The sequence below is a fragment of the Mauremys mutica genome, chromosome 20 (assembly GCF_020497125.1).
Source record: "Mauremys mutica isolate MM-2020 ecotype Southern chromosome 20, ASM2049712v1, whole genome shotgun sequence".
NCBI lineage: Eukaryota > Metazoa > Chordata > Testudines > Geoemydidae > Mauremys > Mauremys mutica.
Genome location: NC_059091.1, coordinates 26879273 through 27020198, shown reverse-complemented (window position 1 = coordinate 27020198; position 140926 = coordinate 26879273). Strand labels below are relative to the sequence as shown.

General features: G+C 57.6%; 1 protein-coding gene across 5 annotated transcripts; it reads left to right on the top strand.

The window, feature by feature from the left end:
• Nucleotides 1-44220: 44220 nt before the first annotated feature.
• On the top strand, nt 44221-140248 carry LOC123353556 (adhesion G protein-coupled receptor L1). Of its 5 annotated transcripts, none has more exons than XM_044994737.1 (24): nt 44221-44331; nt 82816-82995; nt 89042-89255; nt 96875-96984; nt 109997-110011; nt 119520-120320; nt 121464-121778; nt 122501-122604; nt 122941-123126; nt 124937-124975; nt 125875-126058; nt 127457-127579; nt 127653-127858; nt 128190-128360; nt 129960-130169; nt 130524-130744; nt 132151-132217; nt 132890-132981; nt 133240-133408; nt 133608-133736; nt 134126-134222; nt 134680-134808; nt 135247-135264; nt 136499-140248. In XM_044994737.1, exons 2-24 carry the CDS (start codon nt 82926-82928, stop codon nt 137278-137280), a joined length of 4452 nt encoding a protein of 1483 aa, XP_044850672.1. In that variant the 5' UTR covers nt 44221-44331; nt 82816-82925; the 3' UTR covers nt 137281-140248. The 5 variants fall into 5 exon arrangements, with proteins under 5 accessions (XP_044850672.1, XP_044850671.1, XP_044850675.1 ...); XM_044994736.1 differs by lacking the exon at nt 44221-44331 and adding an exon at nt 45575-45594; XM_044994740.1 differs by lacking the exon at nt 44221-44331 and adding an exon at nt 45575-45594 and having other exon boundaries at nt 135247-135295; nt 136499-136737.
• The last annotated feature ends 678 nt before the right edge of the window (nt 140249-140926 follow it).

Here is a 140926-nt window from a genome sequence, read left to right as displayed (position 1 = left end):
CTCGGGCTGTGGCCAGAGTGGGAGACTTGAGAAAGGACACCTGGGTTCTCTCCCTGCTCTGGGAGGGGAGTGGGATCTAGTGGTTAGAGTGGAGGGGGGCTGGGAGCCAGGACACCTGGGTTCTCTCCCTGCTCTGGGAGGGGAGGGTCCAGAGGCTAGAGCAGGGAGTGGGGGTTGGCTGGGAGCCCACTCTGGGGCTGGCTGAAGGATAATGGCCCTGATCAGGAGAGGTTTCGAGGCTCCAGCCAGACTGGACTGCTCCAGGGGAGGGCAATGGCGGACCGTGCCAAGGCCAGCCCAGAGCAGGGAGCCAGCTGCCCCCTCTGCCCTGCTGGCTTAGGCTGATTAGCACCTGCCAGCCCCATCCCACCGCAGGGGCCTAATCGGTGCCAGCAGCCCGGCACGCCGAACCCTGATAAGAGCCTGGCAGGGGATGAGCACTGGGCAGCATTGTCAGCAGGGCCAGGGCTGCTTGGCATCTGCCCGCCCGCGGGACAGCTGCCCGCCTTCTAGTCCGTCGTCTCGTGTGCCGCAGCTTCACTGGGGAGCTGGCAGAGAGCAAGAGGAGGGTGGGGGAGTGTTGGCCTGTGGCTACCCCGCTGCTGACCCCACACAGCAAATGAAGAGAGCTCCACAGGACTCCTGGGTTCTATCCCTCCTCTGGGAGGGGAGCGGGGTCTAGTGGTTAGAGCAAGCAGGGGCTGGGAGCCAGGACACCTGTGTTCTATCCCCAGCTACGGGTGGGGAGTGGGGTCTAGTGGTTAGAGTAGAGGGGGGTCTAGGAGTCAGGGCTTTTAGCCCCCAGCCCTGGGCTCCTCCAACTCCCCTGAGAAGGAAGAGGCAGGATATTCTGTTATCCAGTCTGGGGAGCTGCCAATGCCCCTCACTCCTGACCCTCTGCTCTCCAAGCTCTGGGCTCACTCCCCAGCTCTGCTGGTGCCCCTCAATCCTGACTTGCAGCCCCCTGCCAGCCCCGTGCTTCCGATGCCTCTCAGTGGGGATCAGTGATTTAACACCGCACCCCTCGGGGACGTGGAAACAGCCAGCGCGCCCCAGCCCCTGCACCGGCGTCCTGCTGTCTAGAAGATTCACTTTTGTTTCAAAAAGCCCGATCGGCCTGGAGTGGCAACGAAAACCTCCAAGCCGTGACCGCCGAATGCGACTGATGCAGAGACGAGGCTGCAGACAGCCTGGGACGATGGACTTGCAGAGGTGTGAACGCACCTCGTGGAGCCTCCCAACCCGGGTCTTGAATCTTTGTCGCTTTCACCAAATTGCTCAGGTTGGAAACATTTAAAAACCAAGGAACAAACCTGCAGAAAAATGGACCGGTTGGGATTCCTCCGTTCAAATCCACTCGTCCTTCACTTTTATTAAAGAATCGCTCGGTAGCATCGAGAAATGCTCCCAAGGGACAGGGAAGGCCAGAGGTAGCTGGCCCGCCGTGCTCAGCCCGGGGGAGCCCCGTGCCCGGTCGGGGGCACCGCGCCTTGAGAAAGATGGGGGCAAATTGCAGAGGCCAGAGGAGAGCGACAGAAACGTAGAATGGGTCAAAAACCTGCCCTGTGAGGAAAGACGGAAGATCTGCCACGGTGAGTGCAGAGCAGAGGCGGGGAGGGGGCGGGGGGAGGCAGGAAGAATGATTTTGGTTGGATATCAGGCAAACCTCTCTAACTCGTTCAGCTCCGGATGGTGCGACCCAGGGTGGTTGTGGGGTCCGTCACTGGGGGGTTTTAAGACCAGGTTGGACAAAGCCCTGTCAGGGAGGGTCTAGGTTTGCTGGGTCCTGCCGGGCCGGAGGCTGGCCCAGGTGACCTCTCCGGGCCCGCCAGCCCCACGTTTCTAGGATTCTGTTCCACAAAAGATTTCCTTTGACCTGACATTTTTTCCCCCGACTTTTTGATTCACCAAAAACATCGACCAATTTTGTTTGGCCAAACCCGATATTTCTCCCCCGTTTGCCAGAGTACTGAAAACACAGTGATTTGCTGGTTCCACCCAACAGAGCCAACGGGCATATCCCCCCCCCCCCCCCGCGGGACCCTGGTGCAGCCCAGAGCGGCACAATCCCGCTTGGAACATCTGCGCAATCTCCTGTGAGCAGCTTTTCCTCATGTGGGTGGAGTCTATTTTGTGGGCGGTGCTCAAAAGAGCCCCACCCCTTTGGATCCCACTCGCACCCCTATAAAGTTGGGAGCTGCCAGAGGTGTGAACGCCATGAGTGGTGCCAACACTGGGCGCAGCAGGGGCCTGGCGTATGAACCCTGGCATGAACATCTGGCATGACCCTGGCCCCAGAGTGAGAGCTCTGCACACGAGGCTGGTACCCCGACTCACCTTCCCAGGCCAGCTGGGCCCCACTTGGGGGATCCCAGGGGCTCAGGTTGGAGCTGGGAGCTGTGCTGTAGATGGGAGGTCCTTGGGGTCCAGATGGCCAGGCCAGCTGCTCCTTGGGGCCTTGGCTGGGGTCTCTGCCCCCGTGTCAGTGGCGACCATCACCCCCAAGGCACATTCTGGGCACGAAGAACTGGACAGAGCTGGGTCACCAATCCCTCCCTGACAGGACCCACCCAGCCAGAGCCCGATGGCTGTTATCATGGGTCACAGATTCTCCCTGTCCCCGCCACCCCACTGGGCAGTGAAAAAGAGCCCTCCCTGCCCCCAGCACCCCAACTCTGCTGGGCACCATTGCAAAGAGCCACCCTGCTCCTAGCCCCACATGGCCTGGCCATTGTCCCTGGCGCTCAGTCGCTCCATCTGCCGGAGCCGGCTCTGTGCCTGGCAGCACCACGCGGGATTTGTGAGGAGTCAGCACGTCCCGGCCCTGTCGGGGACTCATTGCATCCCCTGGGCCTGGACAGCAGCGGTTCTGGTGTCTGGGACCAGTCTGAGCAATGAGGGCGTGGAGAGGCTGGTAGGAGAACGAGAGCCTTGGCCTAGTGGTTAGAGCTGGGACTCTGAACTCCTGGGTTCTATCCCCAGCTCCAGGAGGGCTGTGGGGTCTAGTGGTTAGAGCAGGGGCTGGGAGCCAGGGGTGCTTAGGAGCCAGGACTGCTGGGTTCTCTTGCCATGTGTTAGACTCTAAAACACCCGGAGATTTTTTTCAGACTATATTATGTTGTCGATCTGGCCTTTGCTCTCCCCCGTCCATCCTCAATGTGTGGGACAATAGTGGTCCCTACTCACCTCAATTTATTGGGGATCTGACCCCAGCTGTAGGAACTCCCACCCCCATGTCTGCCCGGCCCCTGCCCAGCAGTTAATTCTGTCCCTACCCAGTCTCCAGCTTTTTTAAGAGCAGGTTGGACAAACACCTGTCAGGGATGGTCTAGATAATATTTACTCCTGCCTTGAGTGCATGACCTCTCGAGGTCCCTTCCCTGGCCCATTGCTGAGATGCAGCCACTTCCAGGATGGGGCGTGGGGGCTGTTTACACAGGGACCCCTCGCCCTATGCTGAGATGCAGCCACCTCTGGGGTGGGGTGCAGGGGCTGTTTATACAGGGATTTACACCAGGGTGCCTATGATCAGGGCCGGCTCTACATATTCGGCCGCCCCAAGCAGTCATGCGCGGGAGACGCCCCGGAGCCCCGGGAGCAGCGGACCTCCCGCTGGCTTGACTGGTGAGGGTCCGCTAGTCGCGCGGCTCGGCTGGACCTCCCGCAGCTGCAGACGGTTGGCTGGTCCGGCGGATCCGGTTGAGCTGCCGCAGTCATGCCTGTGGGAGGTCCAGCCGAGCCGCGCGACCAGCGCCCCCTCCGCAGTCATGCCTGCGGCAGGTCCGGTCGTCCCGGGGCTCCGGTGGACCTCCCGCAGGCGTGACTGCGGCAGGTCCGCCGGGCCAATCTGTCGCCCCTGACGACAACTGCTGCCCCACGCGCGTGCTTGTCGCGCTGGGGTCTGGAGCCGGCCCTGCCTATGATGAAAATCAGGCCTGATGCCTTTACAAGGGGCTCATGGAAGCTTGTGTGAGGAGGGGGGCCAGGAAGAGCGGCCCCGTTTTCTATGATTCCCCTCTGCTCCTCCTGGGGCCACTTCTCTCTCCACCCCCTAGGCCGGCAGGGCTGCAGCAGGTTCTCCCCTCCCCCTTCCAGGGGCTTCTCACCCCCATCACCCCATTGCAGGTGGGTGCTGTGGGGGGAGGAGCAGTGATCCTGTCCTGTCCGCCTTGCTCACAGGAGGGGAGGGGGGAGAGGGGGGAGCCGCCCTGAGCTGGGGAGCTCCTTAGCTCCCTCCTCCCCCACTCCCCTCTGGGGAGAACGGGTTGGGGTTGCTGAGGGGAGGGGGAAGGGGAGAGAGAGAGCTCCACAGGCAGCAGCTCTGATTGGCTGCTCAGTCCTAGAAGACCTACAGGTGCTTTTCTGGAGCCTCTCCCCAGAGGCAGCTGCACCTCAGTGCCCTCCGAGGGATCCCTGTATAAACAGCCCCCGCACCCCACCCCAGAGGTGGCTGCATCTCAGCATAGGACGAGGGATCCCTGTATAAACAGCCCCCACACCCCACACCAGAGGTGGCTGCATCTCAGCGCTGGGCGAGGGATCCCTGTATAAACAGCCCCCGCACCCCACCCCAGAGGTGGCTGGATCTCAGCCTGGAGGAGTGCTGCACACTGCCAGTGTGGCTTGAATATAACTGTCGGGCGGGGGGAGATATTTTCTCTCCTCACCCTTTTAACTGCCCCTCCCCCAGATAAATGGCAAACAAAGGCCGGGGGGAGCAATAGCTCAGAGCATCTTGGACCTGGGTCCCCCGTAATTCCCCTCCCTCCCTCGATGAAAGCCCAGGCATTCCTTTGCCAACCCCACCCCATTAGGCAGCTTCATCACCGTATTGGCAGCTTGCGCTGTAAATTTTTAATGCAAATAGCAAGCTCTGATCCCGGGAGAGACCCCGTCCATTACCCCCTCGGCGAGCCAGCAGGGCTAGCCCCGAGCCGGAGACTCCGCCGGAGAGAGCAGAAACCTGAGGCCTAGACAGCGGGGGACTCGGGGGTGTGGGGTTGTGCTGAGGGGAGTGTTGGGCTGGAAGGCAGCAGCTGTTTATCCAGGGAGTCCACCCCACCCCCCCGATGCTAAAATGCAGTCAGTTCTGGGGTGGGGCGCAAGGGCTGTTTATACAGAAATCCCTTGCCCAGTGCTGACATGCAGCCACCTCTGGGGTGTGGGATGGGGGCTAGGATCACTTGCCCATTGCTGAGATGCAGCCACCTCTGGGGCGGGGCGGGGGGCTGTTTATACAGGGACCCCTCACCCTATGCTGAGATGCAGCCACCTCTGGGGCGGGGCGGGGGGGCTGTTTATACAGGGACCCCTCACCCTATGCTGAGATGCAGCCACCTCTGGGGCGGGGCGGGGGGGCTGTTTATACAGGGACCCCTCACCCTGTGGAAGCAGGGAAAGAATTAATAAGGATTTGAAGGGGATTTTAATGCATGTCAGTCAGTTAGCAAGAGTTAGCCCAGCTGTAACCCTAATGACGTGAGACTTCTAGAAGCAAGGATAGTGTGAGGCAGAGGGAAAGAACTGTGTATAAAGTTATTACGACCTTGTAACTGATAACCAAATATGCAGGCTTGCTTTTCCTAGGAGTGAGACAAATAAGATAGCAGAATGGCTTATGTATAAACAAAATGTAGTTGTTGCTCTCTATTGTCTGTATTATTGCTAGTTATTGTCTGTAACAAAAGTATAAAGGCTTGCTGTAATTGTTTACCAGTTGAGAGACCTGTCCGGGACTGGGGCGACCCTGTGTCCTATGGCACTCTCTCCCTCCATTGTAATTACTGGAGAAATAATAAAGTATTTGATTTTGCTGCACCCAAACGAAAAAGCGAGAACTGAGTTTTTCTCCGACACCCTATGCTGAGATGCAGCCACCTCTGGGGTGGGGTGGGGGAGCTGTTTATACAGGGATTTACACCAGGGTGCCTGTGATAAGAATCTGGCCTGATGCCTTTACAAGGGGCTCATGGAAGCTTGTGCAAGGAGGGGGGCCAGGAAGAGCCGCCCCGTTTCTTGAGTGGAGCAGGGCAGTGGCACATCCGGGGAACAGATTTTGACCTCGGGTTTGTCCTGTATCAGCTTCTCTCCAGATCGTGGAGTGACCTGACAGGATCCCGGCTTCGCTGCGATTGGCTGATTTGTGTGTCCAAACTTGCATCACCTGAGCGTCTGCTATTATGGGGCATTTGACTGAGCGAAGGGGGGGGGGTGGCAGCCATGGTGGATGGGGCAGGTCAGGGTGCTGCTCCAGGGGCCCTACAAGAGACAGCAACTGCTGCTGGATTCCTGTGTCCAGCTCTGGTGCCCACAATTCAAGAAGGATGCTGATAAATTGGAGAGGGGTCAGAGAAGAGCCACAGGAATGATTAAAGGACTGGAAAACGTGCATCCTAGGGACAGGAGCTCAATCTATTCAGTATCAGAGGGGTAGCCGTGTTAGTCTGGATCTGTAAAAGCAGTAAAGAATCCTGTGGCACCTTATAGACTAACAGACGTTTTGCAGCATGAGCTTTCGTGGCTGAATACCCACTTCGTCTGATGCATGTAGTGGAAATCTCCAGGGGCAGGTATATATATGCAAGCAAGAAGCAGGCTAGAGATAACGAGGTTAGTTCAATCAGGGAGGATGAGGCCCTGTTCTAGCAGTTGAGTGTGAAAACCAAGGGAGGAGAAACTGGTTCTGTAGTTGGCAAGCCATTCACAGTCTTTGTTTAATCCTGAGCTGATGGTGTCAAATTTGCAGATGAACTGGAGCTCAGCAGTTTCTCTTTGAAGTCTGGTCCTGAAGTTTTTTTGCTGCAGGATGGCCACCTTAAGATCTGCTATTGTGTGGCCAGGGAGGCTGAAGTGTTCTCCTACAGGTTTTTGTATATTGCCATTCCTAATGTCTGAGCTTAACAATGAGAAGATTAAGGGGTGACTTGATCCCCGTCTGTAAGTACCGACACGGGGAAGAAATATTTAACAATGGGCTCTTCAGTGCAGCAGAGGAAGATCTAACACAACCCAACGGCTGAATGTTGAAGCCAGACAAATTCAGACTGGAAATTAGTGGACATTTTTGACAGTGAGACTAGCCAGCCATTGGAACAGTTGGGGAACAACTGATTATAAGAACTTAAGACTGGCCATACTGGGTCAGCACAATGGAGCATCCAGCCCAGTATCCTGTCTACTGACAGTGGCTGGTGCCAGATGCTTCAGAGGGAATGACCAGAACAGGGCAATTATCGAGTGATCCATCCCCTGTGGTCCACTCCCAGCTTCTGGTAGTTGGAGGCTTAGGGACGCCCAGAGCATGGGACTGCCTCCCTGACCATCTTGGCTAATAGCCATTCATGGATCTGTCCTCCAGGAACGTATCTGATTCTTTCTTGACCCCAGTTTTGCTTGTGGCCTTCACAACATCCCCAGGCAAGGAGTTCCACAGGTTGCTGTGTGTTGTGTGAAGAAATACTGCCTTAGGTTTGTTTTGAACCTGCTGCCTACTAATTCCATCGGGTGACCCCTGGTTCTTGTGTTATGTGAAGGGGTCAGTAACACTTCCCTAGTCACTTTCTTCGCACCATGCCTGGTTTTACAGATCTCTAGCAGACCCCCCTGGAGACACCTCTTTTCTACGCTGAACAGTCCCAGTCTTTCGCCTCTCTTCTTAAACGGAAGCAGTTCCCTGCCCAGATCATTTCTGTTCCCCTTCTCCGCACTTTTCCCAATTCTAATAGATCTTTTTGGAGATGGGGGCAAACAGAACTGACCCCTGTATTCAAGGTGTGGGTGCCCCCTGGATTTATATAGCACCAGTGTGATACTTTCTGTCTCATTGTCTGTCCCTTTCTTAATGATTCCCAACATTCTGTTCTCTTTTCCGACTGCCGCTGCACATCGAGTGGATGTTGTCAGAGAACTACCACAGTGACTCCAAGATCTCTCTCTCGAGTGGTAACAGCTAATTTAGACTCCATCATTTTGTAGGAACGGTTGGGATGATGTTTTCCAAAGTGCTTACGTTGCACTGATCAAGACTGAATTTCAGGGGCCATTTTGTCGCCCGGGCGCTCCGTTTCGTGAGATCCCTTTATAGCTCTTCACAGTCAGCATTGGACTGAACTAGATCGAGTAATTTAATATTGTCTGCAAACTTTGCCACCTTACAGTTCACCCCTTTTTCCAGATCATTATTATTATGCTGTACAGCACAAGTCCCAGTACAGCTCCTCGGATGGGGTAATTTATTTACCACTTTTCATGGTGAAAACTCACCATTTCTTCCTACCCTTCGGTTCCTTCTTTTAGCCAGTTACTGATCCATGAGGGGACCTTCCCTCTTATCCCATGGTGGCTGACTTTGCTTAACAGGCTTTGGGGAGAGACCTTGTCAAAGGCTTTCTCAAAGACAGGGGCGGCTCTAGACATTTCACCGCCCCAATCAGGGCGGCATGCCGCAGGGGGCGCTCTGCCAGTCGCTGGTCCCGCGGCTCCGGTGGACCTCCCGCAGGCATGCCTGCGGACGGTCCGCTGGTCCTGTGGCTCCTCCGAAGCCACGCGGGACCAGGGGACCCTCCACAGGCACGCCTGCGGGAGGTCCACCGGAGCCGCCTGCCGCCCTCCCGGGGACCGGCAGAGCGCTCCCCGCGGCATGCCGCCCCAAGCACGCGCTTGGCGTGCTGGGGTCTGGAGCCAGCCCTGCTCAAAGTCCAAGTACACTATAGCCACTGGATCCCACTTGTCCGCATGCTTGGTGACCCCCCCAGATAATTTCTAATAGATTGGTGAGGCGTGACTGCCCTTTCCAGGGGGCCTTAAGCTGAGAAAGCCCCTCCCCCTCAAAATGCAACAGGCAAAATGACTAACGAGGCCTTTCAATCATTTACAAGTGTGACGTTAGAAATGTTGACATTAAAGGTCACCCTGTTCTCCATATCGCTCTTATTCAAATACAAAACAAAGGTGACTGAAGAATTTGGAATGGCCGTGCTGTATTCGTTCCATCTACTCGGTTATAATTACGGATGCTAAATGAGTTTGGGTGGGGAATACTTATGCCCGGGCCTTGATCTAGCTCTGACATAGGCTTTGTTGCACCGATCTCTTTCTCTTCCTTAGCCTGCTTCAGATAATGCTTGTAGCTGACAGGACAAAGGGGACGTCTGTTATTGTGTTGGAGAGGGTTGCCAACTTCCTAATCGCACAGAACTGAACACCCGTGCCCCGCCCCTTCCCTCAGGCCCCGCCCTGGCCCCGCCCCTTCTCTGAGGCCCTGCCCCCTCTCGCTCCACCCCCGCCTCCATCGCTCGCTCTTCCCCACCCTCACTCACTTTCACTGGGCTGGGCCAGGGGGTTGGGGAGTGAGGGCTCTGGCTGTGGGTGAGGGCTCTGGGGTGGGGCTGGGGATGAGGGGTTTGGGGTGCAGCAGGGGGCTCTGGGCTGGGGCTGTTTGGAATGTGGGAGGGGGGTGAGCTCCAGCTGGGTGTGCAGACTCAGGGGGTGGGGCTGGGGATGAGGGGTTTGGGGTGCAGCAGGGGGCTCTGGGCTGGGGGTGTTTTGAATGTGGGAGGGGGTGTGAGCTCCAGCTGGGGGTGCAGACTCGGGGGGCGGGGCTGGGGATGAGGGGTTTGAGGTACAGGAGGGGACGGGGGTTGCGGGTTCTTGGCTGCACTTACCCAGGAAGTGGCCACCAGGTCCCTGCAGCCCCTAGACGCATGGGGCCAGGGAAGCTCCATGCACTACCCTTGTGCCCACAGACGCCACCCCGGCAGCTCCCATTGGTCACGGTTCCAAGCCAATGGGAGCTGCAGAGCCGGCCCTTGGGGCGGGGGCAGAGCACAGAGCTTCCCTGGCTGCCCAGGCATCTAGGGGCTGCGGGGACTTGGCGTCCACTTCCAGGAGCTGCGTGGAGCTAGGGTCCCGGGCCCCTGCTGTGCCGCCGACCGGAGCTGCCAGGGTCCCTTTTCGGAAACCGGACGCCTGGCAACCCTAACGTTGGAGGCTGTAGAGAAAAGCAAGTTAACCAGCCCCATCAAACACACACAATGTAACGGTGAAAGGCCCCACGCTGAAAAGAGGAGGAGGAGTGAGATGACATGAAGATGTTATGACATAAGCACAGAGCGAAAGGGGTGTACGCTGAAGCCTGTGTGGGCATTTGATACGCGTTAGGTAAGACACAGTGCTTAACGCTGCTTGGAGCAAAGCTACTGAACATGGAATGTGGAAAGGTACCAAAAGCAAGTGAGGAGGCCCCAGGCTGGAGAAATACTGGAACAGACTGAATGAAGCTGAAGGAGCCACCAGAAGCCAGAGATGGAGACGACCATCATGAAATGCAGGAGAGTTTCTGGGTCCCTACCTGTCCTGTCTTCTGTTTATTGTCCGGCATAAACAGCTGCTCAGAAATGATAAGTGATGATAATTTGGTCTGAAACTTTCTAAATAAAAATGGAACCTGATTAAGCCTAAACGAGGTGGACTCCTGACTCAGTTTCTCACTTTGACACCTTACAGAACAATTTGCCAAGGGTTGTGGTGGATTCTCCATCACTGACCATTTTAAAATCAAGATTGGATGGTTTTCTATAAGATCTGTGCTAGGGATTGTTTGGGGGAAGTTCTGCGGCCTGGGTTATGCAGGAGGTCAGGCTAAGATGATCACAATGGCCCCTTCTGGCCTGGGAACTTAGGAACCTATAAGTACCACCCTCGACCTAGGGCAACCCCCTTTGAGTGAGCAGGGGACAGGACACCTATAGGGCTATAGGGAAGCCTTTCCCCCATGGCTACTATATTAATTATTATAATTTATGTGTATTACCATAGTGCCTGGCACCAGGGACCCATTGTGCTAGGTGCTGTCCATTATTTATTAGGTGCATTACGGTAGCGCTGGCAGCCCAGCCACAGCCCAGGACCCTGTTGGGCTGGGGCTGTACAGACGCGGAGCAGAGTGCACAAGCGTCTCTCGGCCCGTGTGTGACGAAGTGGGGATTGTTCCTTGTCATGTTGTATGTGAGTCTTACTGTTTTGCATGAATGCTGTGTGTGCCTCAGTTTCCCTGTGTGTTGCACCGATGTCTAGGTGGTGGGAATAAACGTGTGTGACTTTTGTGGGGGTTGCTCCAGCTGCCTGCATGGATGCTATGGCCGCCTCTTTGTAAGGAGGGGGATGCGACCAGGTGAGACAAAGACCGGAGGAGGAGCAATGGGCAGGGCAGGGGCCAGGCAGCTGGAAGCGAGTCAGTCTCGGCTGGCTTAGGGCCCAGGGGGAGCCTGAAAGTCACTGACTTCTGTGCTAACAAGTTCTTCCATACGCTGTGTTCCTGTCGACTAACAAACCTCCTGTTTTACCGGCTGGCTGACAGGCACATGTGACTGCGGGGTTGGGGTGCAGGGCCCTCTGGCTTCCCCAAGAGCCCCGGCTGGGCAGACTTGCTGCAGGACGCGCACGGTGTGGAAGGGGATGCTGAATACTCCGATGTCAGACACAGGAAGGTGGAAGCCGTGGAAGCTTCTTGCCCTGGAGAGAGTCTGCTCAGAGCAGGGCCGGCTCCAGGCACCAGCGAAGGAAGCAGGTGCCTGGGGCGGCCAATAGAAAGGGGCGGCCCTCCGTTCGGTATTGGGGCGGGACGCCAGGTCTTCGGCGGCAATTCGGCAGCGGGGACGTCCGGGTCTTCGGCGGCAGTTCGGCAGCGGGTCCTTCAGTCTCTCTCTTCCTCTTCGGCAGCACTTCGGCGGCAGCTCAATCGGGTTATTCTTTTTTTTCTTTTTTTTTTGCTGCTTGGGGCAGCAAAAAAGCTGGAGCCGGCCCTGGCTCAGAGAGAAGATGATCCCACAGAGTCCTGACTGACTTCATATGGAGTAGTTCCAGAACATCACCCCGGTGACTCCATGACAACTGGTGGCAGAGGTGGGATAAACTGAACTCCATGGACGGAGCATCCTGCAGTAAGTGACTGGGGAGCAGGTTACGATGAGGCGGCCATAGCATCCATACAGGCAGCTGGAGCAACCCCCACAAAAGTGGGGGAGAGCGAGCGACGGAGGGGTGTGTGTGGAGCGAGAGGGGGCAGGGCCTCAGAGAAGGGGCGGGGCCAGGGCGGGGCCTGAGGGAAGGGGCGGGGCAGGGGTGTTCGGTTTTGTGCAATTAGAAAGTTGGCAACCCTCCCCAACACAATAACAGACGTCCCCTTTGTCCTGCCAGCTACAAGCATTATCTGAAGCAGGCTAAGGAAGAGAAAGAGATCGGTGCAACAAAGCCTATGTCAGAGCTAGATCAAGGCCCGGGCATAAGTACTCCCCATCCAAACTCATTTAGCATCCGTAATTATAACCGAGTAGATGGAACGAATACAGCACGGCCATTCCAAATTCTTCAGTCACCTTTATTTTGTATTTGAATAAGAGCGATATGGGGAACAGGGTGAGCTTTAATGTCAAAATTTCTAACGTCACACTTGTAAATGATTGAAAGGCCTCGTTAGTCATTTTGCCTGTTGCATTTTGACGGGAAGGGGATTTCTCAGCTTAGGGCCCCCTGGAAAGAGCAGTCACGGCTCACCAATCTATTAGAAATTATCTGGGGGGGTCACCAAACATGCGGACAAGTGGGATCCAGTGGTTATAGTGTACTTGGACTTTGAGAAAGCCTTTGACAAGGTCTCTCCACAAAGCCTGTTAAGCAAAGTCAGCCACCATGGGATAAGAGGGAACGTCCCCTCATGGATCAGTAACTGGCTAAAAGAAGGAACCGAAGGGTAGGAAGAAATGGTGAGTTTTCACCATGAAAAGTGGTAAATAAATTACCGCATCCGAGGATCTGTACTGGGACTTGTGCTGTACAGCATAATAATAATGATCTGGAAAAAGGGGTGAACTGTAAGGTGGCAAAGTTTGCAGACAATATTAAATTACTCAATCTAGTTCAGTCCAATGCTGACTGTGAAGAGCTGTAAAGGGATCTTACGAAACGGAGCGCCCGGGCGACAAAATGGCCCCTGAAATTCAGTCTTGATCAGTGCAACGTAAGCACTTTGCAAAACATCATCCCAACCGTTCCTACAAAATGATGGAGTCTAAATTAGCTGTTACCACTCGAGAGAGAGATCTTGGAGTCACTGTGGTAGTTCTCTGACAACATACACTCGAAGTGCAGCGGCTGTCGGAAAAGAGAACAGAATGTTGGGAATCATTAAGAAAGGAAGAGACAATGAGACGGAAAGTATCACACTGGTGCTATATAAATCCTGGGGGCGCCCACACCTTGAATACTGGGGGCAGTTCTGTTTGCCCCCATCTCCAAAAAGATCTATTAGAATTGGGAAAAGTGCGGAGAAGGGGAACAGAAATGATCAGGGCAGGGAAACTGCTTCCGTGTAAGAAGAGAGTCGAAAGACTGGGACTGTTCAGCGTAGAAAAGAGGTGTCTCCAGGGGGGTCTGCTAGAGGTCTGTAAAACCAGGCATGGTGTGGAGAAAGTGACTAGGGAAGTGTCACTGACCCCTTCACATAACACAAGAACCAGGGGTCACCCGATGGAATTAGTAGGCAGCAGGTTCAAAACAAACCTAAGGCAGTATTTCTTCACACAACACACAGCAACCTGTGGAACTCCTTGCCTGGGGATGTTGTGAAGGCCACAAATATAACTGGGGTCAAGAAAGAATTAGATAAGTTCCTGGAGGATAGATCCATGAATGGCTATTAGCCAAGATGGTCAGGGAGGCAGCCCCATGCTCTGGGCGTCCCTAAGCCTCCAACTACCAGAAGCTGGGAGTGGACCACAGGGGATGGATCACTCAATAATTGCCCTGTTCTGGTCATTCCCTCTGAAGCATCTGGCACCGGCCACTGTCAGTAGACAGGATACTGGGCTGGATGCTCCATTGTGCTGACCCAGTATGGCCAGTCTTATGTTCTTGTAATTAATTGTTCCCCAACTGTTCCAATGGCTGGCTAGTCTCACTGTCAAAAATGTCCACCTAATTTCCAGTCTGAAATTATCTGGATTCAACATTCAGCCCTTGGGTCGTGTTAGATCTTCCTCTGCTGCACTGAAGAGCCCATTGTTAAATATTTCTTCCCCATGTAGCTACTTACAGACGGGGATCAAGTCACCCCTTAATCTTCTCATTGTTAAGCTGAATAGATTGAGCTCCTGTCCCTAGGACACACATTTTCCAGTCCTTTAATCATTCCTGTGGCTCTTCTCTGACCCCTCTCCAATTTGTCAGCATCCGTCTTGAATTGTGGGCACCAGAGCTGGACACAGGAATCTAGCAGCAGTTGCACCAGTGCCAAAATTAGAGGTAAAATAACCTCTCAACTCCTTGAGATTCGCCTGTTTATGTATCCCAGGATTGCATTAGCCCTTTTGGCCACAGCATCACATTGGGAGTCACGTTGAGCTGATTGTCCACCACAACCCCCATATCTTTTTCAGAGTCCCTGCTTCCCAGGGAGAGTCCCCCATCCTGTAAGTACAGCCGACACTCTGTGTTCCTAGATGTGCGTTTATGTTTAGCCATATTAAAACACAGATTGTTTTGCTTGATCCCAGCTTCCCAATGAACCAGATCACTCTGTATCCGTGACCGGTTCTCTTTGTTGTTTACCGTTCCCCCCATTTTTGTGTCATCTGCAGATTTTATCAGTGATGATTTTATATTTTCTTCCCTGTCGTTAATAAAAATGTTACATAGTGTAGCGCCAAGAACAGATCCCTGTGGGACCCCAACAGAAACACACCCACTGGATGATGGTTCCCCATTTACAGTTACATTCTGAGACCTATCAGTTAGCCAGCTTTTAATACGTTTAGTGTGTGCCATGTTAGTTTTATATCATTCTAGCTTTTAATCAAAATGGCATGCATTACCAAGTCATTTGGCTTACAGAAGTCTATTACGTCAACACTATTACCTTTATCAGCCAAACATGTAATCTCGTCAAAAAAGATACCAAGTTAGTTTGACAGGGTCTATTTTCCATAAACTCATGTTGATTGACATTAATTATATTACTCTCCTTTAGTTGTTTATTAATCGAATCCTGTATCAGCTGCTCCATTATCTTGCCTGGGATCCATGTCAGGCTGACAGGTCTGTAATTACTGAGGTCATTCCGTTCACCCTTTTTAAATTCTGGCACAACACTGGCTTTTTTTTCCCCCAGTCTTCTGGAACTTCTCCAGGGTTTCAAGACTTACTGAAAATCAACTTTTCCTGCTCAGCAAGCTCCTCAGCCAGCTCTTTTAAAACTCTTGGATGCAAGTTATCCACACCTGCTGATTTAAAAATGTCTAACTTCAGTAGTATCAGATGGGTAGCCATGTTAGTCTGGATCTGTAAAAAGCGACAAATAATCCTGTGGCACCTTATAGACTGACAGATGTTTTGGAGCATAAGCTTTCATGGGTGCAAGCATCTGATGAAGTGGGTATTCACCCACGAAAGGTTATGCTCTAATACGTCTGTTAGTCTATAAGGTTCCACAGGACTCTTTGTAACTTTAGTAGGTTCTGTTTAACATCCTCCTGAGATACTAGTGCAAAGGAAAGAGTGTTATCATATGATATGACTACATCTTCTATTTTTCCCAAATATGGAACAGAAATAGTTATTAATGTTTCGGCGTTTTCTGCATTATTATTGACAATTCTACCATGTCCATCTAGTAACGGACCAATATCATTGTTAGGATTCTTTTTGTTCTTAATATTTTTTTAAAAACGTTTTCTTATTGTCCTTAACGCAGCTGGCCATAGAGTGTGTCCCTTTGCTTCCCTTATCACTTTTCTACAATTCCTAGTTTCTGATTTATATTCATTACTAGCAACTTTCCCTTTCTTCCACTTGGTATATATATATATATATATTTTTTATAGCTGCCTTTACCTTCCTGCAAAACCCAGATCATTTTTTTTTAACCAACACAACCTTCTTCCTCAATTGTGGGATTGTAGCTTTTTGACCATTTCATAAACAATTCCCTATTATCATTCAAAAACTTCTGACTAAATTCTTCCCCCTAACTGATTTGGCTCTTTTGTTTTCAGCTTTGTGAAAGTGGCCTTTTTAAAGCACCATGTCTGCATATCATATAAATGTGATCAAGTCAAGCTTGTACCTAATTTTTAGTTCTACGAGCCATTCCTCTTTTTCTGTGAGGACAAGGTCTAATACAGAATTCATCCGTGTTGGCTGCAACACTTTTTGCATTAGGAAATTGTCATCTATAACGTTTAGAAATTCCAAGGATGTTCTAGTACTGGCAGCATGAGACCTCCAGCATGTGTCACTCAAACTGAAGTCTCCCAGGATCACACAGCTTTTTTCCCTACACCTTGTAGCTAGATGTGGAAGGAGACGGTGTAAACTGGTCTGTAGCAGACACCAACTAATACCCCCTCTTGTGCGCTGTTAGGATGTGTCAAGGTTCCTTCCCCCACTCTGAACTTTAGGGTACAGATGTGGGGACCTGCATGGACACTTCTAAGCTTAATTACAAGCTTAGATCTGGTAAAACTGCCACCAGCCAGAAATCAGTGTCTGGCACACTCCCTGTCCCCCCAAAACCTTCCCTGGGGAACACAGATCCAAACCCCTTGGATCTTAAAACAAGGAGAAATTAACCATCTCCCCTCACCAATCCCTGGTGAGTTCAGACCCAATCCCCTTGGATCTTAAAACAAGGAAAAATCAATCAGGTTCTTAAAAAATAAAGCTTTTAATTAAAGAAAAAGAAAGGTAAAAATCATCTCTGTAAAATCAGGATGGAAAATGCTTTACAGGGTACTTAGATTCATATAGCCCAGAGGAAACCCCCTCTAGCCTCAGGTTCAAAGTTACAGCAAACAGAGGTAAAAATCCTTCCAGCAAAAGAAGCATTTACAGGTTGAGAAAACAAAAAATAAGACTAACACGCCTTGCCTGGCTAGTTACTTACAAGTTTGAAACATGAGAGACTGATTCAGAAAGATTTGGAGAGCCTGGATTGATGTCCCGTCCCTCTCAGTCCCGAGAGCGAACAACCCCCAAAACAAAGAGCACAAACAAAAGACTTCCCTCCACCAAGATTTGAAAGTATCTTGTCCCCTTATTGGTCCTCTGGTCAGGTGTCAGCCAGGTTTACTGAGCTTCTTAACCCTTTACAGGTAAAAGAGACATTAACCCTTAACTATCTGTTTATGACACACCCCAAATCTGAGACAGTGTGGAACCACACTGGCGGTGATTTCTTCCTAGAACTTTAGAATAAACAGATTAATAAAACACATGCACCTTTACATATACTACTAATTATGTAAAACTACAAGATTTTTCACATTTCAGGGACAATTTTTTAACCAGTTGATTCTGGGAAACTTTCACGGGAGAGTGCATCAGCTACTTTGTTAGAAGCTCCTGAAATGTGTTGAATTTCAAAATCAAAATCTTGGAGAGCTAAACTCCATCGAAGAAGTTTTTTTGTTGTTTCCCTTGGCAGTATGAAGCCACTTTAGCGCAGCATGGTGGGTTTGTAGCTGGAAATGCCGTCCCCAAACGTACGGGCGTAGCTTTTCCAGGGCATACACAATGGCGTAGCATTCTTTTTCACTGATTGACCAGTGGCTTTCCCTCTCAGACAGTTTCTTGCTGAGAAACACGACAGGATGAAATTCTTGATCCGGTCCTTCCTGCATTAAAACTGCTCCTACACCACGTTCAGACGCATCTGTGGTTACTAGGAATGGTTTGTCAAAGTCTGGGGTCCTTAGCACAGGGTCAGACATGAGTGTTGCCTTAAGCTGGTTAAAGGCTTTCTGACACTCATCAGTCCACTTAACTGCATTTGGCTGTGTCTTTCTGGTCAGGTCTGTTAGTGGGGCAGTGATTTGGCTGTAGTGTGGTACAAATCACCTGTAATATCCGGCCAAGCCTAAGAAGGATTGGACCTGTTTCTTTGACTTTGGGACAGACCACTTTTGGATAGCATCCACCTTGGCCTGTAGGGGAGTTATCGTTCCTCGACCCATCTGGTGTCCAAGGTAAGTCACTCTGTTTTGGCCTATTTGACACTTTTTAGCCTTAACAGTTAGTCCTGCCTGCCTGATGCGCTCGAAGACTTTTTTCAGGTGCTCCAGGTGTTCTGCCCATGAATCAGAAAAAATGGCCACATCATCGAGGTAGGCAACTGCAGATTCTCCCAATCCTGCCAGGAGACCATCTACAAGTCTTTGGAAGGTGGCGGGTGCATTTCGCAGCCCAAAAGGAAGCACATTAAATTCATACACCCCTGCATGGGTGATGAAGGCTGACCTTTCTTTGGCGGGTTCATCTAGCCAGTACCCCTTGGTTAAGTCTGATGTAGAGATGAACTGGGCACGTCCCAATTTCTCCAATAGCTCATCGGTGCATGGCATTGGATAGTTGTCGGGATGAGTTACAGCATTTAGCTTACGGTAGTCCACGCAAAAGCGTATTTCCCCATCTGGTTTGGGAACTAGAACCACTGGAGATGCCCATGCACTGTTAGAGGGGTGGATTATACCCATCTGTAGCATGCTTTGGATCTCCCGTTCTATAGCAGCTTGGGCATGAGGAGACACTCGGTAGGGTGGGGTTCTAATTGGGTGAGCATTACCTGTGTCAATGGAGTGGTATGCCCGTTCAGTCCGTCCTGGAGTGGCTGAGAACATTGGCGCTAAGCTAGTGCACAGCTCCTGGATCTGTTGCCGCTGCAGACATTCCAGGGTTGCAGAGAGGTTCACCTCTTCCACGCCACCATCACTTTTTCCGTCGTAGTAGACACCTTCAGGCCACTCAGCGTCATCTCCTCCCTGAGCTGTAAACTGACAAACCTTTAAGTCTCTGGAATAAAAGGGCTTGAGAGAATTAACATGGTACACTTTAGGCTTTAGGGTTGAGGTGGGGAATGCTATGAGATAGTTGACAGCTCCCAGGCGCTCTTGGACCGTGAATGGCCCTTCCCATGATGCCTCCATCTTATGGGCCTGTAGCGCCTTTAAGACCATAACCTGGTCCCCTACTTTGAAGGAACGCTCTCTGGTATGTTTATCATACTAGGCCTTTTGCTCTTCCTGAGCATCCTTTAGGTTTTCTTTAGCGAGGGCTAAAGAGTTTTGGAGGGTGCTTTGTAGGTTGCTTACAAAGTCTAGAATGTTAGTTCCTGGAGAAGGCGTAAACCCCTCCCATTGCTGCTTCACCAACTGTAATGGCCCCTTAACCTCGTGGCCATACACAAGTTCAAATGGTGAAAACCCTAAACTGGGTGGTACAGCCCTGTAGGCAAAAAGCAACTGCTGCAACACTAGATCCCAATCATTGGAGTGTTCATTTACGAATTTATGTATCATGGCCCCCAAAGTTCCATTAAACCTCTCCACCAGGCCATTGGTTTGGTGGTGGTACGGGGTGGCAACCAAGTGATTCACCCCATGAGCTTCCCACAGGTTTTTCATTGTCCCTGCCAGGAAATTAGTTCCCAAATCTGTAAGGATGTCGGAGGGCCAACCTACCCTGGCAAAAATGTCTGCTAAGGCCTGGCACACACTTTTAGCCCTGGAGTTGCTTAGAGCTACTGCTTCCGGCCATCGGGTAGCGAAATCCATGAAAGTCAGTATGTACTGCTTTCCTCTGGGGGTCTTCTTTGGGAAAGGACCCAGAATATCCACAGCTACTCGCTGAAATGGGACCTCAATTATGGGGAGTGGCTGGAGAGGAGCTTTGACCTGGTCTTGGGGCTTTCCCACTCGTTGGCACACCTCACGAGACCGGACATAATTAGCAATGTCCTTGCCCATCCTCTCCCAGTGGAAGGACTTCCCCAAACGGTGTTTGGTTCTATTCACCTCAGAATGGCCACTGGGATGATCATGGGCCAAGCTTAAGAGCTTTACCCGGTACTTAGTTGGAACTACCAACTGTTTTTGAGGATGCCAGTTTTCCTGGTGTCCACCAGAAAGAGTCTCCTTGTATAAAAGTCCTTATTCTACAACAAACCGGGATCGGGTAGAAGAGCTGAGAGGCGGTGGGGTGCTCCGTGCCACCACCCAAGCTTTCTGAAGGCTGTCATCTGCTTCCTGCTTGGCCTGGAACTGTTCCTTTGATGCTGGAGACATCAGTTCCTCCTTAGACTGTGGACTTGGGCTTGGTCCCTGTGGAAGCGATGTAGGTGATGAGGTTGTTTCCGTTGACTGTGAACCGCTCTCCGCTGGTGACTAGGTGATATTTCAGGCTCTGGCTGAGCCTCTTGGGTAGGGTTGTCTGCTGCTTCTGCCAGTTCAGGCCCGCTAGCGCCCTCTGGCGTTGGAGTTGTAGATGGGCTTGCAAGCGCTGGAGTCAGTGCTGGCAACGGTTCTGGTGCTGGTTGCTTTTCCAGTTCCGGTTCTGGGACTGGATGCACTATGGCTGTTTCAGTTGTTGGCAGGGAATCCGGTTCCACCACCTCGGTCTGGGTCTCTGGTAACACAGACGGGGCCTTTGTAGACGGCTCAGGAACAGGGATGGGTGTGGAAGCTTGCTTGGCCTGGCTGCGGGTGACCATTCCCACCCTCTTGGCCAGCTTCACATGGTTGGCCAAGTCTTCCCCCAGCAGCATGGGGATGGGATAATTGTCATAGACTGCAAAAGTCCACCTTCCTGACCAGCCCTTGTACTGGACAGGCAATTCAGCTGTAGGCAAGTTTAAAGATTTTGACATGAATGGGTGAATCGTCACTTGGGCCTCTGGGTTGATGAATTTGGGGTCCACTAAGGATTGGTGGATAGCTGACACTTGTGCCCTGGTGTCTCTCCACGCGATAACCTTCTTCCCCCCCACTCTCAAGGTTTCCCTTCGCTCCGAGGATATTTGAGAGGCATCTGGGCCTGGGGATCTTTGGCGTGATGGTGGTGGTGTAATGAACTGTACTCGGTTGGGGTTCTTGGGGCAGTTGGCCTTTATATGTCCTAGTTCATTACATTTAAAACATTGCCCAGCTGACTGGTCACGGGGCCGAGGTGGGTTGCTGGAGACTGGTGAGGTGGGGCAATAGGGTGTCTGGGGCTTTCCTTGGGTTGTAGGTGGGGTCTTGGGTTGCCCCCGGTGATAGGGTTTATTTTCGGTTTGCCCCCTCTGATATTCGCTCCCCTTGCTAGTAGTTTTTTTCTTTTCTGCCACTTCCACCCATCTGGCTCCAATCTCCCCGCCTCGGGTACAGTTTTGGGTTTCCCATCTAGGATGTACCTTTCTGTTTCCTCAGGAACACCCTCTAAGAACTGCTCCATTCGCATTAGGAAGGACAGCTCTGCCAGAGAGTTTGCATTTGCTCCTGATATCCAGGCATCTCCAAACAGGGGCGGCTCTAGAAAATAGGCTGCCCCAAGCAGCCGTGCGCAGCGCCGCCCCTTACCCGGTCCCGCGGCGGGTCCCCTCTTCCCGCGGCTCCGGTTGAGCTCCCGCAGGCATGCCTGCGGCAGGTCAACCGGAGCCCGGGACCAGCGGACCTGCCGCAGGCATGCCTGCGGGAGCTCAACCGGAGCCGCGAGAAGAGGGGACCCGCCGCAGTCATGCCTGCGGCAGGTCCGCTCCTCCCGGGCTCCGGTTGACCTGCCGCAGTCATGCCTGCGGGAGCTCAGCCGGACCCAAATGCCGCCCCCCAGGGAAAGGGCCGCCCCACGCGCCTGCTTGGCGCGCTGGGGTCTAGAGCCGGCCCTGTCTCCAAATCTTTCCAATGTGGTAGGCATGTCGGATAAATGACACATCTGGTTTCCACCTTAGGGCTCTGAACCGCCGACAGGCATGCTCAGGGGTTAGCCCCATTCTGATTCTGGCCTTGGTTTGAAAAAGTTTATAACCGTTCATGTTTTCCCTGGGCATTTCAGCCGCCACCTCTGCTAAGGGTCCACTGAGCTGTGGCCTCAGCTCTATCATGTACTGGTCTGTAGGGATGCTGTACCCCAGGCAGGCCCTTTCAAAATTTTCTAAGAAGGCCTCAGTATCATCACCTGCCTTGTAGGTGGGGAATTTCCTGGGATGGGGAACAGTACCTGGAGAAGGGTTGTTAGGGTTGGCTGTTCCATCCTGCGTAGTCTTTTCTAATTCCAGGGCCAGCTGGTGGGCCTCCCTCTGGAGCTCCAATGCCCTCCGGTGGTCAGCCTCTTTCTCTCTTTCTTTCATCTCCATCTCTTTTTCTTTCATCTCTATAGCTCTCCTGTGGTCAGCCTCCTTGGCTTTCTCTTCTGCGTCCAGCCTAGCCAGCTCCTGTTTAGTTGCTTCTTTGGTACTAATTTTTCTGCTTTCTTGTGCTGGCCACACCCCTCTGCAGCTCACTGACTGGGATGCTTCAGCTCAGGGCTGCTTGGTTAACAGAGACTTTCTAACTAGCTATGCCCGAGAGGTGGAAAGAAAGAAAACAATTCAGCTTGTAAATTCCTTTTTGCTGTCTGTTTGCACACAGCTTGAAGCCTCCTCTTAACAAAGACCCTTGTTAAAAAAACTTAACACCTCTGCCTACAGGCTGCTTTCTAAGCAGCTAGACAGGAGAGAAAAAAAATCCTACTGGCTTTTGGGTCTTAAAAATCCCACTTCTGCCACCATGTCAAGGTTTCTTTCCCCACTTTGAACTTTAGCGTACAAATGTGGGGACCTGCATGAACAGATCTAAGCTAGTAATTAAGCTCAGAAGTGTTCATGCAGGTCCCCACATTTGTACTCTAAAGTTCAAAGTGGGGAAAGAAACCTTGACAGGACGTTAATCAATAAGCATTCGGGAGCATTTTCTTCTGAGTTATCGGTGACAGAACCAGGCAATGCCATTTTTGCCATAAAGTGCCTCTCCCCTTCCCCTTTCGCCCACTCGAGCCTTCCTAAATAGGATGATTTTAACATTCCCACCCTGGGCATCGCCCCTCGAGGTTTCAGTAGTAGGAACGAGACCGACTGTATGCCAATAAATGAGCAGTTCTCATTCCTCTTGTTTGTTACCCAGGCTCCTAGGCTTGGTGCACGGGCAACTCAGGAACTGCATCACTTCGTGCCCTTTGGTACCGATGACTCAGCAGTAAATAAGTCTCTTCCCCCCCCACCTCCCGGGTGCTGCGTCATCAGCACCTCCTGGATTCACTGCAGAGAAAGTCCCCCCACCCCTGGGGCTGGGCAGGGCTCGGGGGAGTGATGTGGATTTCAGCCATTGCTTCTGCACCCCCTTCCCCAATCCAGGTCCCAGGCTGATCCTCTGCCCAGCCAGGCAGCCCGGCTGAGCTATGGAGCTAAGCCCAAAGAGTAATGAAGTGGGGGCCACGGTGGAGCCCTGGAGCGGTGACCCCTCTCCTAGCTCAGTAGTGAGGGGCCTGGCTGATGCAGGGACTGGTGATTTCCAATGCCACTTCCCCAGGCAGGTGCTAAGGGGCACTGTGCTATGCGCAGTGGGGTGTCAGGTTGGCACTAGGGGGTGCTATGATGCAGGGAGTGGAGTGGGGACTCCATAGGGGGTGCTGTCATGCCCCCCGCCCCCCACTGCTGTCTGTAGCTGCGATGCAATCCCTGGGCACTGATGGTTATTAATGATCCCATGCAAAATTCATGCCAGCTAGACCCTCCTTAGGATGCAGGATTGCCCCTTCCCCTCTGTCTGAAGCTGTTTGTGTATCTGTTAATCAGCGGCTGCACCCCACCCCAGAGGTGGCTGCACCTTAGCAGTGGGCAACAGCTGTATAAAGAGCCCCGCTGCACCACCCCAGAGGTGGCTGCACATCAGCGCCAGGCAAACAATCCTGCTCTACACATACTTTGTTATGCCTCGGGGGGGCTAGTTCCTCTGTTCACCATTGGGGTAGAGAGATCAGATAAGGACAGATAAATATATACCAGGGTGTGACTAGATGGTGGGGGGCAGGGACAGATGGATGGGTGTGTAGGAGGTGGATGGGGGTGTGTTAGATGGGTGCAGATTTGGATCTAGCTCCCTTTATGCCCAGCCCCCATCTCAGAGGGGGTGGGGGTGCAGATAAGCTTTTCCTCCTACCTCCCATATGGATCAGAGCCAGGCGCAATGCTCCCCCTTCCCATCTCTGCCCGGCAGCCCCCTCTCCCCCCCAGCCAAACCAGCCTGCCTTTCTGGGAAATCGGCTAGGCCAGCAGCGCCCCCAGCCCCCCCCCCCAATCTGGCTCCAGTGCAGCGTCCCTAGGCAGATCTAATATCTAATCCCCTCCCCCCCACCCCCCGCTTCCCGTAAATCACTCGTCTCTGGACAGCGCGGGGCTTTACAATGCAATACGGTGGGGGGAGGCAGCAGCCCCATGCTGGGGAGGGGGCTTGATGGATGGGGCTATTACTCCACAAGAGGGGAGGCTACTGAGGGGGGGGCTTGATTGAAGGGTTTAATTAAAAAGAAATAGAGACATCTCCTGGCGCTTTCAGCTGCTCCCCCCCACACTGCTCCCTCAACCACTGACTCTCCCCCTCCCCCAGCCACTACCCCCCCCCAGCCACTAGCCCCCTTCTGCTTCCATGGCCACTGATCCTCCCCCAGACACTAACCCTCCCCCCTACTCCCCCAGCCATTAACCTTCCTCCCACTCCACCAAGACCCCGCCCATCCCAACCACTAACACCCCTGCTCCCTTAGGCACTAATCCTCCCCCTCCCCCCCCGACTCTCCCAGCCCTTAACCCTCCCCCCCCCACTGCTCCTTTGGCCACCGACCCTCCCCCATCCCCGGCCACTAACCCCCTCCCCCATTCGCACCACTTTGGTTTTGGGGGCTTTCTTACTATGGGCTTATTCCTAGGCTGGAAGCCCAACAAATGCTGACGCGTGTGTGCCCAGGAATGCTGCAGTGCTCTGGTGGCGCAGCGAGATTGCCAGTGCCGGCCATAAACTGGATAGACCATCAGCCCCCGCTAAGCACCTGACCAGAGACCATCAGGGGGCCATGTCTCTTGGGGGTTTGCAGGATGATGCCACAGGCTATGGGATTTCACCCAGGTACCCCTGTATTGAGCCCGACACTGTGTGTGACTAATGCACCTGCCGGAGGAGCAGCCAGTCTGGATTTGAAGACTCAAGCGATGGCGAATCCACCCTTTCCCCGGGAGTTTTGACTCCCTCGGCCACGACACAAACAGATCACACACACCTGGCATTGGTCGGGCAAGCGACATGACTTCTGTTTTTGTGCTGCCCGGGGTAGGCAACCTATGGCACGGGTGCTGAAGGCGGCACGCAAGCTGATTTTCAGTGGCACTCACACCGCCCGGGTCCTGGCCACCGGTCTGGGGGGCTCTGCATTTTAATGTAATTTTAAATTAAGCTTCTTAAACATTTTTAAAACCTTATTTACTTTACATACAACAATGGTTTAGTTATATATTATAGACTTATAGAAAAAGACCTTCTAAAAAGGTTAAAATGTATTACTGGTGTGCGAAACCTTAAATCAGAGTGAATAAATGAAGACTTGGCACCGCACTCCTGAAAGGTTGCCGACCCCTGGGCTAGACAGTTTGTTTCATCCTCTCATCCTCCCTTCCACACCCGGTTTCTTTGTTGTGTCCTGTCTGACACCTAGATTGGGAGCTCTCTGGGGCAGGGTCCATGTCCACACAGCACTCCCCAGTGCTTGATGGACTCCTTTTTAAAGATTTGTGCTGCAAATGCATCCAGAGAATACCCTCCGAGGTGCAGTCTCAGGTGCCCTGGGACAGTGTTTCTCGAAAGGTGGATCACGACCCCTGGGTGGGGGTGGGGGGGGCATGAAAGGCAATTGAGGGGGTCGTGAGGGGTTGAAATTGTTATCACAATCTGAAGCAAACACAGTCTGGCTACCAACCCCACACTGGCGGGGCAAGGGTTAAGGAGTTGCTCTGGATGCAGGAAGCTCCCCTGGAGGGAGGGCTCAAAAGGGACTAGCTCAGCTCAGTCTGGGCAGATCGAGCAGGGGAGCAGTTGGGTGCTGCAGCCTTCTGCCGAGAAGCCACCAGGTCTCCAAGAAGCCAGGACCGGGCCTTGCGGCCAAGCCACAGCATGTCTCTCAACCGCGGGAGGCGGAGCCAAGGACGAAGAATCGCTGGAGAGAGGGGAAGACACTACGGGGAGTGACCCGAGAGGGCTCCAAGGGGAACCTCAAGAGAGACCCTTGGTGCAGACAGAGGAACAGAAGCAGGCTAGGAAGTGACCCAGAGAACAGGCTTAAGGGTGCATGCCCCTAGGCCACGTATTGGGACCATTGCTTCAAGTACCATAGGTTGGAACCTGATGGAGCAGGGTGGGCCCGGGTTCCCCTACTCCTAGCCATGGACTCTAGCTGCTAGAAGAGGCAGCCACAGACTCTTGCCACTGGGTGACACTATCACTGACTCTAGCCACTAGGCAAGGCGGCCACTGACTCTCACTACAGGGCCCGGAGTGTCACCACCATGCAGTATTGTCGGCCTTGGACACAAAACCTCCTGACACTCCCCCACTTCCTACACACTCTGACCCTTCAAGGTAAGTATTGTCCAGCAACGTCTCAAAACACCCAGAAAGAAATTATCTAGGCTGATCGTTATCACTCTGTTAATACACTTTTTTCCTCTTACATCTATAGTAACTATATGGGCAGGTCATGAAAATTCTTGACTTTGAATAAGACGTCGCCAACCTGAGAACCACTGCTCTAGAGTGACAGTAAGGAGAATTCATTCCTTAGTGCTATTGTTTCAGGCTCTTTTCAAATTCAGGCAATCAACACAGCAGTTACATTCACTCCACATTTTGAAGGTTTTCTTCTCAACCATAACAGCTAGAGACCTTTTTAAAATGAAACTGAAATACTGGAGCATATTCGAGAGGTCTGTCTGCTCCAAACCCTCCTCCCCCTTCCTAGAGGGCTCCCCATACTTTGAGCAGTGCTGGCCCAGCCAAAGCTATCTTATACTGGACGTGAATTGAGCAAAGATGGCCTAGTTACTGAATGAGATTTAATAGGCAATAGCTGAAATGCCCACTTCATATCGCAAAGTCAAGCTACAAAGATTTATAAATTGATAAGCTAGTTGTAAAAATCCATTCCAAATCTAATTCTCTTAAGTGAATTGATAGACAGTGATAAGTTTCTTGGAGGACAAAATATTTTCTTTCTTTCTTTCTTTCTTTCTTCAGTTAATTAGAATTTTGAAATTTTCCAGTTTTCAAAACTAACTTTTCTTACATATGGTCCAACCATCTCTCATGATTTTATCATCAGTCTCACAGTATTTGGTGCTCTTCTTAACAGGCCTGCCCAGAGGATTCAGGGGGCCTGGGGTCTTCGGCGGAAGGACCCCCCGCCAGGGGTCTTTGGGGCACTTCGGCGGTGGGTCCTGGAGCAGAAGGACCCCCCGCCGCCGAATTGCTGCCGAAGACCCGGAGCGGAAGAAGCTCTGGAGGCCCAGGCCCCGCGAGAGTTTTCCAGGGCCCCTGGAGCGAGTGAAGGACCCCGCTCCAGAGCCCCAGAAAAACTCCCATGGGGGCCCCTGCAGGGCCCAGGGCAAATTGCCCCACTTTCCCCCCTCCCCACCCCGGGCGGCCCTGCTTCTTAAAGTCTCAGCTGCCGACATTGGGGAATTAGATAAGCCTCTTGGAGAGGAAGGCTGGTCCAGTGGTTAGGCATTAGCTTTAGAGTTAGAAGACCTAGGTTCAGTTCCCTGAATGGGTGCTGACTTTCTAAAGTGCTCAGGGGGTGCTAGGCACAGCTCTGCTCCTTCTCCTGAATGCTGCATCCCCAGCCTCCTGCATGCTGTGAAACAGCTGATTGGGGGAGGCACTGATCTGCTGGTGCTGGGGGGGTAGCTGATAGGATGGGTGCTCAGTGCCCACCATTTTCCCACAGAGTCAGCGCCTATGGCTCCCTGCTCTGCCACAGACTTCCTGTGTGACTTTGGGCAAGTCACTTAGCTTCTCCGTGCCTCCGTTTCCCATCTGGCCAATGGGGATAATAGCATTGCCCTGCCTCACAGCAATATTATCAGGTTAAATGTATTAAGATTATGGGTGCACCTGATCCCCGGAGAGAGCTCTGATCTGAGGGTTGCGGTTCGAATGCAGCCGTGGAGATGTTTGGCTGGGGATGACTCAGTGTGTGAGGCCAGAAGGGACCATGGTGATCGTCTAGCCTGGTCTCCTGCACATCACCGGTGAAAGAACCTCACAGCCACAGACCCGGAACCTCTGCCTGAGTTACTGACATCCTCAGATCCTGATGTAAAGACTTCCAGTGACGGAGAACCCACCATTTACACTAGTTCAAACCAGCAAGTGCCCCGGGCCCCCCCCCCCCCCCACTGCAGAGGAAGGGAAAAGCCCCCAGGGTCTCTGCCAGTCTGACCTGGGGGGAAATCCCTTCCCAGCCACAAATCTGGTGAGTTAGACAGACCCTGAACACGTGGGCAAGAGCCAGCAGCCAGACCCCTGGGAGAGAATTCTCTGTGACTCCGAGCCCTCCCCATCCAGTGTCCCATCTCTGGGCGTTGGAGACACTTGTTCACAGCAGTCGCAGATCAGTTATATGCCATCGTAGGTCGCCCCCCCATCCCCTCCCCTCCCCTCCAGGAACTTCTCAAGTTCAGTCTTGAAGCCAGTTCGGTTTTTTGCCCCCACGGCTCCCCTCAGGAGGCTGCTCCAGAACGTCCCTCCTCTGCTGGTTAGAAACCACCATCTCAGGTCAAGCCTAAACTTGCTGCTGGCCAGTTTCTAGCCACTTGTCCTTGTGCCAACGTTGGCCCTTAACTGAAATCACTCCGCCCCCCCACCCCCAGTGGCAGATTAACTAATTTGCCGCCCCTAGGCCCACAAAAAATTGCCCCCCCCCCACGCCAGCTCCCCTCCGCTCCCTTGCGGCAAGCCTGGGAGGGAGGGGGAAGAAGGGCAATTGTGGTGCTCTCGGGGGATGCCGGAGGTCGAGTGATGGTGAGCTGGGGCAGGGAGCGGTTCCTTCCCCCCCCCCCACGAAAAGTTACTCCCAGCGCCGCGGGCCCCAGGTCACCTCCGCTCTCCCCCGAGCGCGCTGACACTCGCTTCTCCCTCCCTCCCAGCGCTTTTGCGCGGCGAGCCTGGGAGGGCTGTGGAAGGAGGGAAGCGCGTTGTGCCTGGGGGAGGAGACCGGCCGGGGATTGGGGGAAGGGGCAGAGTTGGGGAGGGGGTGCGAGCAAATTTGCTGCCCCTGCAAATTTGCCGCCTTAGGCCTAGGCCTTGTTGGCCTAGGCGATAATATGCCGCTGCTTCCCCCCTGCCCCAGTGTTTGTATTTCTAGAGAGCAGTCAAATCGCCTCAGCCTTCGTGAGGGGGACTATGAGACTCAGTTCTGGGCAGGGAAAGGTTCCTGGATCTAAGCCCCACAGAGCCGGAAACGAATAAGGACCCCCCCTCCCCCCCTTCCCTCCTCCGGATCTGAACACCCGACGACTTGCGGGGGAGGGGAAGGATTGGCTCTGGGTGAGGACTTTGGGATTTGGTCTGTCCAGACGCAGAGCCAGACTCTGAAGCACCGAGGCTTTGGACGCCCATTCGTTCAGCTATGGATCTGTGCCCCCGAACAGAGCACACCAGAAACTGGTGGCAGGGGCGGGATTTACAGATTCTGACCCCAGACCTAGTCTGAGCCCAGCTTAGCACGGGCCATCGGGCTGCCCTGAACTGATTCCTGTCTGACCTGGAGCAGATCCTTGAGGAAAAGAGCCCGTCTGCATTTAGAAATTGGCCATGATGGGGAACCCGCTGGGGACCTGGACTTTGCAGCTTGGTTCCAGCCTCTGAGGCTGAGGTGAGAGTCGGAACCAGAACCTCAGAGCCCAGCACGGGTCGGGTCTGAACTCAGCAGCTCAAGCCCATCCGTGAATGGGACAGACGCTTCCCCCCCAGCCTCTCGGTGACATGAAATGAATTTAGCCCCTTTCCCCCCGTCCAACACGCTGCTCTGACCTCGCTTTTCTGAGCTAACCCTTCCCCAGCATCACCAGTGATTACAGCTGCCCCCTTGCAAAGCATCCCCGAAGCCTGCCCCCTGGTGGCAGAGCTAGGAACTGAACTGCAGTCTCCTGGGTCCCAACCCGTTGCCTTAACCTCAAGGCGGGCCGGCCAGCCACTTACTCCTGCTGGGAGCGGGCCTGACAACTCACCAACTACTGGCAGGCCAAACCCACCAGGTCAGATACATCCCTGGAGTCCCTCCATCATGCAGGAGCAGGGGGTGGGGGTTGGGACTCAGCACTCCTGGGTTCTGTCCCCAGCTCTGGGTGGCGAATGGGGGTCTAGTGGTTAGAGAAATGGGAATGAGAGTCAGGATTCCTGGGCTCTCTTCCTGCCTCTGTGCCTTGACCAAGTCCCTCCCCTGTGCCTCAGTTTCCCCCAGACTGAGCTCCTGCTGCTGAGGGACTTGTGAGACTGAATTAGTTATCGTGTGTCAAGTGCTTTGGGACTCATCTGGAGCCCCTGGCATTGTGTGCTGAAGGACACTCCCCATTAGCACTTTGCTGGTCTGATTCCCTCCAGTAGGAGGCAGCAATCACACACACACACATACACACACACACCAGGGCTCATCACCTCCAACAGGGGGCAGCAGTCTCTCTCTCTCACACACACACACACACACACACACACACACACACACACACACACACAGCTTTTCTCTCTTGTCTCTTTCGCCTACTGACAAACCAGATTCCCATCAGGACTCACAGCAGCGCTGATCAGGCCTGGGATCGGGGCCCCGGCCTCTGGGTGCCGGGGACGTCCCCCAGGCACAGCCACTGGCGGGTGGCCCTGAATTCCCAGCAGCGAAGGATGAGGAGGGATGGGCTGAGAGCAGATCTGTAGCTTAGCTTCAGGGCACCCACAAACCTGTCCCTGCAACTGACCTCTCCCTTCCCCAGCCTGGGAATCACTGGCTCAGTCCAATGGGCTCATCTAGCCCAGTTTACAGTTCCTGGGACAAGCAGGAGCTTTGCGAGGATCTGTGGAGCCTGCCCCAAAGGGAAATTTCCACCCAAGCCCCAGGAGTTAGAGGAAGACTCAGGTTCCTCCAGGACTCTGGGTCCTACTTTCAAGCTGTTCTAAGTCTGGCCGACCCCCAAGTTTTTCAGAATCCGTCTCAGCTTCTGTGCTCCAGAGAGAGAACAGAGGGGCCAGTGCTTAGCAATAACCTACCATTTGGGAGACCTGGAATCGATTCCTTGCTTTGCTTCAGCCTGCCTGAGCAAGTCAGTTAATCTCTCTGGGCCTCAGTTTCCTCCTGTGGGCCGGAGGTGGTTCCCCCGCTGCGTACGGCGGTGGGGAGAGCCAGGCTGGAGTTCTGTGTCCGGTTCTGGTGTCCGCCTTCTAAAAAGGCTGTTGCAAAACAGGCGAGGGAGCAGAAAAGAGCCACCAAAGTGATCCCAGGGGCGGGCTGGAAAACAGGCCTGCCTGGGAGAGACTTCCCAGAGCTCAAGCTGTTTAGCAGCTCAGAAGGAAGCTGGAGAGGTGACTTGATTACAGCGGCTAAGTACCTTCATGGGGAGAAAATACCTGGCGCTAAAGGGCTCTTGAATCTAGCCGAGAACGGCAGAACGAGACCCAGCCGCCGGAAGCTGAAGCCAGGCTCACTGCAATTGGAAATAAAGCACCGGTTTTTCACAGGGCGGGTGATTAACCATTGGAACGACCCCCCCCGGGAGAGGGGTGGCTTCTCCATCCCTCCAAGTCTCCAAATCCAGCTGGAAGGTGGGTTAGTCACTGGGTTCAGCACAGAGGACTGGGGGCCCTTCCTTGGCCTGTGCTAGACAGGGGGTCAGGCCTGGGTATCTACAGCTCCCCCCCGCCCAGAATCTGTCCAAAGGGGCTGAGACCACTGGCCACCAGGAGCTGCTGGGAGGAGAAATGCGTTATGGGTGCTTTGCTACTATGGTATGAGGAAGGAGTTCCCAGTGGTTAGAGCCCCAGCCAGAGACTGAGGTTCATTTCCCTGCTCTGCCACAGTCTTCCTGCATGACCTTGGACCAGTCATTTAGTGTCTCCATGCCTCAGTTTCCCCACCTGTCCAGCGGGATAACAGCCCTGCCCTGGCTCATGGGGGAGGGGTAAATACACTGAAGATTGCGTGAAGTGCCTAAATACTGTTCAGTCAGAGATTGGACTGATCTCAGCAAGGCCCCTGAGATGATCCAAGTGGGACCGTGTGCAGAAGGCAGGTCCTCGCACTTCCTGGGATTCGGTCCGCTTTGAACCGGAGCAGAGCTTTAGAAAAACATCCCAGGGATGGAGGCTCCACCACAGGCCTTGGTAGATCGTTTCTGGGGTTAATTTTGAAAATTGTGGTTGCCATCATTTTCATTCCCACTGCTGGGAGTTCTGGTGGGACTTGAATCCAGGACCAGAGGCACTATAAGCAAGAGCTATTCTCCTAGACATCTAGTGGTGGTGAGTTCCACAGGAGCCCCAAAGTATCTCCCCCGACTCAGTTTTGAATCTTCAACCTTTCAAGTTCATTCGACATTATACCATGATTCAGGGCCACTAGAAGAGCATGAAGCCCATGATTATTCTGCAGCCCTTTATCCCATCCCCTCCTCTCTAGAGGAAACAGCCCCGATCTCTCTCTTCTCCCTTATCAGCCCCCGTCTCTCCATCACCCTCTAGTTCTGCTACATTTGCTAAGATCTGTTCTGGCAGCTTTCTGATCCTGCAAGCGGCGTGTGGCACTGGTGCTGATGCGCCGCTCCTTTAAAGGCGATTGGCAGTGAAGAAAGAAAATGAATTTCTCCCTGGGTTTGAGACGTCCTTTCAGACAGGAAATGTCTCCTGCCTAGTCCCAAATGGTGTTAATAGTAGAAACAGCAGCTGCATGCTGTCTGATTTTGCTGGAGGACTCGGTGGGGTGGAGCGGGAGCTTTCCCGTACCTTCCGTACTTCTTTCCATCAGTAGATCTCAAAGTATAGAGGAAACCAATATCATTATCCCCATTTACAGATGGGGAAACTGAGGCATGGGGTGGGGCAGTGACTTGCCCCTGGTCACCCAGCAGAGCAGACCCAGGCACAGTGCCCAGATCTCCTGCAGCCCAGTCCTGTGCTCTTGCCACTAGGCCAGGCGACTTCTCTGCACTCTTAATCAAGAGGGCTTTTTCTCCCAAGCACGTGCCAGACGTTTCAGTGCAACAGGCCGCAGTGAAAACAACCAGAGGGTTTTGCAGCATCTGGGGAAAGAAATAAACAGCTTCAGTTTGTAATGACCTAACCCTAAATCCCGAGGGGGCTGGATTTCCTAAGGTATCTCTTGTCATTGTCCTGAAGGCCAGGGCTCGTTTCTCATGACCTCAGCTTCACCTCAGTGGGAATCAGCTCCTGGAAGCTCCTCTCTGAGTCCCGTCTCTCCAGACTCCAGTGCTCTGAGCTGCTGCAGCCCAGTCTCACTCGTATGGCGCGAAGAATTATCACCACAAGACCCCATCTCCGCCTCCTGCTCCCCCTGCATTGCGGGCTCCAGCTGCCTTAGTTTCCAAATCTTGATTCAGCCAGCTAAGTTCACAGGCATCCGACCACCTTTCTCCACCACCGGCTCAAGAGCCTGCTCATTGGTCTACGGCTCCTGCCTCTCAGCCTCCATCTCTGATCTGAAAACATCTCTTTTCCCCCTTGTTCTCCCGCCCCTGGCTCTGGTGACCCATGTTAGAAGCATGTGGGGCTTTGTCCCCAGTTAATATCAGCTCCCTGTTAAGGGGATGACAACCTACTGTTACGACAAGTGAATGGAGTTAATCCCTTAGCTCAAGGGGCCTTCAGAGCACTTGGTCTCAAGGCCCATCCCTACTAATAACCCACAAGTCAGGAGGGGAGGTGTTATAGATTTTTGACTTTACAGCTTTATTACATTAAAAAAAACAAACAACAACAAAACAGGACACTATGTTAAAAGGACATTGAGGTGGCAAAATCAAGGGCTCCAGTGTTGGGAAATGCCACAATTAAGGCTGCCTGGTTAACCTTAACTCTGCCCCAGTGCATGTACATTGTGAGACACTTTCACTGGTCTCATGCTGTTCTTTTCATGGGGCCCTGTGTCATCCACTGCACAGGATGGGCCGGGCTTACTGAATGATTGGCTATTCCAGATTTCTTTTTATCCTCATTCAGTATGTGGCCCAAGTGGTGTTTACCATCACCGTGCAAACCCTGCTCTGAGGACAAAGTGACTAATGTCTTCCTGGGCTTCTCGATGGCCTTTCCCTTCACTGTGCTTCACAAACTCTACGGCCCTGCCACTAGCGGGAGCTAAGACACACGCTTTGCCAAGGGGGTTCACAGCTTTTCGCTAGGCAGCAGCAGAGGAATCCTGAGACTCAGGACTCCCAGGTTCAATTCCCAGTTCTCGGGTGGGGCCCTATTGGTTACAGACTCTTCTGCCCCCCGCCCCCCAATCTCTCCCTGTCCCCTGCTGCTCCTACCCCCCCACCCAGCTCCTGCTCCATCTCTTCCCCTGCTGCTAAACCCCCAGCTGCAGCCCATCCCCCAACTCCCCCTGTTGCTCCTGCCCGTTAGCACCGACCTTGCTGTCCTGCTCTTATGTCCCTTCACCCCCTCTGCTTCTATCCGCCCCAGCCTCCTGCTCTAGCCCCTCCCCCTCTCTTGTTACTATTCCCCTCCCCCACCTCTGCCTATGTCCCCCTCTCAGCTCCCGCTTCTAACCCCCTCTAATGGCAGATTTCCATCCTCTCTCACCCTCCCTGGGCTCCTTCCCCCCCCCCCATTTCTTCCCCCTCCTTCCCCACTCCTCAACCTCCTGTGTTCCAATAAGTCCTCCTTCCCCTCTTTGCTGCCTGGGCAACAGCGGGGAGCAGGGGGGTGTTGGATAGTACAGGCTCCCAGGGCCGGTGCAAGGATGTTTCGCGCCCTAGGCGAAACTTCCACCTTGCACCCTCCTCCCCCCACCCCCCCCACCCTGAGGCGCCCCCCCGCGGCAGCTCCCCCCCTCCACCCTGAGGTGCCCCCCTTGCAGCAGGTCCCCACCCTCCGCCCTGAGGCACCCCCCCGCCCCAGCTCACCGCTGCCCTGCCTCCTCCCCGAGCACGCCGTCGCTGCTTCACTTCTCCCGCCTCCCAGGCTTGCGGCACCTAAGCTGATTGGCGCCGCAAGCCGGGGCGGCGGGAGAAGTGAAGCGGCCACGGCGTGCTTGGGGCGGAGGCGGGGCAGGGGTGAGCTGGGGCGGGGAGTTCCCCTGCGTGCGGCCCCCCCCCCCCGTTACTTGCTGCAGGCAGCCCTCCCTGCGCTCCCCTGCCCCAGCTCCCTCCGCCTAAATGCCGGCAGTGACCGGGGCGGCCGAAGATCAGGCCGCCGCGGTCACAGCCGAAGAAAATGGTGCCCCCCCAAATGCCAGCGCCCTAGTCGCCTAAATGGTTGCACCGGCCCTGCAGGCTCCCTGTGCTCAGTTCTGGAACCCGGAGCAGCCAGGGGCAGCAGTGGCAGGGAAAGTCCGGCTCAGCCCCTGCAGCCCGGGGCTGGAGCATGCTCAGCCGCCCTGTGCCATCAGGTCAGGCCTTGGAGCCTAACAAGTGTCTACTGAGCATGTGCAAATGGGGATTTTCAGACACTCCTAACCAGGGCCGCCCAGAGAGGGGGGCAAGTGGGGCAATTTGCCCTGGGCCCACAGGGGCCCCCACGAGAGTTTTTCGGGGCCCCTGGAGCAGGGTCCTTCACTCATTCCGGGGGGCCCGGAAAACTCTCGCGGGGCCCGGGCCCCTGAAGCTTCTTTCGCTCCGGGTCTTTGGCAGTAATTCAGCGGCGGGGCGGGGGGTCCTTCCGCACTGGGACCTGCCACCGAAGTGCCGGGTCTTCGGCGATAATTCGGCGGTGGGGGCCCCACCGTGGGTCTTCGGGCACTTCGCCGGCAGGTCCCGGAGCGGAAGGACCCCCCTGCCGCCAAATTACCGCCGAAGCGGGGGGCCACCCACTGCCGAAGACCCCAGGCCCCCTGAATCCTCTGAGTGGCCCTGCTCCTAACTTGGCCAAATTTGGGTGGATTTTCCCAGGGGTGGCAAAAGGCACCTCCCTGGCCCCAGGACAAGTCCCCTGCCAAACTTCCAATCCCTGCTCCCACACGGGATGTGTGTGTGTGTGTGTGTGTGTGAGGCCTTCTCAATGAGACAGTCCCAGGAATTATTTTAACTGGGACAAAAGGACGATTCTTCCCCTAACCTCGTTCTTGGAAATGCTAGGTGTGCTAGGTGCTGTACAGTATTTATTAGGTGTATTGCGGTTGTACTTGGCACCCCAGTCATGGACCGGGATCGCACCTTGCTAGGTATTGCACATTTATTAGGCGTATTACAGTAACATCTAGAAGCCCCAGTCTTGGACCAGGATCACACTGTGCTAGGAATTGCACATTTATTAGGTATATTACGGTAACACCTAGGCGCCCCTGTCTTGGATTGGGATCACACTGTGCTAGGCACTGTACAGAGACAGAGCAAAAGATGGTCCCTGCCCTAATTGCTCCCATTGATCTGGGGCACCAAGCACTAGATTGGGGCTCAAAAGACCAGCATTCTATTCCCAACAATCCCAGTGACCGTGGGCCAATCACAGGCCCGCCCTGTGCCTCAGTTTCCCCACCTGTAAAATGGAGATAATGATAGTGACCACCTTTGTAAAGCACTCTGAGACCTACTGATGGTAAGACCTAAGAAGTGTTGCCATTCCACCTCCTCTCTGCTCGCAATGCATATCCAGCGAGAAAAGCTAGGGGTGAAAAATACACATTGATTAAATAATGTCATTAGCCAATTACATCTGCAAGGTTTCGCCCTGGTCTCTGGCTTTGTCTTCCTTAGCGAAAGTCCAGAGTGAAGAATCACTACACACTGATGAGTTTTGTTAGCCAAAATAGCATGGAAAGCAGATAAGAAATGGCAGAAAGCGAGAGGGAGATGGGTTCAATATCAAAATTGAACTCTGCATGGGAAGGTACCGTTTGTCAAGAGCTAATAGATCAGTTCCATTCGTTCACGGTCTTGGCACAATTCTGTTACACGGGCAAACTTTGACTCCAGTTCTATACTGCTCTGGCAACAACATGAAGCTATGGATCTTTAAACCTAGATCCAATGTTTAATTCGTGCCAAGGGCTTGCCAGAGCTGAGCCCAGAACCTCGAGGTTTGGCAGTTCAGAGCCCCGGCACCTCTGGCCTTGCTGCAGCCGTTATGAAAATAATTTTTTTTTGCTTGAGCACCAGCACCTAATCGCTTGAGCGTATTTCTTTCTTTATCTCCAGTCAAGCTTATCTGCTGATGCAATTCCGGCACTGCCCAGGCCCGTTCCACCAAGCGATTCTAACGGAGAATTTGGAAATGTAGACAAGTTTCTAAAAGATCAAAAAATGTTAATTCAGTTCAGAATCTCTAGCTGATACTTCGAGCCAAGTTGTGCCACTTATACATGCCCAAGTTTATTACACCTTAATCCAAAAATCCATGCAGGCAGTCACTTTGAGTCTCTTCTAATTTCGCTGGAATTTCACCAGTACTGGTGCTTTCATGCCATTTTAACCAAAGTTTCAGGCAGAGGTAAAATCTTTATTTTACATGTTAGTTCCTCTGAGAAGTTGTCTAGAAATTGCCAGCACCCTTTATACCAAAATCTGTGGGTCTTCTAAACGGAAGTCTTAGAACTCATGGGTTTTTGCAGTAACTTTTGCTGTAGGGAAGCCCAGTTTCGTGTTATAAATTGGCTTAGTTAAGGCCAAGGCTGCCCAGGAAGGCCCCATGAGAGTTTTTCGGGGCCCCTAGAGTGGGGTCCTTCACTTGTTCCGGGGCCCCCGGAAAACTCTCGTGGGGCCTGGGCCCCCAGAGCGTCTTCCGCTCCGGGTCTTCGGTGGCAATTCAGTGGCTGGGGGTCCTTCCGCTCCAGGACCCACCGCCAAAGTGCCCCAAAGACCCACAGCGGGGGGTCCTTCCACCCCAGGACCCACCGCCGAAGAGCTGGGTCTTCGGTGGCAATTCGGCAGCGGGGGGCCCCCGCCACCGAAGACCCCAGGCCCCCTGAATCCTCTGGGCAGCCCTGGTTAGGGCTTGGCTACACTACAGGTTATGTCGGTATAATTTATGTCGCTCAGGGGTGTGAATAAGCTGCGTTGCAGATTGGCCACTAGTGTAATGAGTTTCTCCCAGAGTTCTCAATTAGCGTAAGTTCTAGACATGTGTGAGTGAAATACAAGCACACAGCCTGCATCCAGACAGCTGTCATTCAGGTCCAGGTTCTCAGCAAAGCCTTCAGCAGGGAGAGATAGCTCAGTGGCCTGAGCATTGGCCTGTTAAAGCCAGGGTTGCACATTCAATCCTTGAGGGGGCCATTTAGAGATCTAGGGCAAAATCAGTACTTGGTCCTACAAGTGAAGGAAGGGTCCCTTCCAGCTCTATGAGATAGGTCTAGCTCCATATTTATATTTAGCTGAACATAACCAAATCATAGAATCTCAGGGTTGGAAGAGACCTCAGGAGGTCATCTAGTCCAACCCCCTGCTCAAAGCAGGACCAACACCAACTAGTCACTACTTAGGGAACCAATACATGGATAAACATTGTTTCGCTACATCTCAGTTGGAGCTGGCAGGGTGGGCTGCCTTTCAGGGGCACAGTTGCAATGACTCAAGATTAGAGCTGGGTATACATTTTCAACCAACCCTTTTTTCCAGCAAAAAATACAAAGTCAGCCACAGCAAAATGTTTCAGAAATTCATGCCTCCTCCTCCTCCTCTTCCTCCTTGGTGCTAAAGGTCCTGGAGGTTTTAAGCAGCTCTCAGAATCTGCCCCAACCTCTTGGTGTCAAGGGCGTTCGGTCAGGAGACAGCTGATCTGCCTTCCCTCCCGACGTGCTGGAGCTGGGATTGCACTCTGGTTCCTAGACTTGACTTTCCACAGGCTTCCTGCAGTTCCCTATAAGAGCTTCTACACACCTGACTCACCCAAGAATTCATCTCCACACTTCCTTTTGGAAGGTGTTTACATGGCTTTCTTTCTTCTTCCTCAGTGCCCAGGTCTCACATCCAGAGAAAACAGGCCTCATGTAATGGTTGGGTCTCGCTGAAGCTTGGTCTGTTCTCAGTAGCTGTCTGGCACTCAGGTTTCTCTCGAGAAAAGTAACACAGTTTCCTGCTGCTTCAGATTGTTTCAGGACCCCCCCCCCCCATCCTCCCCGCCACCACCACCACCACCAAAAAAAACCCTCTAAAAGACAAACTCAGAATGTTTCGTGTTGACATGGTCTAAATAAAATCTTTCAATTCTTTGACTTAAAATGACTTTTCATGTCAAAACGTCCTTTACGTGCCTTAAAAACAACCAATCCAAACCATTTACAAATGGTCAGAACAGAAACAAAACCTTCCAGTTTTGTGGCAATGAACCATTTTGTTCAGCCCTGAAATGAATTTTTTGCTACTTTTCCATTTGCGGAAAATTTCAAAACAATTCCGTTTCCGTTTGACCCAAAAGGATTTTGTTTCAGCTGGAATTGGCGGCTAAATGAAAAGCCATTATTTGCCCAGCTCTGCTTGACACAGAAAGTCCCTTTGAGTGATTCACTCAAGGTGTACATCTGGACTCTCTATGCTCTTCTCAGATTTCACAGGGGTCTTCCTAGATTGGACTTTGAAAGACAGAGTTAATTGGATGCTTTTCAGTGACAACCTTAGTTGCTACCCAGCAGGGGGCAGTGTCTCTGGCCAAGCCACGATGGTCCTGGTCACAGGGTCTCTGGTCCATGTGTTTTGGTTTCTGAAAGCAACCTGTTGAGCAAAACAGGGCATGAGGTATCCATTTCTGGCAGAGCGCCTGGTTCCTCTTCTTGGCCAAGCTACTGTAAGCCAAGCAGAACGTGGCCCTGGTGAAGATCTGAAATGTCCACCCAAGGTATGAGTTGTGTCTCTCCTCAGAGAGAAAATGAGCTACCTCCTTTGTGGCTTCTTGCAACATTGTGTTTGAAAGATTCCACTATTGCCATGAAAAAATTCTCGGTTGGTGTAAGAGTGTTTGACCACCCGTTGGACGTCTGCTGACTAAGCTCCAGCCAGTAACTGATTCCCACAAGTTACTTCCTGTGGGCCCCTCTGCAGTGGGCTCCTTTGGCCAGCTCTGCACAACTCTGTGCTTTTTCCCAGCACTCCTGGCTGTCTGCAGATGTGGTCCCGTTTGAGGTTAGCGGGTCTCCTCCCACTCCTGGATGGTTCTGTCTTGGTTTAGTAGCTCCTCATGCAGCCACATAAAGTCATTCGACTCATTTGTTTCATCAACAACAGGAAATAACAATGAGTGAAACACAAAACAGCTCTTCACGCCTCTGTACCAGTATGCGAGGATTCCCTCTGTACCCGTATGCCAGGATTCCCCCTGTACCGGTACGCCAAGATCCCCTACACCTCAGTGTTGAAGTTAGTAAGTTCACTTCCTATATGAAATTCTCTCTGTGCAGCTGCCAGTCATACAGATCAGGCTGGATAACGTTTTGATGGGGTCACCTTTAAATATTTACACTTCACCTTGGCTTTTCGACATACTACTTGACTGTATCGGCTTCTTTAATACCAAACAAACACCTTTCTGAAATCTCTCTCTATATATACACACCTCTGATGAAAAGTAGCTACATCTCGAACTGGATTCGTTCAAACTAAGCTTTAACCAAGGTGTGGGAATATATAGACATTATATATATATGGCAGCTGTCCAGGTCACTTAGAATGTCCAGCTGCAGCATCACAAGTGGCTAAAAGGTCCGATTCTCGCGTGACAGCCTGTGCCCCGAAACGAGCAAGCGCAGGGCGCAGGGCCAGCGGATGAAGCCGGAGCATCCGAGGGCTTGAGGCCTGTCACACTTTCCTCTGCTCCCTTCACTTTCCTTCATCTCATCCACCTCTCCTCAGCCTCTTTGTGGCCGTGGTGCAGCTCAGCACTCCGGTGGGGCCTGTGGCTTTACATCTAAGGTAGCTTATTGATCACTCTTCTATTGCAAACTATTTGCAATCCTTTTTGGGATCAGGTTGCCTGGGAAACTAAACTTCCCTCCCACTGACTGGGTCTGGTACTGTCGAGGATGCCTTTAGGCAGCCTTAATTTCTGATGTAGTTTCTTATATCTTAATGGATTCCTTCTCAATTGATTTTATCTAGTAATAAAATGACACCTGATGATGCTCACTCGGCACCGCTCGGCCTTCTGTATCTTTATTACACATTGATGGGCACAAAGTGTATAAAACAGAAGAAAAAGGTAACTGAGGAAATTTCTTTCCACTTTAGCAGGAGTTTGTGGTTAACCCCAGCTATTATAGTCACCCCACCTACAGCTCCTTGAATCCCTTCTCCTGGAATCTGGGCCAGGTTTTCCCTCCAGGCAGCCACATACATGTGCAGTTTAGCCTCTTTTCTGGAACATCTGCCCTGCCATATGTCTATGGGGTCACCCAGGACTGGATTATCCTTAATCCCTTTATCTGGAGCCCAATCTCCTGGGAGCCAGGCCTGGGTTTGCCTTCTCCCGGCTGCCAGTCCTGTGACTGTGCAGGGTCTATTCCTTAACAGAGGTATCCAGTCCGGATTTTGACTCCTTTTCAGCACTGATGAGCTGTAGTTTTCCCATCCATTCCCATGTTGTAAAATCCAGATCTGGTTTTATCTCCTCCTGGCTGCTACTCAGGGGTATCTGCTGCCTACACTCCAGCAGGTGGAATCCAGTCCAGGTTTTCTCTCCTCCCTGCCTCCCTCAGGTGTCTGTGCAGTAGGTCTCCAGGGCTGGGAATCCAGGCTAGGCCCTGCCAGGAGGAGTCGCTTTCTTCTTTGTCCATTCCCATGCTCAGGAATCCAGTGCGGATTTTGCCCTTTACCTGCTACAGGTGTATTTCCCATATCCCTGGTTCTGTGTTTTGTGTCCCTCCCCCATCCCCACCAGGTGTATTGCTCCTCCCTCCTTCCAGAGATAGGAACCCAGTCCGAGTTTTCCCTCCTTCCCCTTCCCCCCAGGTGTGCCCCTCCCCTCCGTCCTCCCTCAATCCACCCCAGCTATTCCTCTCCCCCAGGTGTGCCCCTCCCCTCCATCCCCTCCTCCATCCACCCCAGCTCTTCCCTCTCCCCCAAGTGTGCCCCTCCTCTCCTCCCCCTCTCAATCCACCCCAGCTATTCCTCTCCCCCAGGTGTGCCCCTTCCCTCCATCCCTCCTCCATCCACCCCAGCTATTCCCCTCCCCGGGTGTGCCCCTCCCCTCCATCCCCCTTAATCCACCCCAGCTCTTCCCTCTCCCCCAGGTGTGCCCCTCCCCTCCATCCCCTCCTCCATCCACCCCAGCTCTTCCCTCTCCCCCAAGTGTGCCCCTTCCCTCCATCCCCCTCAATCCACCCCAGCTATTTCCCTCCCCCCACACTCCACCCCAGCTACTCCCCTCCCCGGTGTGCCCCTCCCCTCCATCCCCTCCTCCATCCACCCCAGCTACTCCCCTCCCTGGGTGTGCCTCCTCCATCCCCTCCTCAATCCACCTCAGCTACTCCCCTCCCTGGGTGTGCCCCTTCCCTCCTTCCCCCCTCAAGCCACCCCAGCTATTCCTCTCCCCCAGGTGTGCCCCTCCCCTCCATCCCCTCCTCCATCCACCCCAGCTCTTCCCTCTCCCCCAAGTGTGCCCCTCCTCTCCTCCCCCTCTCAATCCACCCCAGCTATTCCTCTCCCCCAGGTGTGCCCCTTCCCTCCATCCCTCCTCCATCCACCCCAGCTATTCCCCTCCCCGGGTGTGCCCCTCCCCTCCATCCCCCTTAATCCACCCCAGCTCTTCCCTCTCCCCCAGGTGTGCCCCTCCCCTCCATCCCCTCCTCCATCCACCCCAGCTCTTCCCTCTCCCCCAAGTGTGCCCCTTCCCTCCATCCCCCTCAATCCACCCCAGCTATTTCCCTCCCCCCTCAATCCACCTCAGCTATTCCTCTCCCTGGGTGTGCCCCTCACCTCCATCCCCCCTCAATCCACCCCAGCTATTCCCCTCCCCCCTCAATCCACCCCAGCTACTCCCCTCCCCGGTGTGCCCCTCCCCTCCATCCCCTCCTCCATCCACCCCAGCTACTCCCCTCCCTGGGTGTGCCTCCTCCATCCCCTCCTCAATCCACCTCAGCTACTCCCCTCCCTGGGTGTGCCCCTTCCCTCCTTCCCCCCTCAAGCCACCCCAGCTATTCCCTCTTCCCGGGATGTGCCCTTCCCTTCCATCCCCTTAATCCACCCCAGTTTTTCCCTCCCCCCAGGTGTGCCTCTCCCCTTCCCTTCCTCCCCCCTTTCCCGGACTCCACTCCGGCTTTTCCTCCCTCCCGTCTCGCTGAGCCCTGGCGCTGAATGAAGCCGCTGGCTCCTCATTGCTGCCCGGTGCCCGGACCGAGCCGTGCCGCGGGGCGCTCCGCAGCCGCCTGGCCGAAGGACGGAGCGGGAGGCAGAGGGGCGCTCGCACCCCACCGTACGGCCGGGCCCGGCTGGCGGCTGCTGCCTGGGGCGGAGCAGGCGTGACCTTCCGGCCAGCCTCCCATCCCTGCCGCCCGCGACCCTGCTCCCAGCCCCGCCCGGGGGACCGGCGGCGGAGAGGCACCGATCGCGGGGCTACCGAGGGGGCGGAAGAGCGGGGCGCTGCGCCCCCATCCCGGCGCTGGGGGGACGGTGGAGGAGCCCAGCGGCTGCGAGGTCCCGGAGACGGTGACCCCCGGAGGAAGATTGCCGAGAAACGCCCCCAAACCTCCCCCCCGCTCCGTGGAATTGCGGGGTCCCCCCCCACCCCGCAGCAGCCCCGCGTGTGCGCGGGCAGGGCTGGCGGGGCTGATTTCGCTTGCACGCTGGCTCCCCAGCATGCCCGGACTGCCTGTCACGCGTGGATCTAGCCAGAGACACCCCCTCGCCGCGCTGGAGCGGACTGGGCGCCCGGCGGAGACCTCCTGAGAGCCGGGAGGGTTTGAGGGGGGGATCGGGGTTATTCGGAGGGGGGAGCCGGCTTGGACTATTTTTCTCCCCCTTCCTCTGTTGTATTTTTGTGGGGGGGAGGGGATCCGTTTGGAGAAGCATCCAGCGGGGAGGAAAACAAGCCACCCGAGGACACCCCCCCTCCCCCGCCCCTGCACACTGCAGGGCAGAGGATCCGGAGCGATCCGCGCCAGGTTGGAGCCGACCCCCGGATCCAGCCCGAGCTCGGCAGACGCTGCCCACCGGTCTCCATCGCTCGCTCCGATCTCGTAACACCTTGTGGGGGGGAGGGCGTGGGGTGGTGGTGAAGGAAAGCGAAATGGCTGGAGCCGGAGTGGAATAGGACCAGCTGAATGGAGCAGCCCGCTGGAAGGAGACCCGAGGCTGGATCGCTAAAGGTAAGTCACTGGCTTGATTGTTTCTCGACTGGTGTGTGTGTCCTGGGTGGGGTGGGGGGGTTGGTGAGATCTGACAGGCCCCCCACCCCCAGGTAAATAACCGATCCATTGACCCTCTCTCGCTTTGGATTCTGTGCTAAACTGCAGGGAGATGGGGAAGGCTGGGGGGGGGGGGTGAGATGAGCGGGGGGGGGCAGGAAAAGGGAGAGAGGGAGGGTTGGGGAGACGGGAACGGCAGAGCGTTCAGATCTCTGGAAATATGGACCCCCCCAGCGCTCAGACCTGGAATGGGGGGGGGGGCTGTCATCTGTTTGGTGTTTTTTTCCCTCCTCCTGTTTTCCCAGACAGGGATCGTTTTGCGCCAGTCCCCGGGAGAGGGAAGGTGGGGGGGGGGGGGGGGCGGGCACACATGCTTCCTAGCAGCGATGCTCGCAGGAAGGGATGCATCCAACCCCCCCCCTCTTCCTCGGGAGAATGGGTAGGAGGGGAGGGGGAGCCCCTGCGTCTGATCGGTGGGTGCAGCAGACAAAGCCACCTGCCCGGCACCCCGCGATCCGCTCCTACTGCAGTATTTTCTGTGTGTGTGGGGGGGGGGGGGCAATTACCCCTGAGTACCGTAATCTCTGGAGGGGGAGGGCAGGGATAATTCTTCCAGCTCTGGGTGGCTCTCGATCCCCTCTCGCTGCGGGGAGGTGGGGGGGGGCAGGGGTAGATGTAGATGTAGATACAGAACAGCTCTGACAAGAGATTGGGGCAGACCACCCCCCTCCATACGTGTCTTTATGTAACGGGCTTTATCACGGGAGAGGGGACACATTTTTTTCATATGTATCCTTCCAAGACGGTAGGATGCGGGCGGAATGGCTAATAAGGGAGGGGTGGGGGCTGTTGCCAGCCATGGGGTGGGGGAGAGCTGTGCCCAGCACCCACCTCTGGGGCCAATCCCGACTGGGGGGCGTTGATTGGCCACCCCCTTAAAATGGGGTGGGGGCGCCCCTTTATTCCCCCCCCCCCGGACCGGCCTGTGTGGCTGAAACCGGGGCGGCCTCACCTTTTGGAGCGGGGGAGGGGCCCGATCCTGCTCCCCTTACGGGTGGGGGGGCGCTGGTTCTGCTCTCTTCCCCTTCCCCCACGCCCAGAAAATGGGGAAGGGACTCCACGGTGCGGGGAAGAGTCGTGTCAGCCCTGGGAAGGATTCGGCCCCCTTGGCATGTCTCAATCCGGATTGACGTCGGAGTCCAGCCGGATCCGGCCCAGAGAGAAGTAAACAAAGCGAGGAGGCGGTTAATAGAGAGCGATGGGAGCCCCTCCTCCCCCACTGCACCCGCAATTATATCACCTCCTTTGCCCCCCACCCCGTCACAAAAGCCCTAGACCCCGGTGTACGCCCCCCCCCAGCCTTGGCCCTTGGCGCGTCCGACGTGGGTGGGGTGCGGGGGGAGCGACTTCTGCGGCCGTGGCCGTGGCTGTGGCTGTGTGTGGTGGGTTTTTTTTAAAGGATCAAGTCCAAAAATTCCGCCGGTGGTGGGGAGGGGGAACGAGTCCTGGGTGGCTTCTTTAAAGCCCCTTTGGGTTTGGGGGGAGAGGGTCCCCGGATCTCGGGCTCGGTCCATGGATCCAGTGCACCCCGCTGGGCCGCCTCTGCTGCCTCTCTCGATTTGGGGGGAGGGCAGGGGGGAAGAAATAAAGCGGGGGGCGGGGGGGGACGCTCTCGGGGGGGCTGAGCCCCAGAGCGAGGAGGGAGGGGGAGATGGATGGAGGGAGATGGATGAGTGGACAGAAAAACCTGTTACTATGCTCAGCCTCCCGATTCCCTCGCTCGCCTTGTCAATTTCACTCCCGTGCCAGCCCCCCACCCCCGCCCCAGGTTAATGTCATTTCCTGGATTTCGCCCCCATCTAGGATCTCAATCCCCCTCCCCCAATTGCAAACGCCCCCCCACTTCCCACCCCAAATCAAATTCGCCCTGGGTTTTCATAATAAAATGGCGATTTGCTGGCGGATGGGGTGGGAGTAATTGCTTCGGAGGGGGGGGAAATTGAGTATGGGGGGTCATCGTGGGGGTCCCTGGAGGTCTCCCCCCCACACCAACGAGGAGAAGGAGGGTGTGGGATGTTGCAGGAGGCAGCTGGTTGTGGGGGTTGTCCCTCCCCCATCTGCTGGGAAGGCGGTGCACCCCCCCATGCCAATGTGTGCATGGGGGGCTCCCCCACTGCACCCCCCGGTGGAGGGGACCAGTGCCCCAAGATGGGCACAGTGTTTGGGGGGGGAACTTCCCATTGCCATGCATTGGTTTCTCTGGCTTTCTCATCCCCCCCCCCTCCAAAAAGCCTTAAAAATAGCCCCTGGCTTCTCCAGCCCCAGGGTGGTGGCCGGGGGTGGGCAGATGCCTCTGGAATATTAACCAGGCAGCAGGGCTGGGACCCTACAGCCGAGGTTGCTGCTGGGGGGAGGTTCCTTTGGAGGAGAGGTGCTGACTTTTGTCCCACGGGCCTGGCCACTGATCAGCCCCCACTCGTGTCATGCCCCCCACCCAAGCTGTCCAGCTCTGGGCAATTTGCTTTCTGCCCCACAGGAAAATTGTGCAGGGGAGGGGCTTCTGGGCCAAACTCCAGCTTTACCCGCCCCCCCAAAAAAGCACAAAGCCCCCCCCACCCAAGCTGGGAAGTGAATATTAAGGCAACCCAATAATTTGCTCCTTGCTTCAGAGGTTATTGCTGGGTCTCAAGGTGCCCGCTGAGATTGGGGCTGGCTCACCCCATTGCGCCAGTCCCTGCCCTGAAGAGCTCTCAGTCGGAACAGACCGGGAGAGGACAGACACTTCTTCCCATTTTACAGATGGGGAAAGTGAGGCAAGGAGCTAGCTGCAGGGACTGGCCCAAGGTCATGCAGGGAGTCAGTAGCAGAGCCAGGATGTGAACCCACAAGTCCTGACTCCTTGCCTGGGATCTTCCTCCCCCATCCCCTCCTACTAAGGCTTTTGGCATGTGGGGACCTTGGGGGAAGGGGTAACTAGAGCCTCCCCCCAGGAGGTATAACTCACAGACTACCACCCCCACCCCTGTGGGAAAGTCCCATCTGGCCTGGCAGAGCTGTTTGGGGGAGGGGTGGGGAGGCTCTGACCTTGCCAAGCCCCCCTCCACCACATCTGGATCAGTCCCACTGCTTTGGGGGGTGGGGAAGAGTTCATAGGAACTGGGATCTGGATCAGAACTGAGTCGGGTTCCACAGAACCAGGGAGGGAGTAGAGGCCTATTTTATCCCAGAACTTTGAGTAGGGAGGTGTCCAGATAAACTGGGCCCCAAGCACTGTCCCTGCTAGTTCTGGAGTCCCAGCTCCAGGCAGCCAGGACTCCTGGGTTCTCTGCTCCCCACTCTGCGGGGTGGGAGGAGGGGCTGAGGGTTAGAACAGGAGGAGGCTGGCAGCCAGGACTCCTGCAGTCGGTAGCCGGGAGGGGCAGGGTGGGTGCAATGGGTGCAGCCCCCAACTGGCAGAGGAGTGGGGGTGCCAAAGCAGTGGGGTCTAGCGGTTAGAGCGGGGGGCTGGGAGGCAGGGCTCCTGGGTTCTGTCCCCAGCTCTGGGAAGGCAGTGGGGTCTAGTGGTTAGAGCGGGGGGCTGGGGGCCAGGACTCCTGGGTTCTGTCCCCACCTCTGGGAAGGCAGTGATGTCTAGTGGTTAGAGCACTGGGGCACTGGAAGCCAGGGCTCCTGGGTTCTGTCCCCAGCTCTGGGAAGGCAGTGGTGTCTAGTGGTTAGACCAGGGGGCTGGGGGCCAGGACTCCTTGGTTCTGTCCCCAGCTCTAGGAAGGCAGTGGAGTCTAGTGGTTAGAGCACTGGGGCGCTGGGGGCCAGGACTCCTGGGTTCTATTCCTGGCTCTTCCGAGGCCACCCCAGCAAACTCCCATGACTGCCAACCAAAGGGCTGCACTTCCCCTGGGAAAAGCAGAGGAAGGGAATGCAACTGGCGCATGCCTGCTGCCCCCCCCTTTGAATACACCCCCAAACTTCCTTCCCCTTCACGGATGCCCCCCCAGCCCCTCAGTGTTTAGAACTCTCCCTGCACCGAGTGACTCAGCTGTGAGGGCCAATCTCTGCTAATCCCCGCCTGGCGCTGCCTGCGAGTGTAGCTGGGACCCCCCTGTGCCAGGTGCCCTGTGGCAGCCATCGGACTCCCCCCTCCCCCGCCGGGTCACTTTCCCTTGGTACCACGAGCCGTGGCCTCTTGTAGCAGGGGCCCACTGCACAGCTCGAGGTACCAAAGCCTCCTGCTCCCACTAGTGGCATAGCCAGGGCACGGCTGGGTCAGTCACTGATGAGGCTGCTGGACACAGACAGACCCTGTGGGCCCCTCTGGCTGCCCAGCCTGTGCGGTCTGGTGTCGCCATTAGGGGGCTCCCCTAAATCCCAGTCTGGACTCAGCTGTGGAGGGTTACACTACACCCCCGTCAGGTCTTTAAGGGACAGGGTCTTGCTTTCATGGGCGGGGCTAAGATTGGCTCCTCCTCTTGGGAACTGTCCTCTGGCTGGGGAGGGAGGTGAAAACACCCCCCCACACACACACACACTCCTGTGGGTTGAAGTAGGCAGTGCGTGTCCTGCTGCCGCCTCCTACCAATCATGTCCATCCTCCATGCCTCAGTTTCCCCTCGTGGACTGTGAGCTCTTTGGGGCAGGGCCTGTCTTTCACTCTGCATCTGTGCAGCACCCGGCACAACAGGGGCTCTGATCTTGGTCTCTCTAGGAGCTGCTGTAATAATAATAATTCCAGCTGTGGTGGCAAAGTGTAAATGAAGCAGAGGATAAAAGCCCTACTACTGCTGCAGTGAAAGGCAACTCCCCCATTTAGCTTGGGCATCTCGATAGGGCTGTGTTCAATGCCGGACGCTTGCAGAGCAGCCCACCGAGCCACATAAGGTGGCACTCGGAGTTGGGCAAACATCGCCACCTCCCTCCCTGCAGGGGGATTAGGGGCTGAATTTCCAGTGGGAGCTGGGAAAGGGGGGGAGCCCTCCAGCGCCCAATGGGTTAATTGAACAAGAGAAAGGAAGCTTGGTTGTCTGGTGCCAGTTCACATGCAGGAATCGCCAGCCTGCTTTAGATCAGGGGCCCGCCTAGCCCGGTATCCCGTCTGTGATGGTGGCAATTCTAGGACCGCCTGCCCCCAGGGAATATTTCCCCAGGTAGTAGGTAGCAGTTGGCTCAAGGCTATAGATCCCTGCCCAGTAGCTTGGTTCTATTTTAATCCTCGTTATTGTACCCCTGGAGAGTCTCCTGTTCTGTATAATTGGCCTGTTCTTCTTGGAGCGCGGCGTTCTGGTGGCAGTGAGTTCCACAGGCCGCCCCCCTCCAAGTTCCTGGGCTCCACGCAGGAGCTCCTGGGGGGATTCTCTGGCTTGGAAGAGGTCAAGAGGTCAGACTGGCTGGAAATCTAGGACTTGTTTGCCGAGGCCTTGAGAGTTTCATCCCCTTATAAAATGCACTGGGTGTTTTCGTCACAACCCATGTCCAGCTGTACGGCCTGACGCGTGGGGAGGGGGGCTCCCGTGGGGCAGGCTTTGGTGTAGCAGACAAGCGGGCCAGGCCCCCAGATGGTGTCAATCAGCCGCCACACCGGGTTTACATGGCCGGAGCGTCTGCTTTTCGTGCTGCATCCGCCCAGGCCGGGGGCTGTCCTCCGGCCAGAGCCTGCGCCCTGTGCCCACGGCCTGTTGTAGTGAAGCTGCCCCCACCCCCGGGAACGCCCAGAACAGACACCGCAGAAAGGAAAAAAAAACCCCAGGAGCTGAGAGCCCTCACCCTCATCTCAGCCACCTTCTGCCCTGGCCCTGAACCGGCTGCACTGGGAAGCCAGCCCCGATGCCCCGCACGCCGGGCCAGGGTGGGGTGGGGTCATGCCACAGTCGGAGCAGGCCGTTAGCACCCCAGAGCACGGGGAGCGGAGGGATCCCAGCTGGTTACCAACCCCCACCCCACCCCAACACCTCGAGTCCTCATTTCCGGGGGAGACATTTGATGCTTTTCTACCCCTCCCCCCCAGCCCCCGGTGGCTGCCATCCAGGGGTGGTTCTGCAGACAGACAGGGCCAGGAGAGAGGAGATTTTGGGGTGTGGTTGGCAGAGGCGGCGATTTTTAGCCCCAATTCTGGAGCCCGGGGGCTGATCTGCTCCTCCCTGCTTTTCATTGTTATTATTTAGCCGGCGACAGAGCGGGGGCGTCTGCCACCGGTTTCTGGAGCCGCACTACCTGCCTGGCGCCCAGCTCCGGCGCACGGCGAGAGACGGGGGGGGATGGGGGGGATATTTCCCAGTGGGCCTTCTGCGGTAGCACTGAATGCATTACGGCCACCTCATCTGCTCATGCACGCACATCTCCGGGGCAGGTGGGGGTGAGCTCCCTGCCCTGGCAGATGTGCCCGGGGAATCACAGGTTTGGAACCACATCGGAGTGCGGTGCCTGCGGGGGGGTGGGGGGATATAGCATCAGACCGCGGGAGAGAGACAGAAATTAGGGATGGGAGAGAATTGCTGGGCTCTGCCTCTCCACTGATCTCCCCATCGCCATGTTATCGGCTCGCTCGCTCCGTCACTCCTGGGTGGGGGAGGGGCTGAAGCTAGGGGGGCTGGGGGTGGCAGCGCCCCTTGGCTTGAAGTGATTTCCGTCGAGTACAGGGTTTACAGTTCGGTTCAATGGCTCTCAGCACCTCTGCCAATGCCACGGCCCCCCGTCGATCTCTGTATCTATCCATCCTCCCATCGCCCCCCGCCCCTCGATCTCTGTATCTGTCCCTTCCCCTAATCCCCCCACACCCCTCGATATCTGTGTCTATCCGCCCCCCTAATCCCCCCATGCCCCTCGATCTCTGTATCTGTCCATCCTCCCTTTTCCCCCCCACACCCTCGATCTCTGTATCTATCTACCCACCTATCCCCCACCCCACCCTGTCCCTGTATCTGTCCACTCCCATCCCCCCCACACCCCTCGATCTCTGTATCTATCCATCCTCCCATCCCCCCACACCCCTCGATGTCTGTATCTATCCATCCTCCCATTCCCCCCACACCCCTCGATCTCTGTATCTATCCATCCTCCCTTTTCCCCCCCGCCCCTCGATCTCTGTATCTATCTACCCACCTATCCCCCACCCCACCCTGTCCCTGTATCTGTCCACACCCATCCCCCCCACACCCCTCGATCTCTGTATCTATCCGTCCCCCTAATCCCCCCCACACCCCTCGATCTCTGTATCTATCCATCCACCCATCCCCCACCCCACCCCATCTCTGTATCTATCTACTCACCCATCCTCCCCCACACCTCTTGATCCCCCACCCCACCCCGTCTCTGTATCTGTCCATCCCATCCCCCCCACACCCTGCAATCTCTGTATCTATCTACTCACCCATCCTCCCCTACACCCCTTGATCTCTGTATCTAGCCACCCACCCATCCCCCACCCACCCCATCTCTGTATCTATCCATCCCCCACCTCACCCCATCTCTGTATCCATCCACCCACCCACCCATCCATCCCCATATACCCCCATCAATTGCTGTACCCAGCTAGGGTGCCCAGACAGCAAGTGTGAAAAATCGGGGTGGGAGTAGGGGGTAATAAGCACCTATATAAGACAAAGCCCCAAATATCGGGACTGTCCCTATAAAATCGGGACATCTGGTCACCCTAGTACCCACCCCCCTGTTCTGTTGGGGGTGGGCATTGTCTACATCGGGGGGGGGTGGAGCAAGGTGTGGGTCATCCTATTACATCAGGGAGAGAAGGAAATGGGGGGCTTCACCCCACATTTGCTGATGGGGATCCCCCCCATCTCTCCTCTGGTGCCCATAATCTGCTGCCCTCAGGTCTCACACTCTCCCCCCGATAACGCCGGTAGCCAGGACGAGGTGGATCCGAGCTCGGGATCGGATCTCCCGGACATAAGGGGCAATTTCAGAGAGCAGGATCCAGCAGTTTACCCCAGCAAGGGATCTGCCCCATTGACTCCAATGGAGGGGGAGGGATCGCTCAGTGGTTTGAGCATTGGCCTGCTAAACCCAGGGTTGTAAATTCAATCCTTGAGGGGACCAGTTAGGGATCTGGGGCAAAAATCTGCCTGGGGATTGGTCCTGCTTGAGCAGGGGGTTGGACTAGATGATCTCCTGAGGTCCCTTCCAACCCTGATAGTCTATGATTCCATGACCCCAGCCGGGGATCTGGACCCATTGACTTGGGATGAAACAGAGCCTTTCTGAGCTCCTATCCCCGTCAGCGCCCCGTGCCACCCCCTCGAAACCTGCCGCTGGCACAGCGTCTGGGTGTTATTTAGATTTCTGCAGCACTTAGGTTCCAGCTGAGATTGGGGCCCCGTTGTGGTGCCAGGCTCTGCACGGAGCCTGATCTTGAGGGCCCCGCTGGGCGGGGCGCTGCATGGACACACAATGAGAGACAGTCCTTCCCTGACCCAAAGAGATTCCAGTTTAAACAAAGGGAGGATTATCCCCCTTCTGTAGGTGGAGAAACTGAGGCACAGAGCGGTGAAACCTCCTGTTCAAAGTCACTCAGTGAGTCAATGGCAGACCCAGGAGCTGAACCCAGACGTCCTGAGTCCCAGCCTAGCACCACGAGACCCTCCCTCCTCTTTTTCTGAGCACATGGCCCTGGCAAGATGCCCATTGTCTTTCCCGCCTCCCCCTCTGCAGCCCCATGGAGCAGAGCAACGGTCCCATCTTGCCCGGTATCTGGTCTCCACGATGGCTGGGGCTGTCGCCTTTCTCCCAGCAACTGCTTCAGGCTCTCTGCAGACTCAGGCAGGCACTGACACTGGTGACCCTCAGGTCTCCTGAGTCAACCGTGAAGGCTAGATTCTGGTGGCGACGTTCAGATTGTGACACTGAGTCACCCCAGAAGTAGAGGCCCTGGGAGCAGGCCCCCAGCGGGGGATCTGGCCCATTGACTGCAGTGGAGCCAGGGCTGGGTTACGCCCGCTGGGGAGCAGGCTGGGGGCACTCCCTGCTATGTACGTCTAGCGGTTGAGATGAGCAGCACTGGAGAAATGGCTGAGATGATTCTTGTCTCTCTGCCATCTTCCATCATCTCTCGCCGCTCCTAATTCAATCATCCTCCCCTCCCCCTCTCTGTTCCCCCGTCCCGTCCCCCCTGCCCCTCTGTAGTTCCTCCACACACCCCTCCCGCCCCCTCCCTCCAGCCGCGGCAACCCCTGCCTGTCTCGCAGCCCAGCCCCCGTCCAAGGCGGTGGCTAATTGATATGATAACCCAGCGCAGACTTGATTAGGGAGATAATTGGCTGGTGCCGGGCCGGGGAGCACGGTCCCTGCTTAATTTGGTCGGAGTCCGCAGGGGCCGTGAGAGTTTGGAAAATGCCCTAATCGAATTTCCGCCCCAGCAAACCCAACCCCCGCCCCGGGCACCGCGCTGGATTCAGCCACTCGTGCCTGGGCCCAGCAGCGCCCTCTAGGGGCGAGGGCTGTGGGGCCAGAGCTCTGGGAGTGCCGCTCCCTCGAGGACGACTCACACGCTCAGGGACTAGGAGACTCAAGGTTCAAATCCCCGTTCCGCACTTGGGATTTTTCACCTGCCAGCTGTGATTGGCGGAGCTTCATTCCAGCTTCCTTTTGGCCACTGGTGTGTTGTCCCAATGCCAAACGAGGAGGTACAGCTGGGGACAAACCCAGGAGTCCTGATTCCCAGCCCGCCCCCTCCCCTGCTCTAATCATTAGACCCCACTCCTCTCCCAGAGCTGGGGATAGAACTCAGGCATCCTGACTCTCAGCCCCCCCGAGCCAGGGGAGAACCCAGGAGGTTCACATAAGAGGATAATAGCCTACTACTGCTGCCAGTGAACAGAGTTACTCCTTTAGCTGAAGCAGTAGAACCCCGCTGGGAGTGCTGGTTGGCGTTCAGGTCTTAGATCTTAATATTAGGTGTATTGGGGGGTGCCAGCCAAGAGTGGGGTGCCAGGTGCTGCATAGACACTGAGCGAGTGAGTCCCGGCCTTGAAGAGCTGCCAGCCTGAACAGACCTAGGGTGGGAGGAGAAACTGAGGCACAGAGAGGGGAGGGGCTTGCCCTAGGTCACCCAGCCAGGCAGCAGCCAAGCCAGGAATAAACCCCGGGTTTCACGGCCTAGCGTCTCCGCCCACTAACCCTCGCAGCCACGGCCTGCGTTGTCTCAGCGCTCGGAGGGGTTAAGCTAAGGCCAGCAGCAAACGTAAATGCAGCCTCCAGCGCACACAGATCCTGGTGTCCTCCCCCAGCCCCCCCCACCATTCAGCTGGCCCTGTGTGTGATGCTGGCCCTTTAAGACTCCATGGGTCATTGAGTGGCACGGAAGCCTGTGAAGCAGGATGATAAAAGCGAGGGGAGTCCCCGCAGAAGCCAGCCTGGGGCTGGGTGTATTAACGATGGTTAATTAGCGGCATGTGGCCCATCAGAGGCTTCTCGGATAGGACTGAGCCAATCCTTGCGAGCTCAGACTCAATGCTGTCGCACAGGGAGGGAAACTGAGGCACGGGATGAGGCAGTGACTTGCCCAAGGTCATGCAGCAAGGTGCAGCTGGGGAGGGAACCCAGGAGTCTTGATCCCCAGCCCCAACCACTCAACACCACTCCCCTCCCGGAGCCGGGGACAGAACCCAGGAGTCCTGGCTCCTCCCACCACCACGACCCACTCAGCTTCATTCACATCCGCTATTGGGATAGAACCGGCAGCTCCTGACTCCAAGCCCATCCAGATCTAACCACTAGACCCCCTCCCCTGAGGCGGGCATGGAACCCAGGAGTCCTGCCGGCCAGCCCAGCTCCCTCTGTGTATTCCCCGCAGGCCACCTCTGCCACTGAATCCCAGACCCTGGCCCCACATGGCTGCCTCCCAGCTTCCCACACCCAGATGCCACGCGAAACCTGGGAATTTTCCCACCATGTTTGAGGCTGACGTGAGAGACCAAATTCCCCCAAAGCCCATGAGCCCTTCCTCTCTGAGCGGTACCGGTGTCTAACACACCCCAAACCCCTCAGCTGAGAGCCCCCACACGTGGCCCCTACTAGCTCACTTGAACTAAAGGAGGAACTCCACCGGCCAGTAGGACCTGTAGGCTTTTATCCTCTCTGTGGAGCAGCCACTAGGGGGCAGACTGCAGGTTCTGTGCTGGGCTCTAGAGCTTTTCTAAAGCCGCCACAGAATTCTGGGGGTGTCCCAGAGCAGGGGGCACCCAGCTGGAGACCCCTGGGCCTGATCTCTCAGGGTGCTGACGTCCACGGGAAGCCCGACCCATGGTACGTTGGTTGGAGCAGGGATGAGCTGGGCCCAACCCCCTGGTGCTGAGCGTACCAGCCAGGAAGAGACACGGGGAGGGGGAGGCACAAAGTGCCCCAGGAAGGGGGGGGTCACAACTCAGGTTGGGGACCCCATGGTTGAGGCACCCCAGGATCCTTTACCCCGTGCTCCCCCCCCCCGGCAAAGGGGTGCAGTTGTCCCTGTTCTGTATCTGTAGCCATTAAAACCATTGTTCAGAGCCATGGCTCCTTTGTGCCCCCAGAGCAAGCTGGCAGTGGAAGGCTGGGCTTGGGAATAGGCTCTGGACTGGGATCCAGATGATTTGGGGGCAGGTCCCAGATCTGCGCCACCCTGGCTGGGTCACGTCATTGCTCTGTGCCTCGGTTTCCCCATCTGATAAATGGGGAAACTAATCCCTCCTTTGCCTGTTGAGATGGGGACGGACTCTCACTTCCAAGCTTCCAGTGGCCGGGCTGTCACAGCGCTGATGTGGCCATGTTATGCCAGTGGGAGGGAGCTCCCCACAGCGACATCATAAAACCAGCTCAACGAGCAGCGGTAGCTATGCCAGGGGGAGAGCATCTCCCGCCGACATGGTGCTGTGCAAACGACCACTTATGCCGGCAAAACGTATGTCTGTCGGGGGTGTGTGTGTGTGTTTTTCACACCCCTCAGCGACAAAAGTTTTGCCGACATAAGTGCTAGTGTAGACATGGCCTTAGTGTGTGCAGCGCCTGGTGCAACAGGGCCCTGATCTCTGTTGGGGTCTGTGCAGTGCCCGGCACAAGGGGGGCCCTGATCTTGGCCGGGTCTGTGCAGCCCTTGGCACAACGGGGCCCTGATCTCGGCCGGGATCTCTGCAGCGCCTGGCACAAGGGGGGCCCTGATCTCGGTCGGGGTTTGGGCAGCGCCTGGCACAAGGGGGCCCTGATCTCGGCCGGGGTCTGGGCAGCGCCCGGCACAAGGGGGCCCTGATCTTGGTGGGGTCTGTGCAGCGCCTGGCACAGTGGGGTCTTGGCCCATGACTGGGGCTCCTAGACATGCCCCAGCACAAAGAATCACTAATAATAACAGCCCAGAGAAGGGGTGGGGCACGAGGGGCTCCGTGGGGGATGGGCTCCTGGGCCCTCACTCTGGGAAGCTGTCACGTCCCCTGTGTGATCATTTCAGCCCCAGCTCCTCCTCCAGTTCCCTTTGCTGTGGCTGGGGATGGTGGCGTGGGGCGCTCGTCCCGTCTGCGCTGACGACGGCGGGTCTCTGAGTCAGGCTGTTCGCAATCCAGTCGCGCCCCCGCCCCAGGGCATGGCTCACCTGCCCACGCCCTCCAGTGTCACAGCCACGGGGCCCTGCCACGGGCCTGGCCGGGCACCTGGGTGCAGGTTCGCTCCACGGCAGGGCGGGTTCCGGGCCCTGTCGCTGGATCAGGAGCAGGGGCGGCTCTAGGCACCAGCAAAACAAGCTGGTGCCTAGGGCGGCAAAATGTAGGGGGCGTTCCCTGCCGCCGGGGGGGGGCGGCAGGCTGGGCCGGCAGACCTGCCGCAGTCATGCCTGCGGGAGGTCCACCGGAGCCCCGGGAGGACCGGACCTGCCGCAGGCATGACTGCGGAGGGGGCGCTCGTCCCGCGGCTCGGCTGGACCTCCTGCAGGCATGCCTGCGGCAGCTCAAGCAGAGCCGCCGGACCCGCGAACCGTCCGCAGCCGCGGGAGGTCCAGCCGAGCCACGCGGGACCAGCGGTCCCTCTGCAGTCATGCCCGCGGGAGGTCCGCTGCTCCCGCGGCTCCGGGGCGCCTCCCGCGCATGACTGCTTGGGGCGGCCAAAAACGTAGAGCCGCCCCTGATCAGGAGCTAGGAAGGAACCGGCCAGATCTGCAGGGTTGTTCCCCACTTCATCAGTGTTTCTAGGAGCAGTGGAGACGTTCCCCCCTCGTGACTTCCCAGGACATTCATTAGGTGTATTATGGTAGCATCTAGAGACCCCAGCTGAGATTGGGGCTCCCTTGTGCCAGGCGCTGCCCAGACCCCGGCCGAGATCAAGGCCCCCTTGTGCCGGGCCCTGCACAGATTCCAGCCGAGATCAGGGCCCCATTGTGCCAGGCACTGCACAGACCCTGACCGAGCACAGACCCTGCCCCAGAGAGCCGACAGTCTAAATAGACAAGTGGTGGAAGGTGAAACTGAGGCACAGAGAGGGGAAATGAATTTCCCAAGGTACCTAGCAGGTCAGAGATGGAAATAGAACACAGGTGTCCTGAGTCCCAGGCTACTGACCCCTGGTGTCTCCTTTTGTGAATGGAGGGAGAATCTCTGTGCCTCATCATGTCAGTTTCAGCCCTGTTGCATCCTGGGGTTTGTAGTTCCCAGGGGTTCCAGGCATTAGGTTTCCAGCAGGATGAGGACAGTGCAGAGGAAGGGCAGAGTTAAGGGTATCTGGGCAACCTTTGAACACCCCATTTCCACCCTTGGCCTGGAGCATATCTGTCCACGGGCAGCTCAGAGTTCTCTGCCCACTGCAGCCACTAAGGGGATGGGCATTTGCCCAGTGTCAATCTTCAGTCCCCTCTAGTGGCCACTTGGCACAACAGGACAAGAGCCTACTACTGCAGCTGGGTGGAGGCACCTATCTGTTTCCTCGTGACACTGGCGGCGCTTTTGGAGTTCCAGGCTTGCTGACGGCCCAAGCAGGGAGCAGCTTGGCATCAGCAGAGCTAATTAGACCCTCTTCCTTCCCCCCCGGCCTGTGAGCTGAAAGCAGGTATCCCGACCTCCCAGGCCCTCGCCACCCGCCCCCACCCTTAATGCCAGATTCATTATTTAAAAGCAGGGTGGAAAGAAGAAGGAAAGCAACCTTCATTATCATATCGAGAAAATTACCCCCATCCCCCTAACTAGCAATTTTCCTGCCACATAGTTCAGCGCTGACTAGCCCATTAATTATAGAGATGAAAAATCATTTGGAAACCAGGAAAGGAAACTAATTGGCTCTTCCCCCAGCTCAAATGAGCCGGTGCTAGTGGGAGAGGGGAGCAGGGATCCCGGTCATGAGAGGGTCCCGACGGGGTCTCCTCCTTGGGAAGATTTCTCGAGACTCTCCCTTTGCTCGGAGCAGTCTAGGGAGTATGGCATGTGGTCAAGAGGAAAGAGGGGCCTGTGGTTAAGGTGTGGGGCTGGGGGAGATCTGGTTTCACTGCCCTGCCTCAGGATGACCTTGGCTGAGTCAAGTCGCCTCTGTGCCTCAGTTTCCCCATCTGTAAAATGGGGATAATAGACCTTCCTTTGTGTATTCAGACTGTGAGCTCTTCAGAGCAGGGGCTGCCTCTGACTCTGTGTCTGCAGCGCCCGGCACAATGGGGCCCTGATCTTGGTCAGGGTCTGTGCAGCGCCTGGCACAATGGGGCCCTGATCTTCACTGGGGTTTCTAGACGCAACCATAACGTGCATAACAACAGTGGATCTGAACACTGTCTTGGTTTTAAGACAGCTGGAGTCTAGGTTACTGAGCATTGGCTGAGGATCCAGGACTCCTGGGTTCTACTCCTACTCTGGGAGGGGAGTGGGGTCTAGTGGCTAGAGCAGGAAAGGGCTGGGAGCCAGGACTCCTGGGGTCATTCCCCAATCTGCCATCGACGTGCTGTGCGTGCCAGGGCCTGCAGCGTGGTTTGCCCACACCCCAGCGCCGAGTGCAGATGCTCACCCCATAGAGCCAGCTCCCCAGAGCGGGGGTGGGGCAGCACATGCCCTCCTCCAGCCCCCCAGCGAAGGGGCATGGCTGGCAGAGCTGCTCTCCGCTGCGAGGCCCAGGCCTGCGAGCGCCAGGGTCATTACAGGCCAGGACCAAGGGGCATTAGCAGGGGCGGCTCTAGGGATTTTGCCGCCCCAAGCACGGCAGGCAGGCTGCTTCCGGCGGTTTGCCTGCGGAGGGTCCGCTGCTCCTGCGGCTTCAACAGACCTCCTGCAGGCGTCCTCCGACGCCGCGGGACCAGCGGACCCTCCTCAGGCAAACCACCGAAGGCAGCCTGCCTGCCGCCCTGGCGGCGCCGGCAGAGCGCCCCCCGCGGCTTGCCGCCCCCCAGCACGCGCTTTGCATGCTGGGGCCTGGAGCCACCCCTGGGCATTAGCAGAGCAAAGCCCAGCGAGGAGGAGCCTGGTCAGCACGAAAGCGCGTCAGCAGCGCAGGGATAAGGGAAGGGGCTGCGGGTCGGGAGTGAGGAGCAGCGGCTGAGCTGGGGGAGGGGTTGGGGGGAGTCCCAGGCTGGGAACAGGGTGCTCCTCACTCCCGACCCGCAGCCCCTCCATCCCAGCCCCGGGTGCCCCTGAGCAGGGGACAGGTCCCTTCTCCAGCCTGACCTTCGCTCCGAGGGAAAGTGCTGAAGCGAGAGAACCTAACACCGGGCTGGGGGGGCCGAGTGCTGCCTGATCTCCACTCCCCTCCCCTCCTTGTCTTCCAATCCCTCCCCTGGGGGAGCCGCAAGTCAAGGGCGTCCGGGCTCCTGTTTCCTGCTGCGGTGTCCCGTGGCCAGGTGAGGCAGCTGGGGTGATGGCCCAGCTCCCCCGGGGGCACCGCGCGATGACTCAGCCCCTCGGGGGCCAGGCCTGCAGCTCTGGAGCTGGGGGGGACGGGACGGTCACTCAGTGTCCTTCCCAAGCTGCTGGGGTTTGGGCCAGGGGAGCAGCGCAGCTGGGGAGGAGCGCGTCTGGGAGCTGTGCACAAGGCTCCTGGCCTGCAAAGGGGGCCTGGATTCCTGGCCCATGTAAAGGGGCCAGGTTGGGCCCTGCTGGCGTAACAGGGATACAAGCCATGCGCCGCGTCTCAGGTGCCGCCATTGTGGCTGCAGCATCTGTAGGGGGCGCTCTCCCCCTCGCCATCAGTGCTGGCCCCAGCCCAGCTCGAGGGGGTATTGGGCTGGGGGCCGTGTGCTGAGGTTTGGGGGTGGTAAAGCCAAGGGGTCCCCTCCCCCCGCCTCAGGGTCTGTCTCAGAAGAGGCTTCTGCCCCCCCCCGGGATGGGCCCAAGCAGCTTTGCCGTCACTCCGGGGGAAGGAGTCTGGTGGGGGGAGATGGCGGAGGAGTCTGGGAAAATGGACCCCAAATGGGGGAGCTGCCCCTATTCCAGCTGGGGGTGGGAGGGGTCCTGCCCCTGCTCCCAAACAGTGGCCCCGTCTGACCCAGATCAGAGCCTGTGTGAGGGTGTTGGATGGAACAGGGGCTTCCCGTGGGGGCTGCGTTCCTGGGGGGATCCCCAGGGGGCATGAACAGTGCCAGGGGCTCCCCACAGCATGGGAGGGGCCAAGATCTTGCTGGAGCAGGTCTGTCCAGGCGGCCCCCGCCTCCCCCCATTTCAGCACCTTTCTGGGCAGAGCCAGGTAATTGGGGCCGGACCCTGGGCCCGAAGCAGTGGCTGGAAGGACTTTAGTGGGCTTGGGCTCCCGCTCCTGTGGTGGAAACACAGGCGTGGCCCAGTGTGCCCATCTGCCCCGGCATCCTGTCACCACTAGCACCAGCTAGTCCAGTGGAAGGGGAAATACCAGCCCAGGGGAAGCGACTGCCTGACCCCAGTGTTCAGCTCCTGCCCAGAAGCAGGTTTATATCTCTGACCCCTGCCCCCCGCATACCTCCCTGCCAGGTGACACATTCCCCTTCCCACGTGAGCCTCCTTTCTGAACCCACCGTGACACCCTGCAGCAGGGAGTTCCACAGGTTGATCAAATGGAGCTGCTTCCAGGAGAGGCCACTTGGAGGCAGTGGCTCGGGATACCTGGGCTCTGTTCCCATCTGACTCGTTTGCAACCTCGTGCAAGTCCCTGTGCCTTAGCTTCCCATCCATTGTGTGTAAATGATTTGTCAAGGACTGTCTGTCTCACTGGGGGTCTGTGCAGCGTCTGGCGCAGCGAGGCCCTGATCTTGGTCCAGGTCTGTGCTGTGCCTCCATCCCCAAGGTGCTGCTGTGATATAAATAACAATGAGTTTGAAATGTGTTGCCTTTTTGCTGACGCTGTCTTCTCCTGGTTGCTTGCGTCTCTGGAAAGGCACCTTTGCTCTGCCTCCATCCGATTCCAAGTGGGGTGAGATCTGTTCCTGATGGGAGGGAGCATTGAAAATCAGCTGCCTCAGTTGTGTTGTTGTTTGAAATACGGGTTTACCAAAAATGCCAGCGACTCGGTTTCCTTTGTCCCGAGATCCCTGCTGAAGAGAGACAAGAAGTCAGGTGGCATTTTTAGGAAGAAAAAAAAATCAACATCTCATCCAAAAAGAACATTACGGTGGCAAAATCAAAGGGCTACAATGTTGGGAAATGCCAGAATTAAGGTTGCCTGGGTAACCTTAACTCTGCCCTCTGCTGTGTCTGCATGATAAGTCGCTTTTTCATGACATTCAAAGCTATTCTTTTCACAAGACCCCTGCCTCATCCAGTGCACAGGACAGGTGGCGTTCACTGGATGAGCAGTTATGCCAGCTTTCTTTTTGTCATCCTCATTCAATGTGTGGCCCCAGGCCCCATTCACTGCCACCGTCCAAACCCAGAGTTATTAACGTCCTCATTGACTTTTCTGTGGCACTCATCCTGGAGGGCTTCTGGGATATGAATGAATTTCTCTTCCCAACACCCCGCGAGACGAGTAGTATCCCCACTGCCCAGCTGGGAAACGGTGATGCAGAGATTGAGGTCGCCCTCGCAGTCCCAGCACCCCAGTGCTAGCGGGTGCTGGGATCCTGTCATTCAGCTGAGTTCTGCAATCCTGGCCCCCCCCTTAACCATAAGACCTTCCTTGCTATTCCTACCAGCCCCTGCCTTGTTCACTCCACATCTTCCAGCTTCTGCAACAGATGAGGCAGGGTCCTACCACAGCTGCCTTCTCTCCCTGCATAACATGGATCCAGGCCCGGGGCAAGGCCAGCCAGTGCCCTGACTGGGACAGGGTCCTGTGAGTAGAACTGATGTGACTGTGTCACTAAAGAGCGTCTCTTAATGCAGATGCACAAGGCAGCAGTTACGGGCGCCCGGGTAGCCTCTGTTCTGGTGTTCCCGATTCATGGGTTGCTGCAGGGAACGGGGTGGAGGCTCAGCAGGGAGCGCTCTCCCCTGGCAGTGCTGACCCCAGGGCGGCGCTAGGGGACGCTGTGCTGCAGGGAGCGGGATGGTTGCTCAGCAGGGAGCGCTCTCCCCTGGCAGTGCTGACCCCAGGGCGGCGCTAGGGGGTGCTGTGCTGCAGGGAACAGAGTGGAGGCTCAGCAGGGGGCGCTCTCCCTGCACGATCAGGGACCCCCGTACCCCAGTGCTAGGGGGCGCTGTGCTGCTGTCTCCACGTGCAGCTCTGGACGAGAGGTTCTGGTTGCTCATGGTCATTAGAGATCGGGCTGGGGGTGGGGATGGAGGGGGACGAAGCTGGAGTCTCGGTTAAATCCGGCCGGGGTGATGGACATTCCAGCTGCAGAGAACGGCCCCAGCCAGAGCTGAGAATGAGCCACGACTGACAGTCCATCCCCATAGCCTCCTCTATCCGTCTGTCTGTCCACCCCCATCGCCCCCTCTGTCCATCCGCCTGTCCACCCCCATCGCCCCCTCTGTCCGTCTGTCTGTCCACCCCCATCGCCCCCTCTGTCCATCCGCCTGTCCACCCCCATCGCCCCCTCTGTCCATCCTCCTGTCCACCCCCATCGCCCCCTCTGTCCGTCTGTCTGTCCACCCCCATCGCCCCCTCTGTCCGTCTGTCTGTCCACCCCCATCGCCCCCTCTGTCCGTCTCTGTCCACCCCCATCGCCCTGTCCATCTGTCCACCCCCATCACTGCCTCTGTCCGTCCGTCTATCCATCCCATCATCCCCTCTGTCTTTGTATCCATCCCAGTCACCCGCTGTGTCTATCTGTCTGTCCACCCCCATCGCCCCTCTGTCCGTCCCTCCGTCCACCCCCATCACCCTGTGTCCATCTGCTCTGTCCAACCCCATCATCCCCTCTGTCCATCTGTCTGTCCACCCACTATGTCCGTCCATCTATCCATCCCCGTACACCCCCTCTGTCTGTCTCTCTATCCATCCCATTCACCCCCTATGTCCATCTGTCTATCCAGCCCCAATCACCCCCTCTGTCCGTCCGTCTGTCCATTCCCAGGCACCCCCTGTGTCTGTCTGTCTGTCCACCCCCATCACCCTCTCTGTCCATCCACCCCATTCACCCCCCTGTCCATCTATACATCCCATTCACCCCCTATGTCAGTCTATCCATTCCCAGTCACCCCTCTATCCATCCCATTCACCCCCTCTGTCCGTCTGTCTGTCCATCCCCATTCACCGCCTCTGTCCCTGTGTCTATTCATCCTGTCACCCCCTCTATCTATCTATCTATCTATCTATCTATCTATCTATCTATCCCTATTCACACACCCCTCACTGTAGGCTCTGGTCAGGGCCCCCCACCCTCAGCCCCATACGATTTCTGCGCCGCGGTGCTGCCCTGACCTGCGCCCATGTGCACCAATGCCAGCAGCTGCCTGTGGCAGTGACTGTTACTCATCCCCATCTGCCAGGGACGCTCCGTGAGGGGGTTCTCAAGCCAGGCCCGTCCCACCCCCGGCCCCCACCCAGCTGGACCCATGCTGGGCACTCAGCACCCTCAGGACACTCACACAGAGTAGGGCAGGGACCAGGCAGGAGGACACAGTGGGGGGCTGCGGGTTGGGATTGAGGGGCACTGGCAGAGCTGTGATGGAGGAGCCGAGGCTGGGCTAACGGGGGGCTGGGGGTCGGGATTGGGGGGCACCGGCAGAGCTGAGGGTGGAGGAGCTGAGGCTGGGCTAACGGGGGGCTGTGGGTCGGGACTGGGGGGCACTGGCAGAGCTCAGGGCGGAGGTTTCTCACTCAGAGCCCCCCCCCCCATTCTCGGGATTAGCCGGATCCCATTTCGCCGGGGGAGGCAGGGACATGTCGCTCGTGCTCAGATTTGTGATTTACGCTGCTCGCTGCTAATGAGGACACGGAGAACGGCCTGTTCCCAGCGAATTCGGCTAATCCTCCCGGCCGTGCTGCGATGCCCAAACAATGGCAGCGCGGCACCGACAGGCCGGATCCCCCCTCAGCTCCTTCCCGCCCTGACACCGAGCAGCTCCCTCCAGCCCAGGCCCCGGCCCGGCCGCGGGGCGTCCCACGCCATCTCTGTGGGATCGGCAGAGCGGGGGGGCAGGGCTGCAGGGGGCTGCGGGTCGGGATTGAGGGGCACCGGCAGAGCAGGAGGGGGTGAGCCCAGAACCCAAATCCAAAATGTGGATGTGCCATTAACCCCCCCCCCCCTCTGGCTCTCGTCAAACTCTGGCCTCAGCCACAGATTGGAGGGTTATAAAGAGCCCCCAGCTGGGGCAGAGGTGGGAGATGGAGCAAAACTGCAGAATTTCTAATCCCCACTCGCAGCCCCAGCCCTGCCCCTGCCACAGCTCTGCCGGTGCCCCTCAATCCCGACCCGCAGCCCCCTGCTAGCCCAGCCCTGCTCCCCGCTGCCCAGCTCTGCCGGTGCCCCTCAATCCCGACCCGCAGCCCCCTGCTAGCCCAGTCCTGCCCCCCTCCGCCCAGCTCTGCCGGTGCCCCTCAATCCCGACCCGCAGCCCCCTGCTAGCCCAGCCCTGCCCCCCTCCGCCCAGCTCTGCCGGTGCCCCTCAATCCCGACCCGCAGCCCCCTGCTAGCCCAGTCCTGCCCCGCCCCACCCACAGCTCTGCCGGTGCCCCTCAATCCCGACCCGCAGCCCCCTGCTAGCCCAGTCCTGCCCCCGTCCGCCCAGCTCTGCCGGTGCCCCTCAATCCCGACCCGCAGCCCCCTGCTAGCCCAGTCCTGCCCCACTCCGCCCAGCTCTGCCGGTGCCCCTCAATGCCGATCCCCAGCCCCCTGCTAGCCCAGCCCTGCCCCAACCACAGCTCTGCCGGTGCCCCTCAATCCCGACCCGCAGCCCCCTGCTAGCCCAGCACTTCCCCCCTCCACCCAGCTCTGCCGGTGCCCCTCAATCCCGACCCGCAGCCCCCTGCTAGCCCAGTCCTGCCTCCCTCCGCCCAGCTCTGCCGGTGCCCCTCAATCCCAACCCGCAGCCTCCTGCTAGCCCAGCCCTGCCCCCCTTCGCCCAGCTCAATCCCGACACGCAGCCCCCCCACCCCTCCCTCCACAGCTCTGCCGGTGCCCCTCAATCCTGAGCCCCCAGTCCCCTGCTAGCCCAGCCCTGGGCTCTCAGTCAGTCTGAAGCTGTCTGGGGCTGCAGACATTAACCCTTTCTGTGCCACCCACCAACATCTTCCCCACTTTAGTCTGCCCCGGACCTGGCTCCCCGCCGAGCTGTGCTGGAGGGCTGGGTTCCGGTGCCCATCTGCAGTGGCCTTTGGATGGTGCCTGGTGGGTGAAAGGCTGGGACCAGGAATGGGTCCCTGAGCTGAGGGCAGGGTCCCAGCTGCCCCACAGGGGTGCTGATAACAGGGGAAAATCTCCCACACACACGGGGCCCCGCTCCAGAGGGGCCGAGCCAGAGCTCTGTGCGGCCCTGAGGGCCTTAGTGATCTTTGCAAAGGCCTTTTGCTCCAGTCCGGTGGCTGCTGAGGCTGGGGGTAGGTGCAGGGAGGCTGCTGGGAGATCCCAGGCCTGTAGCTGAGACAGGTTTGTGCCCCACTGCTGAGGGCGCTGGGGGGGTCTGCATGTGACACGGTGCTGTGGGATATTGGGGGTACCTGCCCCCTCCTGCACTGCCTGGGGGCCGCTGCCTCTAGCTGCATGGAAAGATTAAAGGGAACTACATTTCCCAGCAGCCCTCTCTCCCTACAACACCTGGACAACCACAGCCCTGCCAATCACCGGCTGGGAGCTCTGAGCTGGCAGCATAGCCTAGTGGGTAGGGCTCTGCCTTGGGACTCCAGACTCCTGGGTTCTCTTCCTGCCCTTGCTGGGTGACCTTTAGCAAGTCCCTTCCTGTCTCTGTGCCTCAGTTTCCCCTCCATTTAAAGAGTGAGCTTTTGGGGGCAGGGACTGTATCTGTGCAGCGCCCAGCACAAGAGACCCTGATCTCAATTGCAGCCTCTAGGAGCTCGAGTGAGACTCATTGTGCAAATTGCTCTTTGCTTGGCTACTGCTTCAAGGCCAGTTACAGACATGGATTTCCCCGCCCTCCCCCGCACGTGGCACTGTTTGGCAGGAAGATCACAGCCTCGTGGAGTAGTTGGCAAATCCTGAGAAAGAACATTCCCACAGGGCCCAAAGGGGATTGGCTGGACCATGGAGAGTGGGGCCAGTGCTGCATGGGCAAAATTGAAACTGACCAGCAGCCAAAAGTCCGGAGAGCCCTTCACAACCTCAGGGGCTGCTCCTGGGCCCTTCAAAGCTGCCCCAGCCTGTCCTGATGCTGCAGCCTGTCCTGATGCTGCAGGGAAAGGTCTCCGTGCTCAGAGCGGGGTGCGAGGGGATGGGCTAAAAGGATCTGTAATAATGCCAAGTGGGGGGGGGGCAGGGAAAGGGGATTAGGAGATTCTGTTCGCTGAAAGGGGCAGATTCAGAACTGACCAAAGAAAATCCCCTTTTCACACCAGGTGGCGTTAGCCTCTGGAACTCTCTGCCACAGGATGTTGGCGAGGCCGAGAGCCTAGCGAGCTTCAAAGAGAGGTTGGACGTTTTTTGGAGAAGGAGACTATCCAGAGTTAATCAGTCCAGCCAGCGGCGTATTGGCAGGGAGATAAAACCTCCTGATTTGATGCTTAAGCCGATCTCTGTCTATTAGTCCCCAGGCTAAAACCTGATGTGGGCGCAGATTATCTCCCAGCTGCCACTGCAGGGTTCTTACACCTTCCTCTGCAGCAGCTGGCTCCTGTCGGATGTGGGACGCTGGGCTAGATGGGCCGTTCCGGGCTGGAAATGTTTCTATTCATCTCCACAGGAAATTGAGTCATAGGTTCCCAGGCCAGAAGGGACCATTGTGATCATCTAGGCCGACCTCCTGCATAACCCAGACCCTGGGGCTTCCCTGGATTCATTCCTGTTGGAACCGGAGCAGGGCTTTTAGGAAACCAGCCACCCGGGAGCCTGCTAGTGTAGACAGAACCTGCACAGCCCAGCCTCGATCAGGGCACTACAAACCCGCCAAGGGTCTTGCTGGGGGATGCCCCTAGCGGGTGATGGGAGGCTGATGTCACTGCCGAGAAGGTTGGGTAGCGAAGGAGAATGGGTGGGGAAGGGATGGCCCAGCAGCTCTGCTCCCAGAGCACGAAGCAACGTGACTCTCATCTGTCCTGTGTGGTTCGGTCTGTCTCCAGGGCTAGAGCCGGGTGTGCCGTGCACTGGTTTGCTGTGTGTGGGGGGGTCTGTTTTATATGCCTGCGCTGCATTTACAGGAGAAGGCTGGTTGGAGGAACGCACCCGGCTCGTGCGTTTGGGCTGGTCCATAGTTCATGTGGCAGGTAGTTCCGCTGTCCCAACCAGCCCCTGAGAAAGTTCTGTCTCCTGCAGACACCAGCTTTACCCTGAGGTTAGAAAGTTCCTCTCTGCTAAGAGCAGTGATCATGCTGGAGGGCGGAAACCGTGTGATATTCCAACAGCAGAGTTGGGACATACAGAGATTCCCAGCGGCCAGAAGGAACCATTATAATGAGATGATCTAGTCTGGCCTCCTGGATATCACAGGCCAGAGAATTTCACCCAGTTTCCCCCTCGATTGGACCCAATAACTAGCCCAGTTCCTAGGTTCCCAGGCAAGAACAGCCAAGGCCAGAGACTCCATCCCTGGGCCACTTGTTCCAATGGGAAATTCCCCCTCCCTGGTAGAAATTCACACCCAGTTTGGCCCGTTTCAGGCGTTGGATCGGGAGTAGCACAAGCCGGGTGTGAGCGAGCCCTGAACTGGCGATACTCAGCATAGCCAAGCGTGTGACACGCTCGTGCTTCACGATGAAAAATATTGGAGACCACATATCCAGACGAAGCCAAATGCATAGTGGCTAAAGACAAAACAGCACAGTATGAAAAGGCCTCCCCAGGGCCAGATCGGCGCTGGAGGCTGCAGCCCGGGGCCTCGGATTTTGAGGACACCCCCGAAATACCCACCATTCACTGCATTGTTCTTCAGTTCCTCTCTCGCAGCATATTCCCCGTGCGCGGAGGATACGCTCCCTAAACCCACGCGTATTTACAGGACACGTTAGCAAGCGCATTACGCCTCATCTAAGATCCGGCCCGCCAGGTTGTACCAGCTCCTGAGCCTGTTCTGGGCTGGGCCTGTCTCCGCTGTGCTTTGGCTGATGCATGCCGGATACCGGTCCGTGATGGTTGCGCCGGGGGCAGGATATTCACGGATTTTGCCTTTGCAAGTTTTCCTCTCCGCTTAGGTCAAATGCTGAGCTGGCCGGTTCCAAGGTATTGTGGGAGATGCCAGTGAACAGCATTGTGGGAAAAAACAATTCAGTTGGTGTAAGTGGCCAACAGTCGTGCCTACAATATTCATGCCGGGCACTTACCGGGCGGTAATGGGGTGTGAGTGCTGCTATGTACGTGTGGTTAACATGGCCCCCATCACCCCAGGTCTGGGCACCTCACATTTTGTGGTGTATTTGCCCTTCCAACACCCCTGGGAGGCCAGGCAGTGCTAATAGTCCCGTTTGGGGAAACCGAGTCACAGGCCGACTCATTGACTTGCCCCAGGAGGCTGCGGCTGGGCAGGAAATTGAACCTGGGTCTCCCACATCACAGACTCACACTCCAGCCACCGTGTCCCTTTCTCCTCTGAGATGTGCTGGCAAATGCTCTGCCAGCCCTGAATTGTTATTGCGAGGTAATGCTTCCGGGACCCTGCCGTACCCAGAGCCAGCTGCACCGTCTGCGTGGTCTGTCGTGAGTGGGTTTCTGGCTGCACACAGAGGCTCCGGCGTGGCAGGTACTGCACAGAAACACAGTCCCTGCCCCAGCAGCTTTCAGGGAAACTGAGGCACAGAGCCAAGAAAGGACTTGCCCTAGGTCAGGTTTCGTAGGAAAAGCACATCGCCCCCTAGACCTGTTCCGGAGGGAAAAGCAGCCCCTTCCAGAGCCTCCCGCCCCCTCCTTTTCCTCACTCTCCCACCCAAGCACTAACCCCACCCAGCAGCCCCCAGCATGTCACAGCGACAAGAGCGGGGGTCGTCTGCTGCGGGTGACGGCCCCGACCGGGGATCCAGAGACAGGCCGGGGCTGCGAGCAGCCAGGCAGAGATGAGACAAACACAGGCCAGGCCATGTGCCCAGCAGGCCTTGCCTACAGACAGCCCCCAGCCCCCCAGATTTCGATGGACCCAGCTGATTCACAGAAGGACCCACCCCTGAGTGGCTGCCTGGGAGTCCTGGGCAGGGGCGGATCTCCTGATCCTGGTAAAGGTGATTTGGGGACAGTGGCTCTCCGGGCTCCCGGAGCCCATGGCTAAGTGTGGGAAGGACGGCGGAGCTGTGCTTAGACTGGGGGAGGACCTCGGAATCAGGACTCCTGGGTTCTATCCCCAGCTCTGGGAGAGGAGTGAGGTCTAGTGGTTAAAGCAGGGAGCTGGGAATCACGACACCTGGATTCCAGTCTCAGCTCTGCCACCTACTTGCTGTGAGACCTTGAGCAAGTCACTCCGGTGCCTCAGTTTCCCTGTCCCCCCAGCGCCGATAAGGCCTGGTTGCAGGGCACTTGGAGACCCGTGTGAGTGCTCGGCACTAATCCTGGCCCCCGGGGGCACTTTAGCAGCTCACTGAGGTGATTCACTGCCTTTCATTCCCGTTCCAGGAGATTTCATTTCCCTGAGTCATGGCTTTCAGTGAGACAGAACCCCCGGGTGGGATAGGAGGCAGCTCTCTTATCTCACCATGGGGTCCATGGTCTGGCCTCAGCTGGGGGGCAGAGGCCCAGAGTTTCCCAGCATGCACCAGCACAGCCAGGTCTGTAGTGGTGCATTGTGGTAGACTGCCTGGGGTGCCCTGCAGTCACCAGGAGGCCAGGCCCATTCCCTGGGCTGTGAACAGCTCCCGCCGGTGGTCAGTCGGCCATAGCCACGTGGCTGAAGCAGCCCCTGGCCAGGCTGTGGCTCCTGGCATGGCCGGCTCAGAATAGTCGCTTTCTGGGCACGAACCGCGGCGGGTCCAGCTGGGGCCGGTGGGTGCAATTAGAGCAGCAGTGGGAGGAGGGATCGCTCAGTGGTTTGAGCATTGGCCTAACCCAGGGTTGTGAGTTCAATCCACTTAGGGATCTGAGGCAAAAATCTGGGGATTGGTCCTGCTTCAGCAGGGGGTTGGGCTAGATGATCTCCTGAGGTCCCTTCCACCCCTGATAGTCTATGATTCTATGGGACCCAAGGCCGGTGCCACTGTCTCGGCCCTGACAGCTCCCTGCACGCTGGGCGGAGGCATCCCAGAATGCATCGCATCTCCCCATGTTGTGGATATGGTGCCCTGCGGTCATTGGCGGAGGATTTACCCAGGATGCATTGCTGCCCCCCATGGCTATGGGACCCCTGGGTGTGTGCACTGTGGGATGGCAGCTGGCATGCGGACAGACCCGCCGCCCCACACGCCGGAGGAGAGCGCTGGGAATTGCTGAGGCAAACACTGGAACCAGGACCCGAGGCCGCCCGCCCCGTTGTGACAGCTCCCTGGTGGTGGCTGCAGCCAGGGGGCCCTGCCTGGGGCGATCTGCAGTGCCCGGCGGGGGCTGCAGGCCAGAGGGCAGGGAGCAGCTGGCAGCAGGGCTGTGCCCGCCCGCAGGCGTGGGGGAGAGCAGGCGCCCCAGCCTGCAAATAGCTCTCGCCCGCTTCCGTAAGAGCCTCAGCAGAACATTATGTTTCCTGCATAATAAGGAGACTAAATCCAGCCCCAGCGACTCCTCACCCTCCTGCGCTGCATATGGGAGCAGGGAGCACTGGGAGGGTAGCGGGGGGGGGGGCAGCGCCACACCTCCCTTCTAACGGCTGTGGGGCACCCTGCCATGGGGGAGGGCAGCGCCCATTGGCTTGGCAGGGGATAGAGGGGCCGGAGGCATCATCGAGACGTGCTGAGGGGAGTGAGGAAGGGGGGGCTTGTATCTACCCCTGTTCACCACCCGTCTGTCCCTGTACATCCCCCGTCTGCCTACTGGGCTGGCAGCCTGTCAGGTCCTATCAGCTCAGCAGGGGGCGCTGTGCTGCAGGGAGCAGGGTGGGGGCTCCGTAGGGGGCGCTCCCCCCACGCAGTCAGGGCTGACCCCAGTACCCCAGAGTGGTGCTAGGGGCGCTGTGCTGCAAGGAGCAGGGTGGGGGCTCGGTAGGGGGCGCTCTCCCCACGCAGTCAGGGCTGACCCCAGTACCCCAGAGTGGTGCTAGGGGGCGCTGTGCTGCAGTTTCTGGTTTTCGCACAAAGGGTCAAAGCAAAGCTGTGACTGTCGTTAAAGAGCCCTTGCAATAACCCGGGTGTAAAATTCTCTCCTTCTGGAAATCCTCAGCCCATCCCTGTCCTGCATGATAGCAAATAGGGCTGAGAGCCAGAACTCCTGGGTTCTATCCTGGCTGCGTGAGGGGAGTGGGTCCTAGAGGAAGCAGAAGCCGGGAGTCAGGGCTCCTGGGTTCTAGCCCAAGCTCTGGATGGGTTGTCCCATTTGAGGAGGTAACGGTCTAGGAGGCTGGACTCGTGGGAGGGGAATGAGATTTAGTGGTTACTGCAGCGGGCTGAGGTTCTGAACTCCTGGGTTCTGTTCCCAACTCCGCTGCTGACTTCCCTCGGGGCAAGTCACTCCGTGCCTCAGTTTCCCCATGGCAGTAGGAACCCGGGCCCTCTTTACGAAGCCGTTGGAGCTGTGCGGATAGATTATTATACACCGTTCTAGTTAAAATGGTGCAACCCCCTCCTGCAGATGCAGTCACAATAGTGTAAATGTGCTTAATTCAGTGTAACTCTTCCCCTTCCGGGGGGTGAATGGTACAAGCCAGTTTAACTGCGTCCACAGTAGAATTTGGATCACGATCACTGTCAGTAAAATAATCACATTCCTAAGTGCCCTGGCTATGCTGGTACAAACTCTGTCTATAGATAGCCTGGGACGGATTCCATTTTCATCCATAAATGTTGGCAAACGTCCACTTCTCCGGACACACGCGAACCCACGACCCCCCCCCCAGCGATGATATTTATGAGAGAGGCGGAGTAAGAAAAGTGCCGCTTGCGAACGTTTGATTGAAGGCAATTTACTTGGTGTGTTTTGAGATGTGACATTGACAATGTGCATTTGAATGGTTAGAAACCGGTTTGAATCTCAACCTCTGCTGTCATCAGAGAATGAGCATCTTTCACACACCCCCATCATTTCCCGTGAGTGTGAAAACTGAAATTGATAAAACTGGGGGGGGGGAGGAAATGGTTAAAAATAAACATTGATATTATCTGTCGAAACGATAAAAAAATGGACTTCTGCTGTAGCCCAGGATTCACTGACACCTTCTGTAGTTTGGCCAGACAAAATCATTGTAAAAACCCAGCGATAGCTGCGATTGGCACTGGGGTTTTCATTTGAGTTAAGCTAGCTGGAGGGAGCTAACCTGACTGCAGGAAAGCTACCTGCGCCCTCCTCCACGTGGATTGCTAGCCAGATCCGCTGCGTTGGCTACGGCAGCTTGTTTTGTGGTGTAACCTAAGCTGTGAATTTATTGTTCTCTGGATCGAAATCCCTAGGGGAAGAAGCCCCGACCTGGGACTCTATTCCCAGCTGTGCCACTGGCCTGATGGGTAACCTTGGGCGAGTCACTTTCCTGCCCCCCTGCCTCAGTTTCCCCATCTGCAAATTGATCCTCTCTCCTTTGTGAAGGACTTTGAGGTCTACGGATGCTGGGTGATGGATGGGAGCTGGCGATTACTGTTATTCTAAGAGGGGCGGGGCAGGGGTAGGTGAAACCTACTGTAGTTTTTGCACCAGTATAATCAAGTTGCTCGGCGTGATTTGTGACAGAGATAGTTATATCAACGCAGCCTCAGAAAACCCAGGGCCTAAAACGGGTGTGCACAAGACAATGTGGATTTTCAGCCCATGCTAACTGGTTGAGTAGGAGCAAATTCAACTCAACTAGCTAGTGCAGGGATGGGCAAACTACGGCCTGGAGGCCGCATCCGGCCCTCCAGACATTTTAATCCAGCCCTCGAGCTCCCGCCGGGGAGCAGGGTCCAGGGCTTGCCCTGCTCCGGTGCTCCAGCCGGGGAGCGGGGTCCAGGGCTTGCTCTGCTCCGGTGCTCCAGCCGGGGAGCGGGGTCTGGGGCTTGCTCTGCTCCGGTGCTCCAGCTGGGGAGCGGGGTCTGGAGCTTGCTCTGCTCCGGTGCTCCAGCTGGGGAGCGGGGTCTGGAGCTTGCTCTGCTCCGGTGCTCCAGCCGGGGAGCGGGGTCTGGGGCTTGCTCTGCTCCGGTGCTCCAGCTGGGGAGCGGGGTCTGGGGCTTGCTCTGCTCCGGTGCTCCAGCTGGGGAGCGGGGTCTGGAGCTTGCTCTGCTCCGGTGCTCCAGCCAGGGAGCGGGGTCTGGGGCTTGCTCTGCTCCAGTGCTCCAGCTGGGGAGCGGGGTCCGGGTCTTGCCCCGCTCTGGTGCTTCAGCTGGGGAGTGGGGTCTGGGACTTGCCCCACTCCACATAGCTCCTGGAAGCAGCGGCATGTCCCGCCTCTGGCTCCTACGTGTAGGGGCAGCCAGGATGCTCTGCAGGCTGCCCCTACTCCACGCGCCACCCCCGCAGCTCCCATTGTCTGGGAACCGCGGCCAAGGGAAGCTGCAGTGGCGGTGCCTGTGGAGGGGGCAGTGTGCAGAGCTGCCTGGCTGCACCTCTTCATAGGAGCTGGAGGGAGGACATGCCGCAGCTTCTGGGAGCTGCTTGAGGTAAGTGCCACCTAGAGCCTGCCCCCCTGCCTCCCTCCCGGGCCCCAACCCCCTGCCTCAGCCCTGATCCCCCACCTGCCCTCGAATCCCTCGGTCCCAGCCCAGAGCACCCTCCTGCACCCCCAACCCCTCATCCCCAGCCCTATCCCAGAGCCCACACCCCGAGCTGGAGCCCTCACCCCCTCCCACACCCCAACCCCCAATTTCGTGAGCATTCATGGCCCGCCATACAATTTCTGTTCCCTGATGTGGCCCTCGGGGCAAAAAGTTTGCCCACCCCTGAGCTGGCACGTCAGAGCTGGTCTAGACTAGGTGTATTTTAAAAACGGGTTAGCTCCCATGTTTTAGAAGTCCAGTGTGGACAGACCAGGTTGTATTTTAGCTCCTGCTCTCTGCTTTGCTATCCTAGGCTTCATCCTGACTAGCTAATGTCGGTAAAAATACAACTTTCCCAGTCTAAAAGATGTTAACTAACATGGGTTAAAACAAGCCTTCTAGCCCTGTCTAGACACGCCCTTAACTAACAGATGTTAGTGAACACGTTTTAACAACAGAGATCGAAATCAGAGAAAACAGCTTTAACTGGAAGGGCAAGGGGGGTGAGGTGTTGCTTCTTTATCAGGGACTTATTTTCTCCCAACTGCTCCTTGGGTGTTGGAGTTCAATAAACATCACCAATACTAAATGCAGACTCTGCTCCTGGTTTATCCAGGACATTGGGAGCTCACTTGCACCAGTGTAAGGGGAGTGTGAAACTGTTGTGTTTCACGCTCACCGGGCCCTGATGTAAAGGGGAAAAGCCGTGGGAGCGTCAGACCCTGGGATTTTAAACAGCTCAGATGTTTTTTCGAACCCTCTCACTGCCCGGCGTGAATGAGCTGAAGTGTGCATGGAATCACTGCTCTCAGAATCCGGTCTGATCCCTAGTTTTCCATAGAGACGCCCAGAGTGGACGAGACTTGAATTTCAAGCAGAAAAAACAACCATTTCAGGCTTCCTGTGCCCCAGATAAAGGAGCAGGGATGACCCTGATTTCCCAGCTCAGTTCTAAGGCTCCTTCAGTACACGGTAACCAATGGCCCGGGGCTGTCGATAGTCCCATGCCAGGATGCCGGGCTAGATGGGCCTGTCGGCAGCTCAGCGAGGTGACGCTGCCATTTGCACAGGCTGGGAGAGTACGTTTGCGGGGCGGGGGCAGGCTCTGCAACTGGGCCGGGATGCTGCTGACAAGGGCTCGGCCAAGGAAATGGGTCATTTCCCTCTGAGCACCCCCAGATCTGGGGGCAGGGTGGATGCAGGCGGGTTTGATTGTGCCTGATGAGCAGCCAGGGGCTTGATTGCTGATTTCAAAACCATCCCGCACCCCCTGTCTTTGTCCCCCTCCCCCCTTCACCTCCCCCCCACCTAACATGGATCTGAGTGTCAAGGAGCTCCGAAGATGAGCTGTTACCATGGAGATGCGTCACGGGTTCTAGAGTAAGGGCCTTTGTCAGTAAAGATCCCACTGTCAAAGGGAAGGGGGGCTTGCCGGGGAGCCAGGACTCCTGGGTTCTCCTCCCAGGGCTGAGAGGGGAGTGAGGTCTGCTGGGTAGAGCTGGGGGCGAGGGGATGAGAGTCAGGACTCCTGGGTTCTCTTCCCGGCTCCAGGAGGGGCATGAGGTTGTGGGTAGAGCTGGGGGTGAGGGGCTGAGAGCCAGGACTCCTGGGTTCTCTTCCCGGCTCCAGGAGGGGAGTGAGGTCTGGTGGGTAGAGCTGGGGGTGAGGGGATGAGAGTCAGGACTCCTGGGTTCTCTTCCCAGGGCTGAGAGGGGAGTGAGGTCTGCTGGGTAGAGCTGGCAGTGGGGATGCTGGGAGTCAGGACTCCTGGGTTCTCTTCCCCGCACTGCCACTCACTCACACACAGGGTGAGCTGGTCCCCCCACCCTCCCCGGGAAAACAGGGAGCGCGATCTGGAGCCCTCCCACTAAAGAGCTCGGCATGGTGAAAGGACCAGAGCGAGAGCTCCTGCAGGCTACCGAGGCCGGAGGGCCGGCCACTCACCCAGGGCTGGCCAGTGGCCGATAGCACGGTCTGTACCCTGCGGCTTTGCTGTATCGTGTGCCCCATTCACGCAGCATCTCCCCGCCCCCTGCTTCGCAGCATTACATCGGCCCATTAATTGCGGCTTTTAATTGCAAACCCTGGTGGAGCTGCAGGCGCGAGTCTGCCTGGCAGGCTGTGCTGTGCCCGCTGGCCACATGGCGAGGGCTGCGGTGGAGGAGACTCTCTCGCCCTCAGAGGAAGGATGGTGGGTGGAGCCATGATCCACAATGGCCCCTCCCCCAGGAGAGGTCATATCCAGTGCATGTCCCCCAATAACCTCTCCCCGATGTAACCGGGACACCTAAATGTTGCTAAGCGACACTGGTTCTCCTTGGCTACCCCCTAGAGATGGTGCCACCCATGGAGTGGGTGTGCCACCCAGCCTCAGAACCACACAGCTGAGTGCCAGAGCCCCCACACTGCATAATGTCCATGGGGATTCCCTCCTCCACCCCCGTGAGGCTCCAGTGGTGGGGGTGGCAGTCAGCTCTGCTTGTTTGGCCAAGATTAGCTGCCCTGCTCCCTGCATACATGACTCCCATGTGGAATCGGGTTGGGCTCGGGGGGGCGCCATCTCACCTGTCATCTGCAAGAGACGCCATGGGTTTGATTCTCAGCACAGAGCCAGAGTCATTTCTAGTCCAGAGACTGGACGTAGACTGTCGGCTCTTGGGGGCGGGGCCAGCTTTGTGCTCTGTGTCTGTGCAGCGCCTGGCACAATGAGGTCCTGATCCGTCACGGGGGCTCCTGGGTGCTACCACATTACAAATGAATAATTACTCTTAATCAGTCTTTTTCATCAGTCGGGCTCCAAGCACTTTACAAAGGAAGGTCAGTAGCATTATCCCCGCTTTACAGCTGGGGAAACTGAGGCACAGAGCGGGGAAGGGACTTGCCCCAGGTTATCCAGCAGGCCAGCGGCAGAGCCGAGAATAGAGCCCAGGGCTCCAGAGTCCCAGTCCAGTGCTCTCTGCACTAGGCCACTCTGCTTCCCCGAGAATAATAAAAAATGGCACCAACTGAGCTCGGCACCCGTTGTGCCAGGGGCTGTACAAATGTAGCGAGAGATGGCAGCATTGCCAACCTCGGACGTGAACCGGGCCCCCAACACTGCGAGATGGACTTAAAATCATGAGATTTGTTTTATTAGATAACAATGAATTCAGGATTCTTTTTTTCTCCTCTGAAGCCAGCTTTTCCCTGCTGCCCCCAGGGCCACAGGTTCTTCTGACTCCAGGAGCTGGGCCTTGAAACCCCCCACCACCGTGGTACTGAGGCAATGCCAGCCCCTAAGAGCTCCCTTCCCATAGTATCTGAGCCCCCCGTGCGGTAGGGTAGGGACTGTTCTCTCTGTGTTACCTATGGGGAAATGGAGGCACAGAGAGACTCCCGCAGGGGTCACACACAATATTTGCAGCAGAGGGGAGCTGATTTCCCCATAGCCCATCTTAGTGCCATAGCTGCCTTCCTCTCTAAGCCCAGCACCGTCCTTCTAACAGACCAAGGGAGGATTTGCAGATTGCAGGAGAAATGGGGGTACAAAGCAGTGAACTGATTCACCCGGCCTGCTGGTGTCAGTAGTGGGATTCGAGCCCAGATTTCCCACATCCTGCCCCAGTGCTTTACCACATGACCACGCCGCACTTGAGTTTAACGTCTCCTCTCAAATAATTCCCCTCCCACCCCCCCGTTCGATATTTACATCCTTCAACTACTCCCAGACAATTATCTGAGTGCTCCTTAGCCGCCGTCTAGCCAAGCTAGTCGTATTTAGTTCTTTTAATCTCCCCTTGTAATTTAATCCTCCGAGACCCTTAATCATTTTCGCTGCACTGCTCCAAATTCCCTCTCATTTGACGGCAGCTTCCGTGCCCCGGAGCGCAGAGGCAGGATCCAGGCCGGAAGTGTCCCTGGAGAGGGGGTGGGGACCATCCTGCCCTCTGGGCACTGGGATATGGTGTGTCCTAAAATAGCCCCGGCCCTGTGGCTGGAGCAGCCAAATGGGCACACAGGGGTGCTGCAAAAGGCCCGGCCCGTCTCTGCAGGGCTAACAGGTCGTGACCCACTGATGCAGGATGGGCTTGTGGGTCAGATGCTGGGACTCAGGAGAGCTGAGCTCGATTCCTGCTCTGCCACTGACTCCCCATGCAGCCTGGTGTGAGTCACTGCATCACCTGGTGCCTCAGTTTCCCCTTCTGTAAAATAAGGGGGACCAATCCTTCCCTTTGTTTCAATTGTGAGCTCTATGGGGTAGGGGCAACCTCTCGCTGTGTCTGTGCAGCGCCCGGCACAAGGGGGCCCTGATCTCGGTCGGGGTCTGTGCAGAGCCTGGCACAAGGGGGCCCTGATCTCAGTTGGGGTCTGTGCAGGGCCCAGCACAAGGGGGCCCTGATCTCAGTCGGGGTCTGTGCAGCACCTGGCACAAGGGGACCCTGATCTCGGTCGGGGTCTGGGCAGCGCCCGGCACAAGGGGGCCCTGATCTCGGTCGGGGTCTGGGCAGCGCCCGGCACAAGGGGGCCCTGATCTTGGTTGGGGTCTGGGCAGCGCCCGGCACAAAGGGGCCCCCCACATCCTCGTCACAACCTTAATGTGGATAATAATTGTACGTCTTCTGCTGTAGAAAGGAGCCTCCTGTGTGTGCAGACTTGGCAGCCCTGTTGCTTGGGCGCTGCCCAGCGGATGGGCTGTGGGGAGTTTCCAGGGAACCTGCTGTTGCTGGGTCAGGAATCCAGGGCTCCGAAGGCCGATAAATCTGTTGGCGCTAGAGCAGGAGATTTCCAGATGCTTGTTCATCTTACTGCCCTTTGCTGTGGCTTTCCAGGGAGTTGGGAGGCACCTTTGCGAGGAGACGCTAAACAGGGACATGGCACAAGCAGGGTGTGGGGGTTTCAGCCAGTGTATTGCACCGTAATGGAGCTGGGGTGCTTGATAAATTGAGCATTGCAGCCAGCTCTGGGGTGGGGCGCGGCTGCTCTTTAAGAGCCATGCGGCCACACTGTACGCAACTCGCCTGCCCAGCGTCGAAAGGCAGCCACCTCTGGTGTGGAGCATGGCAGCTGCTTGGCAGCACACAGAGACCCCACATGGGGATCATTCAGCCAGCACTGAGGTTCCAGGGCTCAGCAGCTGTTTAGCAGTCACACAGTATTAGCACAGGGATCCTTCACCCAACCCTGAGATGCAGCCACTTCTGGGGTGAGGCGTGGCAGCTGTTTCACTGTCACGCACCATCACTGTCAGACACTTTAGAACAAGAGCAAGTGGCTAGTCCACGTGAAGAAGCTCCAGGAGGGAAATGAGGTGACCAGGATTGTAGAATTAACGCTGGAATTTGGCCCGGACCCCTCAGTTCCTGCTCCGACTCGCTGGGAAAGGGCTCTGATGCAGGGCCCTCAGCTGAGCGATTCACCTGGCCCTAGCTAGGTCATTTCGCCCCACAGCGACCCCTGCAGTAGCGGGAGGGTCCAGTTCTGGTTCTTCCTGATAACGATCAGGACCCGACTTGCATCTAGCAAGGGTCCCAAAGTGTTCGCATCACCCAAACCTTCCAGGTCGTCTAAGCGTCGGGCCCACCCTCATTAGTTCCATTCTACACATGGGGAAACCGAGGCACAGAAGGGGGCAAAGCACTTGCTCGTGAGTCACACCAGGATGTAGCAAGGGAATCCAGGAGGCCAGATGCCCAACCCCCCCTGCTGTGACCACTAGACACCGCTCCCCTCCAAGAGCCAGAAATAGAACCCAAGAGTCCTGGCTCCCAGCTGCCTGCTCTAACCAATAACCCCTACTCCTCTCCCCGAGCTGAGGCTAGAGCCCAGGCTTGTGGATGAGCCACACACCAGACCCCTCCCCTCCCGGCTGATCTGCCATAATTTGGCAGTTTGAGATGTAATTAGGCAGTTTCTTAAACCGCGGTGTCTTCACCCAGGAGACCGAGCCGCCTCCCGGAGAGACCAGGAAGCCATAATTAGGAGCCTTGGAAAGCTCTGTTCACATGTGCTGCCTGCGCTCCGGGCCCAGCTCCTGCAGCTGGGTGGGAGGGAGAGATGTGCGGATGGCACAGCCGGGGTCCTGCTGGCCAGGGCTCCAGTCCACGGGGGCATCCCAGTGTCCGGGATCCCTCGACAAACCCAGCGTCACTCAGCCTGGCCTGTTCTCACTGCTACGCCCAACCCCCATCCCAGAGCCGGGAAAAGAACCCCGGAGTCCGGACTCCCAGCCCTTCAGCTGTCACCACTAGTTCCCACTTCTGGCTAAGCAGGGGTGAGCTGGGACCGCAGATGGTGGGGAGAGCTGCAGTCTATCACTAAGGGCTGAGGCCAAGGGCTCAGCAGGGGGCGCTGTCCCCTCAGTCAGTGCTGACCCCAATGCCCCAGTGTGGCACTAGGGGGCGCTGTGCTGCAGGGAGCGGGGTGGGGGCTCAGCAGGGGGCGCTGTGCTGAGGGGAGCGGGGTGGGGGCTTAGCGGGGGTCGCTGTGCTGCAGGGAGCGGGGTGGGGGGGCTCGGAGGGGCGCTGAGCTGAGGGGAGCGGGGTGGGGGCTCAGCAGGGGGCGCTGTGCTGCGGGGAGCGGGGGGGCTCAGCGGGGGGGCGCTGTGCTGCGGGGAGCGGGGGGGCTCAGCGGGGGGCGCTGTGCTGCGGGGAGCAGGGTGGGGGCTCAGCAGGGGGCGCTCTCCCCTCACAGTCAGTGCTGACCCCAGTGCAGTGCTGCGGGGTGCTGCGGGGGGGCTCATTTGCCACCTCCCTGTGCCCAGGGGCTGGGAGATGAGCGGCTAGGACGTGCTGGCAGCAAGACCTACCCGGGGGGCCCCCTCCTTCCCAGCACCCGCTGTTCTTCCCAGGCTGTGATGGGGGGGGCTGCAGCAGGGTTTCCCCCCAGCCCCACCCCCAACCGGCCTCCTTTGTTCTCCGCTGAGGGGCTGGGAAATTTATGAGGGGCTCAGCCACCCCCCGGCTGGCCTCGTGCCCATTGCTATGTGTTGGCATCCCTGGCTTGGCTCATCCCTGGGTGAATGACTAGAACCCCTGCTCCGGGGGGGGGGGGCTGCTGGGGCCACCCTGTCCTCAGTCCCCCCCCCGCCGCCTCCATGCCCCCAAGAGCTGCCTGTCTCTGACCTTCCCCCCATCCACCCCCTCTCCTGCCCAAGTGTCCCCCCCCGCACCCCAGTGCAGGGCTCTGGGCCCCCAGCCCCATTCAGTGCTACGAGGGGGGGGACACAGCTCGGGAGACAGCTCTAGTGTTACGTGACTATAGAAGCTCTGAGCGCCCAATCCCCACCCCCACTGGAGCTGGGAAGGGCTGTTCTTCCCATATCAGGGATGGGGAAACTGAGGCACAAGGGGGCCTGGACTCAAGTTCACTCAGCCGAGCTGGGAGTAGAACCCAGGTGTCCTTAGTCCTTATTCATCTTCCCCCCCCCAGCCAGGGATGGAACCCAGGAGTTCTGACTCCCAGCCCCCCCTGCTCTCCGCACTAGCCCCCCCTCCCCGAGCTTGGGGGGGCGGGACCCAGGAGTCCTGTCTGAAGCCAGCTCTATGATCCAGCTCTGCTCTTTGCCCAAGGTGGTTCCACCTTCATGGCTCAGCTGTTCTCCCCCAGGGCCCCCCTTGAGTGCCAGGGTCCCCCAGAGCCCCCAGGCTGCTGCGCTGCGCTCGAGCTGTGACACTGATGAGCGCAGAGGCCCCGGCTGAGCTGTCAGACAGGAACCTGCAGGGGCTTTGCCAGCCGGGGCACTGGAGCCTGGCGCGCAGGTGTCAGCACTGCCCTGGGGGAGCTGGTATTACCCGCACGGCTGGGCCCCCGGGCCGCGTCCCCGGGGAGCCGCACTCACCACTAAGGCACAGGAACCCCCGAGCTGGGGAGGGAACCCAGGAGTCCTGGCTCCCAGCCCCCTCTAGTACCACTACACCCCACTCCCCTCCCAGAGCTGGGCAGAGAACCCAGGAGTCCTGGCTCCCAGGCCCCCCGCCCCGTTACCCCTCCACCCCACTCTCCCACGGAGCTCACAGAGCTGGGTTAACCCTTCCCGTGCCAGGGTTGGTCCTAGCTGGCGGTGGACTAGGGAAGCCAGTGGGGCTGGGTGTTGTCAATCCCTGCCCTGGAGAATAGAAGGTCCTCGAGGGGGGGGGCACCCGTATTGGCCCTGGGTCAGAGGGGGGAATTCCCCTCTCCAATGGTGGTGCTACTGGGCTGGGAGATAGAGGAGGGGGCTCTTGCCGCGCATGGGGTGGGGTGAACCCTGCAGCCCCCCCAGCTTGTTTCATGGCTTCTCCCCCCTCCCTCCCCCAGGCTTGCTGTCTACCGGATCGTCCCTCCTGTGTGATGCCGGGAGAGGCCCCGGGCTCGGGCCGCTGAGAGCCGTGCCAGGGAGCGAGCGTGCCAATCGCCCGGCCGGCACCATGGCCCGCCTCGCCCACGCCCTCTGGAGCCTCTGCGTCACCGCCATCCTCGTCACCTCAGCCACACAAGGTAGGACGGGGGCTCCACAGCGGGCGGGGGGAGCAGGGGGTCTGGGATCTCCAGGGGGCGCCCGATCTCCAGCTGCACCCGGGACGCAGATAGACCCTGGGTTCCCCCTGGGTCTGCAGCCTGCATTGCCCAGCGTCACCACTAGGGGCTGCGGAACAGTCTGGGCCTCCACCCTGCAGCGCCCCCCAGAGGGGAGACGTGTCCCCCAGTGCTTGCAGCGATAGGGAGAGGGGGGCTCTGCAGGCTGCGAGGGGGAGCGGAGGGACACGCCTGGCTCTTTTGGGGGTGGGGCTGTGGTCCCATGGGGCTCTTGGCTTCTCAGATTCTACCATCCAGCTTTAGGGTCTGACAGGGCCAGTGGGAAGAATATTGCCAGGGGGCCCCCCAGCTGTGCAGATCCCCTCAATCCCGACCCGCAGCCCCCTGCTAGCCCAGCCCTGGGCTCCCCCCACCACAGCACCTCTGTAAGGAAGAGGCAGATGCAGTGAAGAAGATTCTCTCGTGATCCACGACTGGCACCATAGGGAGCCCCGATCTCGGTCAGCATCTGGGCAGCACGTAGGGTTGACAACTTTCGAATTGCAGAAAACCGAATACCTTTGCCCCACCCCCTGCCCCACCCCACCCCTTCTCTGAGGCCTCACCTCCCCGCTCACTCCATTCCCCCCTCCCTTTGTCCCTTGCTCTCCTCCACCCTCACTCACTCGCTAATTTTCACAGGCTGGGGCAGGGGGTTGGGGCGTGGGAGGGGGTGAGGGATGCAGGCTCCGGGCTTACCTCAGGGGGCTCCCTGGAAGTGGTGACATGTCCCTTGGCACCTAGGCAGAGGCATGGCCAGGCGGCTCTGCGCGCTGCCTCTGCCTGCAGGCACCGCCCCCACAGCTCCCATTGGCCATAGTTCCTGGTCGGTCCCCACTGATCTCAGTCCAGGTCAGTGCAGAACCTGGCACAACGGGGCCCTGATCTCATTCAACACCCTCAATACCCTCCAAGCTGTTACCTTGAGTCCCTGGCGGGTATCTCTGGCTCCGTGCTGTTCAGACAAGGGTCAGTTATTATCATTAAGCTCTTGTGCCTGGGTTGCCCATGCTCTGCTCAAGGGTGATCTGGGGGCGCTGGGTTCCCTGTGCGGGTGGGTCCTGTTGTCGAGCTGTTAACCCTTTGGGGTGCAGCTGAGCAAGGGGGGAGCTGGCGGGGAGCCAGAGGCGGCATCTTTGGGGGGCTCCCCTGGGGGGATTGAGATCCCCAGATGCTGCCATCCCCTGTGTTGTTCCTTTCCTCTACTCCTCCATTTCTGGATGACACCCCGTGAGGTGCTCGCCGGGCCTGCCGGAGCAGGAGCTCTGGGCAGGGCATCAGAATGGGGGCAGGGCGCTAGGCCAGGAGACTTCAAAGAGGGCACTGGGAGGGGCACATGGGACCCAATGGTTAATCTGGTCCCTCCCCAGCTTCGATGGGGGTGTTGAGCAGAGGGAGCTGAATGCAGGGGTGACAGGGGGAATATGGGAGAGGGGCGAGCGATGACAGGCTGCAGCCCAATGTCGGTTACAGCTGGCTCAGGGGAGAGCAGGAGCTGGGCTTAGTGGAGTTCCTCTGGATTTACACCCCAGGGAAACTTCAATCTAGCTCTATCCCTGAGGCTCCGAGGTTCTTGGGTGACATTAATGAGAGCCACCAGGTCTGGTGGTCGGGTGAGTCAGTAGCACAGCTCTGTGTAGGCAGCCCAGCCTCAGTCACACTCACTGCCAGCTGCCTAGGGAAATGTCAGGGAGGGAGGAGGTGGAAATCATAGATAGAATCATAGATTATTAGGATTGGAAGGGACCTCAGGAGATCATCTAATCCAACCCCCTGCTCAAAGCAGGACCAATCCCCAAATGGCCCCCTCAAGGATTGAACTCACAACCCTGGGTTTAGCAGGCCAGTGCTCAAACCACTGAGCTATCCTTCCCCCCATTCATTTTTTTTCAGGGTAGTGGGGGATGACTCTGTGCTCAGAAAAGCGAAATGGGGAGCCCTGGGGCCCCAATGCTGGTGGGGCAAGGGACAGACATAGGACAGGTCACCACAGAGAAACGTCCCCTTCCCCTAGATGGTGGCTCAGGTTCTGGTGGTGTGTATTGGATAGAGGGTGGGGAGGAGTCAGGACTCCTGGGTTCCATCCTCGGCTCTGGGAGGGGAGTTGTGTCTAGTGGTTGGGGAGTGGAGGCTGGGAGTCAGGACTCCTGGGTTGTATCCCTGGCTCTGTCACTGTCTTGCTGTGTGACACTGGGCAAATCATTTCCCATCTCTGTGCCTCAGTTTCCAGATCTCTTTAGATTGGGGTAGGGACTATCTCTTGCTGGCACTGGAGGAAACCATGTTATGGGAGCTGGGGGTGGGGGGCTTGTTAAGAGGACACAGCAGAGATGGAAGAGCATGGAGGGGGCTGCAGCGCTCAGTATCCGCTGAGTGCGCTTTGCACGGGACCCTTTGCACAGACTTACGGCTGCCCCGTCCCCCCACCCCACCCCACCCCATGGGTAGCATCGTCATGGTCCCCACGCCAGGGAGTGGGGGAGATTCCTGTTTAATCTGATCATCTCAGCGCTATCTGCTTCCGTTTCTAAAGTTAGATCAGGGAAGAGACGACGGGGGGGGGGGAGGAGATTTAAAACAAGGACTCTACTGTGAGTGAGGGGGGGGCTGGGCCCCAAGGCTTGGCTTCCCCCAGCCCCACGGGAGAGCAAAGGCAGGACATAAGGCTGATTGGACTGATCCACCACTAGGGGGCACCACTCTGGGGACTGAGCTAAGTGATCAGAATCACGTCTACAGGGGATGTGGTCCTACACACCACACACGATGGTGTGTTCATGTATCTCAGGGGCAAAGTGCACCACAGATATTATTGTTATTCCCATTTCAACCAGAATCATTGGAGAATCCCCCTGGCTGGGGGCAGTGTAGGGCATAGGACACACAGCCAAGCAGTTCACATTGTGCCCACCTGAGGGCAGTGTTGTGCAGACACAAATGCATGCTCCCTAACCCCTACAAGCCCATGGACACACAGCCCAAGGCACACCCATGCCCAAGCACATACACATAAGTACACACACTCATATCCAGGCAAATGGACACACACACAGGGACTCACAGACACACACATGCATGCATAGGCGTGTTATGCCCAAATGGGCACACAAAACACACTCGCACACACAAATGGACAATTGCAGACACACACACACCTTTGCACACACAAACATGCATGCGCACACACACAAACACACTCGTACACACAAACACACACCTTTGCACACAGAGACACACGCTCCCCCACCCCCACATCACACATTCACAGAAAGATACTCACATGCCCCAGCCCCACCCCTCCCCATTCACTCGGCCTGTCCCCCCCACTTTCCCCCCGTCAGGCCCCGCGCTCGCCACAGGGGCCGTGCCGGAGACGGCTCCATTCTCCGCTCCCCTTTGAGGGGCAGCTGCCAAGGTCGGGAGAGCGTGAGCAAATCTCCCATAATGCACCTGCCATCCCTTTAATCACCTGCCTGGCTCTGTGTCCTGCGGCTCCCGCGTCAGTCCCTGGCTCCTGGCGTTTCAAGCCCCGGTTCAAAGCCGCCGACGCGGGGAGACGGGGGGGGAGGGGCTCACACTATGGCCCATGGTCTGCGCTGCCCCCTGCCCCGCTCCTCAGGATGCTGCAGGGCCTGGCGCCCGGACCCATCCTCCATCAGTGCCGTACAGGGGCTGCACATGGCCCCCTGAGAATCCCACCCCCGGGTGCGGAAATGTTGGGGGGGGCCCTGCACGTGCCTTGCTCCCAGCCCCTGGCATAGGGGGCGGATCAGGGCGCCCTGCGCTGTGGCAATTCTCTGCCCCTGGGACAGGAGCACTGGGAATCAGGCCCCAGGTCTCTGCCTTGGGCTTCAGGAACTGGGATGGGGGCAGTTGTGGGGATCGCAGACGACAGGCGTTTGGGGCCGAGGTTGTTCCAGGGAGGTAACACACTAGCTAAATGCACTGTGCTCCCTCCCCATCAGGGCAGCGGCTGGTCCACATAGGGGATAACAACCTCCTTCAACTGCCAGCTAACAAAGCTGCTCTTTTAGCTCACGTGCTTTTAATGCTGGAGGTCCCAGGTCCAACCCCCTCCTGCCCCATTGGCCAGGGTGGGCCCCATCCCCCTCCCTGTCTGCCCATATTGGGCAGGGGACAAATCCCAATTCGGAAGGTTCCACCATGACAGGAATGGCCAGAACAATGTGGGGAATTTCAGGCCAACCAGCGCCTCCTGGTGGTGGGGTCTGGAACCAACAGCAGCCAGGGCTCCCCGAAGTCCTGGCAGAGGGAGACTGGTCTCCTTCCCGTACCACTGCCAGGGCACGAACTGCCCGCCCAGCTGCACCAACCTGGAGGGAGGGGGCCCCCTGCTGTGCACCGCCTCTGCCCTTCCCCTTCTCTGCTCACAGCACTGTGCGGCAGCAGGACACCTGGGTTCTGTCTGCAGCTCTGGGAGGGGAGTCTAGTGGTTAGAGCGCACCCCAACTCTTAGACCTTCCTTCACCCCCCTCTCTCTGCTTCTGCCTCAGCTGTGTATGTGGGGAAATTACATCAGCAGCAGCCATGTTGGTAGCCAGTCCCCACCTTCCCTTTGGGGGCACAGTCCCCCCTCAGGGAACCTCCCAGACCCCCCCAGCAGGACTTGAACCCACAGCCTGCAGCTCTGGAAAGGCAACACCCTCCCCAAGCAGCCACTGGAGGCAGTGCCAGACGCTGCCTCCAGGGGGCAGCAGCATGTGTCTGTGCAGCCAGCCGCCCCTTAAAGCAGCGCCCCCTGGTGCATGCATCAGGCATTGCATTTGTGTCTTCCTGTTCCACAGTCTGCCTCAGGGTCCCACAGCAAGTTAATATAAAGCCAGGAACAGAACCCAGGCCCCCTGGCTCCAAGCTCCCCCCAATCCCCCTGCTCTAACCACTAGACACCACTCCCCTCCCAGAACTGGGGATAGAACCAAGACCCCTGGCTCCCAGCCCCCCTGCTCTAACCCCTAGACACCACATCCCTCCCAGAGCTAGGGATAGAACCAGGAGTCCTAGTTTCCCCTTTAAAATCCCTCTGGGTGGTTTTAATTCTCCTCTCTCCTCCCGGCTGGTCCTGGTCACATGGGAGATGGGGGGGCGGGATTCGGAGGGATTGCAGGGAATTTGCTCAGCACATTGGCGAGACTGTCGGCTCAGCCGCTGCCTGGAAAGTGGGTCACGGGCGGTGCGGGGAGCTGAGCGCGTGGTGAGAGACGTCTGGATCTGGGCAAAACATCCAGCCACACGTGAGCCTTTAAATGCAGCCCTGGGGCAAGGGACCAGATTCCCTCCATGAGGGGCCTGATCCCGTCTCTTTATATGGGCAGCTACACTCCCCACCCCGTTATCTGGGAAAGAAAGAGGAACTTGCTCTTATATTATATGGATTACGGTAGCGCCTACAAATCCTAACCGATACTGGGCCCCATTGTGCCGGGTGCTGCATAGACACCCAAGCGACAGCCCCTGCCCCAAAGCCTAGCTAACCAAAGGGTGGGGGAAACTGAGGCACAGAGAGGGGAAGGGACTTGTCCAAGGTCACCCAGCAGGTCAGTGGCAGAGCCAGGAATGGAACCCAGGTGTCCTGAGGCCCACACCAGTGCCCCACTCACTAGATCACACTGCTGCTCAAACACTGGCGCCGTCCTCGGCCTGTGAAGTCCTGGCAGGTGTTTCATTTGGACTCCGGTCCATGGGAACTAGACTGGACCCACGGGTCCTCTGCCACCCCCTGCTCTGACCACTAGACCCCTCTCCCCTCCCAGGGCTGGGGATAGAACCCAGGAGTCCGGGTTCCCAGTGCCATGATCTGGCTTCTCACTCCATGGGCAGATGGGGAGGTGAATTACAGATGCCACCTGAGCTTCAGAGGGTGGGGAAACTGAGGCAGTAGATGGGGGGGAGGAATGGGGAGCCGACCCACTCATGCCTCTCACCGTCTCCGCCTGTCTCTCTCCCCTAGGTCTGAGCCGCGCCGGGCTGCCCTTTGGCCTGGTGCGGCGGGAACTGGCCTGCGAGGGCTACCCCATCGAGCTGCGCTGCCCCGGCAGCGACGTCATCATGGTGGAGAACGCCAACTACGGGCGCACGGACGACAAGATCTGTGATGCCGACCCCTTCCAGATGGAGAACGTGCAGTGCTACCTCCCTGACGCCTTCAAGATCATGTCCCAGAGGTGAGCGCGCCTCACCCGCACCCCATACGGCACCCCCCGGGCAAGGGGACCCCTGTCTCTCCTGGGTGCCCAGGGCTGCACCTTGTTCCCCCCTGCCTCCAGCTAGAGGAAGAATCACTTGTGTTTAACTGGGTGCCAGCTCCTCACCGCCCCCAAGCCTGTTAGCCCCCCAGGTGCACCCCAATCCCTGAGCCCCTGTGACATCACTGGCTACCCCCCGAAATCCCCACGGGGGCAGTGCACACGCCAGAGTGTTTGAGTCACCTGCCCCTCAGCAGTTCCCTGCCCTCGCAGCCTGGAGATCTAGTCAGAGTGAAAACAAGCAGGTTTCCAGCTGGGGAACAAGGGTGGGGGAGAGCAAAGGTTCCCCAGAGAACGAAACCAAGACACGCGGCTAGAGGCTGCACGTAACCTAAGCAGGCGAATTCACCGTCCACAGCCATCGTCTGTCTGTCTATCCCCATCCACCACCCCCACCTATCTATCTATCTATCTATCTCTCCCCATCTGCCCCATCCAGCCATCCATCTATCTACCTATCTATCCTCATCCACCCCCTCTATCTATCTATCCCCATCCATCCCCTCATCTATCTATACCCATCCACCCATTCTATCTATCTCCATCCACTCCTATCTATCTATCTATACCCATCCACCCATTCTATCCCCACCCACCCCATCTATCTATCTATCTCCATCCATTCCTTCTATCTATCTATCCCCACCACCCCCTCTATCTATCTATCTCCATCCACTCCTTCTATCTATTTATCTATACCCATCCACCCATTCCATCTATCTATCCCTATCCACCCCCTCTATCTATACCCATCCACCCATTCTATCTATCTATCCCCACCCACCCCATCTATCTATCCTCATCCACCCCCTCTATCTATCTATCCCCATCCATCCCCTCATCTATCTATACCCATCCACCCATTCTATCCCCACCCACCCCATCTATCTATCTATCTATCTATCTATCTCCATCCATTCCTTCTATCTATCTATCCCCACCACCCCCTCTATCTATCTATCTCCATCCACTCCTTCTATCTATTTATCTATACCCATCCATCCATTCCATCTATCCCCACCCACCCCCTCTATCTATCTATCTCCATCCACTCCTTCTATCTATTTATCTATACCCATCCACCCATTCCATCTATCTACCCCTATCCACCCCCTCTATCTATACCCATCCACCCATTCTATCTATCTATCCCTATCCACCCCCTCTATCTATACCCATCCACCCATTCCATCTATCTATCCCTATCCACCCCCTCTATCTATACCCATCCACCCATTCTATCTATCTATCCCCACCCACCCCATCTATCTATCCCCATCCACCCCCTCTATCTATCTATCGATCTATCTCCATCCACTCCTATCTATTTATCTATCCCCATTCACCTGTTCTATCTATCTCCATCCACCCCTTCTATCTATCTATGTCCATCCACCCCTTCTATCTATGTATCTATCCCCATTCAATATATCTATCTCCAGCCACCCATTCGTTCTATTCATCTATCTATACCCACCCACCCATTCTATCTATCCTGTCTATTTATTTATCTGTCCCCATACACCCTATCTATCTATCTATCTATCTATCCCCATTCACCCGTTCTTTCTTTCTTTCTGTCTGTCTCCATCCACCCTGTCTATTTATCTTTCTGTCTCCATCCACCCCTTCTATCTATCTATCTATCGATCCCCATCCACCCATTCGTTCTATTTATCTATCTATCCCTACCCACCCACCCATTCTATCTATCTATCTATCTATCCTCATCTACCTGATCTATCTATCTATCTCCATACACCTCCTATCTATCTATCCCCATACACCCATCTATCTATCTATCAATCTATCTATCTATCTATCTATCTATCTATCTATCTCCATACACCCATTCATTCTATCGATCGACCCCCATCCACCCATTCATTCTATTTATCTATCCCCACCCACCCACTCTATTTATCTATCCCCATCCACCTGATCTATCCACCTGATCTATCTATCTATCTATCTATCTATCTATCTATCTCCCCATGCCAGGTCCATATGGCATCTGCCAGCGAGGGTTGCAGGGTTGCAGCGAGGGTTGCACACACACACACATGCGCCCCATGCTGTACACCTCCAGACGTCTTCCTTCCAGAACCAGGGATAGAACAAAGGACTCCTGACTCCCAGCCACACCCCCTGCTGCTTTAACCACTAGACCCCGCTCCCCCAATCTCTGTGGATGTCTCACTGCTGTAGAGATGGGTCCTCCCTAAAGCAGACAGCCCCTCTGCCAGCCAAGTAGCCATTCTCCACGGGGCTTGGAGCCACTCCCCCCCCAGCTAGCCTGCCTTGGAACACCCCCTCCCCCACAGCTAACACAGTAGCCAAGGGGCTGTGGGGGAGGGGGTGTTCCAAGGCAGGCTAGCTGGGGGGGGAGTGGGGGGCAGTGAGATCTGGGGGTGAGGGCTAGGGGTGGGTGGAGGCCAGCAGAAGAAAGGGCAGGCCGGCGGGCATTGGGCGGGCACAGGCAGCGTGTGGTCAGAGGGCTTTTCCAAAGAGGGTTTCCTTCCTGGGTACTGTGTGGCCAGGTCCTGGACCACCGCTCAGCCCCCAGGCTGGCAATGCCCCTGCATCTGGCACAGCTCTGCCCTCCCCCACCAGCCTGACACAGCCCCCACGTCTGGCACAGCTTCCCCCCAACCTGGCTCCACCCCCGCCCCCCCAGCCTGGCACAGCCCCGTGGAGAATGGCTACTTGGCTGGCAGAGGGGCTGTCTGCTTTAGGGAGGACCCATCTCTACAGCAGTGAGACATCCACAGAGATTGGGGGAGCGGGGTCTAGTGGTTAAAGCAGCAGGGGGTGTGGCTGGGAGTCAGGACTCCTTTGTTCTATCCCTGGTTCTGGAAGGAAGACGTCTGGAGCAGCTCACAACTGCGGGTGCCAACCTCAGGGCAGAGACTGTCGCAAACCGGGCAGACCCCTCAAGCTGGTGGAGTGTTGTATAATGAGATTTCACCCAGCCAGTAACAACTGTGAACTCCCGGATTGGTCGCAGACACTCCCCGTAGCCTCTCCAGTCTATCCTGCCGCCCGGACACACAGGACTTAGTGACAAATGGTCACTCACACCCAGGAGCGGCGCCAGGGTTTCTGGCGCCCTAGGCAGAATTCGGGGGGTGGCATTTTGTGCGCTCCCCTCAGGGCGCGCGGGAGCTTCCGGTTCCACTCCCGTCGCGCCGCCGAAGAAGGACCCTCCGCCGAAATGCCGCAGGCGACAGTGGCAGCCATTGAGCTGCTCAATTGCCTGCCGCTGTTTTCCACGGCACGTTGGCAGAAGGTCCTTCTTCAGCGGCGCGACGGGAGCGGAACCGGAAGCTCCCGTGCGCCCCGTGGGGAGCGCACAAAATGCAGCCCCCCGAATCCTGGCGCCCTAGGCGATTGCCAGGCGATTGCAATCGCCTAGGGTCGCCTAATGGAAGCATCGGCCCTGCTCACACCAAAACTCACCACGCTCGGGTTGCTTCCAGCCCTAAGAGGCCAGTCACTGACCCCAGATCATTGGTACTCTAGATCCTACACCAACGACAGCGCCCGTAGCCAGGCCTGGACCAAACTAGCTAAAGGTTTATTAACTAGGGAGAAGAAATCCGAGTTAGTGACAGAGTAAAGCAAGCGAACATACACACACCCGTGAGTTCCCAGCTAGCTCCTGAGGGTTGTCGTGATCTGTCAATTCGAGGCGTCTCTCAGGGCGGACCCAGGAGGCAGCCTCTGGGGAGCTCTGGCTTCAGTTTGCTTTCTCTGACCCCCCAGAGTTCAAACAGCCAAAGAGATGGAAGATTTTCCTGTGGCTTTGTTAAAACAAAATAAATTTCCTTCATTCAGCTTCCAAGCAGCATTTCCCAGGTGCCAGTAACCAGCCTTTGTACTGCGATGGTCCTTGATGGCCCGGCTGATCTGGCTAGTCCTGCTGGATGGGTGGCAGACCAAGGCAAACATTTTCACAGTTATAAAGCAAAGTCAGGACTCCTGGGTTCTAGCCCCGGCTCTGGGAGGGGGTGGTGCCTAGTGGTTAGAGCAGAGGGTGGCTGGGAGTCAGGATGCTAGCTTCAATTCCCACCATTGGGCCTGTGAGCCAGACTCCCAGAAGCCCTTGCAGCAGGAACAGGAGTGTTGCAGGGTGGGGTGGGTGGAGAGATCACCACCTTCCTCCTCCTGGCAATGCCACCCCCCATCCCTGCTGCCAGGGAGCTCCGACAACCCCCCCCCATACCCCCCCCCCGATCCCTCCCTCGTTAGCTCCTGCCACCTGCTCTCCCTGGCAAGGCTGATGCAATCGGAGAAGGGGTGGACGGGGCCGTTCCCCGGGGCCGTCGGCTGCTAGAGCAACCTGGGCTCGTGTCCCCGGGACCCAGGCAGGGCTCCCCCGGGGCGGGGCAGCTGCCGCCTCATTAGCCACGGCTGTTTGCCAGAGATGGGCAGGGAAGGGAGGGGGGCCCTCTCCAGGCTCCCACCACCTGCTCCCCCAGCTGGTTGGCACCAGGCAGCTCCCAAATCCGCCCTGGCTCCAGCCTTGGCTAGGGCTGCAGGAACTTCCGGGGGGTCAGGGTGTGGGAGCAGGACTCCTGGGTTCTGTCCCTAGCTCTGGGAGGGGAGTGGGGCCTGGGGGTTAGTTCAGGGGGGCTGGGTCCCACACTTTTGCTGTGGAGGTCACAGGAGACTTTGAACCCCCTTACTCCTGCCCCCCCCTCCGATTTGATGCATCCCCCAAGGGGCTGGGCCATATGTTCATTCATTTCCACTCTCTCCCCAGTTCTTTCCTCTCCCTTCCATTAGCCGCCCCCCGCGACCTCTGACGGGAGGTGAGTTGGCCAGTCCTCAGCTATGACCTGGGGGCAGGGAACAGAACCCCCCACCCTGGTATAGGCAGGTCAGGGGTTCAGCAGCCTGGGGCAAAGGCTGCGGAGGGGGGATGAGTGGAGCAATGTCGCCCTCCCATGGCCATTCTCCGCAATGACAAGAGCATGCTTGACTCCCAGCTCGGGGGAGCGACTCCGGGGGCTCAGCTCCAGCTGCCTCTGGACTCTGCTCGGTCCTGAACACTGACCCCTCCCCCAAGACCTCCCCCTCCCCCTCCCCCTCCCCCCCATGGCCTCCTCTTGGACCTGGGACATCAGACTGGCCAGGACACCAGGGTTCTTTCATCTTTGACACCAGAGGTACCCTCAGGTTAACGTCTGGTCAGAGAACTCCCAGGAATCACCCCCCCCACACACACACAAGGGATCTGCTCCCTGGGGCACAGGCACCAGGAATCACCTCCCAGCCCCCCGAGGGGTCCATGCCCCAGGGCACAGGCGCTAGGGGGAGGAGGGAGTGGGTCTTCGCCCTCCCACTGGGAGAACAGAGGGAGTCTTTGAACCCTACTTAGCTTTACTGGGTGACTCCCCCGGCCCCTCCCTGCTCCCCCTTTGGGGGCTGCTCGCTGGGTCCTGAGCCCCAGGGGAGTCCCAAGCAGCCGTGAGCTTAGAACCCCCAAAAGGAAACGTGTTGCCTGTTACCCTGCGGGACTCCCTGCCACAGGAGGCAGCACGGCCAAGGGGAGCTGGGCAGGGTGGGCCTGAAGGAGGGTTCCCTAATTCCCCTCTTCTCTCTTTATACCCCTCCTCTTGCCGTCCCACCTGTCCCACCGCTCCCCCTCCCCCTCCCGCCTGCACGCTCGCCTCGTTCGTTCTTACATCCGTTCCTTCTTTCCCGCCCTGCTCCTCTTTCTTTCTTTTGTTCTTTCTTCCCTTCTGGCTTCCTTTCATGCTGTTCTTCTTTCTCTCTCTCCCTGGCTTTGTTCTCTCCCGCTCTCTCTGCGGTTCTAGCTGTGGGACTGAGCCGGAGAGGCCGTTAAAGGTGAAATACCATCAAGGAAGCAGCTCTTCCTGGATATTTATTACTCCACTCTTGGACTTTCAGCCTCGGCTCGGTGACAATAGCGAGCCGAACAATGAGGGGCCCCCAGCCCGGGGCTCTCAGCCCCCCAGGAAACCCCCTCCACAGAGCTAATGTAGTTTGGGCAATTATCCTGCAGTGCTTGCCGGGAAAAATACCCCTGAGCCAAACCTCCCCCTCACCCACACGCGGCCTGCCACAGAGACGTGATTGTAACAGGCAGCGTGGCGGTGAGAACCCACAACCCCGAGTGGGGGGGGGAGGGGGGAGGGGGGTGTAGATGGGGCCATGCTGACATGGGCGTGCATGGAGGGGGGTGCAGGTGTGTGGGGGGTGGAGCTGTATGTAGTAAGTGTGGGGGGGTGAATCTGCACACATGGGAATGAGTAGGTGTGTGTATGTGTGTGGGGGTGTGTTTGGAACACAGGAATCACCCTCCCGATGGGCCCATCTACCCTGGTCTCCCGGCTCCAGCCACTCACACCAGCAGCTTCAGAGGCTGGTGCAGGGAGCCCCCTAGAGGGCAGTGATGGAATAACAAGCCTAGGTGGGGCCTTTTACCCCTTCGCTCAGGGGCCAGGGTTCCAGCCCTGATTTCACGCTTTTTTCTCCTGCCTGGGATGCTCAGGTGACCCAGCCAGGCCCGACCTGGCCTGCTGCGGTTTTGGCCCGTCTCATTCTGTGGCAGTGGGTTCCACAGGCCAATTCTGCCCCCTAGCTAAAGCAGCCCCTTCTTTCAGCCTGGTCGTGGGTGCCCTGCGCCCCGTGTTCTGAGCAGGCCCAGTAGAGGGAATCGGTTTTACGCTGGGCTCAGGCTGAGATACTCAGTGGGAGGGGGTGAAAGGCGAGACAGCCCTGGGGATTGTCTGCCCTGGATTGAGACCCCACAGACACAGGCCGATGTACATCCCGCCTTGCAGACGGGGCTTCTTCGGTGCCATCTCCACATTTCACAGTGGTGGAAACTGAGACACCGGAACGGGAATGGGTTTCTGCACGCCAACTCTGTGTCAAGGCCGGGAAGAGAACCCAGGTGTCCTGACCCCCAGTTCCCTCAGCCTCACTCTAACCCCTAGGCACCACTCCCTAGATGTGGGACTAGAACCCAGGTATCCTGACTCCAACCTCCCTGCTCTAACCCCTAGGCACCACTCCCTAGACGTGGGAATAGAGCACTGCTGTCCTGACCCCCAGCCCTCCCCGCTGTAACCCATAGGCACCACTCCCTAGACGTGGGACTAGAACCCAGGTGTCCTGACCTCCAGCCCTCCCAGCTCTAACCCCTAGGCACCGCTCCCCTGAGCTGTCCAGACTCCCAGTCTGAGGCTTGAATGAGCTGCCTTTAGGGCAAGACATAAAACCAAGGCCCTGATCCTCTGAAGGTCACTGAAGGACCCCCCGCGCCCTCCCCATGTTTCTCACAAAAGTCAGGGCATGAAGCCCAGCTTCCTGGCCCCATCCCAAGGCCAGCCATCTCCTCGTCGCTTCCCGACATCCCTCTCCTGCCCAGCCCTGCTCCTGTTTCAGCCAGGGTTCTGCGCTGCCCTGACACGCCCCAGAGGTGGCCGCATTTCGGCACTGTTATGTTGCATCACTCCGGGACTGTCTTTAATGTATCGGCCCCCCGGGCCCCCTCTCTCCCCCAGGTGCAATAACCGGACGCAGTGCGTGGTGGTGGCTGGATCGGACGCCTTCCCGGACCCCTGCCCCGGAACCTACAAGTACCTGGAGGTCCAGTATGACTGTGTCCCATATAGTGAGTCCCATTCTCGTTGCTCTTTACAACCGTGTCCGGGTCCGATTTGTTCGCTTCCCTCCTTGCTGTGAAAAACCTCCCACCCAAAGCGGGGGGAGACCCCCCAGAACCGGCTCCCTGATCCCTGGCGCTGGGGGGAGGACTTGCGGGGGGGAATGACTGGGACCAGGGCTAAAGGATTTGGGTGCCTCGCTTTGGCTCCATCCTTTGGGGGAGAACATGCCACGGGGCTGGAGGGGGAGATGCTAATGGAGGAGATGTCCCTGCCCCCCGCTGTCACTGCTGGCCCCAGTGTGGTGCTAGGGGGCGCTGTGGTGCAAGGAGAGGGTGTGAGGGGCTCGGTAGGGGGCTTGCTCCCCTCACAGTCAGTGTGAGCCCCTAGAAGTAATAGAGAAGCCAGCAAGCCCGCGGGGGGGGGGGGGGGCGCGTATCACACGTCTCGCCACTGAGGCTGCTGGACACAGACAGACCCTGCGGTTCCCGCCGGCTCTCCAGCCAGCGCTGCCCAGCATCACCATGGAGGTCACCTCGCGTCCCAGCCACACCTAAGGTTACACTGCAGTACCCTGCCCATCCCAAGGGGGCGCTGCGGAGCGAGGCTAGGATGAGGACCTGCCCTGCTTGTTCCGGGGTGGGGGGGATTGTACTGGTCCCAGGAAGGGGCTGAGTGGGGAGAAGTGATTGGCGACCCACGTGTCCCCATGCGGTGGGAGGGGAGTGGGGTCTAGTGGTTAGAGCAGTGGGGGAGGGTGGAGGTCAGGACTCAGGTGGGAAGGATCCTGGAGCTACGTTTGAGAAGGGAGCGTCCTTCTGGGGCAGGTTTCTGGCAACGGGGGGCCCTGGGTTGGGCTGGGTTTGGGGAGCACCTGCCCTAGGCCAGAGCGGGGGGAGGAGCAGAAGGGAGATCTGGAGTTGGGGAGGGAAGAGAGACTCTGTGTGTGTGTGTGTACATGTGTGTGCTCCACATGTGTATGCATGTGCTCCCTATGTGCTGTGCGTGTGGATGTGGGCACATGCGGGTGTGCTCTGCATGTGTGCACACCCCTCCGCCCCCACTCAGCTCCCCTTCCCAACACACACCCAGCAGCAATCGGAGCCGCAGGTGTGTTGGAAACAGGACAGGCTGACAGTCCCCTGCTCCTCTTGGGCCTGGGAAATTCCCTCCTGAGGAGCAGGTCCTCCTGTGTGGAAACAGGAAGTGGGGTTCAAGGAACAAACAGGAAGTCAGGTCTGGAAAAAACAGGAAGTCCCACCTTGGCAGGCTGAGCTGGCTCTGTGACAGCTCCTTGGCCTCCAAGGGAACCAGGTCTAGGGTTACCAATTTTGGTTGGACATATTCCTGGAGGTTTCATCACATGACATAATCTTTAATTCCTGGAGACTTCAGGACAATCCTGGAGGGTTGCCAACCCTAGCCAGCTCCCAGCATAGAAAGCAACAGGAGGCGCTCTGCCCCCCAAATCCTGCCTCTGTAGGTTGCTCAGTGCCTGCCCCCACTGGGTTCCCCCAAACCAGAGGAACCCCAAAAGGATCCCAGGAGAGTGATCCCAACTCTGGGGTGCACAGTAGGATCTTTGCTCCAGCTCATCCATGCCTACTGGGGATCAACAGAGAAGGAACAGCAGGCTGGGGGGTGGGGTTTGAAGCCAGCGCTGCTGTCTAAGGGAGCCAGTTTTGGGGCGCCTCTCTCCCTCTGGGTCTGCAGCAAACACCCCCTGTCCCCTCCCTGCCGCTTTGTGTAGCGCGAGCCAGGGCATATCATTTCAGGGGTGGGGGGCGTTGCTTCCTGTTGTTTGACGCACTGTCTTTTTCTGGGGGGGCTGGGCTGGGGGGAGGGGAGCCCTGGTAACACCCCCTTTGGTTTCTCCTCGCAGACAGAGCCGGAGCCGAGAGGACGTCAGAGTCCAGCGCATCCTCTTAACCGTTTTAACTCCGATTCCTGTTCCTTTTCCTTTCAGCTCCGCGGGGGACGTGCCCAGACAACCTCCCTCATCTCAGGATATAACTGACTCTGCCCCCCTCCCAACAGCATGGGGGCACCCCACTGAGACTGGGCTGGGATCTCAGACAGGCTGGGCTGCGAGCGGGATGGGGCTGCAGAGAGGGCTAGGCGGGAAGGGTGGGGGGGCCAGCACAAGGGGGGGACGGATGGCAGGGGGAGCGACGGAGCGTGGAGAGGAGAGAGCTGCAGAGATGGAGGGCTGGAAATTGGAGCCTGCCGGGCTCTGCTGATTTCCCCCAGCTAAGGGCCTGGCCCTGAGGTCCCAGCTGAATGAGTTTTCACGCACACACACACATACACAGATGCAGGTGTATACATCGCACATGTGCGTACACTGCACACACACATGCACACAGATGCACACACCTGTACATTGCACACGTTTGTATCCCACTCACACACATGCACACAGATGCACATGTATGTGCATTGCACATGTCTGTAGCATGCCCGTAGCATGCACACATATGCATACACCTGCATAATGCACACATCTGTACACAGCACACACATATGCCTGCACATTGCACGTCTGTATCCTTCACACACACATGCACACAGATGCACGTGTGTACATTGCACGTGTCTATACACAGCACACACACATGAACATAGCTGCACCTTGCCTGTACACTGCACATATCTGTAGCATGCACACATATGCACACGCCTGCACATTGCACATGACTGTATCCTGCACACACGCATGTACACATATGCACACCCCTGTACATTGCACACGTCTGTATCCTGCACACTTGCAAGCGCACAGATGCACACGCCTGTACATTGCACACATCTGTACACAGCACACATGCATGCACCCAGAGGCACACCCATGCATGTTGCATATGCCAGCACTCACACCCGGTATCCGAGAGGCAGAGCATTCCTGTCCCTGCCTCCTCACCATGTGGCTGCCTGTGTCAGCTGGGCCAGATCCAAGGCGTTGTGATTCGGCGTAGGGTTTATCCCTCGCCCGTTTACACCAGCTGGGCCCCTCTGCCACTCCCCGATTTCCATTCCCATCTGCCGCTCCTTCCTTGGGAGAAATGGAAATTGACATGTCTCCCCCCCCACACTCCCACCCGCTCATGCAACACATTTCAAGGCGACATACGCACTGCCCAAATGCTTGCCGGGTGGCATCGCTGCAGCGGATTGGCCACCCCTCTCCTCACATTTCAAGGCGCGGCTGTTCTCCTGGCGCTGGCTCGGTGCCCACCATCTGCTCTCCCCCGCGCTGCCACTCACCCAACAGCCAACGTCAGCAAGGGACAGGCGAGGTTCGGGCCGTGGGACTAGCGACGAGAGAGAGAGCGGGGGTGGAGCTCAGCAATGCTGGCATGACGGTGCTGAATCCAGATCTGGCTCTCAGTTATGCTGCGGTGTAAACCCAAAGTGGCTCCCTAGAAGTCCAATTCTGCTCCCACCGTGACCAGCGTGGAAAGCAGGAGTTAGCGCCACCAAAACTGGAGCGTACATCCAGAGTAACTCGGATGAAGCAAAATCCCGCTCTTGCTTATACCAAGGTGTAGATCTGGAGTCACTGCCAGGAAGCTGGACTCTGATCCCAGTTACACCAGGGTATAAAGCAAGAGTTAACTCCATCCAAACCGGATTCAAACCAAAGTAACTCAGATGAAGCAAAATCCTGCTCTCATTTACACCAAGCTGTAAATCTGGAGTCACTGCCTAGAAGCTGGACTCTGACCTCAGTTACACCAGGGTGTAAAGCAAGATTTAACTCCCGCCAAATCAGATTCAAACCGGAGTAACTCAGATGAAGCAAAATCCTGCTCTCATGGATACCAAGGTGTAAATCTGATGTCACTCTCTGAAAAGCAGATTCCCAAGTGGGGAATTGACTTTAATGGCTCTACGCCCGTTTACACCAGCTGGGTGTCTGCGCCTCTGATTTCATTGACTTGGGTGTGTAAATCCAGAGCTAGCTCACCGTGGGTCTGGCAGGACAGGCCAGGGAGCGGCTTTCTCAGCTCCAGAGCCCCCTGGCTAGGGTCAGAGGCACCTTCTGGGCCTAGTGCTGAGGCAGCAGCCAGCTGGGAATCACTGGGAAGTGGGCGCGTGGGCCCCAGGTTTTCCCATAGGGAAAGGAGGATGGCCAAGGCGGTGGGGCAGACCGAGGGATCTGGGGCAGAAGGGGCCAGATCCAGAGCTGGCGTAAAGCGATGCCACTCCATTGGCGTCACCTGTCTGCTCCGTCCCTGCTCAGGAGGGTCCAGCCAGCCCAGGCCGGGGACCAGCCCATCCTGGAGTCCCCAGCACGAGGAGCTGAGACCCGGCTATCAGAGGGGCCTCAGTGTCTGCTGTTCCCCATTGCGAGGGGGCAGCCCTCCCGGGTCAGACGTGGGGCTGGCAACCTCCGATATGAGACAGGCAAGTCCTGGGGTGGGGGGACCCCAAGGTAACCCAACAGGGCAGGCTCATGGCTAGGATGTAAGATTCACTGCCAGGCCTTGAACCGGCATCAAACCCCCGCTGGAAGAAGAGGCAGCGGAGCCTCTCCTCCACCCTGAGTCGCCCAGGGCTCAGGGATGCGCCAGACCCAGGGTCAAGCTGCTGCTGTGAATCAGGCCGAGCAGGACCTTGAACCCGGGTCTTCATCTGCCAAGTGACGGCTCAGCCACAGGGCTCTTGGCCCTTCTGGGAGCTCGCCCGAGTAACCGTCCCGACCAGGTTTTCATCATAACCGAGCCGGGCCCGTGCCATGGGCTCATTTTGACCTCCCTGCATTTTTTAAATGGCGGGGGAGAGATTTGGGGAAAAGCTTTCAGCCAGCTCGGCTGCGTGTGCAGGGTTTGGGCCTCTCCCCAGCCCTGGGCATAACACTGCGGGGGTGGGCATCGGCCCCATGCTGGGCACGGGGGAGTGGAGAAGGCGACAGCACAGGCCAGCGAGCTAGGAGTCAGGACTCCTGGGTTCTGTTCTCAGCTCTGAAAGGGGAGGGAGCCAGGGCTAGATCCCAGGAGGCCAGGCCCAAAGCTGGGCACCACCACGGCATTGTGGGAAGCAGCTGTGATTTCACACAGCTGCATGCCCAGCATGTGCCCCCCAACTCCCACTACTTAACCACAAGGTGGAGCATGATGGAAGTCGTGCTAACATGAAGCAAAGCATGATGGGAGTCGTGCTAACATGAAGCAAAGCATGATGGGAGTCACGCCAACCCTGCCAGGCCTCATTCAACTCACCACGACAAAAACGTGCTTCCATCCCGGAGCGCGTCTGGCGCCTTCTAACCCACAATGCTTTGCACCGGGCCGGGATAATCAGCAGCCAGACCTCCCCCCCAACCATGCAGCTCCTCCTCTCTCTCTGCGCTCCATGCGGCCCCATGCCATCCGTCTGTCCCTTCCTGCTCTCCCAAGGGGTGCCCCAGTGCTGTTGATCTTTGGGGGTTGGGGCAGGGCAGGGGTGCAGAAAGCGGGGAGATGGGGGAGGGGGACGGAGGGTGTGTGTGTCGAACTCCCCGCTTTCTTCCTTTGCAGCTGCCTCCGTTCTAACCAAACAGCCTATTTTCCTTCTTCAGGTGCCAATTTTCCTTGCGTTAATTGAATGCCTCTAATTTTGGTTGGGTCTTTTTGTTTGTTTTTTTCTTATCTATTTAATTTATTTTGGAGGGGGCAGGATTATAAAACTATAACTGTTATAATTGTGCAAATAGAAAAAAAACCCAACCCTTTTTCTCAGCCCCCCCCCCCCCCCCGCCTCTCTCTTTTATTTCCTGTCACATTGTTTCTTTCCCTTCCTTCCCCCGGGATCTCGAGGGGGCGCCTCTGTTTTTTCCACAAGGGATTTGTTAGTCATTGACAGCAGCTGTGTATATTTCAGGCCAGGCCCGGGCTGCCTTTACTCAGTTGGATGAGCAGTTATTCACTAGTTATTATTATAGCAATGCCTGGAGGTCTCAGCCAAGATCCAGGCCCCCTACCCTTCTGCCGGGTGCTGCACAGACAGAGAAGGGGACGGCCCCCCTGCCCCAAAGAGCTTCCTGAAGCAGCCAAGAAAAGGGGCACAGGCCCATTCTGATTCCTTTGCTCTGCCCCACCCCGCCACCCCCCCACACCCCGTCTGGTTTACAGCATCATCAGCCCTGAACGGTCAAAAACCCAGACCCCAAAAGGCGAGATCAGCTTAGAAATCATTTGATTTTAAAACCGGAAGGAAGCCTGGCTCTGTCTAGCTGCCGTCGGCTTCGGGAGCCTCCCCGTCTCCGGGGCTTGTTTCTCTGCAGCCACAAGGGCTACACGTCGAGGGGCAGATTCTCCGCTGGGGTTAGGGCGCTCTGAGCTGTCGGGCCGGCCAACGTGACGGGGCTGCCCCGGGGCTCTTCAGAGCTACGGCCCTAGCGCTAGAGAGCTCGCTGGCCTGGCCACAACAGACTCAGCCCTTAGCAGAGCGGCACGGGGGAACCCGTCACTCTCAGCCAGCACCTGTGTGGACCAGCCGACAATCTCGCCCCAAGTTTTCCATATTTTTTATCCACCCATCGTCACGGGAGCCGGGTTAGGGTTAAGCCCCAGGTCTCATGCGGCTCCGTTGGCAGCAAGGCAATTCGCGCCCCCCCGCCTCCGAACCCCACAACATCCCCAGGGTGGGGCACCAATTTGCCTCCCGCCCTGGCACAAACGTGTGTGGCTGGAGATTTCTACCCGGCTGCTACGGCCTGTGTCACTAAGGCCCCTGCTGAGCGGATTGGCGGATGTTAATTTCCGGCTGGAGCTGTTTTTTCCCCTTCCCAAGCACTATTTTTAACTCGCTTCCCCCTGTATTTAATATCCCTCCCCCCACAGTTCCCTTTCCACAAGTTCACCAGCTTGGCGTTAGTGCTGCAGCAGGATGCCGAGGAGGCCGGGCCCAGGCTAGCCCTCGGGGCTCCCATGGAGCAAGGCAGGGGGCCACCTCGCTCCGCACCGCCTTAGCCCCGTGCCCTTCCGGAGCCATCTCCAGGGCAGGAGTTCAGCCGGGCCGGCTGTCAGCGCCGCCCCACAGAACTCGCCGCCAACGGCCACGGTCTTCTGCACTGGGGAGAACGGCCGACCCCAGAGCCAACCAGGGAGGGGCAACGAGGGGGTGAGAGTCAGGCTCCAGCACTACTAGATTGTCAGTCTGTCCATCCCCACACACACCCCTCTGTCTGTCCAGCCAACCAGCCCCATACACACCCTTCTGTCTGTCCATCCAGCCCCATGCACACCCCTCTGTCTGTCCAGCCAACCAGCCCCATACACACCCCTCTGTCTGTCCATCCAGCCCCATGCACACCCCTGTCTGTCCACCCAGCCCCATGCACACCCCTCTGTCTGTCCAGCCAGCCAGCCCCATACACACCCCTCTGTCTGTCCAGCCAGCCCCATACACACCGCTCCAGCCAGCCCCATACACACCCCTCTGTCTGTCCATCCAGCCCCATGCACACCCCTCTGTCTGTCCAGCCAGCCAGCCCCATACACACCCCTCTGTCTGTCCAGCCAACCAGCCCCATACACACCCCTGTCTGTCCACCCAGCCCCATGCACACCCCTGTCTGTCCACCCAGCCCCATGCACACCCCTCTGTCTGTCCAGCCAGCCAGCCCCATACACACCCCTCTGTCTGTCCAGCCAGCCCCATACACACCGCTCCAGCCAGCCCCATACACACCCCTCTGTCTGTCCATCCAGCCCCATGCACACCCCTCTGTCTGTCCAGCCAACCAGCCCCATACACACCCCTCTGTCTGTCCAGCCAGCCAGCCCCATACACACCCCTCTGTCTGTCCATCCAGCCCCATGCACACCCCTCTGTCTGTCCAGCCAGCCAGCCCCATACACACCCCTCTGTCTGTCCAGCCAGCCCCATACACACCGCTCCAGCCAGCCCCATGCACACCCCTCTGTCTGTCCAGCCAACCAGCCCCATACACACCCCTCTGTCTGTCCATCCAGCCCCATGCACACCCCTGTCTGTCCACCCAGCCCCATGCACACCCCTCTGTCTGTCCAGCCAGCCAGCCCCATACACACCCCTCTGTCTGTCCAGCCAGCCAGCCCCATGCACACCCCTCTGTCTGTCCAGCCAGCCAGCCCCATACACACCCCTCTGTCTGTCCATCCAGCCCCATGCACACCCCTCTCTCTGTCCAGCCAGCCAGCCCCATACACACCCCTCTGTCTGTCCAGCCAGCCCCATACACACCGCTCCAGCCAGCCCCATACACACCCCTCTGTCTGTCCATCCATCCATCCATCCATCTCCCCACACACCCCTCTATCTGTCCACCCAGCCCCATGCACACCCCTCTGTCTGTCCAGCCAGCCAGCCCCATACACACCCATCTGTCTGTCCATCCATCCCCATGCACTCCGCTCCAGCCAGCCCCATACACACCGCTCTGTCTGTCCAGCCAGCCAGCCCCATACACACCGCTCTGTCTGTCCATCCAGCCAGCCCCATACACACCGCTCTGTCTGTCCATCCAGCCCCATGCACACTCCTCTGTCTGACCATCCATCCCCTCGATCCAGCCAGCCAGCCCCATAGACACCCTCTGTCTGTCCATACAGCCCCATGCACACCACTCCATCCATCCATCCATCCATCCCCCATACACACCTCTCCATACAGCCAGCCAGCCCCATGCACACCCCTCTATCCACCCAGCCCCATACATACCCCTCTGTCTGTCCAACCAGCCCCATACATACCCCCCGGTCTGTCCATCCAGCCCCATACACACCCCTTTATCCATTCATCCCCCCTATCCATTCATCCATCCCCAGGTGCACCCACCCATCCATTCCATACACACCTCTCTATCCAGCCAGCCCCATAAACTCCCTATCTACCCTCAAACACCCCTTCTCTGCATCTACTCAGCCCCATACACAGCGCTCTGTCTATCCTCACACACAGCTGGTAGCCAACTGTCTATCCCCTTTCTCCCCCTCTGTCTACCCAGCCCCATGCAGCCCCCGCTGTCCGTCTGTCGGGCAGCAGTAACCTCTGGTGGGGCGCAGTTCCATAAGCCCAGCCCAGGCCCAACTCCTCACACCGCCCCCCCCTCCCGGGTCACATCTCACACCCAGGCCTGAATAGACATGTAGCTAAGGAGCCCCTGGCAGGTTGGGGTGTGAACCCCGGTGTCTGTCCTGGCCAAATGCCAGCCTGGAGAATTCCCTCCTCTCTGCCTGAACGGCGCTGAAAGCTGGCGCCAGACAGAGAGGGATCAAAAGTGGTGCCCCCTAGAGGGGACAGGCCCCGTGTCCCATTCCCTGCCCCCCTGAGCCAGCTAGTCCCCTGCCCTGGGGTCGGATCAGAGCCAGCGCCCCCTAGAGGGGAAAGGCCCCGTGTCCCATTCCCTGCCCCCCTGAGCCAGCTAGTCCCCTGCCCTGGGGTCACATCAGAGCCAGCGCCCCCTAGAGGGGAAAGGCCCCGTGTCCCATTCCCTGCCCCCCTGAGCCAGCTAGTCCCCTGCCCTGGGGTCGGATCAGAGCCAGCGCCCTCTAGAGGGGAAAGGCCCCGTGTCCCATTCCCTGCCCCCTGAGCCAGCTAGTCCCCTGCCCTGGGGTCACATCAGAGCCAGCGTCCCCTAGAGGGGAAAGACCCCGTGTCCCATTCCCTGCCCCCTGAGCCAGCTAGTCCCCTGCCCTGGGGTCACATCAGAGCCAGCGCCCCCTAGAGGCGAAAGGCCCCGTGTCCCATTCCCGGCCCCCTGAGCCAGCTAGTCCCCTGCCCTGGGGCCACATCAGAGCCAGCGCCCCCTAGAGGGGAAAGGCCCCGTGTCCCATTCCCTGCCCCCTGAGCCAGCTAGTCCCCTGCCCTGGGGTCACATCAGAGCCAGCGCCCCCTAGAGGGGAAAGGCCCTGTGTCCCATTCCCTGCCCCCCTGAGCCAGCCAGTCCCCTGCCCTGGAGTCAGATCAAAGCCAGCGCCCCCTAGAGGGGAAAGGCCCCATGTCCTATTCCCTGCCCCCCAGAGCCGCCCTGGGGTCAGATTGAAGCCAGACCCCCTGCCCTCCCTCCCCCCCCCCGCAGAGGAGGAAGTTTCCATTCAAAGTGTAGTTAAAAAACAAGGTCATTTGTATGTAGTTGGAGGCAGAGCTCTCGGCACAGCGCCGCGACCAGTGCAGCTCACAGTGCCCCCTGGATTTCGGTGGAGCTGTGTGCTGCTTCCCCAAGCTCTTCAGTGGACCAAGCAGACACTGGAGGGCTCTGTGGGCTCTGAGCTAGGAGGGCACCAGTCCACTGCTAACAGGATCAGGAGGGCAGCGTGGTCTAGTGGCGAGAGCACTGCACTGAGGCGCAGAAGAGCTGGGCTCTATTTCTGGCTCTTCTGGGTGAGCTGGAAGGAGTTGCTTCCCTGCTCCGTGCCTCAGTTTCCCCACTGGTATACCGGGCGGGGGGGCATTTAGGATGCTGACCAGGGATTATCGTCACAGGGTGGAGGCATCAGAGAGCAAGGAGCAGATGGAATGTGGTCGAGGTGCAGTGGGGCTGGGGTGACCAGATGTCCCGATTTTTTAGGGACAGTCCCGATTTTGGGGTCTTTTTCTTGTATAGGCTCCTATTACCCCCCACCCCCTGTCCCAATTTTTCATATTTGCTGTCTGGTCACCCTAAGTGGGGCGTGGGAGGGCTGTGTCTGAGCAGGGGATGCGGGACAGGCCCGTCAATCATGACAGAACCAATCCTGGTTTACGGCGCACAGAGGGTTTTCCTCAGTGGGGTAGGAGCTTTCAGAGGCGATGAGAAAGGGAGCCTGGATTCCCAGCGCGTCTGGGAGTGAGAGACAGGGGCTTTGGGACAGGGACATAGGGGTGTGATGGGTCTGTGCTTAGGAACTGCTGAGCAGCGTGCTCGAAATACACCTTTATAGACAGCTGAATGGGGGCAAGGTGGGTGGGGATAGATAGGCAGTGGGGGGGGTGGAGAGAGAGAGAGGTGTATAATCCAGGGCCGCCCGGGGGGGGGGGGGGGCAAGGGGGGCAATTTTTCCCGGGCCCAGCAGGGGCCCCCACAAGAATTTTTCGGGGGCCCTGGAGAAGGGTCCTTCACTCGCTCTGGGGGCCCCGGAAAACTCTCACGAGGCCCGGGCCCCCGGAGCATCTTCCACGGCAATTCAGTGGCAGGGGGGTCCTTCCACTCCGGGACCCACCGCCGAAGACCCCAGGCCCCCTGAATCCTCTGGGCGGCCCTGGTATAATCCATGGTGCCCCCACATCTTGGATATTCCCTGCAGTTCCGGTCTCCCCATCACAAAAAAAAATACATTAGGACTGGAAAAAGTACAGAGAAGGGCAACAAAATTGATCAGGGGGATGGAACAGCTTCCGTATGACAAGAAAGTAAAAACCCTGGAAGTGTTCAGCTTACAAAAGAGACGACTATGGGGCACATGATAGAGGGCTGTAAAATCATGGCTGGTGTGGAGACAGTGACTCGGGAAGTGTTACTGACCCCTTCACGTAGCACAAAAGCCAGGGCTCACCCGACAAAACGAACAGGCAGCAGGTTTAAAACAACCCTAAGTACGTCTGCAAGCCCCGCCCAATCAGCCTGTGGAACGCACTGCTGGGGCTCTTGGGAAGGCCAAATCGATTGGAGGTGTTCCTGGAGGATAGGTCCATCAATGGCTATTAGCCAAGCTAGCCAGGGACGCAGCCCCATGCTCTGGGTGTCTCTAAGTAAGCTTTTGATGGCCAGAAGCTGGGACTGGATGACAGGGATGAGTCACATGATAATTGCCCTGTTCTGTTAGTTCCCTTTGAAGCACCTGGAACCAGCGTCTCTCAGAAGACAGGACACTGGGCTAGCTGGACCATTGGGCTGACCCAGCCTGGCTGTTCTTATGGGATAGATAGATAGATAGATAGATAGAAGGGGTGGATGGGGATAGACAGATAGATAGAAGGGGTGGATGGGGATAGATAGATAGATAGATAGATCTGATCATCTACTCAGACCTCCTGCATGACTCAGACCAGGGAATACACCCATTTAGATCTAGGGTGATGAGTGGGCTGATATTGACAAGAGAGGATTGGTGTCACCTTGAAGCTAAGCAACAGAAGATCAGCAGTTGAGGGTGGGGGCGGATGCAGGGCTGACAGGGCCGGGGGCGGGGGGGAAAGCTGGTACAAATTACCGGGGCCTGGCGGTCTGGAAGGGGGCCTGGGGCCCGGCTTCCCCAGCTTCGTCTGTTTAGCTGGGGGGCCCGGAAAATTTTTTTCACCGGGGCCCAAACACACTCTCAGCGGCCCTGGGCAGATGTCTATGGGCCACCTGGGCCTCTTAGTTCAGCTGAGATCCCAGAATTCTGGGTCCTTTGACTGATCGATCAATCTGTCTATCCCCATACACCCCCTCTAGCTATCTACCTGTCTATCCCCATACACCCCCTCTATCTAACTGCCTGTCCCCATACACATCTATCTATCTATCTATCTATCTATCTATCTATCTATCTATCTATCTATCTATCTAACCCCATACACAATCATCCATCTGTCCATCCCTATCTATTTCCTACTGTCCTTTCTGTTCCTGGGGTGCTCAGAGTTTTGCATTTGGGTTTTTTTTTAAATTCTTATAATTTTGGGTTGTTGCAACATTTCTTATTATTTTATTATTTACATTGGGGTGGGGGGTGTCTTGATGTTTCTCTTTCCAAGGGCGTCGCTGCTGGAGCAAAAAAAAAAAAAAACCCGTTGAATCCCAAAAGCAAATCAAACCTGATTTATAAAATCCTCCAACAAAAACCCAACGCACGTTTCTCTCTCTCTCTTTGCCTAAAAGAAGCAACAATTTTACCAATTAAAAAGGGCGGGGGCGGGCTCTGAAAAAACGGGGGTCGGAAGGGCGGGGCGGGAAAAGTTGCGGTAAAGAAAAGGTTTCTTTGGGGCGGGGGGGAAAAGCAATTTAATCTCTTCTCTCTTTTTTTTTCCTTCTTCCCTTGCACTTTTTTTTTTTCAATCTATTTTTTTTCTTCTTTCTTCCGATGCTTAAAGTAGAAGTGGAACAAAAAGGTAAACAGAACATTACCACTGACCCCCTAAACCTAACACCTTGTTATATTCTCTGTGGCCATATTAAATGTGAACTCCATCTCCTCTGATCCTACCCCGGTCCCTCTTTTCCTAACTTACCTTTTTCCTCCCAGACCCTTCCCTCCCCCCCGCCTCCCCCCCCCCCCCCAATTTTCTCTCTCTGGTCTTGTTAATTCCAATTGGCCTCCCGAGCTAAAATACAGGCCCTTTCGCCACCTGCCCGATGCAAAACACAGGCCAACCAGCTCCAATCTGGAAAGGATTTTTGTAACCAAACTGGAATCCAAAGTCTGATCCATGATTCCTTGGCTCGTCTGCTCGTGGGGGGCTGGGGGGGCAACCATTAATGTCTGCTCGACTTTTTACCTCCTTCAGGGGAACTAGTCATGGGGGCTTCCTCTCCGTCTTTTTTTAATCATTCAACTGAGTTTCTCTGCTCCTCTGTTCATGTTTCCATGGCAACCAGTCGGGTATCTACCTCAGTCACCGGCTTTCTCTTTCTCCTCTTGATTTCGGTTCTGTCTCTTTTTTATGATTATGATTTCCTAATTCCTTCTTCCCCCCCTCCCTTAACACGGGATTTTAAAAAACGTGCTTAATATGAGCGGGGAGGGAGCTGACAGGTCAGATGGGCTTATTGATTGGTTTAAAAAAAAAATTCCGTCCATTTGATTTCAATCGGCAAATTCCCTTTTTGACTCCCTCTGCTTCGTGGCCAGGCGGTTGGCCAAGGGAGGGGTGGATCTCCATGGATTTGGGTGCTTACATTGGTTCAGCATGGGCGTGCAGCTATCCCTGTTTGGGACAGCGCGTGACCCTGTGTGCAAATCCCCATGAAGTCAATGGGACTTTCACTCCCACTGAAATTTATTTCATTAATGGTAGTGTTATTTATTGTACTGATCATTAGTACACAAGGAGACTTCAAACATTAGAACAGAAGCACATGCTTAAAGTTAAGCACCTGCTTTACCAGGGTGCCAATTCAGAATTCTTTCCCACACCCCAAGCAGGAGCTCCTAAACCTCTTGGGTTCTTTTAGTAAAAGCCTGGCTTAAAGTGCCCACTTTCATTTCCTTTGACTTTGTCTCATTCCTCCCGGCTTGTCCTCTCTGTTAACCCCTGGAGCGCTCTGCTAACGAGACGACGCACAACTAAAAAACACAACCCCGATTTGTTTATATATATATTTCTGTCTACACACATATATATATAAACCAGCTTTTTAACACTTAGCAGTAGTAATTTGTTGGGTACGTTTGTTTGGTTTTAGTTTGTTTTTACTAACCACTTTAATATGGAATTTTATGTTGTTTCTTTTTATTCTTTTTTCGTTCCTTTATTTCTTTTCTTCTGATAAATCCTGGGTTTGGGATTCTTCTTATTTTTTTCCTGCCTGTTAAAAGAAATTAAATTAAGCAAAAGCTGCACTCATGGTCTTTAACTCGATCTGTTATTGCCAGAAGGGGCGGGGATGCAATTGATTTTATATACACCTCTACCCCTATATAACGCGACCCGATATAGCACGAATTCTGATATAATGCGGTAAAGCAGTGCTCCTGGGGGAGGGGGGGGGCTGCGCACTCTGGCGGATCAAAGTAAGTTCGATATAACAGTTTCACCTATAACACGGTAAGATTTTTTGGCTCCCAAGGACAGCATTATATTGAGGTAGAGATGTATATATATATATTTTTTTTTTAATTTGACCATCTTGGACCTTTGTGGAGGTTTCTAGTTCAACGTAAGTACCAGGAACGGCAGGGAGAAAACGAGATTTTTCTAACGAGCATTGGGGCTGTCAGAGGCAGCAGTAGGAAGCCAGTAAATTAACAAATTGATAATTGCTCAAGAGACAACAGCAAAAAAAAAAAAAAAGCCAGGCTTGATTCTTTCCAATCCATGTTTTTCTCTCTTTCTCTCGGCTTATTTTGTATTTCCAAGTGCACTGGGGTGGGGGGGGGGCAGATCTATATTTATTTTTGCTGGGGGGCTAAACATGCTTTTTTCCCACAGGTCCAGCAAGGATCCCATGGTTCTGGGGCGTTAAAAACCTTCCTGATGTGGCTTTTTTTTGTTTGTTTTAAGTTGATTGTTTCCTTGTCCATTTCGGCCCCGGCTGCCTCAGACTGTGGACAGCCCACTCCCATCCCCTGTGCGCCCAGGAGGGATAGAAACCAGCTAACCCCCCCTCACCCCATCTTTAACAATATGTTTCTCCTCCTCCTCCTCTCGCCAGGAGCCCTCCATCCATCCCACCTCACCACCCCCAGCCTGGGCCGTGGGGCCAGCCCGACTGAACCTGTGAGTCTCAGAGAGGAATCTATGATCACCCCGAGTGGGACAGGAACGGGGTCAGATCACACAGCTGGGGCTAGAGCCCCCAGCCTTGAGTAGCAGCATGGACCAACCCCCTCCCCCCCCCCCCAGCACCCACGCTAAAGAGCAACTCTGCTGGTTTGCACCAGCTGTCGATCCTTTATCCGTCCGGGGCCTGGGCCACAAGAGGGCAACGCACACAACTGCACACACATACTCAGACATGCATGCGCAGAACACAGGAGACCCTGCTCACATATGTAAACATGCATGAACATGGAACATGCACACGCACGCCAACAGGCAAACACAGATGCACCCACCCCCATGCATGGCCATGCACACACATAGGAACATGAATGCAAACATGCCCACATACATGGGAGCACATATATGTACCCATGCACACACATAGGAACACACATACATGGGAGCACATATATGTACCCATGCACACACACTCTCTGATTGCATCGCCCTGTGCAGCTCTCCCTCGACTCTCAGAGCATTGGCCTGGATTTACCCCTAGCTCCGGATCTGGGTTCACCCCAGGCCCCGGGAAGCTGGGCAGCAAAGATGGGCCGAGGGTGGCACCAGGTGGTTGAGACGGGAGTGGGAGTGGGACAAATTTCGGAGCAGGTGCAAACACTCTGGAACCAGCGCTGGCTGGCTGCCATCAGGGACTGAGGCCATCCCCAGCACTGGCCTCGGGGCAGGTAGGGGATGGCAAAGGCAGGAACATCTCCCCTCTTCCCCTGGGCATGAATCCCTGTCTCTCTGCTGCCCCTGGCTGGCAGGAACTGGGCAGTGCACTAGGCAGGTTGGATGGGAGCCTCTCTTGGGCAGCACAGGGGGCAGGTGGGGTTGACAGCAGGGAAAGGCCTAGGACTGCCAAGGGCATCAGGATGAGCCCAGAGGGTCCCCGCAGCTGGAGCTCACAGGTTCAGGCGGAAAGGTCCCACGTCCCGCTCCAGCTCGTCCTACCAGGCTCCCTCCCAGCTCGATAACGACCTGCTGTGCTGGCAGAGGAACCCCGGCTCGGATCCCAGCTGGAGACGTGTGTGTGTGTGTGTGTGTGTGTGTGTGTGTGTGTGTGTGTGTGTGTGTGTGTGTGTGTGTGTGTGTGACACACACATCGGGGTTCAATGGACACACCGGCCATGCTAATGCAGGAGAGATGTGGGCGGGTGCTGGGAGAGACACCCACAGCGTGGGGCCTGGACTTGCCTCCCCCCGGCTGTGATGATTCCATGCAGAGGGGGGGACGGGCTTCGAGCAGGTTAGCTCAGACCTCAGCCCCATGCTCTGCACTTTGGGGGACGCGGGGAGCTGGATCGGGGTCGTCCCGCTGAGTCATGTGGAGTAGATGGATCGTCATCTCCCAGCTTTCCCCATCCTCCAGTTAAATGGGAGTTTGCAGCTGAGCACAGAGGAGGGTCAGCGGTGACTTGCTCATAGCACATGGGGAGAAGGGCGCCAGGGAGGAAACGTGGCCCAGTAGTTAGAGGCTCGAGATCAGGGCCGGCGCTTCCATTTAGGCGACCTAGGCAGTCGCCTACGGCACCAGGATTTGGGGGGGCGGCATTTTGCCGGGAGGGCAGCAGGCGGCTCCGGTGGACCTCCCGCAGACATGCCTGTGGAGGCTCCACTGGTCCTGCAGCTCTGGCCTGCGGATGCTCCACCGGAGCCCCGGGACCAGCAGACCCTCCGCAGGGACGCCTGCGGCAGGTCCACCGGAGCCGCGGGACCGGCGGCGAAATGGGTAGAGCCGGCTCTGCGCCTAGGGCGCCAAAAACCCTGGTGCTGCTCCTGCTCGAGATCCAGGGTCAGCTCCTGCCAGACTCCCTGTGTGACAGGGGGCAAATCCCTCAGGCTCTCACAAGTGTAGTGGGAGGATCGATCTATTAGTGATTGTGAGGTGGTCAGATACTGTGTGAATGGGGCCATAGCGTGTAAGTAGAGGGATGACGTGTGGGGATGGCTGGCTAGAGAGGTGGGGTGTATCGGGATAGGTACATAGAGGGGAGTGTACAGGGATAGGTAGATGGGAAGTCTGGGGATGGATGAATAGGGATAGGTGGGGGTGTGTAGGGATGGCTGAATAGAGGCGTGTATACAGGGCTATATGTGGGGTATATGGGCATGGTTGGATAGAGGAGCATATACAGCAATAGGTAGGGGCTGTCTGTGGATGGATGAATAGAGGGGTGTGTACAGGGATAGGTACGGGGTGTATGAGGATAGGTGGTTCGAAGGGCATGTACTGGGATCAGTGGGGGTGTATGGGGATTGGCGGATGGGGATGTGTACAGGGGTGGGTAGGTAGGGGGTGTATGGGGATAGATGGTTAGAGAGGTGTGTACGGGGTAGGTAGGGGGTGGATGGGGATAGGTGAATGGGGGCGTGTACTGGGATAGGTGGGTGTGTATGCGGCTAGGTGGATGGGGGTGTGTACAGGGACAGGTAGGGGGTGGATGGGGATAGGTGGATGGGGGGGTGTACTGGGATCAGTGGGGGTGGATGGGGATAGGTGGATGGGGGTGTGTACGGGGCAGGTAGGGGGTGGATGGGGATAGGTGGATGGGGGGGTGTACTGGGATCAGTTGGGGTGGATGGGGATAGGTGGATGGGGGGGTGTACAGGGGCAGGTAGGGGGTGGATGGGGATAGGTGGATGGGGGGTGTACTGGGATCAGTGGGGGTGGATGGGGATAGGTGGATGGGGGCGTGTACAGGGGCAGGTAGGGGGTGGATGGGGATAGGTGGATGGGGGGTGTACTGGGATCAGTGGGGGTGTATGGGGATAGGTGGATGGGGGCGTGTACAGGGATAGGTATGGGGTGGATGGGGATAGGTGGATGGGGGGTGTACTGAGATCAGTGGGGGTGTATGCGGCTAGGTGGATGGGGGTGTGTACTGGGGCAGGTAGGGGGTGGATGGGGATAGGTGCATGGGGGGGTGTACTGGGATCAGTTGGGGTGGATGGGGATAGGTGGATGGGGGGGTGTACAGGGGCAGGTAGGGGGTGGATGGGGATAGGTGGATGGGGGGTGTACTGGGATCAGTGGGGGTGGATGGGGATAGGTGGATGGGGGCGTGTACAGGGGCAGGTAGGGGGTGGATGGGGATAGGTGGATGGGGGGTGTACTGGGATCAGTGGGGGTGTATGGGGATAGGTGGATGGGGGCGTGTACAGGGATAGGTATGGGGTGGATGGGGATAGGTGGATGGGGGGTGTACTGAGATCAGTGGGGGTGTATGCGGCTAGGTGGATGGGGGTGTGTACTGGGGCAGGTAGGGGGTGTATGAGGATAGGTGGATGGGGGTGTACTGGGGTTGGTGGGGGTGTCTGGGGAATAGGTGGATGGGGGTGTGTACAGGGGCAGGTAGGGGGATAGGTGATTAGAGGGGTGTGTACAGGGGTAGGTAGGGATGGTTGAATAGAGGGTATGTACAGGGGCAGGGAGATGGGGATAAAGGGGCATTTACTGGGGTAGATCTGAGTCCTTCAGGAGCCTGTAATCTAGCGCTGGCTCTGAACAGCATGGAAGCTCCTAGTGGAACCAGAGCGAGGTGAGTCCCCCGGGTTGCTGTGACTTAGCAGGCCCAGTGTGAACCCTGCAGCAGGAGCAGTGAGTGAGGAGCTGAGCAGTGGATTCCCCTGGGGGCAGCGTTGGTGCGGCAGACAATGGGTGTCGTGTCCAGTTGCGGGGGCCTCGCTGGAAAGAGGAAGGGGGGCAGGGAGAGATGCCAGGACGACGAGGCCTGGAACCCTGCCTTGGCGAGAGCGTGGAGGAGCTTCAGCTCCAGGCTTATGGGAGAGCCGGGCCGAGGTGACTCAGTCACAGCCACGGGCAGAGAGCAGGGGGCTGGTCAGTCTCCCCGACAAAGGCAGAGCAAGAGCCAGCGGCTGGAAGCTGAAGCTGGGGAAATTCAGACTGGAAACACAGGGCTTGTTTTCAGCTGTGATGGGGAATTAACCGTTGGCTCAATGGCGAAAAGGCTGGGGTGGGTTGTCCATCACTGGAGCTAGACAGCTAGATACTGTGTATAGGGAGAGATGGGGGGTGGTGACTGGGGAGAGACTGGCCCAAGGGCAAGCAGCAAACCCAGATATGGAGCCCAGGGGTCCTGATTCCCAGCCCACCTGCTCCATTCACTAGCCTCACTCCGGAGACTGTTTTGTGCTTAGAGCAGGAGGGGCTGGGAGCCAGGACTCCTGGGTTCTCTGCCTGTCTCTGGGAGAGGAGTGATGTCTAAGTGGTTAGATGGGGATGCTGGGAGCCAGGACTCCTGGGTTCTACCCCCAGCACTGCCACTGAGTCCACATGACCTTGGGCAAGTCCCTTCCTCTCTCAGTCCTTTCCCCTGTCGTTAGACATGAGGTCACAGGGCAGAGTTCGATGGAGTCTGTGCTCAGCAAAGGGCTATTTATTACTCACAAGGCAGTGGGTAATGAGCATTGTGGCAAGCCAAGGAGAGGTGCATTGTGGGAAGGGGCGCTGGGGTGACCATGCTTCGAGAGGTTCAGAGACCTCCCTGGGTCCTGTTGCCCAGTCCCCTCATGCCAAAGGCTCCAGTTGTGATTCTCATTGGTACAAACACCCACAGCAAGGGGCAGGCAGCAGGTGCAGTGACCAGGAGGGGGTTAATTCCTCCGGGGGCCAGCAGGGGGCGATGTAGCTGGCAGTCTAGTCCCGCCATGGAATTATTGCTGGGAGATTCCTTCTGCCACACGTGCCAGGGCGCAGGGCTCCCGGCTTGGTGTAGCCAACTGAGCCTGCTGGCACCACGGGCACTCGGCCCATCCTGCGCGCTAAACCCAGAGCAGAGGATTCGCTTGGCACTGGATCGTGCCCCTCTAAGCCCCAGCGATGCCAGGATGGCTGCCAGCCATGGCCCTTTCCCCATCCCCCCATGCCACAAGGTGGTGTCTGCAGCAGGCGAAGGATAAATGGCCCCTGTCTGAGGGATGCAGATGGGAGATGGGCTGGGCATGGATGGGGGGGTGACGTGAGGCCCCCAGGACCAGCCGCCCCACCCTGACAGGGTGCTTGATCCCCCCACACTCCCACCCCCAAGGGAGGCGGTGCCATTCATACTGACTCCGCCTCCTGTTGACTCTGTCTCCCCCTCTGGCCGCCTGGGGGTTTGCATCCAATCCCGCCGTGTTCGGCACCTGCAATCTCTGCTGTGGATCCTCTGCTCTGGCCCGTGGCTTCATTTCTCTCCTTGCAGCACTAACCCTCCCCACCCCTGTTTTCTTCCCCAGCCTCTCTCCAGCTGCCCCAACACACCCAGAGGACGATCGCTCCTGTCCCCTCCACCACCTTCCCTGCTCCATTTTCCTCGCTAACAACTTTTTCCTCTTGGCTCGGAACCCAAGTTCCTCCCAGGTCATGTCTGGGTCAGGAGGGGAGGGGAGGGGGTTCTGCTCGCTGTCTCACCCCACCCCCTGCCCTCCATCTCCCCTGGCTGTCACTTCACCACCCCACCCCATGTGCACCAGTTCTCATGACTCATGCTGATCTGAATCAAACCTGGCTGTTAAGGTCACTCCAGAGACGTCCAGGGTGGGGTGAGATGTGGGAGCGTGGGGGGCCTGGGGGTGGGGAGCAGACCAGACTGCTTTGATCTTCTGTCCTCCTTCCATCAGCTGTTCGTCCCAGGAGGGAATCCGGCACCGTCTGCTAACCCCACAGGCTGCTGATCCCAGAATCTTTCCAAGGGGCAGGATCTCTCTGCAGGGCTCTACACTAACCCTTCCCTGCCCCACAGGGCCACGGGACACCCCCTTAGCCCCCCCACACCCAGCGAGACGTCTGCTGGACACAGGATCCCAACCGGGGCTCTGCTGCTATTCCTTTTGAATTGGCAAAATGTTGGATCTTTTGCTTTGCTTATTTTTCATTCCAACTGTGTGTTCCCACCCTCAAATCGGTGTCACTCCAATCAGTGTGTAGGAACAGGGGCTAGAGGGGGACGCATCTATTACCCCCTCATCCCACCTTCCGAGGGGAAAGGATTTCTCGCCTGAAGAATATCTGGTGACAGCGGGAGAATCTGGAAGAATGTTAACCAGAGGGGAGTGGGGTCTGGTGGTTAGAGCAGGGCTGGGCGCCAGGACTCCTGGATTCTATGGAAGTTCTGTGGGAGTGTAGCCTAGTGATTATGGTAAGGAGCTGGCCATCAGGATTTCTGGCTTTTATTCCTACCTTCTCAAGGAAGTGGGATCCTAGTGGAGAAATTAGAGGGGCTGGAAGTCAGCACTCCTGGGTTCTATCCCCAGCTCTTCCTCTGACTTCCCTTTGAAGGAAGTCACTTTGCTCTGCCATGCCTCAGTTTCCCCACCTATTAAGATGCAGATTATAGTGCTGACCTGGCTACCAGCCAGGCGGGAGAATCAGCTAAGAGCTAGGCAGGGTCCTTCCAACCACTGGCTGATTGCTCCCTGCCTTTTCACCAGCATTCTTCATTTACCGGAGCTAAGCTGGGGTCCCGCCGAGAAACCCTGCATCACAAAGCCAGGGCCCAGACTTTGTGCACCCTGCAGCCTGGGCAGTCACTGGCAAATGGGCCAGATCTCATCGCTCCATTGGAGTCCATGGGATCCTGCCCAGCCGAGGGTCTGCCCCTCCCCCCAGCCCTTTCTGACACGGTGACATTTCACCCTCCCTTTGTGCCAGTGTAAATTAGTGAAACCAGACCCAGTTCCAGCAAGGCCGGCCCAGCCTGTGCCACATCTCTCACCAGCTGAGCGGCTTTACCAGCTCTCTGGAGCAGGTGCCCACGCTGCCTTTATGCTGAGATCAGGCAGGCCACACCCTTCCAAATTCTTTTCTTTCTTTAGATCTGGGTTCCCCCCCAACCCCTGTCCTTCACAATGCCCCCCTGCCTTCCAACGCCCCCCCAAAAGTACCCCCCAAGCACTCTCTGCCCAGTAACAGAGATGAATCACCCATGACTGCAGCTGATCTCCGAACCGAGCGTTGATTTTCATTCCTCCAGCCGACAGCCTGTTACAAATTTATTCTTTCTTCTTTTCTCTCTTTCTTTCTCTCTCTGTCTCTCATTCTATCACTCGCTCGCTCTCTTGATCCTCCTCTTCCCCCCTCCCCACTTGCCCCGATCTCCCTCCCCTCTCTGCTCCCACCCCCCCACCCCAGTATTCGTTTGCCCGGGGACCCTACAGAAGGTGCTGGAGGCCACGTCCACCCACGAATCGGAGCATCAGTCGGGCGCCTGGTGCAAAGACCCGCTGCAAGCCGGTGACCGGATCTACGTCATGCCGTGGATTCCCTACCGGACGGACACGCTGACGGAGTACGCCTCGTGGGAGGACTACGTGGGCGCCCGCCACACCACCACCTACCGGCTGCCCAACCGCGTGGACGGCACGGGCTTCGTGGTGTACGACGGGGCCGTCTTCTACAACAAGGAGCGGACCCGGAACATCATCAAGTACGACCTGCGGACCCGCATCAAGAGCGGCGAGACGGTGATCAACACGGCCAACTACCACGATACCTCGCCCTACCGCTGGGGAGGCAAGACCGACATCGACCTGGCCGTGGACGAGAACGGGCTGTGGGTCATCTACGCCACCGAGGGCAACAACGGGCGCCTGGTGGTGAGCCAGCTCAACCCCTACACCCTGCGCTTCGAGGGCACCTGGGAGACGGGCTACGACAAACGTTCGGCCTCCAACGCCTTCATGGTGTGTGGGGTGCTGTACGTGGTGCGCTCCGTCTACGTGGACGACGACAGCGAGGCCGCCGGCAACCGCGTGGACTACGCCTTCAACACCAACCTCAACCGGGAGGAGCCCGTCTCGCTGGCCTTCCCCAACCCCTACCAGTACGTCTCCTCGGTGGACTACAACCCCCGCGACAACCAGCTCTATGTCTGGAACAACTACTTCGTGGTGCGCTACGCCCTGGAGTTCGGGCCCCCCGACCCCAGCACGGGTGAGCGCGAGGCCCCACACACCCCCACTGGGCACCGCCAGCCCCGCGGTGGGCAGGGCTTGTGAGGGAGCTAGGAGAGCCGCCGCCAATGGTGGGGTCACAGTCCAGCCCCACCAGCGGGGGAACCCAAATGTCTCCTCTCCTCAGGTGGGGGAGGGGGTGCAGCCCTTCAGAACTTGGGGGTTTGGGGGCTATTCGGAGGGAGGCTCATAGGGGTGGGCTGGAGATGTCTGGTGGTTGGGGAGGGCTCCTGGGAGGCCTCAGAAGGGCTTGGAGCTCTGTGTGGAGTTCAGGGGGTGGAGGGTCTCAGGGGGATCCTGTGAGGGGGTTTTCAGGGGGGTGTGGGGGGGCTCCAAGGGAGTCAGAGTCATGGGGGGCTCTGTAGGATTTGTGGGGGCTCAGAGGAGGCTGGAGGGAAATTGTGGTGGATCATCATTGGGGGTGGGTCTCATGGGAGGGGCCCACAGGGGCTCATGGGGGTGTCTCAGGGACTTGGGTGTGTGGTGTCAGGGGGCCTGGGTGGGAGGGAGGGTCTCAGGGGTGGAGCCCAGGGGCTGGTGGAAGGGGTCCAGGTGGGGGGAGGTGGGATTACCAGGGGGTTTATGGAGACAAAGGGGGTGCATGGCGGGACATGGGGTGTGGGGGGGAGGGGGGAGTTCAGGGTTGTGCCTGATCGTGTCGAGGGGAGGGAAACCAGGCGTGTGCACAGGGTCCATGGAGCCAGGGGATGTCCAGATTGGGGGTTCCCACAGCTGTGTGTGGGGATGGGGGACTTACGGGGGTGGTTCCCAGGGCTGTGGATGGGAGTGGGGGACGGGGGTAGAGGGTTCCCAGGACCATAACTGGGGGGGGGGGAACTGGGGCAGGTAACCAGGGCCATGAGGGTGTGGGGGACTCAGGGGGTTACCAGGGCTATGGGGGGAGGGACTAGGTGGGTTCCCAGGGCCGGAGGGAGGGAGGGGGAGTGGGGGGGTTCCCAGGGCCATAGAGTGGGCAGGGCACTGGGGGGGATTCCAGGGCCATAAGGAGGGAGGGGGACTTCGGAGGGTGTCCCAGGGCCGTAGTGAGGACGGAGCACTTGGGGGGGTCACAGGCTCATATATGGGGTGTCTGGGTCTCTAACCTCCCTCCTCTTGCCCCCAGGCCCCGTCACCTCCACGCCGCTCAGCACCACCACCACGGTGCGGCCCACCACGGTCACCACCACGGCCTCGCCCGCCGCCACCACCACGGTGCGCAGGGCCCCCCTCACCACCCACCCCATCGGCGCCATCAACCAGAAGGGCACGGAGCTGCACCCCATCACGGCCGCCGCCCCCAGCACCCGCAAGCCCCCCTCCTCCAACCAGCACGTCTCCCCCGAGCTCTTCTGCGAGCCCAAGGAGGTCAGACGGGTCCAGTGGCCGGCCACGCAGCAGGGCATGCTGGTGGAGCGGCCCTGCCCCAAGGGCACCAGAGGTAACGGGCAGCTGAGGGGCAGCGGGATGGGGTGGCAGGGGGCATTGACCCCCCTCAGAGTCTGCCGACCAGCAGGGAAGACGAGAAGAGTGGGGGGGGGGATAGCTCAGTGGTTTGAGCATTGGCCTGCTAAACCCAGGGTTGTGAGTTCAATCCTTGAGGTGGCCATTTGGGGAACTGGGGCAAAAAATCTATCTGGGGATTGGTCCTGCTTTGAGCAGGGGGTTGGATTAGATGTCCTCCTGAGGTCCCTTCCAACCCTAATATTCTATGATTCTAAGAGTGGAGTCTAGTGGGTAGAGCGAGGGGCGAGGTGCCAGGACTGCTAGGTTCTCTCCCCATCTCTGGGAGGGGAGTGGGCTGTAGTGGTTACAGCGGGGTCTGGGTGCCAGGACTCTGGGTTCTCTCTCCTGCTCTGCCCCAGTTTCACTGAGCTGAACAGCATGGGGCTGAGTCCGCCCCGTGTGGAGAATCGTGGTGTGGGAACTGCATGGTAACTTCCAGCCTGACCCCTAGAGGGCGACGGGGCCACACAAAGGGGGAAAATGCCTCTCCAGGCACTGCACCCCCCCTCCCAAGAGCAGAGCCCCCCCAAAGCCAGGGGGCATGGATGGGCCCTGCCTACACTGGGGAATCTGGGGCTGGGCTAGGCTGACAGGGGGCCCCCGACCATCTCCCTTCTCCCCTTCTCTGGTGCCTCCCGCCTCCCTCTCTGCCCGCAGGAATCGCCTCCTTCCAGTGCCTGCCAGCCCTGGGGATCTGGAACCCCCGCGGCCCCGACCTCAGCAACTGCACCAGCCCCTGGGTCAACCAGGTGGCACAGAAGGTACCGCTGCCCCTGCCTTTCCCCCACCCTCTCTGTGCCCACCATGCCTACTGTGCCCTCCATACTCGCCTCTCTGCTTTGGAGGGGCACCACTCGTACCCTACGTGGGAGCTGGGGGGCATCACTAGTACCCTACAGAGTGGGACCCAGGGCATGGCTTGTTCCCTACAAAGGGCCTGGGGGGAGCATGGTTCCTACCCTATGGGGCAGGATCTGGCAGGTCGCTTTTAGCCTGCGGGGGCAGGGCAGGGGGCACTCCTACCCTATGTGGAGAGAACTGGGCCCGGCACCCGGCTCCCCTGGGCTGATCGGGGTCTCTTCCCCCTGTCCCGGCAGATCAAGAGCGGGGAGAACGCAGCCAACATCGCCAGCGAGCTGGCGCGGCACACGCGGGGACCCATCTACGCCGGCGATGTCAGCTCCTCCGTCAAGCTGATGGAGCAGCTGCTGGACATCCTGGACGCCCAGCTGCAGGCACTGCGCCCCATCGAGAGGGAGTCGGCTGGCAAGAACTACAACAAGGTGCAGGCGACTGGGATTCAGGGCTCCTGGGTTCTATCACTGACCAGGGCCAGCTCCAGACCCCAGCGCGCCAAGCGCGCGCTTGGGGGCGGCATTTTGCCGGCAGGGTGGCAGGCGGCTCCGGCAGACCTTCCGCAGTCATGCCTGTGGGAGGTCCACCAGAGCCGCGGGACCAGCAGACCTCCCGACTGCGGAGGGTTCGCTGGTCCCACGGCTCCAGTGGACCTCCCGCAGGCATGACTGTGGAAGGTCCGCCAGAGCCGCCTGCCGCCCTCCCAGCGCACCCTCCGCAGGCACGTCTGCAAGAGGTCCCCCGGAGCCGCGGGACCGGCAGTGCGCCCCCTGGGGCATGCCGCCCTGCTTGGGGCGGTCAAATTCCTAGAGCCGCCCCTGTCACTGACAGTGACCTTGGGCGAGTCACTTCCTCCATTCTGTGCCTCAGTTTCCCCATCTGTAAATGAGGATAATGCTCCCGAGGCAACAGGCTGTAGGGAGGTGTCCGTGTAGGTTAGTTCTGGGGTGCCCAGGCTGTGGGTGCTCTGACAGGGCCTGTGTGGTTAACCCCCTAAGGGGGAGCCCTATGGAATCACCCCACCCCATATGCCAGGGCATCTCTCACATCCCATCACACAGAGAAAGGTCCCTTCAGGGCATCTGCATCCCGGTCTATTCCTCTGTGCCAACCCTTGCAGTGTCCCCATGCGGGGCCATTTCTGTATGATATCATCATGATTTCTTAATGGCATCATCATGATGTATGATGACATGAGAGGTCTTTGTGATGTCATCACATGGTGCTGTGATGGGAGGGTGCCCACCTGTGATGTCATCACATGGTGCCGTGACGGGAGGGTGCCCACCTATGATGTCATCACATGGTGCCGTGACGGGAGGGTGCCCACCTGTGATGTCATCACATGGTGCCGTGACGGGAGGGTGCTCCTCTGTAGTGTCCTCACATGCTATCAGGACATGAGGCTTCCTACTGGAGCCTCCTGCATTATGTCACAATGTGATGGCGGGTTTTGTGACGCTGCGTCACGTCACGAGATGACAACTCTTCATCCGACGCCATGACGTGGTGACGTTCCTTCACGATCTGCTGTCCCACTGTCGCGGGGGGCTGGCCTGCTGGGTCACAGTATGATGCCCTCTCTTCAGGGGGTCGTTCTCACCAGCCACTGGCCGCTGGCTGGCTTTTGAAAGTCTGGGCCCCCCACTCACTCAAGGGGTCACAGCTGGAATTGGTGACAGGCTTCATTGCACTCAGCCAGTTACCCAGTGGTCATGGGCTAGTTATCAGCTAGTTATTGAACAATCGTTGGCTAATTATCAGCTAGTTAGCCAGTGGTTATTGGCTAGTTATTGGCTAGTTACTCAGTGGTCGTTATCTAGTTACCCAATAGTCATTTCCTCTAGTTATCAGCTAGTTATCCAGTGGTTATCAGTTAATTACCTAATGGTTATTGGCTACTTATTGGCTAGTTACTCAGTGGTTATCAGCTAGTTACCCCGTGGTTACTGGCTACTTATTGGCTAGTTACTCAATCATTAATGGCTAGTTACCCAATGGGTATTGGCTCGTCAGCTAGTTACCCAATGGTTATCGACCAGTACTTGTGACTGACACTGGGGCTAGCACGGATCTGATGCAGGAAGCACAGATTTGGCTCCAAGGCCCCAAGGTGGGAACGTATCCCAGAGAATCAAAGCCCGGACCCTCGGTGCTGGGATCTGGGCCTGACCGTTCCTTCTTGTCTGTTCCCCTCTTCCCCTCCTGCTCTGCCTTCCGCGTGTCTGGCGCCTTCAGATGCACAAGCGAGAGCGGACCTGTAAAGACTACATCAAGGTGAGTGGGGGGCTCCTGGGCTCCCCAACCCTAATCAGCCCTGCATCTGGCCCCCGCGAAACCGCCACAGATGGGCAGCTAGTTATGGGGCTCTCGGCCTGGAGAGTGCAATGCTCTTACACTGGGTTGCCAGCAACATAACTGCTTTCAGGAGGGTTACTCCAGATTTACACCAGGGACTGAGCGGGGAGTCGCCCCCCAATGGATTTAGAGGCACCAGCCAGTCACCCCATAGCCCAGCCTTGCACCCCAGAAATATACCATCTGACACTGCTCAAGGCTCCCTTGGACAGCGCAAGCTCATTGGTCAGTTCACCACTCCAGCCAAAGGGTAGTGGATCTGCAACAGCCCTTGTTAACCTGAGCTGAGATTCCCCCAGCACTTCAGCCAAAACCCCACTGTTTTAGGTCAAATTTAACCCGATTTGTTAACGACAGGGAGCCCGATCGTAAGTGATTAGAAGTAGCAGCCATAGAGCTCAACGTCAGTAGCCGGCATCGAGATCCAAGTTTGTTGCCTAAGAAATAAAAACAAATGTTCCCTCTAAACACTAGAGACTGAGCAAGATCGTCAGTCTCCCAAACCCAGCTTGGCAGAGGTGGAGCCCCGGTTCCAGGACTAGCTATTGGCCAAGGGAGACATGGAGAGACACCTCCCCTAGCCCTGAGCCAAGGGACCAGGAGGCCGAGCGGTTGCTCCGGGTGGGGTGGGGGTAGCTCTGGTGCCCTGGGGCATCGGGGCAGGCAGTCTGGGGGGCTGCGGTTCTAGAGGGGAGCTTGCTCCACCCAAGGGAACCCCGGGGTCTGTCTGAGAATCCCCGTTGGCTCCCGGTCCCGGCTCCCCTCTCGGGTGTGGGGCCCAGCGCGGGGCTGAGCCGTGTCACCCCGGCCCCCCCCAGGCTGTGGTGGAGACCGTGGACAATCTGCTGCGGCCCGAGGCGCTGGAGTCGTGGAAGGACATGAACGCCACAGAGCAGGTGCACACGGCCACCATGCTGCTGGACATCCTGGAGGAGGGCGCCTTCCTGCTGGCCGACAATGTCAAGGAGCCCGCGCGCTTCGTCACCACCCGGCAGAACGTGGGTGAGTGGCCCCCCCGACGCCCGGATGCCTGGGTCCTCCAGAGATCCGTGAGAGTAGTGATGGGGGGCAGGAACGCTCATCCTAGCTCAAAAAGGCAGAGACCCCAATAATCCCCTTCTATCCTCAGCATCCTGGTTCCCAAGAGGCAGAGGGGAAAGCTGATTTTGGGTCAGGCCTCTCACCTGGATGCCTGGGTCCTCTAGGATCAGGGAGGTGGAGGGGGATCCACAAGGCTGATCCTGACCCAGAGTAGCAGAGACCCCACTATCCCCAATACCAATAGGCAGGTGGGGAAGATGAGCTTGGGCTTGGCCTCTTGCCCGGATTCCTGGGTCCTCCAGGGATTGGATCGGTGGATGACCCCGATTCACAGCATGGCAAAGGGGAGTCTGGTGGGTGGCTGGGGCAGCTGATGTTTCTCAGAGCAAACTCCACCCATGTGCGGGACAGATGTGTGTGCAATGCATATGCTGGATGGATGCATGTGCAGGATGGATGGATGTGCGGGACAGATGTGCGTGCAATGCATGTGCTGGATGGATGCATGTGCAGGATGGATGCATGTGCAATGTGTGTGCAGGACAGAGGCGTGTGCAGGACAGATGTGTGCACAGGTCAGCTGCATGTGCAGGATGTGTGTGTGTGTGTGTGTGTGTGATGCGTGCTCAGTATGAATGTGTGTACAGGATGGATGCATGTGCAATGTGTGTGCAGGACAGAGGCGTGTGCAGGACAGATGTGTGCACAGGTCAGCTGCATGTGCAGGATGGGTGTGTGTGTGTGTGTGTGTGTGTGTGATGCGTGCTCAGTATGAATGTGTGTACAGGATGGATGCATGTGCAATGTGTGTGCAGGATGGATGCGTGTGCGTGTAATGAGTGTGCAGGACAGCTGTGGGTGGAGAATGGATGCATGTGCGGGATGGATGCTTGTGCAGGACGGATGCATGTTCAATGCATGGGCAGGACGGATGTGTATGTGGGGTGGATGCAGGATGGAAGCGTGTGTGGGGGATGCGTGTGCAGGGTAGATGCGTGTGCAGGACACATGGGTGTGCGTGTGATGTGTGTGCAGGACAGATGCATGTGCGTGCGATGCATGTGCAGGACGGCTGCAGGTGCAAGACGGATGCATGTGCGGGGCAGATGCGGATGCAGGAAGAATGCATGTGCATGCGATGTGTGTGCAGGGCAGATGTATGTGCATGTGATGCATGTCCGGGACAGATGTGTGTCCGGGGCAGATGCGGATGCAGGATGTATGTATGTGCGTGCAATGTGTGTGCAGGGTGGATGCGTGTGCGGGGCGGATGCATGTGCATGGGATGCATGTGTGGGATGGCTGGGCTGCATCACTGAGGCAGCACGTGCCCCCCCCCACACGGCTCTCCCCCCGCAGTGCTGGAGGTGACGGTGCTGAACACGGAGGGGCAGGTGCAGGAGCTGGTCTTCCCGCAGGAGTACGCCAGCGAGAACTCCATCCAGCTCTCGGCCAAAACCATCAAGCAGAACAGCCGCAATGGTGAGTGGGGGTCTGGGGCACGGGGGGGGACGGACCCCAGGGAGCAGCACTAACCGCCCCCTCTCCTCCCCAGGGGTGGTCAAGGTGGTCTTCATCCTCTACAACAACCTGGGCTTCTTCCTCTCCACCGAGAACGCCACGGTCAAGCTGAGCGGGGAGGCAGGCGCTCCCAGCCCCGCCCTGGTCGTCAACTCGCAGGTCATCGCCGCCTCCATCAACAAGGAGTCCAGCCGTGTCTTCCTCATGGACCCCGTCATCTTCACCCTCTCCCACCTGGAGGTGAGACCCAGCCCAGCCACCAGGGGGCGCTGTGCTACTGGGGTGCTGCCCCCACTGCCCTGGCTGTGCCCTGCCCCCATACACACCCCAGCCTGGCACCAGGGGGCGCTGGGGTGCTGGGGTACTACCCCCACTGCCTGGCCTGTGCCCTGCCCACACACCCCAGCCTGGCGCTGCCCTGCTGGGGTTCTCTCAATAAGAATCTGGACGTATGAATTCCAGTGTATCCCTCTGTCCTTCTATGCCCCCCCCATACCTGGGTCCCCTGTGATTCTCGTGCTCCCGTCACCCCCGTCGTCACTGACGCGTCCCCCCCGGCTGCTCCCCACAGGCGAAGAACCACTTCAACGCCAACTGCTCCTTCTGGAACTACTCGGAGCGCTCCATGATGGGCTACTGGTCGACGCAGGGCTGCCGCCTGGTGGAGACCAACAAGACGCACACGACCTGCGCCTGCAGCCACCTCACCAACTTCGCCGTGCTCATGGCGCACCGCGAGATCGTAAGGGCCTGGGCTCGGGGGCAGGGCGGGCACCTGCTCCTGCAGCCCTCGGCTGGTCTGAGCACAGTGTCCCCCAGTAGCGTAGCTAGTGGGGTGCAGGGGAAGCAGCCACTTCCCCTGAGCACATTTTCCAGAAGCGGAGCACCTTAGTTAGGGGTTACCGGTGCTGAATTCCTGCAGGCAAGGAGGGGGGCAGGGGCTGGTCCCTGCGGTGGGGCGGAGCGGCGCCACACCTGTCAAAGGAAGTGGAAAGCAGCGGCGCTAGCAACTGCAGCAGCGGGGCTGGTACTGGGAGCAGCATGGAGCAGCCATGAGAGGTGGGTGCAGGCAGCCCAGCTCCCCCTGCCTGGGGCTCCCCTCGTCCGCCGCGGGGCGCGGGCTCCTTCTCTGCAGCACTGCCCGCCACGGGGCTGGGGCTCTGCCCTGCACACACCCAGCACCTCCGGGGCTGCTCCTGCCTCCCCGGGCTGGCCCCAGATCCCCTCCCCCGGGGGGCTGGGGTCCTGATGCTGCTTGCGCCCCTCTGCCTCCTCCGCGGGGTAGGCAGCCCCAGGAGGTTGAGGCCGTGTCACCCCTTCACCAGCTTCCCCCTCCAGCAGCCCCCGCACCGCCCTGCTGGGCCTGTTCAGCTCGGCCCCACCGGGTCCTGCCCTACCTCATGCAACCCGCCCCTACTGTGGGGCGGCCCGGCCCGGGGGCACTGGGGGAGCTGCAGCAAAGCCCCACCCGGAGCTGGTGCAGGAGACGAGCCTGGCTCTCAGCCCAGGCTCCGGCATCAGCCTGCAGCGGGGAGCGGAGCCACCCCCCGCCGGCTCGGCTCAGCCCAGCCCCACTCTTAAGGGGACACGGACCCCACCGCGGCTCGGCCCGGCCCAGCCCGGGGCACGTGGGGGTGTCACCTCACCCCCCACCTGGGGGGCCCGGCGAGGGGGGTGCTCGGCACCATAGCAGAGCAGAGGGGAGGCCAGCGTGGAGTGGACCCCCATGAGGAGGAGCCAAGGGGGGCGTGGCCAGAGGAGGAGGAGCCAAGGGGGTGTGTGGCCAGAGGAGGAGCCAAGGAGGGGTGCCTTTTTTATGTTTGCTCCCCCTGCTCTTAGAATCCGGTTATGCCACTGTGTCCCCCGCCCCCCAGTGGCTGGTCGGTGTGCACTGTCCCCTCCCCTCCCCGAAGAGATTGGTCTGGGCACACTGCCCCCCTCTAGTGGCTGGTCAGAGGATAACAGCCTACTGCTCTAGCTCAAGTTGCAGAACGTCCCAGCTCCAATCCCAGCTGATGGCTCCTGCTGGGGCGTGGGGGGAGGATGTTGGCAAAGGGGCAAAGAGGAAGGAGGGGGAGGGGAGGCATTGCTGGAGCAATGGCAGAGGTGGGGGGGGATGCATCTTTGAACTGTCTAGGTTAGGAGGGGAGGGGGAGAATCCCCAGGGGGATGGGGGAGGGTGTGCCAGGAGTGGGGAGGATCCCTGGTGAGATGGAGGAGGGGTGCCTGGAGGGGAGCACCCCAGGGTGCTGGGGAGAGCTCCAGCTTTGGGCAGGGGCTCCCCCGCAGCACAACAGCCCCGGGGGTGCCCGTCCTAACCCCCCTGCTCCTGCCGCCCCAGTACCAGGGCCGCATCAACGAGCTGCTGCTGTCAGTGATCACCTGGGTGGGCATCGTCATCTCGCTGGTGTGCCTGGCCATCTGCATCTCCACCTTCTGCTTCCTGCGCGGGCTGCAGACCGACCGCAACACCATCCACAAGAACCTCTGCATCAGCCTCTTCCTTGCTGAGCTCCTCTTCCTCATCGGCATCGACAAGACGCAGTACGAGGTGGGGCCCAGCAGGGGGCACCCTGCCCTGGCCCTCACGGCTGACCCCAGGGCCCCAGAGTGGCTCTAGGAGGCACTGTGCTACAGGAATGGCCAGCAGGGCATTCATTCCGCCTCCCCTAAAAATTCCCTGCAGTTTCATTCTGGTGTCCCCTCTTTCATTACTGTGTTGCTGTAAGGCTCTTAAACAGGCCCCGTACTCCACCCCAGAGGCAGCTGTATCTCAGCACCGGGCGAGGGATCCCTGTATAAATAGCCCCCACATGCCGCACCCCAGAAGCAGCTGCATCTCTGCACTGGGCGAGGGATCCCTGTGTGTATCGCTAACCCCCTTGTCCCTCTTCCCCCTCCCCAGATCGCCTGCCCCATCTTTGCGGGGCTGCTGCATTACTTTTTCCTGGCAGCCTTCTCCTGGATGTGCCTGGAGGGCGTGCACCTCTACCTCATGCTGGTGGAGGTCTTCGAGAGCGAGTACTCCCGCAAGAAGTACTACTACCTGGGTGGCTACTGCTTCCCAGCCCTCGTGGTGGGCATCGCCGCCGCCATCGACTACCGCAGCTACGGCACCGACAAAGCGTGAGTGCGGGGGCAGGGCTAAGGCACTGATGGGGCGGGAGTGCCAGAGTCGGGGCTAACGCACTGATGGGGTGTGAGTGATGGGGTGAGGCGGGACTAAGGCAGCAATGGGGCATGAGTGGTGGCAGGCGGGGCTATGGCACAGAAAAGGCATGAGTGCTAGTGGGTGGGGCATGAGTGCTCAGATGGGTGGGGCTATGACACCAAGGGTGTGAGTCCCAGCAGCAGATTGGATAAAAATTAACATAAAAAAATTTAAAATCTCATTTTTTAAATTAATTCCGTTTCTCTATAAAAACAAAGCTATTCAAAATTGAATTTGAAATTGACAAACTGATGTTAAGGCCTAAACTTATTCTGATCTATTACAGTAATTGTAATCAAATTACAAAAGCAATAGGCATCAGTAAACGTTTGCTGCCAAACTTTAAAGAAAGTCAAAATCCCTGAAGTGGTGGAAGTCACTGGTTCAGCATTTGGAACTGGAGTTTGTTGAAGAACTAAACCAGCTCGTGACAGCAGTAGCCTTATCTGTGTCCTTCTTTGCATTTTATCCAACGAGTTCAGCTCAGTTCATTCAAAGTTGAAAACCCAACTGGGAGTTGAAAATGTGGGAGAGTTTCTTTTCCTTTTCCAATCTGTGAATAAAACCAAGTGTGAGAGGATGAGATCTACTAGTTCTAAAATCTCAGCGCACAAGGTGACCAGCACCAATCACTTTGATTCACTAACTGCGGCTAACGCTCCCTTCGTTTCATAAATCAGTTTGGTTTAAATGCAAACCAGGGTTTGAGAAATTCACTTTTTTCCCAGCACGTTTAAGGGAGTTTTATTTAACTAAGTCATGAAAACCATTTTAAAAATTGTGCCTTTTTAATTGAATTCCAATTTCTAGCCCAAGGCAGCTTGACAGAAATCCCAAGTAAAAAATGACTCTGGTGAATAAGAAATGCGTCATTCACCATTTTCTAACATCATACAAAAGTGTAAAAAGCAAGAGTCTAAAGAGACGCATGTGAAGCTATAGACTTGCTTCAATAAATTCAGCTAGATCGAGCGAATCGTCCTGCTTAGCAAGCCCAATGGAGTGTAATAGATACATTTAAATGCAAATCAACATGTTTTAAGGGTTGCCATCCAATGAGTCTTCACCGTCCTTTAGGAAAATACCAAAAAAGTACAAACTCATATGCCCCGGTCAGGGTCAGGGCACTGGCATTGATGTGGCATGAGTGCTGAGGCATATGGGGGAAATCCAGAGTGGTCCTTGTGCCCCAGAGCTTCTCTGCAGTGCTCAGCCTCCTGGGGCAGCCCCAGAAGGGGTGAGGGAGATTTAGGTGCCCTCCCCCATGGGGCCACCAAGTCAGCTTGCCTGTAGCTAACACTCCCTCCCCCACTTCCCACAGCTGCTGGCTCCGAGTGGACAATTACTTCATCTGGAGCTTCATCGGCCCCGTCTCCTTCATTATCGTGGTGAGTCCAGAGGTGCTGTGGGGGGAAGCGCAGAGATGTCCCAACTCCTGCAGTGTGACAGGCCGCTCCCCCAGCCTGAGGCAACCCCCCAGGAAGGGATCAGCATCATTATCCCCACTGCCAAGGCGGGGATAGAACCCAAGAGTCCTGGCTTCCAGCCCCACCTGCTGTAACCACTAGACCCCACTCCTCTCCCAGAGCCAGGGCTAGAACCCAGGAGTGCCAGCACCCAGCCCTTCCCACCAGCTCCAGCCACTGGCCCCTCACGCAGCAGGGAGCGCTCTCCCCTAAGTCTAACTCCAAGACCCCAGCTCAGAGCTCTCAGGCTCATTGGCTTGGCTCTGATCTGTTCCTGGGTAAAGCCCCTCCCAGAACCCACTAACCCGCACTGGGGAATAAGGGGCCAGTGGAGCCATATCCTGGCTCACAGAAATGGGCTTCGGACAAACAGCAAAAGAAACCCTCCTACAGCCCTTCTCAGAGTGGGGCAGAGGGGTCACGGCACGGGTGGGAGGGGGCAGAGACACAGCCCCTCCCAATGTGGGGCAGCTGGGGGAGCGATTGCAGAGTGGTTAGGGGAGAGGAGGCCTCGCAGCCAGCAGGGGCAGGGGTCGGAGGGGCAAGGGGTGGGTCTGTTGCAGAGCTGGGGTCTCACGGCTCCCCCGCCCCCAGGTCAACCTGCTCTTCCTCATGATCACGCTGCACAAGATGAGCCGCAGCACGGCCGTGCTCAAGCCCGACTCCAGCCGCCTGGACAACATCAAGTGAGTGAAGCCGGGTCGGCAGGTGCTGGGGTCCCCCCACTGACGCCCCCGCCTCCGGGAGGAGCTGGGGACACACTGCACTGGCCCCAGCCCCAGCTGGACAGGGCACGAGTGACCCCCAAGGTGGCTGCATCTCAGCGCCAGGCGAGGGGTCCCTGTATAAACAGCTGCCATGCCCCACCCCAGAGGTGGCTGCACCTCAGCACCGGGCGAAGTGTGTGGATGCCATGGGTAACTCTCTGTGTCTCTCCCCTGCAGGTCCTGGGCGCTGGGCGCCATCGCTCTCCTCTTCCTCCTGGGACTCACCTGGGCCTTCGGCCTCCTCTTCATCAACAAGGAGTCCATCGTCATGGCCTATCTCTTCACCACCTTCAACGCCTTCCAGGGCATGTTCATCTTCGTCTTCCACTGTGCCCTGCAGAAGAAGGTCAGGCACTGCCCTCAGCCAGGAGAGGGGCAGCAGCAGAGCCGGGGGGAGCCCAGGGCTGGGGTAGCAGGGGCTGCGGGTCGGGAGTGAGGGGCAGCAGCAGAACTAGGGAAGGGGAGCCCAGGGCTGGGCTAGCAGGGGGTCTCCCAGCCCGGTGCACTAACCCCAGTCATCCCCCTCCCCCCCACCGCCTCCACAGGTGCACAGGGAGTTCAGTAAATGCCTGCGTCACGCGTCCTGCTGCCTGCGCAGCCCCCCGGGGGCCACACTCGGCTCCCTCAAGACTTCAGCCATTCGGAGCAACAACCGCTACTACACGGGCACGCAGGTACGGGGGGCTGAGCCCTGCCTGGGCTGGGGGGGGCAGAGCCCTCCTTGGGCTGGGCGGTGGGGGGGTGAACGGAGCCCTCCCTGAGCTGGGGATGGGATCGGAGTGGGGGGGCAAATGGGGACAGACGTACAGAGCCCCGTCCTAGGGCTGGGGACAGATGGACAGAACCTTACCTAGTGCAGGGGGTGTGATGGGGGGCAGGGGACAGCGCCCTCCCCTAGGGCTGCAGATGGACAGACAAAATCCTCCCTAGGGGTGGGGGCGGGGTGGGGAGGAGGTGCCAGACTTTCTCAGGCAGGGCTGGGGTCTCTGGGGGTGGGACAGGCAGCCAGGGGTGTCAGTGTCTGAGCTCCCCCACCGACAAACACCCCCCGTGTCTCTCACAGAGTCGGATCCGGAGAATGTGGAACGACACCGTCCGGAAACAGACGGAGTCGAGCTTCATGGCGGGGGATATCAACAGCACCCCCACCCTAAACCGAGGTGAGACCCCCCCCACCCAGCACCCCCTGCCCAGCACCCCCACCCTGAACCAAGGTGAGACCCCCCCACCCAGCACCCCCACCCTGAACCGAGGTAATACCCCCCCACCCAGCACCCCCTGCCCAGCACCCCCACCATGATCCGAGGTGAGCCCCTCCACCCAGCACCCTCTCCCTGAACCGAGGTGAGACCCTCCCACCCAGCACCCCTGCCCAGCACCCCCACCCTAAACCCAGGTGAGACCCCCCAAGGGCCCCCACCCTGCTCTCTGCAGCCCCTGGACTCTCTCCCTTGGTGGCGTCAGATCCCTGCACTGCCCCAGCCAGCCCTGCTCAGGGTGGTGTGCTGGGTCGGCTCTTTGCCCGGCAGGGGGATACGTTCCCCATTACCCCTTGGGCTTCGGGGGCCATGGGGGGCCCCGCAGGGGAGCTGACACCTGCCTCTGCTGCCGCTGCAGGGACCATGGGGAACCACCTGCTGACCAACCCGGTGCTGCAGACCCGGGGCGGCACCAGTCCCTACAACACCCTCATCGCCGAGTCCGTGGGCTTCAACCCCTCCTCGCCCCCCGTCTTCAACTCCCCAGGTAAGACCCCCAGCCCCCCTCGCTCTGCCCCAGGTGTGAGGACACACCCCGCTACCCCCCAAAGTCCCCCAGTCTGGGGACATCCCTGGAGGGGACCCACTCACTGGGATCCCACTTTCCTTCCTGCCCGGTATTTGGGGGGAGCCCTGTAGGGGTGTGGTGTGGTCTCCTTAAATCTTCTCCCAAGAAGGGAGTTCTTGGTTCTTGCGCCTTTCTCAGCAGGGAGCGCTGTGGGGAGCGAGACAGGAGCACTGGCTGTGGGGAGGGTTCCTGGCTACTCCAGCCCCGTTGTCTCCCAGCAGGAGGTGCTGTAGGGAAGCACAGAGAGGTCCATGGGTGGGGGGGGGTCAGTGTTTGCTTTGGGGGTGCTGCCCCCTGCCTGCCCTATAACCTTCTCTCTCTTGTCTCCCCCTCTCCACTTGCTGGTGCCACTTGCAGGGAGCTTCCGAGAGTCCAGTACGTCCCTCCTTTCCAGTTCCATTTCGCAGTAATGTTTCCTTCATTGCTAGTTTGACTGGCAGGCTGGGGGTGGGGCAGAGCCAGGACACGACGGTGCAGGCAGCCAGGAGCTGGCGTGGAGCCTGGCCTCTCCAGCAGGGGGTGCTGTGGGGAGCAGGGCGGGAATGCTGCCTGTGGGGGGAGCTCCCAGCTACTCCAGTCCCGGCCTCTCCCAGCAGGAGGCGCTGTGGGCAGTTCTATAATGGGGTTCAACTCTTGCATTCACTGCCTTGGACAAGAGAGGGAGACTCTGAATAATTGTCGCTGGGACCGTGTCTTAGTGGCCTATGGGAAGGCATCTATATTGCCCTCCTGCTGGGCTTGATTGTACCTGTGGTCCCTATAGTCCTGTATCGCCTTCCTGCTGAGCCGTATCGGACCCCTGGTCCCTATACACCTGTACTGCCCACCTGCTGAACCAGATCAGCCCCATGGTCCCTATAGTCTCATATCACCCTCCTGATGGACCATTTTGGTCATGTAGTCCAGTATCTGACCAGCAGTCAATACTTGGTGTTTCAGAGCAAGGAAGCCTTGTCCCTTATGATGCGCCTGAGCAGCAGAGGACGGGGGGCTCCCCAGCTCAGGCGGTGGGTCCCCCAGATCTCAGTACTAGGGTTCCCAATGTTTTGGAGCTGGAGATGGGGGGAAAGGGGCCCACTATCTCAGACCCTCACAGACTTGGTTGCAGGTTGGGGGGTGGCAAGTATGTGTGTTGGGGGAGGCGCACAGGACTGGATTGGGGAGTCAGCCCCCCATCCAGCAGGGGAGTGGGGCTCTGCTATGTCTGACCAGCTTGTGCCCGCCCCCAGATCTGGGGGGCTGGGTTCTCAGCTCCCATCAGAAAGCCCAGCCCAAAGCAGCACCTGGCTGTGGCTGAAGATGGGGGCGTGTAGGGGGGGGAACAGCCGTGGCCCATTTCCACCCCTGAGGCTGGGTCCGACCTGGCACCGGGAGCTGATGAGTCTTGGATCAGACACCACATGGGAGCTCCGGGCCAATCACACCCCCATAGTGGTGATGGGGGGTGGGGGTATGACCTCCGACCCTGCCATCCAGCCCTCGCTGAGCTCCCTGCTCACGCCTACCCCCTGCCCTTTTCCAAAAATTCCTGGGAGCGCCCCCCCCCGGTGCCTCCCTCCCGCCCCCCACTAACTCCCCCCCTCTCTCTTCCCTGCCCCGCCCCCGGCAGAGCACCCCCTGAACAACAGCCGGGACGCCTGCGGCATGGACACCCTGCCCCTCAACGGCAACTTCAACAACAGCTACTCCCTCCGCAGTGCTGACTTCCCGGCCGAGGGCGCCAAGATGGCCGACTGCCGGCGCAACCTCAGCGACGCCGCCGCCTTCGAGAAGATGATCATCTCGGAGCTGGTGCACAACAACCTACGTGGGGGCGCCGGCGGCACGGCCAAGGGGGCGCCCCCTGCAGGAGGGGCCGGCCCGGCCGAGCCCAGCAACCCCTCTGGCCCGCCCGCCCCCCCTGGCGGCAGCGGGCCTGGTGAGGAGGAGGCAGCGGCGGCGCCCGAGGGCCCGGCCCTGAGCCACGAGGAGAACCTGGAGATCGAACTCATGTACAAGGCCCTGGAGGAGCCGCTGCTGCTGCAACGGGCTCAGTCGATCCTCTACCAGAGCGACCTGGAGGAGTCCGAGAGCTGCACGGCCGACCTGACCGAGGGCGGAGACGGCCAGGCCCCCTCCCCCAACAGGGACTCCTTGTACACCAGTATGACCAACCTGAGAGACTCCCCTTACCCGGACAGCAGCCCCGAGGCGGTGGGGGAAATCCTCCCCCACACCCAAGCCATCAATGAAATCTACTACACCAACCGGCCTGCCCTGGTGCCCCGCAGCCAGCTCCAAGCCTACTACCAGGTCCGGAGACCGAGCACTGACGGCTACTTGGTTCAAGCCGGCTTAGAGGGCCCAGTGCCGGAGGGAGACGGTCAAATGCAGCTGGTGACCAGTCTCTGAAAGCCAGGAGCGGACTGAGGAGCCGTCCCAAGCCGCCGACTCTCCCCCCACCTCATCCCACCTTTGCCAAAAGGAGCCCCTCCCCCCGGGCCATGGCCTGGCCTTTTTAATTTTTGCCCTGGGATGCTGAGAGAGAGAAGGGTGGGGCGCTGCAGAAGGACACAGGCCAGGGGAAGGAGGAGAGGTGGCGTGACTCTCCTCTGGGAAGGGGGGCCGTCTTGTCTAGCTTCCTCCTGCCCACCTGGTGGAGACGGGAGGGTGGAAATCAGGGGGTTGCGACTTTTGTTTTTGAAGGGAAGGAAAGGAAGGAGGAGGGGCGGGAAGGAAGGAATGAAAAAGGCACCGGGCCGGACACAGGAGCTCAATTTTTTCGTTTTTTAAGGTCGTCCCTCTTCTGTTTCTTTACGTTGGTTTTGTGGGGAGAGAAGATCACAAAGAAGTGGAGCAGGGAAACCAATTTTCTTTTTAAGGCGTGTTAAGAAACAGATCAGAACCATGGGGGAGGGGCCGGCTGGGCCTGTATCAGAGTCCCAGAACAACCCCCCACACACACCGGCACCCAGGTGTAGGCCATCCCTGCTCCCCCACATGTGCACCTTGGCGATGTCAAAGAGGGATCCGATTGGGCCGGAGAGAGAGGGGCGGATGGAGCATCCTCCTGTGGCCTCCACTGTCTTCTATACGAACTTTGCCAAAAACCATAATCTGTATAGATATATAGAGAGTTATAAAGAGAGAGCTATATCGAGAGAGAGAGAGAGAGGTGGGGGTGGGGATTGTTTGGGGTCTGGATAGAAATTATGTTGAATCCAGTGCTGACCTTCCAGTATTTGTCAGCTGGGGGAAACTGAGGCATGGTGGGGAAGGGACTCTTAAACTCACTCATTGACAGGGTTTTGAGTTCGGTTCTTTTTTAATGCCAAGCCATCAGCAAAGTCTGCAGGAGACCGGGGGAGGGGTGCATTTCTTTTTTCTTTCAAAAGCATCCTGGGCACCAGGAAGGGCTGATGCACAACCTTGTTTCCAGCAGAGGAGGAGATGGTGCTGAGGTGGCCATCTTTGATTTGGATTTTTGTTTTCCTTTGCTGTGTGGCGTACACACACACACACACACACACCCTGCCCTTCACAGCTCACACATCAAACACACATCACCACCCTGCTCCGGGAGCTGACAGAGGAAACCGGGAGCCGAGGGGTTCTTCCTGGGCCGTCGGTGTAATTGTTCAATACGCATTCCCCACTCGCGCCCGCCGCTGCTCTGCTGCTGCCACTTTGGTCACGATGCGCACGTCATTTTCCTATGGCTCAATGGGAAGCTCGGAAACTCCTGCAGCTCTCACCCTTTCTGCGTTTTCCAGCTCTGCTTTTATTTCCTCCTCTGAAGACATGCAGAAGTCAGGTGCCTCGTGGGAGCTGCTGTCTGAACCCGGTTGGGTCAAGATGAGGGTGGGGAGGATTTTTTTGGGGGGCAATTTGACAATTGAACCATTTTCCTCTCCAAATCAGTCGGATCATCTTCGAGCAAAAGAACAACAGAAACCCAAACGGCACTTTTTTTTTCTTTTCTTTCAAAGGACAAAACAACAAAAAAACAAAAAATTCTCCCTTTTCAAGCACAACTCTGAATTCTCTCGCCCTCTTCTTCCCGAGAGAGACCATGGGAGCCAATATCACATGAATACGTCATTTCGCCGGGGGGGGGGGATGTCTTAGGGTGGGGTGGAGGGTTAATTCGGGGGAGGCGGGTTGGGATACAGATTGAAATGCTGTAAATATGAAATTTCAGACAAACAACAAAAAGGGGAATTGAAGAATCCCTTGAAAAATGAAACAGGGATTTAAAAAAAAAATACAACCAATCAACCACAGTCCCAGGGAACAGTTTGTGTCCTGGAATTAAAATATATATCTATAGATATATAGATATATACTGAGCTCTGCTCCAGCCCCATTGACTGTTGGGGGGGGCAGGTGAAGGGAACAAGGAGACCCCCTCCCGTTTTGACGAAGACAGGGGAAGGGATCGCAAAAACGAAGAGCAGATTTTTACAATCAAAACAAAAAAAAGAAAAAAATAACTGTTTTTGGCACAATTTTTATGTAATATATACATATAATGCGTCATTTCTGTGACTTTCTCAACATTCCCTTTTCCTGCTGGATAAGGTCCTTTTTTCATACATCTTGACATGGATCGGTCATTTTCTCACTCACTGCCACTGTGGAATTGTGGGTAAAAAAAAATTTACTGTAAGACCCAAAGATGCTGTAACTGTAGGTTAGGAACATTGTTTGGGGTTTATTTTGCTTTCTTTCTGGCCAGGGCTGTTGGGTGTCGGGAGTTTTTAAGTCTATGGTTATTTATTTGCATCCCTCTGAGCTGGAAGGCATTTGACGGGGTCGAGCTGAAGGGCCAGGTGGGCGTGTGGTTCAGATTCATGGAGTGTGGAAGGGTTTCGCTTTCTGGTTCCTTTTCTCCCAGCCTGTGGAACTACTGGAGAGTGTGAGAGATCATGGGGGTGTTTAGGACGGTCCTGGGCTTCATCGGCTTGGATGTAGTGATTTAAACGTTGGATAGAAGGGTGGAGACATAAGAGGCAGGATCCCTAGCTGGTATGAATGGATGTTGCTCCATTGGGGTCCATGTAGCTATGCTTATTGGCACCCCGCTGGGGATGGGGCCCAAGGAGCTTGGGAAACTCAAGCTCCCACTCCCAGTGGCCAGCAAACGCCCTGGGTGAACTGCAGGGTGTAGGTGACAAGTGGGTGATATTTACCATGTTGCCCTGGCCAGTGGTCTCTGGCCAGACACAAGGCCAGCAAAGGGCTGGATAGGCCCTGAAAAGCTTTTTCCCGCTCTAGGCCTTGGTGGGGGTAGATGGACCACCCACTAGTGTCATTCCCCTGCCCCATGCAGACAGGGCCGGTGCTTCCATTAGGCAACCCTAGGCGGTCGCCTAGGGCGCCAGGATTCGGGGGGCGGCATTTTGTGCGCTCCTCATGGGGCACATGGGAGCTTCCAGTTCTGCTCCCATCGCACCGCCAAAGAAGGACCTTCTGCCTACGTGCCGCGGAAAACAGTGGCAGGCAATTGAGCAGCTCAATGACTGCCGCTGTCGCCTGCGGCATTTCGGCGGAGAGTCCTTCTTCGGCGGCGCGATGGGAGTGGAACCGGAAGCTCCCGCGCGCCCCGTGGGGAGCACACAAAATGCCGCCACCCCGAATTCTGCCTAGGGTGCCAGAAACCCTGGCGCCGCTCCTGCATGCAGAGCAACCAGCCCTCACCCACCAGGGCCATCGCTGAGAGCTGAGCGCCCGTGAAACTCAGGGGTTTCAGCGCCGCCACCGTCCCACCTCGCCGGAGCAAAACCCACAGGCAAGATGGCTGGCAGCTCCCCGCCCAAGCCAAGTGGCCAATAGGACAGCTGAGGCATGCAGGGAAACTGGCCTGCAAAGCCTCCTGGGATACTGAGGGCTGCTTCAGTGGCTCCGTTGGAGCTGTATGCCAGGCCACGGACACCCCCCCAGCTCCCCCCTGAACACTACGGCTTACACCAGAGTCAATGCAGCGTCCAAGTCTGTTACTCTAGAACAGTGTTTCCCAAACGTGGGACAACGGTTGTGTAGAGAAAGCCCCTGGCGG

Excerpts from the sequence above, each read along its gene's own strand:
- LOC123353556 (XM_044994737.1), top strand. The coding sequence starts at position 82,926 with ATGGCCCGCCTCGCCCACGCCCTCTGGAGCCTCTGCGTCACCGCCATC. Across the intron at positions 126,059-127,456 it reads CACCACCCGGCAGAACGTGG|TGCTGGAGGTGACGGTGCTG; the intron begins GTGAGTGGCCCC and ends CTCCCCCCGCAG. Across the intron at positions 128,361-129,959 it reads TCATGGCGCACCGCGAGATC|TACCAGGGCCGCATCAACGA; the intron begins GTAAGGGCCTGG and ends CTGCCGCCCCAG.